The sequence below is a fragment of the Haemaphysalis longicornis genome, unplaced genomic scaffold, assembly GCF_048455015.1.
Source record: "Haemaphysalis longicornis isolate Haplotype H1 unplaced genomic scaffold, Haemaphysalis longicornis Haplotype H1 scaffold_15, whole genome shotgun sequence".
Classification (NCBI taxonomy): Eukaryota; Metazoa; Arthropoda; class Arachnida; order Ixodida; family Ixodidae; genus Haemaphysalis; species Haemaphysalis longicornis.
Genome location: NW_027526257.1, coordinates 17,239,422 through 17,383,600, shown reverse-complemented (window position 1 = coordinate 17,383,600; position 144,179 = coordinate 17,239,422). Strand labels below are relative to the sequence as shown.

General features: G+C 46.0%; 2 non-coding genes across 2 annotated transcripts; one reads left to right on the top strand and one right to left on the bottom strand.

Moving 5' to 3' along the window:
• Positions 1-83,379: 83,379 nt before the first annotated feature.
• Trnar-ucg (transfer RNA arginine (anticodon UCG)) lies at positions 83,380-83,451 on the bottom strand. The gene has a single exon. It is a non-coding gene; the product is annotated as a tRNA-Arg (tRNA).
• Positions 83,452-83,975: 524 nt separating this feature from the next.
• Trnat-ugu (transfer RNA threonine (anticodon UGU)) lies at positions 83,976-84,047 on the top strand. Its single transcript has one exon. It is a non-coding gene; the product is annotated as a tRNA-Thr (tRNA).
• The last annotated feature ends 60,132 nt before the right edge of the window (positions 84,048-144,179 follow it).

Genomic DNA, 144,179 nt, shown 5'->3' with positions numbered 1-144,179 from the left:
CGTTTTGTTCTTCCTCTTTCTCTTTTTCTGTTTCTTTTCTCAGTCGGTCCCAGTCCGTAATGTTGGCGTGGCCTAATCTTGCCCTCATTTCGGTCCCTCCCAGGGTGATGCAGATTATGTCGTGGTCCGATCCGAGGTTTTCTTACGTATTGCATCAGGTGGCGTCTAGGTTTCCTCGTATTAGCGTTAGGTCCGGGGTGGTGTCTCTAGCTGTGCTGGTGCCTGTTCTGGTTGGTATCCCTGGTTCGTTGATGATTTCGAACTCGTGGTTTTCTATTGCTTTGAGCATTTGGTTTCATCTTTTGGACGCATATTTGTAGCCCCATGTCGTGTGGGCTGCGTTAAAGTCTCCGACCATTATAACCGGCCTTGTTTTAGCTTCTTTGATGCAGTCTATCATGGTGCCCTCGTAGTCTAAGTTCTTGTTTGATGGTCGGCAGTAGGCGTTTAGGGTGAAGATATTCCTCTCTCCTTTCACTCTTCTGCTGTGGATTTCTATGAGCGTATGGTCGCAGCCCCGTTCGGCGGTCACGTGTTGTATGGCCGCCACGTTGCTACGTACCATGGTTGCTGTGCTTCTTTCTTTGGGGTCCGTGTATGTGACGTATCCCGAGAGTTTAGTTTTGCCATTCGTTTCTTGCAGTGCTATGATGTCTGGTTTCTGTTCCAGTTTGTCTATTTATAGATGTAATTCCTTTATCTTACTTTTTAGTCCCCTGCAGTTCCATTGTAGGATTGTTGCGGTCTCTTTCTGTTTTTCTTTATTCTTCATTTTTTGTTTCTTGGATAGTGTATTTGCGTGCCGAGCTTACTCCTCGTCGCTTGTTTCTTATCTCTTCTTTCGCTGTTCTCTTGCTAGTCATTGCCTTGTGTTTGAATTTCGCCTCTAGCGTCATAATTCTCACTGTTAATTGGCCGCATTTGGTTTCAACGTTTTCCATTCTTGTTGTTAAGTCGTTCACTTGATTGGAGATCTTCGTGAGCATAGCTATGACCGTCTCGAGAGTTGGAGGAACGGTGGTTTCCGCTGTCCCTTCTTCCATCGCTACTGATGTCGTCTCTTTGTTGGTATTTTGCGTCATTGCTTGAGTCAGTGGCGGCGTGACTAGCATCTGTGGCGTGATTGGCGTTGGTGATGAGGTTTGCATTGGCTCTGCCTGCGTGGAGCGGGGGGTGTCTCTCTTGGCTACTTTTCTCTTAGCTATGCTATCATCACTGCTTTTGTTCTTGGATTTACTGAGCGCTTCTATGCGTTCCATCAGTGCCTTTATCTGACCATTCTGTCTTTCTATCATTTGCTTCAGCTCTGAGCACTGACTGCAGTCTTTGTTCTTATGAGGGGGGGAAGCGGGAGTGAGGGGAGGGAAGTTGCTGTTTCTGAGAGCGATGGGAGACCCCACCGCCCAGCCCACCGGTTTCTCGACGTCGTTGCTCCTCCGGGGCTTCGACTTGGAACTCAAGCGGGATTCCCTCTTGCGAGATCCGGTGTCGATGGCGATCTGGTGGCGCTCTTGCTTCTGTCCCTTCTTGTTTTCGAGCGGTTCCGCCGTTCGCCCGTTCCTCCTACTGCCGCCTGCTGTTGCGCGGGTCCTCTGGGTGGTGTTAGTGATGATTCTAGTTGTTGCATTAGTTGTTGGTCTCCGTCTTCACTTGCGTGTTGCCTTTCCCAGCGTCGTTTACGTATGACGTAGGGGGTCTTAAATCTTGCCTTGCATTGTTTGTCTGCGGTGAGGTGGTTCCCTCCGCAGAGGCTGCATTTCGGGTTTTCGCAGGCGTGATTGTCTTCGGGGTTCTTCATTCCGCACCCTCGGCATATTCGGTCTTCAGAATTGGGGCACACGTCCATCCTGTGGCCGAGGCGTCCGCACCGATAGCATAGTTCTGTTTGCTTGCGGTACAGCGCGCACTCTACCAATAGGTTGCCGTACCTGATGTAATTTGGAACTTTGTCTCCGTCAAAGGCTATAACCACCGTCGTTGTCTTGCCGATGCGATTGGCTTGTAGGGCGGTGGGGTTGTAGTCTTGGACGATGAATTCGTTGATCTCTTGATTTGTGTCTGTTAGCGGCATTCCTCTGATGACGCCCTTGACGGTTCCGTGAGGGGCCGTTTCATGGGCGCTAATTTCGTGTGCTGCTCCGTTGATGTTGAGGATTCTGACAGCCGAGTAGCGGTCTGCGTTCTGTCTGCTTGGGGTACTGACAACGATGATATTTTGTTGCTTATTCGGGCAGATGACGCCATGAACAACTTCTTTGGCGCTAACTCCCGCAGCTGCCAGTATGGCGCGGCTGACTTCATATCTTGAAATTTCTCCGACGTTCAGGCCTCCTCTGGGACGCATGACTACCTTGGTGTCTTGTCTCGGTAGAAACGGCATTCTTGCCGCTTTTAGTAGCTTTCCCTTGACCGTGCCTCGCTTTGGGTGACGTGGGCCGGCGACTGCCGCTGCCTGTCCAACGTTAGTCGACGATAGGCTCAACTTGCCCTCCTTTCGTTGGGTCCTTTTTTCACCGGCAACTTGCCATCCGAACGTTCTAGACATTTCTTCCAGCATAATTTCCTCGCCTTCAACTTCCACTCGCATGGCGGACGCCATTTTCTTGAGTTAATTCGTTGCTAGGGACCCCGGTGAGGTCGATGGACCCGCCGGGGCTGCGCCGCGGAACCTCACTGAGCGTTAGGCTTAGCTCTCTGCGGCGTGCCGTTCACAGAAAAAGTTCGCTAAAATCGAACACAAATCACTTTCCCAGCTGAAATTTGGTATCTACGTGGTCCTTGCAACTTCGCGGATGCCGTTGTGCCAAAATATCGGCGATTAGGGATGATGGTCCGGGCCTTTTGTCCAAAAAACTGTCGAGCCGATGCGAGACACCTTGGCATTCCACCGCCTTGGCCACAGACTTCAGCTCTTCAGCTATTTCGCTTCACCTAAATATCCTCGTTTTCAGCGGATTTTATGACCTCGAAGAACGCATGATTTCTATATGGATGCATTTAAATTCAGAGAGCCAGGGACCAGTCCTCGGAGACGTTGTTTAAAGTCCTGCTCAGACCGATATTTTTGGGAAGCGCGAGTCCAATGATGATGTCGAATTTTATTTACAGATAATTATCGCGATCGCTCGTGAGTACAACAGATTGGGAAAAGTACGCCTGGGGGCTCAAATTTGCCTATAAAGTGACGGTATCAATTGCACTGCGTATCAAATTATAGGAACGCAACGAACGCTCGCACATTATCCCCCTCGGCGGAAGGCGGCCGCCTGGCCGCAGGCGGTTATGGCTTGCGACTGTTGAAACGCTGCTTAAAGCGGGAGACACGCACGATTTCTTTCCGTGGCCTTGACGGTCCATTGGGATATCCACTGGAGAAACGCGATAACTTACAAGAGAAACTTGTTCGACGAAGACGTGGGGACCTAGGTACCTGTGAATAAACTTTTCACAGAGGCCTGATGCGCGAATCGGACTGCCAAGTGCCAACTCATCCCCTTTGCACAACTGAACAGAACGATGTGATGCCTCGTATCTTGCCTTCCGTTCTTGCTGACTCGAACCCCTATGAAGTGATGTCATGCGTTGAGAGTGGGCAATCCTTGTGGCGAGGTGTTCATGAAAGGGTGAAGTGGCAGAGACTGGAGCATAGAAAAACGCGGTGTCCAGTGCAAAAGACACCATAAACAAGAAAGACGGGGGAGTAACCCGAACCGCTCAATTGTAAGCAAATATAAGGAAGGGTAGGATGATGTCTGGAACGTACCGGAAATGCGCTCACCACAGGCTCGGGAACTACTGAGACATGCCGACACTAATGTGTGCTTCTACTACCCACTGAAAAAATGCCATCGGTTTGTATCGTTTGCGTCTTTTTGTTCGTGCTTGCCCGTCAGTTGTACTTAATTAGGTTCGCACTATTACAGTGTGAATAAAAAAATCAGTGATAGTAAAACCCGCCTATCAGAAACTGGAAAGTGCCGCGAAATGTGGTCGCAATATAAGCACTTCGTTTCATGTGAACTCCCCCTTAAAAACACGCGAAAATTAACGAAGATGTCGAACAACCCCTTCGGTGACAAGTTAACCCTTTTAGCTTTATGAAGGGTCGCCCTCTGCTTGTTTACAAACGAACTGGACCTGTTTGCTTGGATTGTGCGACTACCAGCAAAATGCCCGCGAAGAAATTCTTTCAGACGTCTTCGCAATCTCCACTCGCCTATTCAACAGCTTTCAGCCACACCAGGCTAAGCGTACAGGGAGCTGCGTCGCATCGGCCTGAGAACAGCGAAGTTGGAATGTTTAAATGCTATAACAATTTGGTATCAGCACATGTGCAAGCGAAGGGTCGGCGAACCGGTATCTATAAATGGCCGCTAAATAACTACCGCCGCTTTTCGTAGCGCGCAGTGCCGCGTTTGCGTCAGCTGTGGCGGCGTGAATTTTGATACCAGCGATAGCAATCCATCAGCTGCGTTTGCTACAGAGTGCCGTACAACATTCATTTATAGCGTTCTGAATTTTTTAAATTCAGAAACATTTGGGATTCTAAATTTTTTATCCTTAATAACCATTTTCAGACTAGTGTGCGGAGCATACATGCTATGTTTCTGCTGGTTAACTTACCGCTTGCTGCCCTGCTGCATGCTTCTTCATTTTTTTTCCTCCTCACTGCCATTCTGCTTCCGGAGAAACGCCTGGAAAGTGAGGGACCTCAGTCGCGGCGTACGGAACCTGTGGGTGGTGCTCGCCGATCGGAGATAACTTCGTCGCGATTAAACTGAAGCCCTCAAGGCACCAGAACGCCACCTCTCTCCTGCTTTAGGCACTGTGTTGGTTTTGTTAAGATTCGCATGCGCCGTATTTCTACTGCCATCTTGTCGGAAGATTTGGTGTAAAAGTAGGACGCTTTCAAAAACATTCGGTATACCCGAAAGCAGTTTCAGTGGCAAGCGCAGAAACGTTGTTTATAGTTATACACCGAAATATGTTCGTTATACCCGATGGATGGTTATGACTGGTATTGTTATAAGAGGGTTGTTTGGCTTGTAAAAACAAAGAAACAAGGCACTCTAAAATATTTGACCATATTGAATTACAATTGCCTAATAAACAAAACAAATGAAATAAATAATTTTTAACAAATATTATACTTTATACAAGTTTGATCATTTAAAATTACAATTGCTAATAAACAAAAAAGAAAATAAATAATTTGTAACAAATAATGTGAAATAGCGTGGTACCCCAGTGCATAGCAAATGCCGAATCTAAATCCGCCCAACTGGCAAGTGTCAGTGAATTACTTTGCGTTAGAACCAAATTCGAAGGTAGCACGTGTATTATTGCGGTGTGTTATCGTCCTCCTGACAGTATTACATACAGACTTTGTACATCACCTGACCGACGTGCTGAAAATGACTTACAATAAATTTCGTGGTTGTGTGCTCTTGCTAGGCGCCGATTTCAACTATGCCATCATAAACTAGACTACACTACTTTCGCTATCAACACATGCCCGACCAGAGGTGTCTCGCTTGCTCCACGCGCTAAGATTGTTTCACATAACACAGCTGGTAAACCAACCCACGCGCGGCGAACGCATCCTCGACTTACTTTTAATGACAGTCCCGATAATGCTGTCACACGGGTTATTCATGAGATAGCGGCCACCGGGTTATACATTCTTTGCAAACACTTCTTCTACCTAATAAGAAAACAAAGCTTAATCGTATACTAAATGAAAATAATGCCAATGGTGAGAAAATGAACTGAATTTTATCTGATTTTCAACCTCCTTTAAAACAAGTTGGACTTTCGCAAAACTAACAAAAATTGGGTAATCTTCCGTGACTTCCTTGGGAAAAATGAAAATGCGTCCACACCAGAGATTCCCGTCCAATTAAGAGCTAGTGCTTTCTGGTTTACAAAGAAGGTAAAGCTTTGCTTAAACAAAAAGAAGAGAGCACATAAAAGGCCACTCGTAGCAACGATGATCATAATTGGAAAAGATACAAAGAATTAGCTCGTGAATCAGAAAGAATAATATAAGAAGCAGAAAATTATTATTTCAATGATACGCTGCCTCATCTGCTGAAATGTGACCCCAAAACATTTTGGCGTATAATTAACCCGAATGATGTTGACGAGGTTTCACTGTTGAACACAACATTCCTCGTATTCCATTTGCATAACAGCTGGAGCTGGAGCGAGTGTATCTGTGCGCGGAGCAGTGACACTAGTTTGCAACTGTGGAGCCACCAGATGCGCGTAAACTGCGGTAGCGAAGCCAGCTGGCGTTAGAAATTCGGAAACCTGTTTGATCAAAATTCGATCAAGCCTGCTCAGCGTTCAGCCTCAGCGACAGCTCATGTCTACCTCTTCGTAGACAAATTCATCGATTTTTGCCACACATTGCAGAAGGTAAAAAGGAAACGTGAGACCCGAGAGAGTGTCAGTCGTCGCCCTTCAATAGCAAACCAAAGCCTTTGGCTGGGGCAGTTGTTACGATTTTGACACAGGCAAATCCTTTGTGGCACTGATCTAGGTCCTTGGAAACGAGCCTCTGGAATGCGTCGTCGTCTACTCCTTTTGGAATATGTTAGGTATTGTCAGCTTTGGACATGTACGTGTTTTGACGCTGCCAAATATGCACAACATTTTCAATGTAACTATTCCAGTTCTAAGCCAGCTGTGGCGCCCGAGAATACTGGCGTTCTTAATCGGGCAGTTTCCGTAGAGCGGGTCGATCAAAGCTCTGAGTGAAGTTGGTCTCTGAAGTGTGACCAGTCCTTGATTGTTTCTACGGGGTTGTCATATCAGATGAGCGCATCTCCTTTTAGGCAAAATATGACGTTGTTTTTCTCTGTAGCGTCACCCCTTTTGCTGTAGGCGCTCACTCGCTCGTAACAAGACAACCAATTTTTACCGTCTTAGTCAGCTTTACTGCTGCAAAACGTAGGGTCACGCCCGCGGAGCGCTCCAGTGCAGTTGACCGATGATCTCTGCCTGGGTGGTTGCTCGCTGGCCTCAATCGGCGCGATGGGCATTGGTAGCTTCCGACTGATGAGTAACAGGTAGTGCGACGGTTCACGTCCAACCCCGCACGTTACCCAATCGCAAGGGGGTTTATCGGACTCCAAACACAGTCAGCCGGAGAGGGATAGAGAGCCAAGCCGTACAAGGTGAACTAGCTGGAGGGTTGTAGTTGTGAAGTGTGATCCCATACTGGTAGTGATAGCCGTCGGGCAGTGCCTCATACACTGACCGATCAGGAAGGATTGGAGCGCCACAGCACTTCAATCAATGTTCATTACAGAAGCAATGACGGCGTGGTGACTCAAATTATTCGAACTTGGTGGGTAGCGTCTACGGTCAGGGATGCGTAGGACAGCATCCCAGACTGTAGATTGAAGGACTAGCGAATGGCCTGGTCACCAAACCAAACTGGTCTACCTTGATATCGTTGATCAGCACGACCTGCCACTACTCCGGTGTCACTGCGAACACCTCTGTTAATTCTACAATGTCAATACTGTCGCGTCGAATGTTTTACAGGGTGTTCGCGTGCCAGAGCAGAAATTGCTCTTGTAGATGAAGAGCATCGGCTATATGACCTGCAGCTGTGTGGTGTGTTGGAATGTGTTTGCTTGAATTTTCAGAAACTGTGTTGCTTCTTCGCTCAGCTTTGGGAGGAGCGCCGGCAATATCTTGAGGCCATGTAGAGCTGTTACATGACCTGCTGGCTTTTGGACGTACTGGGGATAGTCGGTAGTGTGGTTAGTGCCCCTGACACTTGACGCCCGGCATGAGTGGCCTCGGGCTGCATTGTCTGCCACTTCATCACACTCCAAAGACTTATGTTTTGTTGTCCAGAGGATTCAAGTATGAAATGTATTTTTCTTTTCTTTAAACAATGAATTGGCACAGAACTACAGCGTTTTTGAGAGTTACGAGCCTCCGTATGTGAGTCGGGGAGGATGTACGGATAAGTAACTAGATGCGCGACAAAATAAATACAGGAATGAAAGAACTTGCCGATGAAATCTACATTTAAGTCTTAAGATGTACGACGTGATACCGGTATTTCGACTCCAATGGAGGGTGTTGGAACAAAATTGCTCAATTGACGATACATGTTCCACGAGAACTGATGTTCAGCAAAGAGAGATGAAAGACAAAAGGGAGGAGAGAAAGAGAGAAAAAAAATTTATTACACGCCTTTATTGGGTTTTGTTTTAGTTCGTTTAGCATACCTTCGTTTGAGAGACTTTTCGTTTTTGAGAGACTTTCGTCACTCATTTCGACTCACTTTCAATTTGGCCAAACAACGATGGTACCGGCACGGGTTTCAATGAAAACACGCTGTGGTGGCTTTCTGGGTATATCATTATGCTACTCAGCTCAAGGACGTGTGTTCGATTCCCGGTCGCTCTGCCAGTTTTGCCGATAGACGAAGAAAGCCGGAACTCCAGTGTGGCGAGACTTTAGCGCAAGTTAAGGATCTTCGGGTTGTCGAAATTGATACGGTGCTCTCTAGCCTAATGACAACTACCAGCAAACAGCAAACTATTATCGTCATCACGTATTCACAACAGGCACACCGGCATTACCTACCAGGGGGAATATCTCTGCATACGCTCACACTTTTTGAAAACGCAAAACTCTACCTACCATTCACATTGTTTCGATGCTGGTCATGCCTCCTTCACCGGGAATTAGGTCTCTGACGCCGCTTCTCGGTACATTTTACATCTAGCATTACCAACGGAGGCCGACGACACACCTCAAATTGCGCACCACCCAGTTGCAAAAACGTGCCCGGACGTCTCATATCATCTTTGGGAACGCCTCGTTTAAACCCCTCCTCACCCATCATTAAACACACAAGACTTACGAACCTGGCGCAGAAGTCAAACACAGACATACTACAGCACGGAAATTTTACATCAAAATTTACGTAATACTTTCTCTAGGACTGCATAAAATCCAATGCAACAAACACCACCTATAACATCGTATGAGAAGGCGTCAAACATCGCAACCCGATTCCATCACCTACGTTGGAGCCATGGGAGCATGGACTGACCAGCTTCCAGCTCTAGGGTCAGGAACACAATCTTCTGGGCGCCGGATCCTGGTGGTCCTCAAGGCAACCTGGACTGAGACCACCCCTGACACTTCTCTCGCCCAACCCTTTCCCTCGAAAAGAATAACTAAATGATATAATTTCCTTCCTCCACTACTGCGCGCCTTTTCCTCAGAGTGGCTTCATCACACGAATTACCCAAAAAGGATATCTTCTATGTTCCGGTGCAGGGCTAGAGATCTGCCCACCCAGCATGCTGCAGCCGACTGGGCGTTAAAGGAACTTTCAAGGGCAGGCATGACACCTGCTGAAGATGCGCGTGTTCCTTGCGTCATCGCCGTAGTATTATTCTCCTCATTTCCACACTTCACTTGCCATTGTGCTATATTCCAGATTTAGGCGAACACTCGCATCTCACTGTCTCGTTCGCAACTTCCGGGTGTAATGGAAGACGTATTTCTGTACACGCTGGATGAGCTCCGCTGGTAGTGGACTGCTAGCAGCCACGGAGAGATTCAAAGATGAGCCTAACTCAACTATCGCGTTATTATAAAAACAAGAATACTATCAGGTTACACCAGAAGCGGCCTTAAACAAGAGTATCAAGTGGATTTTATAGAAAGGCCGGTTTGTGCTGAGCAAGATATTGATTTCATCGCCGACTCCAAAAATATAATTCACGTCATAGAAACTTAATCCACCAGAAGTGTCCCGCAGAAACTTTGTGTCCCGCAGAACGTGATGGCACGATTCAACTTGGTGATTATGACGGCTGCGTGTTTGTGACGAAAGGGTCATGGTTTGGGCCTGTTGGTGATGCATAATGGAAACTGAAAGCGCAAATTAGACAAGAACAAAGAAAGGGGACAACAGAACGAGCGCTACAACAGGACGTCCTGTTGTTCCCTTCCAGGACGTCCTGGGGACAACAGGACGTCATGTTGTCCCCTTTCTTTTTCGGTGTCTAATTTGCGCTTGCAGTTTCCATTGTTTGTGACGGTCCACAAATACGCAACATTATCATTGCACGTCTATCAGAAGAAATCGCGCTGCGGTGTTTTACAGTCACATTTTACTCGTAGCGGGGCCGGTGAGTCGTGAAACCTTTCTTGTCATGTTCGCACGCCAAAGATTAGGCCATCGCCTACAGGACATCAGCATTGGATGAAATCCCGAGAAGAACCAGCAAATTTGCCGAACGTGCATGGGAAATAAACTGTCATTCTCGCTCCAGGAGGCGCCTGGCATCCGCTCCCAAGGCCCTACGACACGTCATCTCCCAGTGAACAGTTATTTGCGTTCAGCAGATGTTACCCTCTTCCTAGCGCGGCAGCATACAATCGGTAGAGGCAGGGGTGGGCCGAGGGGGCAGGCGATTTAGCCTGGCGCTCGGAAATTTTCATGAAGAAGCCTTAAGAGACCTATTGTGTTAAAATCAGAAATTGTTTTACCACAAAAAAAAATGGCATTGCGGTTACGAATACATTAATAAATTACGACGTTGCAGAGGATTTCATCCTTCGTCTCCATAGTATGAGGACGATACACTACTACTGTGCCACATTGCATTTTTAATCCTTAGCCTTCTTTTGGCATCAAGAAAACGACAGTGACAATAGTAAAGCCAACAGCGCCGCCGTTGCTATCTCAGCATGATTACAGTGCGGCTTGCGAATTACTTTGAAGACCTTTAGTAGCCCTTCCTGTACGCACAGCTGAGGCACCACACCTGTACAATTCTTCTGACGCTCTCTCAGAAGTACTGCATTGCTGGTCAGGCACCAACATCAGGCACCAACCTTATACAGACATCCATATTTGTGATACGGACCAAACGCATACAAATCATAAGGGACAGCACTACACGATACTCGTCTATACCATGGCAATGATGAGGCACACGTCTTTCTAGCGTTCGCTGGACCACATTACTCTGAAAGAGCACTGTGCTATAAGAACACGTTGCCAGCTAGGAAGGACAGCATTATGCCGTGTTTGTTTCTTTCTTTGTTGCAGATTACCACTTACGATACTTACCATAAATAAAAAAATTCCGGTAAATTATCCTCACACACGGAAAATTTCTATTTGTAAATTTAAAAATTCCAGAGTAATGAATCCCACGCAGCCGCTAAATATTAGCGCCCGTGATTTGAACATAACCGCACATAACGTGCAGAAAACCCCGACTGGTGTGAATTGGTCAATTGTGCCCCCCTTCTTGCCGAAGTATTTCTCGTAGAGGGACAAAGACATCAGGGCAAAAAGGATGGAAACTTGGTTTACCAAAAAAGAGGCCGTGAAGTAATCTGCCAATAACTAAAAAGCAATGAAAGCGAAGACGAACAAGTGAATAATACAAGGATTATAAAGTTGTAAATACGTGCCGCCTTTTTTTTCGCCTTCAAAATGTGGTTTTTGCTTGAGCAATGCTTCTACTGTCATTTCGAAGCGAAGGTCGGATGAGGTGTTCCGATAGCCTTCGAAGTTTTCTGGAAGAATTGCGTGAATAATGCCGCGTGTTCGTGGTTTGATAATTCCTGAGAATACCGCGATTTTTTTTCCTTAAGTCTATTGCTATGAGGCTGTTTCTGCCCTTTTTTAATATTGTGGTATAGTATGATAGAATTCAAGTTGTCGAACAGGAACCGGAACCAAACAAAAACCGGAAATCAAACATAATGTTTGCCATGAACACAAACAGAACCGAACCCATATTTGTTCCGCAATTTGGAACTGAACCCGAACGGAAACAAATCGAAGCGACCGTTCCAAACCATCTTGAAACGTGCGACTCCTTGTTTTCAATTACCGTGGTTTATCTTGGGCCCCAAGATATTTTTACCACTCGTGCGACCGCACGAGCAAATTTTTTGCGTAGTCTGGAGTCGCACAACTCGCCCGGCTGTCTTCTTATAATTACCCTAAATGTATTGTGTAGTTTTGCGTATGTACTATTAGTTTGCGTTAGATAGTAGTAGAGTCCCTCAGTGCTTTTCCACGTCAAGAAAATCCAGCGGCAGTTTTATATGCGACACAAGCTTTCGCTAGGGTCGCCGCTGGGAGCGTGGGGGCATTTTGTGCCGGCTCCACCTGCAGCTACAGCCAGTTCATGGCAATTGTCGATAGCCCAGAGGAGATTCTGCAATCACTCATATTTAGCTTGACATAGAATGGGGTTGCTGCATTCGGTTGTGAAAACATTTCCTTCGCTTAGCGATCCCAGATATGAACGGCTTGATTGGGCCAGTCGTTCCTACGCAGGAATTATGAATATACGTGCTGTTGCAGACGCTTTTTATATCGTGCTATTCAGCGTAAGATTGTGCTTTTTTTAAGCGATTTTTTTTTTGGCGACTGGTGACCCTGGCGAAATCCTCGAGCTTAGGACCGACCAAATATGAGCGGTGCGGCCAGTCCTGTGGCGACGCCGTTCACACAAGTTATAAACAATCCGATGGTCTACGCAACCGGTGTTCGCCGCGGTTGTGGCATCAAAACTAGACCTATACATTAAGCACGTTAACAGCTTATTGAAACTAAGTTCCTTCCTGCACGCCTATCGCATAGAGCTGCGGCAAAATTTCAAACGAGCGAGTGATGAAGCTTTCGAGACGTGCATAAAGGCTGGTATCTAGTAATAAACCCAGCATAACTTCGAGTTTTCCGCTACCCTGTGTTAATTTATCGTAGAACGTGAACAGGGTAACGGTACATAGACACTGCGTGAGCAAAAATGCGGGTCACGTAATATTGTGCAGCCACTCAAAATACTCAGGAAGCTCCTATTTCCAAATCCGTTGTGGTCCCATAAATGCCTCTCCCTCTGGGGCAAATCACACTACCACTTGGATGTTGCATGCTTCTTATTTTCAGGGCGTGCTGCTATGACATGCTATACTCGCAAGGCGTAGAGCAAGCACAGCACTGGGGACACTTGATCTACTGAAACTAAGCCGCGTTTGAAGGTCTCTAATCAAAAACACAGGCATACCTGTTTGATGATGATGATGATGAATCCTATTGGTTTCCCCTTTGAAGCGGGGTGATGACATGTCATCTTACCAAAAAGGACTAGTATAACCATGTTTTACACTCTCGGTTTAATGATTGGATTAATACTTGGTTTATGAGCTCTCTGCTGCTGCTCCACGATAGATTTATTCAGTAGACTATTAACACGAGTCAAAATGCCTCACATGTCAATCTAAGGAGACACTAGTGCCGCAAAAACAATATTTCAATGCATATGGTGACGTTTTCAAGGACGTCTTCCAAAAAAAATACGCTTCTTTGGAGAAGACGTGTTTCCGCAATAAAGTTTAAAATCGTGGAACAGACAGCGCAGCGATGTCACGTATCGAAGGACAATTTAGGGCTCCGAAAAAAAAAGCATTATTTAAGCTAACTTGATAGATTGATTGATTGATTGATTGGTTGATTGATTGATTGTGAGGGCAAACGAGACGATTCTGCACAGGCAACGAGAGGCTCCGTAGTGGGCGATTCCAGAATAATGTAGACCACCTGGAAAACTTCAACGCGCAGCTAAATCTTGGAACACGGTGGCTTTCGTTTTTTGCCTCCATCAGGTACGTAGCTACGGGGAAGGGAATCGAGCACGCGTCCATGGGGTCTTATGGAGCGTACTTTTCCTTCGCAATCAGATAGAAAAGCTAAAACGTAAAATGAACAGTCTGCAAAGTGACTTGCCGAGAGGAGTATTGGAGAAAGTATTCCCGCAAAGCGTGCTTTGCATTCGCTAGTGTGGGAATGCGTTTCTTTCCAGAAACATCTGTACAGACCGGATCATTGTTGGTGAGATAACAAGACTGGGTTAGTGATCAGCAGGCTCCACCCCCTCCTTATCTAACAAGTATGTTAGGTGTCGCTCATCACAAACGCATTAAACTCGAAATCAGCTCAACACACAACATACCTCAGCCGGGCGCGTTCACGCGCTGGTAACAAAACAACGCCTGCTGCCCTAAATGTTTTTCGCAGATATGGACATGTTGTGAGTCAAAAGAAAATCAGATGGCTTTTTGTCCGCTATGGCACGTTTCCACTGCTCGCGCTTATCGGCGTCCCTTGGAAAGGGAAACGAGGGCTGGCTGGGCATCGGTTAAAAATTTTAACCGGCCAAATCGGCTGGCTTTAACTGGATAATTTATGGACCACTTGGTATCCTCTGTTTAAGAAGAAAACCCATAAAAAGATGTATAAGCGTAATGGTACATTATAATAATATAAAATATTTTCAATACGCGCCTCGTGTTGCCCCCAACATTTCTGGCGAGGCAAGCAGAACTTCATCGCAGCATGGTGGCCGCAAAAATCTTATCACATCGTTCCTCAGTTACGCTATTTCTTGAATTAGGATCATCAGGCCTCCCTGTGATTGCAGGCAGCGCCGATTATTTATGGCTTAATTACGCGAGAGTTTGTAGGTTGGTGTAAAATGCTGTAAAGTAGTTTACAGCGGTAAAACGTTGTGCTTGGGTCCTCGGCGTATTTTATAATGGAAATTTGTATTAGGGGCAAGGGTTGTCAGAGGCGTATTAACCTGCAACAGCACTAAAACAACGGGACAATTTTTTATCAACGCCTCGCGCTCCAAGGTTACGCGTACTAAAAGAACACATTGGTGCACTCATGTTTTAGACTCGCACGAGAAAATTTCATCTCCGTGCCCGAAAACTCACACTAAAAGAACACACGGGGCCCTACCCTTGCGATACGGCGCGCTAGAACACTTCGTGCTTCAAAGACACGGTTCTTACACAGCAAAGCTGCTAACTTTTATTTCTGAAATTTTCATCTCTGTGGGCAAAAAGGCCAAGGCACCAAGATTACTCTTGTACAATGCGTGCTTCGTCCCTCCCCTATTTTCTCGTTACTGGAGACAGCAAGTTTTTTTTAAGAGTAGGCAGTTTCCCACAAGTCTTGGCTAGCAGAGTGCGGTTTTAATGGCTCAATCTCCGAGCATACTTGCATTATTTCCGTTCATGACGTAAGGAAGGTTATATGAACGCGAATGAGATACTCTACATCCTTGCACCCAGTTTCAACGTATCCCTTCTTCTCTCAAACAGTCGCCAGTTGGAATTCCCTACCTGAGAGTACAGACGAATGCTCTACTTTGCAAATATGCATGAAAAACCTCTCTATTTTCATAGCTGTCTCATTGTTCTCGTATAACTTCTTCCTTAAGGGTATATTTATTACTACTGTGTGCAAATCGCTGCTTCTGACTTTTATGTTCTCTTGTCCGTAGTGGTTTCTTGTCTGTAATCGGTGCCTTTCAAAACAGTCATGCGCGTATCGTGTTCTCTCTTGTGTATCCATTGTTGCCGTTTTTTTTCTCAGCAATTTGTAGAGGTTTGTCTCCGAGTACATTTTTTAAGTTATTTCTTGTATAGCAATTTTTGTCATCGTGCCGTGGTTTTCTAATTGAAAATAGTTGTTATCGGCTCAATCTCCTGCAGTAGCGCGTTCAGTGTCATGCGCGTATAATTCTGCGCAGGTATGCGCTTTCTCTGTTGTGTTTTATTTTGGTTTCTGTTATTATTGGACAAATGTTGTCAATGTGTGTCGTGTTATTTTTTCTGTTGTATTAATATGTACCAAGTTAACTATTGTGTCCTTGTGAATGTAAACATGTAAACCCACCCTGCCAAAGGCCTGGTTCTCAGGCTCGCAGTATTCCATAGATACATAAATAAATAAATAGTTATATAAATAGGGAGGCAGGAGCTAATACCAGAGTCCTTCGATGCCTTTCTGGTCACGAAACTTCGCCGTCACGCTAGGGGAGAGCTTCGCACGGTGCCGTGCCGCGGCGCTGGTGTTGATCGGAGGGCAGCCGGGCGTGGTCAGAGCGCGTTTGGCAGGGAACGGACCACAGAGTAAATAAAACAGACGCTCGCAGCCTTATCAGCAGTGCGCTTTCGCTTTACGTGTCGTGGGCCGCTCAAATGGACTTATCATTTGGTGATAGGCAAAAAAATTTGGTGCGAACGGGCATGCGGCTACTGCTTTCCTGCCGGCCGATCTGGCTTCAGAGCAGCGGCGGCCGCGCGATGCCCTCTGATCTGCGGTGGCTCCACTCCCGGTAGCCTTTTAAATGCAGAGCATTTCTTTAACTCACGATATCACCCGGCGTTGTCATGCCTCGGCGTCCGCAAGAGCCGTTCTAGTTGCGCCCTCTCCCCCACTCCTCCTCTCCCGCATCACGCTACCCTCCTCGCTCTCAACAAGAGGTCCGCACCCCTCCCCTACACTATATAAAAAATAATACTTACCGGCGCCTGGTTTCCATCCCACGACCCTGCAGGCGGAACGCAAGGTACATGGTGCTCTACCCACTGCGCCACAAAGCCGACACAGAATGGAATGCTACGAACGCGCCTTATATCCTTGACTCATTCAAACTACGTCAAGAAGCTGCTGATACAACGCATTCACTACCTGTGGGCGGAACGCGAGCTACATGGTGCTCTTCCCACTGCGCCACAAAACCGACACAGAATGAAAGGCCACGAACGCGCCTTATATCTTTGACTCATTCAAACTACGTCAAGAAGCTGCTGATACAACGCATTCACCACCACCAACTCCCCAAACACTAAACGTTAACGCAATACACCCACCCCCTATGCGACGCATTCGCTCGAGTCTCCCTCGCGGGGAGATGGGCCCTTTTTTCCCAGTACAAAACCTGGTCGGGAGTTTTATGGCCCGAGAAACATTGAAGTACTCTGCTAATACTATGGCAGTGGAACTGCAGGAGCATAAAACCCGAAATCGCGTCTTTGATGCAGTACATTGGGTCCGGCTGCGGAATGCCTGATGTCATTGCACGTCAAGGGACAAACACGCCAGCAAAGCTCCCGGGCTATTTTGCACACGGGGACACCGAAAGACATAATTCAAGCACCTTCATACTGAAAAGCACAACTGCGATTCAACACTCCCTAATTCAGCAAGAGCAAGTAAGAATCATGTCAGAACTGATACCGAGAAAAGCGGGGAAGGCCAACAATCTCTTCATACTAAACATGTACTGCAGACCAAAGCACAAGCAAGTCTTAAATCGATTTTATTATTAAACAGGCCGTCACCAAATAATCGCCAGGTAACCCGCTCATTGTGGTCGGAGACTTTAGTGCCGCGCACACCGTCTGGGGTTATGGCAACACGAATGGTGGGGGCACAGAACTCAGCGTCGCAATTGAGGAGGCGGATCTCACGCTGGTAAATGGTCCATCGGTGCCTTCGAGAATTGGCCATAGAGTGACGAGAGATACGTTCCCAGACCTCACGCGCCGTTCGAAGCATTAACGACGATCGATGGTGTAACACTGGAGAGTAGCTGGGCAGTTACCACGACTTAATCTCCTCCCCAATACTCGCTGAGGATTATAGTGCTTATGTTGGGGAAGCAAAACTCACAGACGTGAGCACATTTCAAGAGTGTCGGGAGACTCAGTCCACGCAATAAATTGAAAGTATGGAGAAATATTCCAGTGAAGTCAGGGCGACATTAAAGCCATGATGAAGATGGTTCACCTCACGACGCAAATTCGCAACGTCGAACCCAGTGTACTCCACATGTTGGAGGCCTGGAAGAGTCTCACTCATCATTGTAAGCGACAGCGACACGACGGGAAATTAAAGAAACGCATTGCCTCGCTCACTGAAGAAGCGGCCCGGCACGCTGTGCAACTCAGTCGAGAAAATTGGCTCTAGGTATGTGACGAGTTAAGGGGTACGCTCATTACCTCCAAGGCATGGTGGTTGTTAAGGTAGCTTATAGACCAGAGAAAAAGCAAGGCAGAGTACGCCACAGTAATGGCCACTGTCATGCACTCATTCCCGGGTACGCAGGACTTCCTCCTTCAAGAACTGCAAACAAGATATATACCAAAATCTTCCACTCTCCGCCCCCCTTTTTTTGAAAGTGAAATGTTATTTCATAAAAGCAATACAAACATAATCGTATACAGAAGGGGGTCCCTGAGTCAAGAGGCTAAAAGGGGACCATCGACTTTGAATACATACGACAATTGCGTGGAAGCAGCGAATGGGAACAAGAGACCATCAGATAAACACGCATTGAAAAATGACAAAAATATTAGCCCATCGTATACATACATTGACATAGGTAGCCCGACTAAATAAAAGAACCTGTTCAATTAATTCGCGAATACCGAAATGGGAAACAAAGACACATGAGAACACCAGGAAAATACTCGATAGATAGGAACAAAAAAAAGTTATTTACTATAGCAAAAGAAATTCTCTGAGATTTTTTTAAAGCAAGCTACAGACAGGCATGATAGAATAGCCCTTGGCCAATTATTCCAAAATGTGACAGCTCCAAAACAAGTGGTTTTCTTGCCTTAATTAGTGCGAACAGTCGGTAGTAAGAAATTGTTATTTCTTGAAAACCTAGTGGCGCTTTTGCGGCGAAAAATGGTACCATCGATAAGGTTATATGAAAGGTTGCAATGCAGCAATTTGTAAAAAACAATCGTAATTATAATGAAATAGCGTTTTTTTTAACCTATTTGAACCCAGTGGAAACTGTTCGAACCAGTTGGAACCTGAACGAAATGGTGCTCCTGAAGTGAACCGAAAGGCTTGATCCGAACACGAACCGACACCGAAAATAATTTAGGTGCGACACCCTGGCAGCATTCCGCTACCAGTGATACCAGAAGATCCTTCACTGAGTTTGTAAAATGTGCGTTCACCCACGTGTTGCAACTGCTGTTTTTAAGCTACAAAATTATGCCCTAAACTGTAAAAACTTGGTGCAATACGGTTGTCCTGTCAAGGCCTAATTGGAAAACTGCCACCTGTGTTTAACCGCAGAGAAAATAGTACACGGTTTTGTAGGTCGCCGGTATTGTGGCTTTTGCTGAGACATTTCGAAAGAAACATGGACAAACAATATCAGCACGGCGCCAACATCAATCTTGTTTTTTTGCAGTTCCAGTGTTGCGGTATTCGTTTGCGTTATTCTTCAGAGATTATGTGAGAGGTTTACCTAGCCATCCTAAAATACCAACCAAAACTTTCCTAATACTGCCGCTGGTGTGCAAGGTGCGCGTAGTATCTCAGAATAATCGCCCATTGGCTGTCTGTAATGTGCGACTAAGTCTGTTGACATTGCTTCTGCTGTATCTGTTTTCCCACGCGTTCTTGCCTTCTTTGTCCAGTTGACGTTGTAGTGGCATCATGATGCTCTTAGGGTAAAGTATTGTTGCCCTTTACAGTAAAAAGGCAGATTATGAGCTGCATGTGCCGAAGTTGAAAAGCTGTTTTTAATAAGTTTTTGATTATTTTTACAGTTAAAATGAAATGTTTAGGCTGTCTAGTAGTAACAACACCGAACTGTCTCCCCATTGGTTGCGTAGTGCTTTAGAAGACAAATGAACTAGTAAAATACTTACGAAAGAATTAGGATAACATAAATTGATGTGACCTAAAACTCTGAGAATAATAGTATTCTTGCGCGTGAGAAAATGTGGCACATATATTTTATATTTTGAAAAGCAGGTAAGAGTTTAAAGACATGTCTGAAGATTGTAAAGTTTGCACTTACCAAAATGACCTTGGAGGAGTTCTTTCCTTGCTCGTCACTCATGTGCATAGACAGATGCTCAGCGTCGCGAGATGCTCGGACAAAATATTTCAAGCGCTGATCTGCAAGAGATTAGCATTGAGCGAGCTACAGCTCCAACATGTCCACCAAAAGGTCAACTTCAGCTAATCTCCTTCGACAACCTCCCAAGCAGCATTAGGTTATAATCACTGACTGGAAACTGTATGGGAAGGCATTTGCGCCTGAGCTGCCGAACAACCTTTGGCGAAAGACTGCTCCCGCCCCAAGCTAACGGTGACCGGTAGCAGCGTAACACAGAAAGCGCATCGCAGGCCAAGTTTTATCTAAGCGATAAAAGCATGCGGCCTATGAAGCGTGCCTGTCACGTTTAAACATGTCGGCCAGAGGTAAACAGGCAAGAAAGCCGCAAACAGTATTTACCAAACTGGTTACGCCACCGCGTCGCGAAACCAGACAACATGGTATTTGAAATAACGAGTGATAACATGGGACATTTGCATGTCCTAACACAGCCCTGGCTCTCTTTCTTTTAAATGCAGAGCATTTCTTTAACTCACGATGCACCCAGCGTTGTCAGCGTGCCTCGGCGTCCGCAACAGCCATTCCAGGTGCGCCCTCTACCCCAGTCCTCCTCTCCCACATCACGCTACCATCCTCGCTCTTGACAACAGGTCCTCACCCCTCCCCCTACACTATATAAAAAATAAAACTTACCGGCGCCTGGTTTCGATCCCACGACCCTGCGGGCGGAACGCAAGGTATATGGTGCTCTACCCACTGCGCCACAAAGCCGACACAGAATGGAAGGCTACGAACGCGCCTTATATCCTTGACTCATTCAAACTACTTCAAGAAGCTGCTGATACAACGCATTCACTACCACCAACTTCCCAAACACTAAACGTTAACGCAATACACCCACCCCTATGCGACGCATTTACCCGAGTCCCCCTCGCGGGGAGATGGGCCCTTTTTTCTTGATGGCGTATGTGTGAGATGAGTTACTTTTTCGGGCGACAGTTTTTCAGCAAGTCACATGTTGTTGTACTCATGTCCGTGCCTCGTTCGTGTGCTTTGGTGTCGGTGATGTGTGTTCGAAGCTCATGTGCCTGTGGAATAGCACCATCTGTCTACTGCCACTGAACACATAAGAGGTTCGCGCCTGAATTTGCAGGGTTATTTATAACGGTTCAGGTTTTTGAATGCAGTGTGCTGTTCTGGGTTCTTGCAAAAAACTGAGAGGCCTCATAAGCTGCTGCTAGATGTGTGACGCCAATTCTACTGGCGCTTCGCAATCGTCGTGGAGCTGCTATCCAGCCCCTACCTGAGTCTCTGTTAATTTCTTTAGATGCGGAGCATCTTATAACGGTGGCCGGTCCCGCGTCGGCGTCGGAGTCGTCGGTGTCCGCACTCACACTGCGCATGCGCAACTCTCCTCCTTCCCTCTCTCCAACAGCTGCGCGTTACTCTCTCCGCTCTCTCTCTCTTTCTCTACCAGCTTTGTGCCCTTCGCGTGCGATCGCTTCTACTCACACCGCGCATGCTCGGCGCTTGCGCATCTCTCCTCCTGTAGTGTCCGCTCCTTCAAGTGTGAATATAAGCAGCGGTAGCGCGCTGCGCGCGTCAGTGCAGCGCTTGCTTCGGTTGACGTCAGTTGACTCCGCTTGTCTCTGTTGACTTCAGATGCACTGTGATGGAAGCAACAGCCCTGTCTGCGAGTTGGCTGACGCAACCTCATACTAGCGTCAGCATAAACGCACACAGGAACGTTACCTCCAATTAAGACAAAGCTGCGAAGCGAAGGGCACGCGACGCTTAACGTAAACGTTTGGAGCGAGCGGCAGGCACTGAACTACGACAACGAAAAGCCGCTTCGAAACGACAACATCGAGCAGCAGTACCTGAACTTCTAGCATGTGAAGCAGCGTTGGTTCATGAACGTCGAGCGGCGGATGCTGAACTACGACAACGTGAAGCAGCGGCGGTTCGTGAACGTCGAGCAGCGGAACCTGAACTACGACAACGAGAAACGGCTTCGAAACGACAACGTCGAGCAGCCGTACCTGAGCGAGCAGCAGTACTCGCTCTGCATCACCCCATGGTTCCCCTCGGGAAGATGGTGTCATTTTCGCTGGGCCTCGCAGCTATTGTGCTAGTGAAAGCAGTGGCCATTGTAGCGACTGTCCGCTTCGGGGCCTGATAACGGGCGTTGTGGTTTCTTGTATTCGCGTATCGCGGCAAGGAAGTCAGGTGTCGTGAATAAGCCGTTTTCTGTCGCCAACGAGCGCCAACAGGGAATGCATCTACTGGGTGCCGGCAGACTGCCTAATCATCGCGAGGTATGCTTAAGGAGCAGTACGCAATGCAAATAAATGCTGGGCAAGTGCAGGAAATTTTGCTGTGATGAAACCTACAACAGCGTTGGAGGGAGAGAGAAATCAAGACGCAAGCCTGACGCGAGGCGGCGGCTGGTTAGGGCAATTTTCTGACGTCCAAGTTTGTTCTCAAGTTCAAATGTCCGTCTCGCATAAATAACGAGGTCTTCGTTATGGGGAAGGTGGTATTTAATGAATTAAGGCACCAGCCATAAGTTCTGCTACTGTGTAAAAGAGATTTCTGGATGTAGAAACTGATGTATCTAGAGCGGAATCGTCATATAGAGCGCAAACAGATGTAGCACAAGAAGTAAAGCTCTCGTGTTGTGTTTTTCTTGTGTTAGGTGTGTTTGCGCTTTATTTGATAGGGAGACTTCAGGCCAAACAGGGCAGTTATTTGTATTTTATCACAGCTTGCTTGAAGACGCACATAACGTTTCTGCTTTCATAAGCGTCCAGGTGCGGTCAAATGGACGCCAATATACATACGCACCAATGAATGTTTTGCGTGAATTTGATGTTTGTCATTTCCATTTGTTTTAGCCATGGTTCAGTTATGTAACAGTTGATGAAGGAATAGTAGCTGCCGTGCAGCAAACATTGTACCGCCACCACTACGATCCCACAGTAAAACATCAAAAGTTTAGAGGAACATTAGCGGAGAAGCGGTAGTAAAGTTGTAACTGTGAGTATGTAGGCGGTTGTGTTCGGGTACTTAGACCCATCTGCTAACCAACTATTGCGCCTTCATTGACGTGCCCACCAAAGTCCATCATCAAAGCGAATCATCAAGGTTCCCAGCATTGAAAAAATTAAAGGGCAGTACATGAGGTGGTCTAAACAATTTTCTCTTGGAAATTGGGAAACTCTGAAGCAATTAAACCAACGCCGCTTTCCTTAACGTAGCATAGAAGCACATAGAAGTGAATAAAACTATAACCAGAAATGTTATCTTTAGCGCAATCTGTAAAGCGTTTGTTGAACATTAGGGTCTGTCCTCTGAAAGACGAATTATTGCCTTGACACGAATGTGTTAGCGTGACAATACTGTGGCGGTATGCTTAATCAGGCTTCCGCATCGTAACCGGCTGTTATGTGATATTTCAAAATTTTGGATGTGTATTTTTTATAAGACCAAGCTATTACTTGTTTGATCTTCTTCAAAACAAAATCTTCGAAAGAATTATATTTTGGGCAAATATTTTGACTAGAGCAGTGACAGGGGCGTGCTGGGTAACCATCGCACACCATTAGAGATGTATAGTAGCTTTGTAAAAAACAAAACCAAGAATTTTATATTAATAGGGTATTCTTACAACAATAGAGCTTACCTTGGGATCTGCTCGGGGCACACAGCATAAGAAACTGGTCTTATAAAACTCTCGAATTGAGGCGTTCTATTGGGTAGGTAATTGAGCGGGTGGGGGGGTTTAAAATCCGGGAATAGCGTTTCGGGCCTTGGAGAGATTTATGGTCGGTTCCTTTGCATATCTGACCCCGGCACAAAAGTAACCATTGTCCCTTTAGTTCATGCGCTCAAGGTAAAACGTCGCCGATAAATGTCGACGATAATTATGGCAATTCGCTTGGCAAATCTGATCGCCCCGCAAAAACGACAATTGTTTCTTTAGTTCAGACGGTCACAGTAAAATGGCACTGAGAGTGCTCAGAGAAGTGATCTATTGGGAAGCAATGAGGTATAAAAATGTACTACATCACAAGCCCGATTTTGATTTGCCGTTTTCACAGGTAAATTCATCACTCGGAAAATTAAAAAGAGCGCGACACACCGTTTTTGAAGAATTAAAAATAGTATAGCTGCAAATGGTACTCAATATAGCAAACGAACCCGATGGTTGGATGACATACCGTGTTCTCAGGTACCATAATACAAATACAAAAAAACGGGTAAGTGAAAAAGAAAATAAATTGATATTTTTGGACGGCTACGGCTTCCTTGGTCGAAACAACAACACCCAAAAAAATGTAATGATTTAAAAGCACCGCCGGAACTTGCCAGAGATTGGGGTTTGTTGGTAGGCATATGCCCTTGAGTTCTGCCCTACGGGTTGAGCATGTTCTACGCCGAGGGAAGGTAGAAGGAAATATAGAAGGACCCCCAGTCTAGAGTGCAAACGCCGCTACAGAAATGTCCCCAGAAATGTTCAAGGAATTGCCGCCGTCGTAAGAGGAGCTGTACGGTAAGCTGCCGCCCACCGACGGTTCAGTCCCTATGAAACTGTGGCTGCCGGAAGAGCATAAACCACACGTCGATCTCCATCCGATAGTCGAGTTTAATAAGTCCCCTCTTTCCTCACTATTGTAGTACCTAAAGATAATCGCAGGAATGCTGGTCCAGAACACGCGGCTGCATGTTATTAAAAGCTTAATATTTATTGAGAAACAGGAGCTGTCGCTCTGGAATGCAATGATATTCTTACGTGGTGGTAGAACAGATGACGCTAACCATTGTTAATGGTGAAGCCATATACATACATCACGAGATGACCTAGGTACAATATTTACACGGCAGCCGTTTGCAGATCGTTCGCCCAGGCTGCATGCCCCACCCACAGCTTCTTCGTCGTTGATCGTGTGGCCTACAGCGTCATGCACTAGCGCGTCTTTCTTCGTCTTGTGGTGACTAAGCCCGAGCATCCAAGACGACCGTCCCAGTGGAGGTCCCTATAAATGTTCGTGTTCTGTTAGCGAAGGAGAAAGGAGCGGAAAACGTTTGACTGCCCCCAACAACAATGGAGAGTTTGGTAAGTGGTGGTCCGAGAAACAGTGATTCTCCCTGATGCAACGGTCCACGGAACAAGGCATTTCGAGTCATGCCAGAAAAGGGGGTAGGGGATCGGAATCGTCCTCTTGTTGGGTTGCGGCTGCTCACGTCGGCAGGTATTGGAGTGTCATTGGCTTGGGAAGCGAGGCTAGCAATGGTCGTGTTCATGGCTCACCAAAGCATGGCTGGTACGTTGCGATCAAAGAGACTCGTAGCGTTTGCTTCAGGAGCTGACCTCGGTCAAGACTGGGTGTCCGCGATGGTGATGGATGCCCAGCCGCTCCACCAAAATGTTACTTGGCCTTAAAGCAGAGGTGGCGAAGTATGCCTAATGATGCCCCGGAGTTCTGCCCTACGGGTTGAGCCTGTTCTACGCCGATGGAAGGTAGAAGAAAATATAGAGGACCCGCAGTCGAGAGTGCAAACGCCGCTACAGAAATATACAGGATGAGATGTCCTATTTATATAATGCGGAAGACACTGTTAGGAAGCCTTTGCGTAAGCCGCATGACCGCACACACTTTCATTATCTTCGATCGCTCGGCCTACAGTGGCATGCCCCACTGCACCCTTCTTCGTCTTCTCTTGACAACATTTTTGAATATTTTGACCGGGGATTCCACTTCAGAAGTTTCCTGGTCGAACTGGTAATTAGAAGTTCAAAGAAAACTCTCAGCGAGGACTCATCGTCTGAAAAACAGACCACTTTTGTCGGGACATAATTAAGCGAGGTGATTTGACTTCAGCTAGAGAGGTGTACTTTCGCCACTTTAGGAAAACTGGTGTCGTTCTCAAAATCGCTCGCCACCACAAACCTGGCAATAAACCCCGTGGGGTCCCAGGGCTCGGATAAATTTCCACGACTGTCAAACTTTTGTTTTCGTGCATATAGACGATTACTTCTGTTTCGGGGACTGGAGTCATTTCCAGTAATGTCTGGAGCAGCTCCGTGGCGTAAGCCCGTACAAAAAATTTCCAGTGAAAAAGGGGGAAAATGTTGAACTTCTATTTTTTTCACGAAATCTTTACTCGTTGCCGAGAAGGCCTACGTTTCTTGTCAACCCCAAATCGACACATTCTAGAAGGTGCTTGGAGTTCCAATGTCCGCACACCATCAGCCCCAAATGGCCCGTGGTGATGGCAGTTACAAATCTTGTTAGGCAGACCTGTTCGATGAATGTACTCTCAAGAATGGAAAACAAGATGTCAAGCAGAACTACCCACGCCGAATCGTGAGAAGCGGGCAGAAAAGAATGGCTACGCAGCGCCCTCGGTTCTATAATGGGGTAACTAACCAACCTTGAGACCTGAGAGAGGCCCGAAAAGACGAGCGGTATTTGCGTACCTAAGACTTGTCGGGTGCTGGCACGTGTTTTACTCAAACACAATGGTAAACTTGGGCACGCACGTAAAAGCAAGTTGTGAATAAAGCTGCTTATTCCGAAAGACAAGCTTCCGCGTTGTACATTTCCTGGTGTCGTATATCACATGGCATAGAGGGACTGGCCAGCAGTATACGCAGTTTAGTGCGCTTGTTTGTGTAAACACCTGAAACAACGCAGGGGCGACATCCAAAAAGCGAAGGCGGTGTCCCAAGCTATTGTGGTATACGTGCAAAGCAGTGACAACAAGATCAAGACAATGGCGGCCGAGCATTACGTAACTGTACTCCTCAATCTGGACCAAGAAACATCCAGAAAACGGCATGCGCGATAAAGAGAGCTTCCGGGTGCAAACATCCTGTCTACGGTACACCTATAAAACGCCTTAAATAGGAGCCCATCATAGAATTCTACTCTTCTGAACAAGGGAGCTGTAGGTCTACAGAATTGTAATTGTTTAGTGATTTAGTTGGTCACCAGTTTTTTACAGTAATTGCATTATGCTTCCTTAACACACGCTCGGTCATCGAATCATCAACTTCTTGAACCTACCAAATTATTACCATCGAAAATCCGTGCCTGCAGTCGGCCGATTCAAACCACCTCCAGCCGACCGGCAGAGTTTTCGACGTGCATGCGTATTGACCTGTCGTTCAAGACCAGCCATGTAATTCTTCTATTCCTTGGCTCATGAGACCCGCGGAAACACGTTTTAAGTTCGATGTCATTGTGAATGGCGAGCCAAAACGTCCTTCAAGCACGCACTTAACAGTTCAAGCTATACAAAAAGCACCTCGCATCGGATTTCGTATTTGCAAAGGGAATCTGAAATTCATTGCCTCCGAGTTTTTGCAAGCCTTCTATTAACAGCAAACTACAAAATTTGTTTAGAGGAAGGGAAGGCGCAAAATTTCAAGAAAAGAGACTTCAGCCGCTCCTACAAACGAAGAATGAACATAAAATATTGTTTAGGAACCGCAAAGATTCTTCAAACATCCTGTCCCCAATCAAAAACAAGTTCTGGCCCGTGACAGGTATTTCAACGAGGGGAAGCCACCGTATACACAAAAGGTGGCGTGCGCTGTCGAAGGAGCTGTACATTTACGGGTCCGAATATTCAAGACAGAAATCAGGAAGAAAGCCATTGGTGGGATCTCGAACGTGTGAAGGAGCTTTGTTTGGAACCGGGTTTCCGAAGATGGGCGCGCCGCCATTCGTAGTGTACGTGCGAATGAAGAAAGCGCTGTGCTCTGTCTTTCTGGTGCTCACCATGACTCTTCAAAAGTTATTGCACCTAAAAAAATGATCACCTCTTGTGGGCCGACGGACTGTATCACCTAATTATGAAATACCCGACGTCCGGAGTGCCAATGCAGGTGCACAAAATGCTCGCCAAAATATTCTATGGACAACGTCACCATACAGTAAAGTGTACTACAAGTTGCTTGGAATGAACGGTTCGGCGTCGGCAATATGTGGGCTGCAGAGAGTATACAAACCAGGCGTCGTACTCCGCCCGAAATCCGTATTTACGAGGTCTCATATTATCCATCTGTTTCAAAACCTCCCCGAAATCGTAGTGCCACTTATCGGGAAGACGGAGATTCCTCTCATGAAAACTTTAGAATCAAGTCCCAAGGTGAAGGCTGTTGCTAAGGTGATCAATAATAGCTCCTCGTCATGCGACGTATGATGCATGATCCCAAGCATTCCTGCAGAACTAGCAGTTGAAACACGCAAGTAACGTTTTAGCTATGACTCAGTCGTAAAAATAAGGACCTTTTCTGAGGTGATGGAACTATGCCAGCTGCTTTTGTTGCGCTGCAAACATCACTTCAGTTACGAAGTCAGTGTTTGAGTGGCTGCTGCTAGCAGAATTTCGGGACAGCGATGTGGTCCTGAATATCAACAAAGACCACAACCCTGACCATGGTATCCACTTACGTGAAAGCCTTGCGTCAATTCTAGCCACCACAACCTTTTTTAGTTGAAGTTGACTTTGTAAACCAAACCGCGCGAATATAATACCATTGTTAAACAGACAGGGGTGCGTACTGAAGATCACTGCAGAATTAATTCCTGATGATCAATTAAAAATGAGAATAGGTAGTCACTGAACAAAACATATTAGCCAAGAAAAGCCGAAACAGTACTAATATGTCATGGAAAGGCAGGAGGGAAGAAATGTTAACAGCAGGCGAAAAACGCATGAGCGAATGGAACAGCATAGTATTCTAGCACCAGTAATGCATGCACATTTAATGTATTTCCATGAGCTAATACGCTACATACACATATTTGTATGGTCGAGGATATCGTATCAGCCAGAAATGAGAAGTGCGATGATGGGTGAAGTGCAGAACGCAACAATTGCTTATACGAGTACCGAGATTCAGAGGTTTTGACGGTGAACGCCAGGTTATTCCATGCCTTCATCATAATCATGTTTATCAGCCTACCCAGCTATAGTGAAGGATGAATGCCTCTCCCTCCCATTTACCTCCAACCACTCCTGCCCTGAGTTTCTTGTGTCAGGTGTTTACTCCCGAAGTTCCGTACATGATCCCTCTATCGTGTTATTGGCCTTCCCCTCCTTCTATACGCATATCTTGGAATACATTCTGTTAACCAAGTTGTCCACCGTTTGTCGGTTCCACTAGCTACATGGTCAGGCAAAGCCAATTTTTAAAGCACGGCTTTCTACCTGTACCATCCAAACGTTCTTTCGCAGCGTGCGGGACAACCAACTCCCAACTCGGGAGATTCGGCGGATGGGAGGGGGTGCGGCTGAGGGTTTCATTCATGGAGCACAGTGTAGCTGTCGCGACGAATTTTCCTAGCGTACCCGGTGCGGAGGTGCCTGTTCTCCGGCGGGGACGTCAGGGGCACGGCGTTGTCATCTGGTGTAGCGACGGTTGTTCTGGGGTTGTTTTAGCGCAGGTTCGTGTGTACTGCGCGCTTCCTTCGCATGGCTTGCCTTGTTCGATGATATCTGGATTTTAATGGCGCAAGGCCAGCTAAGGGCAAAGAGCGCCAAACAAAAGTTATATCATGACAGCGATGTGAAAGTAAAAGTAGAGAGGGTTTCAGTAAACATACACAAACTAAAACAAGCTAATGAAGATGACTGGTGTAAAGGGCCAGGTTGTCAGGATGCATGATAGGAGATGAGATGCAAAAAATTGACATCGGTAAGAAACTTAAAAACAAGCTTGGTGGAAAACATGGGCTCGTCTCCTAGAAAGTACAATGGGTGAAACCGAACGTGTTGTCTGTATAGTTGTGGGAAGTGTTTGCGTCGTGTTGTGTCAAGTGCCTTGCATTGGATGAGTACGTGGATTACGGATAGGCCCTCTCCACACCTGCTACACATGGGTCTTGGAGATCCAGTAAGCAAGTGCGAGTGTGTTGCATGTGTGTGGCCTATCCGTAACCTTGCTAGGGTCACTTCAGTGTGCCTGTTGTGTGAGTCAGTTGTGTATCGTCCCAAGTGTGGCTTTATTACGTGTAGCTTGTTGTCTGACTGTTCACTCCAGTGTGTTTGCCATGTTTTACGTAGGTGTTGTCTGATGACTGGCTTCGTGTAAGTGTACGGTTCTGTTGCTATGTCTAGAGTGTTTCTCAGTGCAGCAGCAGCGGCCATTTCATCAGCACACTCATTGCCCGCGATGCCAGCGTGGCCTGGAACCCAGCAGATGGTAACATTCAGACCTGACGCATACGCCGACATCAAAGATTTAAAAACCAGATTGACAATGTAATTTTTTGAAGACCTTTGGGATGATAATGTACGCACGACGCTTAGTGAATCCGTGAAAATGATGGATTTTGCGATATGATGTTCATTGATGTGATTTAAAACAAGGAGTATACCATATGCCTCCGCTGTAAAAATGCTAGAATTCACATGCATGGTTTTACAAGCACTGAAATTGGGTCCGTGTGCAGCACAAGACACCGCAATGGATGTTTTTGAGGCATCAGTAAAAAATTCTGTTGCCCCATATTTCGCCTGAAGATACATGAAATGCTGCAAAACGGCAGTTGTGGGCACCGTGTTTTTCTTAAATTGCGTAAACGACAAATCACACAATACGGGACGAAGATGCCATGGGGCTATAGAATCAATGAGAGATGTTGTAAAAGTGTCTAAAAACGAGACAGAAAGTTCAGAGGCTTTCTCCCTCACCCTGAGCGAGAAAGGCGCAGAAATAGATGGACGATTTAAAAACAGTTGGGATGTAGATGTATCGTTCATTATAGACTTAATGGGATGGTGAGACATTGATGAAACTTTAAAAGCATATAGTAAATCCACATACTCGCGCTGGTACCCCAGACACCATCTGTCACACTCGACGTACAGACTTTGCACGGGGCTAGTCCGGAAAGCACCAGACGCAAGTCGAAGGCCCAAGTGCTGCACTGGGTCGAGCATTTTCAAAGCAGAGTCCCTTCCTGAACCATACAAAACACTACCATAGTCTAACCTCGAGCCTACCAGGCTGGTAAACACTCGCAGCAGAAGTTGTTTGTCAGCACCGTACGAGTGATGCGACAAGACCTTTAGAATATTCAGTGTTTTAATACATTTTTGTTTTAGTTGTTTGATATGAGGGATAACGGAAAGTTTTTCATCAAGGACTATACCTAGGAACTTGTGTTCTTTTTTGACCGGTATCGAGACACCATTCAGTTTGATGTCTGGATCTGGCCTGATCCCACGCCTTTTGGAGAATACAACACAAGTGGTCTTAACTGGGTTTAGCTTAAAACCGTTCTGATCAGCCCAGCCAGCTAGCTTATTAACACCAAGCTGGACTTGGCGTTCGCAGATTGACATATTGCATGATTTAAAAGATATTTGCACATCATCTACATATATTGTACAGGAAATGGTTCGTGGCAACGCCTTTCGAAGTGAGTTCATCTTGACAATGAACAATGTGCAGCTCAAAACGCCGCCTTGAGGCACGCCGTTTTCCTGCAGGAAAACATTTGAAAGGGCAGTGCCAACTCTCACACGAAAGGTTCGCTCCGCCAGGTAGCTACGAAGTGTATTAAACATATTTCCAGAGACACCGAAGGCTTTTAGGTCGCAAAGTATCCCGTATCGCCAAGCGGTATCGTAGGCTTTCTCAAGATCAAAAAACACCGTAGCACAAAACTGTTTATGGACAAAGGCATCCTTTATATACGACTCAAGGGCGACGAGTTGGTCGTTTGTGGATCGCCCCACCCTGAAGCCGGCCTGGCAGCTCTCGAGAAGACCATTATATTCTAAGAAGTACACGAGTCTCCTGTTAATCATCTTCTCGAGGAGCTTGCACAGGCAGCTTGTGAGGGCGATGGGTCGGTAACTGGCGGGAGAAGACGGGTCCTTACCCTCCTTCAAAAACGCCACTACAATAGCCTCCCTCCAAGATTTCGGAATGTGCCCCGAAAGCCATATGTTGTTGTATAAGTGTAGGAGTGTTTCAAGAGTATCTGGGTGTAGGTGTTGTATCATTGTGTATGTAATCTGATCTGCGCCTGGAGCTGAAGGTTTACATGTGCTCAGGGCTGCCTTCAGCTCATACAGAGTAAATTCAGAGTTGTAACCAGATTTTGACCTGTTATTATCATGTAAGAATTTCTTTTCACAAGTGGTTTTATGTCTCAGGAAAGTGTTTGTGTAGTGTGCAGAGCTGGAAACGTGTTGAAAGTGTTGTGCAAGTGTGTTAGCCTGGTCTTCCAGTGTGTCCCCTGTTGTACTAACCAGGGGCAGGCTGTGTGTCTGTTGTCCTTTTAGTTTTCGTATTCGTGTCCAGACTTTGTGTGTGTCTGTGTACGAGTTAATAGATGTAAGGAAGGTGCGCCAACTCTCTCGTTTTGCCTCACGGCGCACACGTTTTCCTAACGCCTTGGCCCGTTTGAACAAAATAAGGTTGCCCGACGTGGGGTACCGCCGAAGGATACCCCACGCCTTGTTCTGGGCCTCTCGCGCCCGCCTACAGTCCTCATTCCACCACGGCCTCCTCTGATTGCGCGGAGCACCAGAGGCGTGGGGAATGAACTTCTCAGCGGCGTCGAGGATGTGCGCCGTGAGGAGTTGGGTAGCTTATTCAACGTGTAGGTGTTCAATGGATGTGTGGTGTAGTTTAGATGTTTCTGTAAATGTACTCCAGTTCGCTCTATCTTCATTGAACCTGTTATGGGAAGATGGACTGCTCGGGCCTTTACCTAAGTATGCTAATGTGGTTGGGAAGTGGTCGCTGCCATATGGGTTAGTGCCAACGTCCCATTCTAGAGATGGAAAGAGTACTGCAGAGCCAATCGCCAAATCAAGGTGTGAATAACTGTTGTGTCCTATATTATGGTATGTAGGCTTGTTTGTATTGAATAGACATGCTCCCGAAGATGTTAGATATTTTTCGATAAGGCGACCTCGGGCATCTGTGCGAGCAGAGCCCCAAAGGGAGTTATTAGCGTTGAGGTCGCCTAAAAGAATGAAAGGTGTGGGTAGCTGATCCATAAGGCCCTCGAAATCCGAGCTCAAGAGCTGGAAATCAGGAGGGATGTAAACTGAGCATAGAGTTATTAGCCTATTGAAAATTATGGTACGAATGGCAACAGCCTCAAGGACGGTCTGTAACAGGATAGAATGACAAGCCAAGGACTTTCGGGCAATGATGGCCACACGCCCGGAAGATGTACCACCACCAACCCTGTCCTTCCTAAATACCTGGAAACTATTCAAAAAGTTTGTATGTCTGGAATTTAAGTGTGTTTCTTGTACACACATGACACTTGGCTGATTGGAATGCAGTAGCTCATAAACATCATCAAGATTTTTAAGAAGGCCTCTGCAGTTCCATTGCATGATATTTTCTCTTCCCATTATTGAAGTTTAGATCTACTGGATTATGGGTGTGTTTACGTGTCGGCTTTCGGGGCTTGTACTCTTGGAAGGGGCTTTTTCATTTTGTCTCCTGACCTGGACGCCGGAGTCCGTTCCTTCCGCTGTGGTGCATGCCGGAACGGCTCGACGTCTAGGTGGTCATCTGAGGGCAAGGGGGTGGCCAGCGGACTGGGCCCCCTAAACTTGGACTGGGCACCCTTTGCAGTGCCCTTCGTTTTGGCCGCGACCGCCGAGGGCGTCAGGAGCGCCCCGGGTGGCACAGGCGGTGCGGCGGAGGTGGGAACTGCTGCGGTTTCCTCCAGCTCCATCTCCTCCGGGCCCTCGCAGGCGCTTCGGGCCGGTGGAGAGAAGGAAACAGTGGGTGCAGCAGCATCCCCACGAGACGTGGTTGCCACCACAGCCGCTGCTGGCTCAGCGAGCGGTGCGGAGGCGGGTTGGGCTGCCTGAGGCAACCCAGAGGGGGGCGGGGGCGGGACCAAGTCCGACTCGCGGTACTGGGTCCCCGCCAAAACAAGACGCCGCTCCGCCCCCCGGCGAGCTGCGTCGGCGTACCTCCCCAGGGGGAAAGAGGCGAACCTCTTTCGCGCCTCGGGGAAGGAGATGTTCTCGGTTACTTTTACGTGGATTATCTTCTTCTCCTGGTGAAACTTCTCACAGCTGCGGGACCATGCCGCGTGCGGCCCCTGACAGTTTGCGCAGGTGAAGGTGGTGGAGTCACACTTTTCAGTGGGGTGGTCGTGTGCGCGCATTTTGCGCAGGTCTGTTTGCCGCGGCAAGAAGTCGTAGCGTGCCCGAACCGCTGGCACTTGTAGCAGCGGCGCGGGTTAGGTATGTACGGACGTACACCAAACCTAATGAAACCAGCATTGATGTGCTCAGGAAGTTTAGAACTGCTGAATGTTAAGACTACGTGCTTTGTTGGTATTTCTACATTGTCGCGACGGATGGTGATTCTCCTGACAGCTGTTACGCCCTGATCCTTCAGGCCTTCCAGAAGGTCGGCCTCTGTTTCACTTAGCAGATCTGGCTGAGATATCACCCCCTGCGAGCTGTTGAGGCTGCGGTGGGGTGTGACAGTGATGTCCAGATCTGCCATGCGGGTTTGGGTCAGGATATTTGTGGCTTGCTGCTGCGTCTTGACTTCAACCAACACTTCGCCTGTTCGTAGTTTTTTCGCCTCGAAAGATTTGCCAATGATTCCTTCAAGGAACTTGGAGACGAGGAATACAGATTGGGAGGAGACGGGTTTGGATTTGTCTATTGATTTGAGGACCAAAAAACGGGGATAGTTGTCATGTTTTGGAACGTTGATATTTGGTAGGGGTGGAAAGGAAGCTTCGGTGCGGCCCCTTTTCGGGGGCCGATCACGTCTGGGGGGGGGTTTCGAAAATGCCATATTATACATTGGAAAGCAGGGAGACGGGGGTACTTTCTTCTTTGACCTTACCCTGGTAGCCAAAGAGGTCCCGGAGCTCCCTGCCTGGTGAACAGACAGGGAGCCCATCCGCCGGAGCTTGACCTGGGCTCCGACGGCCACCGTTCGTGGTTTCTAACCCTCCACCTATAAACACATTGCCACGTTTGGATCCAGCGTATGTTTGGGGGCTCGGAGTCCGCGGTATCGCCAGTACCGTCACCAAGATTGGTCAAGGTGCCCCGTGCGGGGTTGCCTTGTTCGACAGCACCTCCTCGGTAACCGGGACCCAACGTAATTATATGGTAGTGCAGCGAAGATACGTTAAAAATTTGTTTCCAAGGCGGGAAGACAAAATATAGAGACCACATACAGGTATCTGGCCACTGGAGGAACGCTAGAGAAACGTACAGCCTGCCACTAATTGAACTCCGTTTTCGTAATTAGTGAATACCAATTCGGTTGTCTTTTAAGAGCTATTACAAAATGCGAAAAGCCAACTGGTTTTGAGAGCGATTATAAAAGATCCCTCAGCTTTCTCGCAGTTCTCAAACTTACTAAACTAATTGGTTTATTAGGCATAATTGGGAATCACTAAGCGCACATGCTAATGTGTTTCTGTGTGCACGCATGCGTCGAACGGTGGTGTAGCCCTGGGGTCTAACCCGGCCGTGGCCGATCCCTCTGCATTGATGATGCCGCCTCCGCGAATTCCATTTAGTGGCTGGCAGAATCTCAGGTTTCAATTTCTGCAGGGCCAAGTGTGTAAATTTAAGTAACTTCGCATAGGAAATTGTTGTGGGCGTCGTTTATTGCTTTTCCTTCCAATCACGTTAAAAGCTTAGATTCCCGCCATTTTTTTCATAATTTCTAGTATGGTATTGTCAACTCTAGTTTGCTCTCCGATCAAGGAAGCCCTGTTTCTTGTGCTTGATTGTTATCATTCACATCATAGCCCGTTGAGCCTAATTAGGGTTTCTTTCTAGTTGTTTAGCGGGGTTCCAACATTTAACTCCTTAGGTCATCACCTTCAGTATTCGGTGCCGGTGTTGCTTTTGATCGACACGTGTAGTTAATTTGCGGCTAACTCAAAATTGTGCTTTGTATAGTTGTTTAGTATTTTCGCATGTGTAATGTATTTTGTTTTGAGAATCGGGTGATTTTAAACTTAGCCATACACCATAATAATATTATACGCAGGAGATTCTCCTTGTTATATAGCCTGTATACTAGATATTTTATGTTGTCAGTAATCAGCCTATCTAAAGGAAAATATCACCTTCTTGATACAGAGGGGTGACATGGGCATTAAATGATGTACAAATGATAATGCGCAGTCATTAGTTCTGCATATGTCATACTGTATCTACACAAAATTGGTAAGTCGGCCAGCAATTTTCAAAGAAATAGCTCAGATGGTGTCAATGAAATCGTTGTAAAGTGTAAGCAGTGTCAGCATATGCCATATTTTTTGGCAGTGTACTATTAGGGAGATGGAATATGAAGAGGTTTTCAAGCAGGACACCAGGAATGTACAATGCCTACTAGGAAGGATAGTGAGCATGACAATATATAACGCTTAGAGGTTCGGTTCCCGGAAAAGAATACCACATATTTTGTCTTCGACGTATTGATTACCAATTTATTATAATATCAACTATTTACAGAAGAAATATATTTGGTTAATAGGGTTGTCACTGTTTCAATATATTGATGCGAATTCTAAACTGTTGTATGATCAGGTCATGGAGACATATGTTGGGGCGGAAAGATAGGTAGTGACGCCTGTTATGTAAAATAAAAATATTTATCCGAATAATATGGACCATACAGCAACGAATGTAAATTATGTTTTGCAGAAGCCCACCAGAAACACTAACAATTGCACTAAATTGAACAAGTAACTACCAAAAAGCCGTAAACGTGGTCCTTTCATGCCAGAAGAATCGCGTTTTTCAAATACGATGTTGTGATTGATAGAATCAATTATTTCGGTATAATAAACAATCAGTGATCCAGTGAGGTTACGCTCGTTCATGTATTGTTTAATTATATCAGCAAGTGCTGTGATTGGTAGATTTGGAAAATTCCTGAAACGAAAACCGAATTCTCTCGTTGAAGCTTGCGATATTTCACGAGACAGTAATAAAGCAGCGGTTGGAATACTTTTCAACCACCTAACTAAAAACGCGGAGCACCTATATTGTTGGATACTTTTTTCTTATTGTCGTATAGGCTTTTTGGCATACGGAAAAAGGTTTACTTTGCCTTAGTGCTTCAGAAAGAAACACCAGTTACGAAGATGATATAGACAATATAATATTTCTCATATCATGTTACTTTGGTAGAGCTTCCCAAAAAATCATTTTCATGTTTCGACGCAATTATCACTCGTGCGCCGTGGTTTTTTGCTTACCTGAAGCCTACCCCTTCTGGAAGGTAACTCTATGTCCAATCTTTAAACCCTATAAGCCAAAAATTGGCTGTATTCATGCAGTTGAGCAGCCTGGCCGCGAACCTTCTCCGATGATGCTGCGCTCGAGATGAGCTGTTAAGAATTAAAAAAAATCTCAAGAAGGACGGTTACCTGCTCTTTTTAAGTGCGAATGCACTTTATAAGTGACCCTGAATTCCGGCGACCGCCGTCCGTCCACATAGCAACAGCTGCGGGTGCACGCGCTCCTCGTCTTCCTTGGCAACGGGGGGAGATGGGCGCGCGCTGCCTGGCCGCTGACATGGCACATACCCACGTGGGGGATTGGCCAGGAATCTCCTCGTCTTCCTTGGCAACGAAGGGAGATGGGCGCGCGCTGCCTGGCCGCTGACATGGCACATACCCACGTGGGGGATTGGCCAGGAATCGGGCGTGAGAAGGGCTAATGCACCCGCTTAAAGGAGTACTGACACGAAATTTCAAAGCTGAGATCCGCTCTAGCAATCAAGTACAACGACAACACAAATAGGTGTCTGTGAATAAAGGCATCTTTCTTTCTTTGTAGTTGTGTGTGTGTGTGTGTGTGTGATCTCTCTTTCGCGAACATTACCGAACCGCGCAAATTCAACTCGTGCATTCGCACTTTCACATTCTTCCCCTCGGGGAAATGCGGGGAAATATACCGTTGTTTGTAGGAATCACGCAGAAGCGAATAGCTCAGGAGCCCCCTCTCTTTGTTGAATTCGTCTGTAGCCAGAGATTGATATTCCAGAACGCGCGTTCGTTAGGTATGTGGTACCAGGGAGGCACTGGGACGTGTTTTCCGCAAACAGACGTCAAACTAGAGCACTAAATTTTAAGCAATTTTGGGGAGCTGGGTTAAGTAAAGACAAGCTTTGGCGTCGCCAATCTCTCGGTGTCGTTTATCATATCGGTTGCGCGCAGTGCTCACCAGTATGAAAAGGCGAATCCAGTAATTTCTGCAATCTCGCGAAAAAAAAACTAAATGCTGTTTGCGATGCTGTCGCAGGAAACGTGCAAAATCTGGACTCGAGGGCCCGTGGGATGATCCCCTGATACTGACGACGAAGCGCAACCTAATACCAAGCCTAATCTGTAGTCCAGATCGTCCAGACAATGCCGCATACAAAGAACAGATCTTGCTTGTGCATGTATCCCACCTACGCCAAACCTCACTAAAGATTACAAGATTCTCTTTATATACACCCCTTTCATAAACTGCTGTTAATATGAGAAAGGGTGCCGTAGCACTCCCAAAACGTCCCGCGAATTGACGTGGCCAGTGACCTGTTTTTCAGTTTCAACCCTGCCAAAAGCAATTCAAGGAATAAAAACATGTATAGTTCGTGGTTGCCCTAGTCAATATTATTCAACTCGTCAAAAGAGTGGACGCATGCGTATTTTTCAGCATACTTGTAACTGTTGCCGCACATGGCACCTTCGCAATATTTCTGGTATTAAGATTTGTATAAAACATTTTATTGAATTTGAGAATGAACAGTAACCTGGTTAAAATGCAAGAGTATGCTGATGAGTTCTTGTAATTGTCTTAAAGATTATACCCATAGTAGGGTTAATTTTTGTGCAAGTGCGTACAGGTGTAATAAATAAATATGTTGCGAACATACCAGTGTTGGGGATTACTAGTATTACCGTAGACTACGGGAGATTTCTTTTTCTATCTTCCATACGAGGGTTTATTTGGAGTGATCAAGACAGTGGTAGTGGTGATAAACATTACACAGTCTAATATCCCCAAATTATTCTGACCAAAAACTCAATATGTGTTTTCAATTTCTGCCGCAAACGAAAGGAAACTCACCTGCAAATCTCCGATTCTGTGCACGATAAATTTCTTTGTCTTGCCCGAAAACGAACTGCAAAAAAGTTCCATTACCGACATTGCGAACAACGAAAATCAGCTTTTAGAAATATTGGTCGTATGGTTAGGTAAGCTCTTTTATACCACAGCATATAAATGTACACAATACATCCGACTAACTAATGAAATTGCCAACAAATATTACAAACTTTCAGCTCTCCTAAAAGAAAGCATATGTATGTACACAACACCTTCCACATTATTCGCTTTGATACAGAACTTCAAACAAAGTATACTGCTCGTTTTTGATCAGTTGCTTGCTGCGTTGCCCAATAAAAGAAAGTTATATATCCTTTCCAATACGCAGGTGTAAAAATTCCAACACCTTTACCCTCAATGAGGAGTGAAGAAATGTATGGCTTAATTTAAGCACCAATTTGGTATTCGTCAATGCTTTGTTATTTCGCGTGATCCAATTGATGTTTTCTTTGGCGGTGCAAATCGCGGCCGCGAGCATTTCAGTCCCTTTGAAGATGCCAGCATTATCACCTTAACAATCTCGCTTGCCTGGGCGATGCTTATACGTAAATAAAGCACATAAGCACCGAACACGCCACCCTATGCGTTTTTAACAGCCGAATCATCCGTAAAGCAACATCGACTGCTAAAGGCCGCATTATAGAATCGCACGAGAATCCACAATCGCTACAGTTCAAGCTGACAAAGAGTTCCAAAAGAAGAAAAAAGGTAATTATATTAATGTATTGGGACAGCGCGGTATTCTCCTTTTTGGTATTTTACATAACTGGTTGGCGTGATATAAGCCATACACAACCAGCGCCCACGAAAGCACATCACTGCTATCCTTAAACAACAAAGGCATTCAGATTACCGTGACGCTCTTTCTTCCAAAACACGGCGCAGCTGTATGTCCTGTGTCCAAAAATATGTCAATAATCAATTGCCGAGTCCGAAGAAATTACTACGCGATTTTACTAGGCGATGCTCCTTTGCAGTCTAGCTTTTCTACAGCGCGTAAAATCTGGCATGCTGTGAATGCACGTGCGCCAACCATTCTAGTAATTGTAACAGTTACACCAAACAAGCTATCCAACCGGAACAGAAGCCGCTACTAGCACCACGTCGCTTAGGTGAGCATGACACAGCCATTTGGGCGCGACTACAGTAGGCATGCAAAAGCAGCTGACAGACTGATCTTAGTTATTGAACTGGCCCTGCTTCTTTCCGCGTGATACCACTAAAGCTAGACAAAAAGTGCTTCTATGCGTCTGCTGCTAATACAGCTGCGTTGATCCATGTCCCTGCATCCGAGACACCATCCACGGCGGAATGAATGGCATCAAAGATATGGACTACGAAGTAAAAAGCCCCTAAGCTGAGCCCAGAGCTTTTTCAGTTTCCAGCACCCGGCCATGCTCCTTCCGCCAGGGGTTGTCACAGCCTCTGGCTCTTATCTCCTTGCACGGTCGGAGTCGACTCTTTTACCCCGCTCCCCTTAGGGCGTTCGCAATTCCAGCTCGCTGAATGAGATTTTGTTGACTTGTAGTTGGAGGGGGGGGGGTGGCCACACGAGGGCAGCACCACCTTACCACAAACGCCACAACCTCCACATCGCCGCGTCTCCCTGCAAGGCAAGAAGGGTACAGCTTGAACCTCGACAATACAACCTGTGAGAGTTCTCGGCGGCATTTCCGCATGAAACGGGGTTAGTTGCTATAACTGATGTGGCTCAGATTTCTTTTCTTATATATAAACGACATGCGCACAACGTAGTTGTTTAAGCAATACAATAAAAGAAAAACTTGTTCACGTATATATATTTTCTCGCGACCTTCCTGATTCAGGCATACCGTGACAAACAAATTTTTATTTTTTGCTAAGCTTTATACAATTTGGAGAAAGTGACATAATTTGTATATCGATATCTGAATAAAAAAGCCTCGAACCACAGAAGGCCTACATAATGTAGGCACGTAAAACACTAAAAAGTACGGCAAGGACGAAGGAGGACGAGGACAAGCCCTAAATCCAACTCGCATTTATTCGTAGCACAGGGACAAGGGTTCGAGTGCCTGGTGCGTCGGCCGTTCTTCTAGTGGAGACGACGATCGAAACGACCGAAGATTACCGTGGACGAAGACGTCGATATCTGGCCGCTAAGTTCCGTAATGTTGACCTTGCTAGTGCGCCCGTACCCCATGGACCTGGCCTATTCACACCATGCGACCTTTTTGTTCGCCGGAAGGAGTTGCCACTCCCATTCGCCGTTCCTACAGTGCAAGGTGGGCGTACGAGAATGTTTATTGCCAATCAAACCCACTGTTCTGTCAGCCTGCTCCATGGAGAGTAAATTGGCCATGTTGAAGCTATGCGCTCCATCAGCCGCTTCGACGTTTGCGATGATCCCGCTGCGCTTTTGCTCACTGCCATGGACTCTTCCATATCTACCGACGCTTCACTGTCCGCCGACGTGTTCAAGCAGTCCCTGGAGGCCGATTTGGATCCCACACAGCACACGAAGCTTCTCGCCCTTCTTAGCAAGTTCCGTTCTTCCTTTGACTGTGCACAAGCTCCGTTGGGTAAAACGTCAACAGTCACCCATCACATCGACACAGGCGATGATGCTCCCTTGCGACAACGACCCTACCCTATGTCGGGGCCGGAACGTGGTGTTATTAGTGGGCACGTGGATTAGATGCTACAGCGGGGCGTCATTCGGCCGTCCCAAAACCCATGGTCGTTGCCCGTGGTCCTCGTAACAAAAGAAGGCGGGTCTTTGCGCTTCTGTGTTGACTACCGCCGCCTAAACAAAATTACTCGCAAGGACGTTTATCCGCTCCGTCGCATCGACGAGGCTATCGATTGTTTACACGGTGGGGAATTCTTCTCGTCCCTTGATTTGCGCTCCGGCTACTGGAAAGTGCCGGTTGCGGAATCGGACCTCCCCAAGACCGCCTTTGTTACCCCGGATGGTTTATATTAATTTAACGTCATGCCATTTGGCTTATGTAACGCACCTGCCACATTTGACAGAATGATTGATAACATCTTGCGTGGTCTCAAGTGGCATATATATCTTTGTTTCTTAGATGACGCCGTCGTATTCTCTCCCGATTTTGACACACACCTCACTCGTCTCCACCAGATCCTGGCGTGTGTCACCGCTGCCGGCCTCCAAATCAACTAAGGAAATGTCGTTTTGGTGCGCGCAAGTTGACTATTCTGGGCCACGTTGTTTCAAAAGATGGTGTGTCGCCTGATCCCCATAAGCTACGTGCTGTCGCTGATTTTCCCAAGCCGACTTCCTTGAAAACCCTCCGCAGCTTCATCAGGCTCTGTTCCTATTTCCGACGCTTCGTCAGAAATTTCGCTACCATCGATTCCTCCCTAACAAGACTGCTGAACGGCGATAACGCTCTTTCTGCGTGGTTCCTGGATTGTTATGAAGCATTTTCTTCCTTGCGACGTCTGTTAATCTCACCACCTATCCTCCGGCATTACGACCCAGCAGCTCCTTCGTAGGTGCACACTGACGCCAGTGGCATCGGTCTCGGTACAGTGCTCGCCCAATGGAAGCCCAACTACGACGAATACGTTGTAGCGTATGCAAGTCGAACTCTCACCAAGGCCGATCGAAATTATTCCGTGACCGAAAAGGAATGCTTGGCCATAGTTTGGGCGCTCACCAAATTCCTCACCTATATTTATTGCCACCCCTTTGATGTTGTCACCGACCACCACGCACTGTGATGGCTGTCGTCTCTCAAAAACCCCACGGGACGACTTGGTCGTTGGGCCCTCTGTCTACAAGAATTCGACATTCGTGTTATGTATCGATCCGGCCGCACGCACTCTGACGCGACGCTCTCTCTCTCGCTCTCCGGTGTCCGCTGATACGGCACACCTCACCAAAACGGACTCTACCTTCTAGTCGCTTACTCTCTTAGGCATGGCTTCCCAGCAGAAAGAAGATCCATGGATCGCTACTATCGTCAACTTCCTGTCTTCACCGTTTACCCTTCCCAAGCCTAGAGCCCAGCGTCGCCAGGCTGCTCACTTTGCCATTCGCGACAACCTCCTCTACCGCCGCCACTACATGCCGGACGACCGCGAGTGCCTCTTTGTGGTTCCAAGGAGTCTCCGCGCGGAGGTGTGTGCAGCTTACCACGATGATCCGCAGTGTGCTCACGCGGGATTCTTGGAGACCTATACCCGACTTCGTCAAAGATACTACTGGCGTGGTATGTACAGCTTTGTGCGAAGATTTGTTCGTGCCTGTACTGATTGTCAACTATGTAAGTCGCCTGTCCCCAAGCCAGCCGGCCCGCTGCAGCCCCTCCCGTGCCCCGTTCGTCCGTATGAGCGCGTTGCCATTGATCTATACGGCCCACTGCCATACTCGTCTTCTGGTAACCGGTGGATAATTGTGGCAGAAGATTACCTAACCCGCTATGCCGAAACAGCAGCGCTTCCCGCTTCCATGGCACGTGAGGTTGGTGCATTCATTCTGCACTCCCTCGTCCTAATCCACGGTGCACCACGGGAACTTCTAAGTGATAAGGGGCGTGTATTCCTCTCTCAGGCCATCGAAGCGTTCCTCGCAGAACGCGAAATTGTGCACCGGACCACCTCCGCCTACCATCCCCAAACAAATGGACTGGCAGAAAGATTCAACCGCACGCTTGGGGACATGATCGAAAAGTATGTAGCGCCCGACCATTGGAACTGGGACTCCGTGCTACCGTTTGTAACGTTCGCTTACAACACGAGCGTGCAGACCACTACAGGTTTTTCACATTTCTTTTTGTTATACGGACGGGAGCCATCGTGTACAACGGATACCGTCGTTCCCTACAGCCCTGATTCGTCCGAAAGCCATCTTCTTTCCGACGCAACGCGCCATGCAGAAGAGTGCCGCCTGCTCGCACGTTCGTATACGTCAAACGACCAAGCTCAACAGAAGCACCGTCATGACCAGGAGCACTCATGGACTTCTTACCGTGCTGGCGATCTCGTTTGGCTGTGGATACCATCTGCCACTCCTGGTCTCTCCTCAAAGCTCCTTTCTAAATACCACGGCCCCTACCGTGTCATCGATTCTTCCTCCCCCGTTAACTACGTTGTAGAACCAATGAAGCCAACCGAAGACCTTCACCGTTGCGGCCACGAAACTGTACACGTCTGTTGCCTAAAGGCCTCTTACGATCCCATTGTGCTGCACTCACTGTAGGTCGCCAGGATGGCTCTCTCTTTGGCGGAGGGTGATTGTAATGAAGAGAAGTGAAAGGGCTAACGGACCTCAATCGTCCAATCTCTGTTCGGGTATGTGCCGGAAGCATCAAGCTGGCATCACCTCTGTGCGTCCTTGTGTTCAGATCAGCGATCCTCTATCCGGTTCACCTGGAACAGACTACGCTGCTTCCCGCCTCTTGCTTTTACTCTTTGTTAGCAATTAACCCGCCTTATATATATATATAGATATATATATATATATATATATATATATATATATATATATATATAAATATATTTATATATATTTATATATATATATATATATATATATATATATATATATATATATATATATATATATATATATATATATATATATATATATACATTTATATATATATACATATATGTTCTGAATCTTGGTCGGACCGGGTAGAAAGTCCCGAGTCTGGACTAGACTCTCGCGAATGCACACAAATATAATAACCGAACAAGGCACAACGCCGGAACAGACACTCTAGCACACAGCCGGACACCACGGGGAAACACGAAGTTGTGGATGACGGCGGACAAAGTCATGAAGGGAGTCGTATGCTCACAAACGGCGATCGCCGAGAAAGAGATGGTCTGGATGTGACGACTCGCGAGACGCAGTTTCCTGGCCGTTTCCTGGCTGGACAACCTCGTGACGGTGGCCGATCCCTAGCGGTGGGATGGAAGGGCTTAGGCATGCGCAAACGCGAGGCCTCGCTGCTCGCACTCCACATCACCGACACACCGCTCACTGTTGGTCAGGACCCCAGCTTCTCCCGGCGGCGTCCAGTGCTATCGTTAGGCCTACACTGCGACTCACGGAAACTTCGAAGGAAGCGCCGGTGACGGACCTCGGGCCTACACCGCGACCGCGCCGTTCTGCTGTCGTCTTGCCCGACCGCTTCGTAACTCCTTCATCGTCTTCTTCCCTTTCTTCGATGCCGCTTTGTCTTGCGCAAACGTTACGCAACTGGTACCGGCAGATTGGCCACCACTCTGCACCAGCCCTTCACTACACTACCCCCCTCTTCAGAATGTTCTTAGGAGAACTATTCTGGAGACGCTGAGGGTGAAGGCCAGTCCGTATCGAAGAGACTGTCGAAAATCTAATCCATGTAGCAAAATTATACAGCACAGTCACTTTGTTCGAGTTCGTAGTAAAGAAATCTGTTCACACAAGAAAACCGTTCACAAGAAAACAGTTCAAAAAATATAGCACACGGAAGCTATGTACAGCCGTTAACCCTTGTTCAAGGTCGTATTTCCAGGTCCAGGCATGTATGTACCCCAGAAAAGCTACGGTTGCCTGAAAAACTTGGCGCCTCTTCCGCGTCGGGCAGCACGACCCTCTTGTATGGAAGACCCGCTGGTGTCTGTTCCTCCGCCTCTAGTAGGGTGTTTGTATTCAGACACCCGAGTAGAAAAAGTGCCGCATCGAACTGTTGGAAACGTAATACGCTGTTGCCGCCTTTCTAGCTTTCTCCTTTGCATACGTCCTATTTTACCCCGCTTGCGCACTTGCTTGGTTGGAGTGGCTCTACGCTGAGTGGTATTGCACGTGGAAAGGCGGATAGCAGAGGTTGGTCCTGCGAAAAGGTTTCCCTACCTTATCCTCGTACGACGTACTGAGCCAATTGAAAATCTCTTAGCCTGGCACATCACATTGAATTTGCTTTTGCGACTCAACTTAGGCAAGAATTTATTCTCGCAATGGCAAGAACGCTTTTGACAACCTTGCTTTAAAGATATGCGGCTATGCATCGCAGTCTTCTTGCGGCTTTTTCATTTCCGCGGTAGCCTTTGTGAGCTCGAAAAAATCTCTCTGCCACCTTGGCGTTCTTTTGGAATGTCTTCCGGACGAAGTGCACCCTGTGGCTCATCTGCCTCAGGACCTTCTGCGTTAGCGTCATTGGTGTCAGGCGCTCGTAAGATAAGCTCTGGTTGAACAGGCACTGAGCTACAAGCTGGGGGGCTATGTTCGGAGCCTGGCACATGTACGGGGGAAGAGATCGGTGGTTAGAACAAACGTGGCATGCTCGCGATTCAAGAGCGGCGATCTACTTCTTGAGGGCGGCTATCCTTCGTTCATCCTGGTCCTTCCTCCTCTCATACTCCTTGAGTGCCTCTCTTTCCTCTTTATCATTATTTTCCTGATATTGCCTCAGGATCGCTTTTTTGCGCTCACCACCCTGTTGTAATGAGGCAGCATCGACACCAAGTCGCCGGGCCTTCTTTTCAGATCTAGCTCTGCTTTCAGCTTCTCGCGCTCGGTGTCGAAATAATTTAGACGCTCTCGACCTGTCAGTCCTAGCTCATCTCCATGTTTCATTATCTTTTCTAATCCACCTATATTAAATTTGATGTACCGGCGAAATGCGAAGAACAGTAATAACTGATGGTAAACTGCATATTCTGGCAGGCTCGCAACTTTTTGTAAAGAAATATATAGAATAAGGAATAGGAATAAGGATAAGGATAGGAATAAGGAATGAGGAATAGGAATAGAATAGGAATAAGGAATAAAGAATAAAATAGTTGTTCCCAAACAACCTTCTTAAGCCTGGGGTTATGTGATGGAACATACCCGGGTAGGAGACTGGCGACGGCCTTGCCTCACTGTGGCACGTAGACTGGACGTTTTACCGTGAGCTCGCACAGAGCCGTGCCCCGTTCAGTCTCCTTGCTCCCTGGCTCGGTCTCGCTCGCTCTCTGCCCGTGCCTCGTTCACACTTCATCTTCCTCCTCCTCAGACGCAACCAATTGGTCTTGGGAGTTTTTGGCGTCGAATGTGGCGTCATTCCCTTTCCGGGAATGGTCCAGCACATTACCCCCTTTAAGAAAGTTGTTTGGGTAACAACTATTCTACAGTCCAAAAGACGAGTCCCAAAAAAGTCCAACATACACAGAGACACTGTCCTCAGTAAAAATGTGTTTCACGGACGCATGCAGGTTGCTAAAGCACGTAACAAGAAAATACGGGAAGCTCCTACAGTAGGAGAGCCATCGACAAAATCAACGCAATTTTTTTCCGTACAATGGGAAGTTACAGTGCAAAACTGTAAACATGCTTAGCCGATTGTAGGTATTGTCGCAATATGTTATTCCCGCTCTTTTGTTTTGGTAAGAGTCTGGGAGGCAATGTGCGAAGGATTGTCTCTTCTGTGGCCTACACGAGAGGCACCAAGGTTAGTGTCACATGCGTCGGTTCCCGGGCCAGACAAATAGTTTAGTCCTGTCAGGTGTTGGGAGAGCTTTTGCTTCACGGTGAGGAACGCGGCCTCCTGAGATGCACTCCAAGCAACACTCTTCCCCTTTGTTGTTTAAATCAAGTCAGTTAAAGGTCGGGCGATGGCAGCATAGTTCGAAATGTACTTGCGGTAGCATCCAGACAAGTTGATAAAGAATTTCAGTCACCTTTTTGTTGCAGGTCTTTCAAAGTTCACGATATTCTCTAATGTCCGTGGACGCGGTACGTTGGAGCCGCTCATGCCGTGGCTTAGGGAAGACCCATTTGTTTCAACGAAGTCGCACTTTTCTTGCTTGGACACAGCAACGCAATGAGAAGGTAGCTGGACGTCAGGGGTAACTCGTGGTATTCCAACCCTGCCCGGTCATGTCCTCTTGCAGCCGTCGCATGACCTGACGAAGCGTTTGACGCCTCCGCGCAGGGCCGGCCAGTAAAACTCGCTAGGATGCGGTAGGCGGTTTTTCGCATGCCCTGATGAATTGCACCGCAGCCTTCGTGTGCAAATCGAAGGATTGGTTCCTATTTTGACTTGGGCCAAACAACCTGTTGGAATCTTCTACCTGTTAAAAGGTGGAAGTGAGGTTATAAGACGTCGCTGGTTTTGACGAAATGGTATCGGTTTTCTTTCCCTGATAAGATTGTTTGTCCAATCTTGCGCAAACAGCTTCTTACCGAAGGATCGCTTTGCTTCTCTCGGGCGAGCTCTTCTCTTCTGGTCGGAATCAGAAGCGCTTTCCCGTGCTTGATGTTCGATGGTGTGGCCTCTGCGACGGCCGACACAAGAATATTCTTGCTAGGATAGACAAGCTCCTTGGTGATTTTCTTCACTAGGTTTAGTGAACGTCCATCGGGGCGTTTCCAGTGAGGATCCGGGTTGCCCACCGCTCTGACACCTGGAAGGTTCCCGAGGACAAGATCGTAGATTGGCCGCTCCATACAGGATACGGTGATATTACCTACGAAGTACGGAGAGTCGACATGGATCCTTGCTGGGCTAATTGCTTCATGCAGCCGTCTATAAGCGATACACGTGTTGTTCTTCCGGTTAAGCAACCGTCTTCTACCACATCTCTCCGAACGATGGCGGTATTGCTTCCAGTACCTCTAAGGAATGTAGGAGGCTTCCCTCGAACACGGCCTTCCACGACCGGCATGCCGTTCACGCAAAACGCGTCCTTTCCAGCGACTTGACCGCGGTCGTGGGCGGAAGGATAAGCATCTGCTCCGGAAGCACTGCGCTAGCTACACACCGGATGATTTGGAGAGGCCATGGTCAGTGCGCAAGCAGAAAACTGCTCTTCACCATCTGATCGAGGTTGGCAGTCCTCTGTTCTGTGTCCGACACGTACACAGGCGCTGCAGTTCGGTGGATCTCTTGCGGTGCTGCGGCAGTCCGAAGCGCGGTGGCCCGGCCGATTGACCAGAAGCACTTGGGAGGGTGCTTCTTCTGCGCATCTTGCGCATTCTCCTGTAGTTCATCTCCGTCATCTCGGCCTTTCCCAAGGTTTCAGAGGTTTTCCGCCTCCAGAAACCGGTCGTAAATTCTTCCAAGTTATCGATAGTTTTGAACTGTCGCTCTTTTAGAAAGACGACAAGCCTCGTGTGGCAACAGCGGAGGAACTGCTCCGTAATGACGTGATCGCGGAGACCCTCAAATGTTTTTGGTATCCCTGTCATTTGAATCCAGTGATCGAAATAACCGGATATCCTAGCCGCCAGTTGCCTCCCTGTCTCCCAATCCTGAGCTCGTGCTTTGCGGAACTTATCCTTGTAACCTTAGGCAGTGAAATTAAACCGTTAAAGCAGAGCGTTCTTGACATTCGCACAGTCTAACGATTCTGTTGCAGTCATCTTTCCGGGAATTGAAAGTGCCTCCCCAAACAAGCACATACTAGTTACAACAGCCCACTTGTCTTCGGACAACCCGTGACCAGTTGCTGCGCGCTCGAACCTTTGAAGATAGGCGTGGAAATCGTCTCGCCTCTCATCGAACAAGGGTAGCAACTTCTGTGGGTTGATCACAAGGGTGTTGGGGCCAGCGCTACTCCCTCCAGTAAAGGCTGGAGTATTTTGCAACCCTTCCTGGATGCGCAGCTTAAGTTGGAGGAGTGCCAACTCCCTTTCGTCGGCTTCTTTTTTCCTTTCCGCTGCTTCTCTAAGGGCCTCTCTCTCGGCTACCCTCTCAGCACCCTCCTCCGCCCGCTTGTTTTCAATCCACTGCCGGAGTTCGGGTCCCGTCAATCCTAGCTCTGAACCTATCGCCATTAAATTGTCAACATCCATCTTCCAAATGTCAAATCACTCGTCCGCACACCAGCATTCAACCAATTTCCGCAGATGTTGATGATGCCATCCTGGTACGCTCCATACTTTTTGTAATGAAACGGGCCGGATCACGCGAAACAAAGGGAAGACTCTTGCTGCGGATGAGGAAAAGACATTATATTATATTCACAGACTTAACAGCACAGAGGTTTCAAGCAACGACGAAAAGAATTCACGAAACGTTAGAGAGACAGTAAGGAAATGGAAACAACCCAAGTGGCTCGTTCCAGCGCCCGCAACTACAATGTCCGCGACCGTCCCCACGTAAACGTCCCGATGACAGGAAACGCTCACAGTCGGTGGTATGGGACGCGGGTGTCTACGTCGCCCTTGTAGCGGTGTTCGCGTCGTCGAGTTTGGCACTACAGGTTACGAAGCCAGAAGAATCTCAGCCGGCCCCGCTGACTGGCTTTCTCCCGTCTCGCGCCCGGTCACGCGCTGTTCGGAACGCCCGAGCCCGGTCGACGGTGACCCGTGCTGGCGACGATGTCCCGGGCTTGGCGGCGACACCCGGAACCGTGGTGGAGACTGGCGACGGCCTTGCCTCACTGTGGCACGTAGACAGGATGTCTTACCGTGAGTTAGCACAGAGCCATGCCCCGTTCAGTCCGCCTTGTTCCCTGGCTCGATCTCGCTCGCTCTCTGCCCGTGCCTCCTTCACACTTCCTCTACCTCCACCTCAGCAGCAACCGCTTGGTCTTGGGAGCTTTTCGGCGTCGAATGTGGCGTCATTCCCATTCCCGGGTATGTTCCATCACTAAATCTATATATATATATATATATATGTATACACACACACACACACACACACACACATATATATATATATATATATATATATATATATATATATATATATATATATACAGAAATAAAGGTTGGCAGTCGAGAAAACCTCGGAAAGCAAAGGGGAGGATGTGGTAGATCATTGAAACAGATTAAGAATTTGGAAGACTGTTCTGGCAGTCTTGTTGCCAAAGGGAGCTTAAGAGGGTTCAAAGCTGGTCGACCACTCTGGACATGTCGTAGACACTCGAGTCACGACCCGGGGGTTAAAAAGAAGGTCCCCTTCTCCCCGATTAGTCCGAATGGCGCTGGCTACCACCCCCAAGCACAGGAAACAAACATACCTAACATAAATACCCCAGAAAGTGAATGGGAAAATCGCCCCGCCGGTAGCGTAGTGGTTATCGCACCAGACCGGTATTCTGGAGGTCGTGGGTTCGGATCCCACCTGGCGGGCATTTTTTCTTCACTTTCTTTCTTTCTTTCCAAATTCTTAATCTGTTTCAATGATCTACCACATCCTCCCCTTTGCTTTCCGAGGTTTTCTCGACTGCCAACCTTTATTTCTGTGTTATTTTCAACGAGCCCCTCATTTCCTATTCTGATTCGCTATATATATATATATATATATATATATATATATATATATATATATATATATATATATATATATATATATATATAGTTACGGAACGAAAAGAGTTTGAAGAGGGTCACCAGATAGAAATAACAATTCAATTTGGAGAAGGTAGCGGCCTCAGTCCTCTGCCAATGTTTAGACAAGGAGGCTAGTCTTTTTCAAGGCATCAGGGTTCGTCTCTGGTACACCATTTTATAACAAGAGATTGAGTTCGAGAGAGAGGGGGGATGTTTAAGAGCGAGGCTGGAAGGGGGACAGCAGAGTCGGTCAACTGTCGGTTGAAAGGAGCGAAATAGTGAGAGAGAAACGGAGGAGTGGTTAAAGTGACAGGACCCCGCAAGAGAGAAAGAGGTAAAACTACGAGAGGGTCAGAGGAAGCAGGGAGGAATGGTTTAAGATGGGCTGCGATGGTGCCGGGTGACCTCAAAAAAGGCTTCCGGCAAGTTTTGGTCGGGAAAGGGGCGTCTGCGGGGTGCTATTGCAAGGTTACTCAACAGTGTGCTAGAGAGAAAACTCGTAAACAACAACAGCCCGTATAGTCCGAAGAAATCCGAGGGGGGAGGCCAGTGTTCGTTGAAGATTAAAAGGGGTATGCACAGATACAATCAACGAGGAGGTTTGCGGTAGATTCAAGGACTTTTTTTCTGTTTTCTTTGTTTTTTACTGTTTCCTATTTGCGTGTTTGTGTGTACAGCAGGTAGTAAGAAGAAATGGCGAAGGTCGAGGAAGGCGACTGCGCGTGGTTTGTCAAAATTTGCTAGAAGCAAGACAGCAAAAAAAGGAACCGACATTGTATTCACGTAACAGCTTTGGGGATGGGCAGGCAGGGTTGTTGCGAATGGAGCTGCCGACTTTTTGTATGAGCATTATTTTTCTGTTCGAATGAGATACCGTAAGGTTTCTAAGCTGCCTTCCGAAGCATTGATTCTTGCTGGCTCAGGCAATTGAATTTATGGATTACGCACGAGTCTCTGTATTTCCCGTCACTTGGAGACTTAGTTTGACTGCAGAATATAGACCTTGAGGTCATCGAAATTGTGGTTCGGCTGGTTGAAGTGTTGCGCTACGGCTACAGAGACAATGTTATGGGTGTCGCCCCGATGTCCATTAAGCGTGAGTTCATAGGTTGACTTGTTTCTCCAATGTACTGCTTTTGACAGAATGAGCATTCTAGCGTGTACACAATGTTAGAAGAATTGCACGTGAAGGTTGAATAATCTTGTGAGCGTATTGGCTGGCAGTACTATTCGTCTGCAAATGTTTGCAGGTCTTGCGTCTAGGACATAGGCAAGGTCTGATGACCTGTTCCTGGGGAGCACAAATTTTAACATGCACTAAAATGTATTTTAGGTTCTTATTTCTTCTGTAGTTGCAATTTGGGGCTTCCGGGAACGTCTTTTTAAGTCGGTCATTACTGGCTATATTGACAGAATGGCTATGCTTATTCTCTCAAAAGCAGTACATAGAGAAACGAGTCAACCAATGAACTTACGCCTGAATGGACATCGATCTGACACCCATAACATTGCCTCCATAGCAGTCGCGAAACACTTCAACTAGCCGAACCACAATTTCGCTGATCTGAAGCTCTATATTCTGCAGTCAAACGTTAGGTCTCAAAGGGACCGGAAATACAGAGACTCGTACTTAATTCAAAAATTCAATTGCCTTGAGCCGGCTGGAATCAATGCTTCGAAAGGCAGCTTAGAAACCTTACAATGTCTCAATTGAACAGAAAAATAATGCTCTTACAAAAAGTGGGCATCTCCATTCGCAACAACCCTGCCTGCCCATCCCCAAAGCAGTTACTTGTATACACTTTCGATCCTTTTTTCCTGTCTTGCTTCAAGCCGATTTAGACATACCACGCGCACTCGCCTCCCTCGACCTTTAGCCTTTCGTCTTACTACCTGCTTTACACACACACACGCAGAAAGAAAAAAGTAACAAAGAAAACAGAAAAAAGACCTTCAATCTACGGCAATGCACTCCCTGGAGCCCAAAGAGTCACCTACAAAAGAAATAAGAGCCTAAAACACATTTTAGGGCATGCCAATATTGGCGCTTCCCAGGAACAAGTCATCAGCCTTTGCCTCCGTCCTAGATGCAAGACCTGCAAACATCTGCAGACGGATGTTGTAGGCCTGTTGTACTAAAAAATGGCATGCATATATAGTCACTACCAAAACAAGCCCTAAGTGTGACTAAAAGATTCCTATTCGCTCTCTAGTGGGTCACCGCTTGCAATGCAAAGGTGAACTCAGTATAGAAAACATCGGCGAAAAACAAAACAGTTAACTCATAAAAAAAAAGCATGTACCAGCGGCGATTCCAACTTGTGACTGGCAAAACACTTGCGATGACATACCTAGCACCCCAGACGACTAAGCCACAGGAGGCCGCTGGCGGCGATGGAAAAAATAAGGTATATAATGTATAACCACTTTACACTTCCAATTAGTTTTAGTATTTCAAGCAGCTTAGGTGACTATTTGTTGTATTGCGCTCGTGCAGTAAGCGTCCCCCGAGTTTCCACAATAGCTCACGTCTAGCAATTGCATTTCGTAGACGAAAAAACGTTCGTAGACGAAAATGCGTAGTCGTGCTGCTGACCGCTGTGCTTGTTCGCCCAGCAAGTGCTTCCCGCGCCCTATTTTTACGCTGTACGGTAAAAATATCAGTTGATTTTATTTCTTTAGTACCTATATTGACTTCGCTCACTCTTCTCCCGCCTTCAAGAGGCCTTATATTTTTCTACTGGCGTACCAGTCAGCGATGCGTCGCATGTGCGCTTGTTCAGCGCTTGAGTGAAGCGACCTTGACTTGGAGCTAGATACAGTGTACAAACTAACCAAGTAAAGAAAGGCCCATTCTTCCATTTACAAAAGTGTCCAGGCTTCGTTTCAACTGAGCGAACGAATTGCGACGACCCGTCGGCGGCTGGCGGACGAAACGCTGGGCCGACTGACTCTGTCTGAAGGCCGGGAAGACGTGCAGTAGCGCCGCCAATTGCGAGCTCGGCTCCTCGCGAGGTCACACGAAAACGCCGCAGAAAATGGGCGAGCGTAAAGAGAGGGGGACAGCATTTTTGAATTAATTTTTCTACTAAATAAAATCGCGTAAACGCGCCCAGAGTGGTCGTAACATGGCCTGGGGACTCCGGACTACAATTTGCGCAAGTAATCCCGCAATGTTTACATATCACTTCAGTGTCCATTTTTAATCAACTGTGTATTCGTCGCATAACAGCACTGGTTTAGTCACGTGCGAATCGTTATCGTAGCCTTTTCTCAACGCCAATTTGCGTTGTAGTCTATAAAATGATAAAAAGAACGCTGAACAAAAATTCTGACATAAACGCACAGTTACCGCCACCAGCGCAAGCCGCACGCAGCCGGCTGCTGCCATGTATCACGCCGCTCGGTAGGCGCGCCGCGTAAGGCGCCGCCGTGGGTCGCATTCGAGAGGAACGAAGTGCTCCAGACGAAATCAAGGAAACGGACATGCACAATCTATAGGGAGGGACACGCATGTGCCCTCCGCTATCTCGACAGCAGGCGCTGGGCCGGAAGGTGTATGGCCGATAGTTTTAGCACACCGCTCGCTTGGTCCGGTTTATCTTGTGGCCGCCTGTACGTTCAGGTGTAACGTGCCAACTGGTTGCCGGGCTTGCGGGAGACGTTTGAAAAGGCCCCGCACGAAAAGTACGACACTAACATCCGGAAACCACACAAATGTGCCCGATGAGTTAGAAATACACTCACTTGTATGTTTGAAGGCAGGTCAAAACGTAAGGCCAGAGCAAAGTATCCTTGGAGTCTAAGAGAGAATCTTGATTTCATAATGGTTTTTTGGTTGTTTTAATCGTAGAACGACACCTTGGTTCCTTCTATTATAATGCCAATGCTGCGTGGCGAAAGACCAGGGGCTTCAGGTATTGCAGAACGTAGTTCCATCTCAAAGTATCCACTGGAAGAGCGAATTTGGGATGAAATTTTAGCCAGGTGAATGTGCAAAACAAGCACAAACACTGACTGTAGAGAGCGTACACAAGTCTGGAAACATTGATGCATAAACAGACAACAGCTGATGCATCAGTAAATATATCCTCTTACGGACAAGTCCTATTTGAACTCATAAGTTACCTCTGGGACATGAGAGGCAGATCAAGTTAGGTAGGCCAAATTCTTAGTCTTTACAAATGCTCCAAAAATGCTTGTACTGTGAACAGCGGTACAGACTATGGCTTAGCATGTGGACAATCACCCTCTTCTGAGTGTGCACAAGCCTCAAATAACTATTACCAGCCGCCCACGCGATCCTTTATTTTTCGGTGATCTCAGCAGTGATGACGTCGAAGAATAGCTCCAGACCTACAACCGCGTGGGTTCCTGCAATCGATGAAGATGAGACGATGATGATTTATTGAAGGCCGTGTCTACAGAGCCGTCCGACGGTATTATAAGCAATCCGCTATGTCGACGTCCACCGGCGTTCTGTGGCAAAATCACTAAACCCAGAACAGGGCGATTGTCCACATACTAAAACATAGCCTGCACCACTACTCACAGAAGGAATCAGTATTTATTACGCAAACACATCTTTATATGAATTGCCAATAAAATAATACCAATTTTTCCTTTTTACATACAAAGATGGACTAATTCTTCATTTTCACAAGTATATTAAGCGGATTTCTCATGTATAGCTGCCCGAGTAATTGAAATCTTTGCATGGCTGTGCGAGGCCTAACAGCTGGTATAACATCAACCATGACCCTTGTTCGTAGCGTGTGTTGTTTTGTAGCCGTCAGGTAGAAACTGGTACGTTCAAAATAAACTTGTTAACAGCGCGGTAACGCTCATCTTCTTACTGAATTGTGTGAAAATATTATACTCAAAGAACACCCTCCTTGCACAAAGTCAGAATCAGCCTTACTGTAGACATTGGCGTGAGTAATACTTTTAACCACCATCTTTAATGTGTGGTTATTAGTAATCTTCGACAACAAATATTTTTTAGAAATATTCACACAACCTGAGACAGCCAGCCCATTAGACAAGCTTCGGGCGTGTCTGCGGTGTTTAAATAGACTGATATTTACGCTTTCTTTATACCACAATACATTGATTTGGAGATAGGAAATGACGTAAAATGCCAGTTTCATGACTGTCCTTGGCGATGGTAACACAAGGAAATAATCTAATCGAAACTGAGACGAATGCCAATTTGTTTGACTCCGAGCTAGCCAGATTACGCCAAGAAACAATCGAGTGAATAAAATTTCAGAGAAGCGTCTATAGTTTGAGCCACACCTTTAGCTCTGATGGTGCAAGTGGTTTAATTCTAAAGCCATCTCGTTAAAGCAACGCGTCAGCAGCAGAAGACTATGGTTTAGTGGAGTAGTATTGGGTGGCTGCTAGAGCTAAGAGCCGTCATTTTAGGCAGCCAATTTTGTTTGCACACCAATGATTCTTTATGAACGCCGCATTATTAGAGCGTGCATGAGAGCTAAGAAGAGCCTCCTTTCCACTGAGCAAAGAATACCCCCAAATCCACAATGTCAAGGTGCTTGGAAAGCGAAGCAGTAAACGACAACCACACTGTTTACCCATGCGACGTCACCTGAATGCACAAACGCGTCTCTACGAACCGTGAAACGAAAGGAAAGTGAAATGAACTTAACCTCACTATTTATTACTTCAACGGGATAATCCTTGCAAAGTCCAATCAATTTATGATCAATGAATGGTAGTTGGTTGAGTTGTATCGGCGAAGCACTTGGATGGAAACCCTTTTTTTATAAAATGGCATGCCGCTTAAATCCGGTTGCAGACGATCTCAACTCTCCAACTCCGCCGCAGCAGATAAAAACGACGAAACGATGGTTGCAGAGACGGACAAGTGATATGCATGTCTTGGTGTAAGTTTCTATTTATTTTTACAAACAGAAAGCGCATGCGCAATGAACGTACGCTGCCAATTTATGCGCCCTGTGCGGAGCGCAGAGCGGTGCGAGAGGTCCCGGAACGCAATTTTATTTATTTATTTATTTATTTATTTATTTATTTATTTATTTATTTATTTATTTATTTATTTATTTATAACATACTGCAGGCCCAGTTTGGGCCCAAGCAGGAGGGGCGATACAGCACAACCAATACACGCAAATAAACAGTACAAAAATTTATAAACAGCACGAGTCATTTAGCAAGAACGCAAGGGGTAAGCTAGCTTATGTGCTCGGTGAGTGCACCATCCGTATTATCCATTCCAGAGTGCGCTTGTAGCCCCCTTCAAAGTACTAAGATGATGGTGCGAATGGCTGTGTCTCTTTCTGCTCTAGCTGGAAAAACCGCATCGGCACCTGGCCGATAACTACAAAGCCCGGAACTAACACGGATACGTACAAGATCATCCTTCCCGTCTTGCAACCAGTAAAGTTGTCTTGAACAATGTCTCTCTGCATGTGGGCTTGAAATGCCGGCCATACAGTTCTCCCGACTCCACAGAAGCTCTTGTTAGCGTAATCAACCTCCGCGACGTCTTGTGCATAGGGCAATACCAAATGAGCCCTCGTGTGGATGGTTACTTGTATCTGTTGCGCCGTGAACGGAACACCCTGGAGTAATTAGTGTTGACAGTATGGCCATACCCTAGAAAGGTGAGTCAAAGCACACGCAGAGAAGTTCCGTCGTGGCCAGGAATGCATTACTGAGGATGATGTGTCTGCTCATGTCATGGATGTGACGGAGGCCGTTGACGCATCAGGGGATGTTCGTCAGTCGGCGCTGTCAGGAACTTTGGAGGCTGATCGACTCCCTTATTCAGTAGTGGATCACGAGCAACTGGAGATCCGCCCTGTGCCACCGGATCCCGAAGAACAGCAGGATGATTCACAAAAAGCTCAGCCAACTACAATGTCAAGTAAGGAGAACCGGTAACAGGAAATGGAGTCGCATTTAACGGCTTCGAATGGTGCTTCAGATGAGGTTCCTGCTGCAGTGCCCTAGCCTGCCAGCTACGGTGATAGGAGCGACGTCTTGTGTGGAGTAGGGGGAATCATAGTTTCGTTACCTGGCCCATGGTGGAGACGTACGTATTTTTGGCGGATGCCGTGCCTCTACTGGGGGATGTCCCGGGTGGCAACAGTGGATTGGTGAAGAGGCCAGCTCCAGCAAATGACGGTGACAAGTCATCTAGCGCTGGCAAAAAGCAGGCGTCCAAAGTTGTGGATTTTTCCGACATAGCTGTGGTGGGCAGTGGTCCTATTCCGCTGGCTGGCTTCAAAAAAGACAGGAATGTGTCTGTATTCCAAGAGCACCCGCAAGGATGGCACATCTGGAGTGAAAAGGTCACTTAAGGGGCTTCGGCAGAATACCAAGTGTCAAAGAATTGCAAGCTGCCACACTAAACTTGAGAGGCCAAAGTAACAGGAGAAGGCAATACCATTTTTTACGCCTCCCTTAAGGAATGGGTGGGGACCTGGGGCTATCCAGAAGACAAAGCTCTGCACATTTGGTGGAACTGCCTGTCTGTTTGTCTGTCTAGCATAGAGTAAAGATATATTTGCAGCCTTATATCAGGTTCGGCTCTAGATGGGAACTACAGTGTTCGCTGCCAAGAATATATATGTACATAATCTGCACTCTCAACAAATAGAGATGTCTCTGTCCGACGAATCAGCCCCTCTGACGAAAGTTCATTCTTTAGAAACAGCTTTATCCCGGCAAAATATTCCCTATCCACTCAATCTTTTGTGGTGAGGGGAAGCTCACTCTCGGGTTTATTTCAGGTATTATGGGCGACTGGGACCTGCCACAGTGCCAGTAATTAGACGAGGGCAGTTGACAACGGCACAAAAATATATATTCTTAATCCAGCACACACATGGCAAGCAATTACAATTGAAAGGTCTGCGAAGTTTCCGATCATTGTGAGCAAACAGGACGAAGTTGCCGCTTTTATTCATACGTGTAGTGCAGATGTCTTTGTGGGCACTGAAACGTGGCTTAAGCCACAGATCGAAAGTAGCTGAATTGAAATTTTCAGATCGTTTACGGCGTTCCGTAGGGATCGCGATGGTAAGCGAGGGGAGGTGTTTAAATCGTGACGAAGAAACATATTCCCGTCCGGTTGATTGATGTCAATAGATTGCTTGAAACGATGCGGGTTGCCCTTAATCTGCCAAGCATAACAGTAGATATTGGTGCATGCTGACTTTGGTACATGCTGGTGCTTTTCAGACTCATCGTCGATTTCGTTGCCGAACTTCAAAAGTTCTCCTTCAAATTGAAAACAGATGCAGTAACCAGCCGATTAGTTTGACTGGTGACTTTAACTTTTCTGCTTTAAGCTGTTCCCACAGCATACAGCCTAGATTTGAATTTACCGCATTCTTGGATTTTATGTCGTTCTTTGAATTATCCGAGTTGGTAACCACACCAACATGCGCCGATGCTATTCTTGATTTCGTTTTTACCACACACCCAGAGAGCACTCACGACAACGTAATAAATTGTATCAGCGATCATGGCATTGTTCATTGTCTGTTCAAGAATGCTACAAAAAAGAAGGCTTCCAGAAAGAAAAGTGTACGATTTTGCTCATAGCAGCTAATAGCAACATAGATTTACAGCAGTTTTGCACGACCTTTTCGCCGTTTTAGAAAAATCGTTCGCCACCTCAGAACTGATTGCAATTCCGAGATAGGCTAAGAGTGTTGCAGGAAAAACGTCTATTTGAAACGACCGATTGCCCATGGTTCTCGGAGCATATAGAGCGCTGTTTGAACAAAAAGAAATGTCTGTACACCAGGGCGAGGCGCAGCAAAAGAGACGAGGACTGTTGTGCTTATCTTGATTACGCCGAATTATCCAAGACACTTATTGAAGAAACCAAAATAGATTCTCTAATATTGACTAAGCTAATGTTATTAAAACCAACCCCAAAAAATTATGGACAGTTATTTCTCCGCCGCTCTTGAGGAAGATGCCTCAGCTTGTCTCAAAATCGGGTTCGAATCGTCAAGAGGTGTCGGACGGTTTCAATCCGTATTTGTGTAGTGTTTTTGAACAAGAGAGTCCGATGCTATCTATAAGCACTTCTACTAGACCTGACTCCATCATGCCCTGTATAGTGGTAAACTCCGAGGGAATCTTAAACCGATCGAGGGATTGCCCACCTACTCAAGCCAAGGTCCTGATGGCGTAGGCACAAAATTGGTATAAATTTCAAAAGAGTTTTCAGCACTGATTTTTATACTCATCGTTCGACAGTCTTTAGACACTGGAGTTATTCGTGATGATTAAAAACTGGCCCATGTAGTTTCGATAATCAAATCAGGCGATAAAAACGAGTTCAGCAACTACAGCCCAATATACTTAACTTCCGTCGTATGTAAGCGTTTTGAGCAGATTCTCTCATCAGAAAGAACGAAATACCTAACGAGCAACAACATTTTATAGCCAAAAAAAATTCCCCCGCATTTCCCCGCGGGGGAGAATGTGAAAGTGCGAATACACGCTTGTCGGCCCGCTTGCGGCGCTTGCGCTCGGCCCCCGCAGCCCACCGCCTCGCCGCCTTCTCTTCCATCTCTTCCATCGGGTTTGTAGTATCACGTGTACACCACGCAGTTATCAAGCCGCTATAACGCCGCTGAGTCGCCAACGCACGCCGCTGACGACGTAGTTTGAATGCGTTAAAGATATAAGGCGCGTCAACACTGATATCACCGTCGCGTCCGTGGCTTGATCGGTAGAGCGTCGCGCTGTGGCCGCAAAGTCCGCGGATCGAAACCTGGCGCCGGATGCTGTTTTTCTTTATAGAGGAGCACTGCGGACGCCGCCGCCGCCGACGCCGGCGGTGGATGGTTTGGGGTCGCTTATAAAGTGTATTCACACTTAAAACACGGTTTCCATCAGGGGCTCTATTGCGAGGCCGAACGTTTCGAGCTAACCACTGATATTTACGACTCTCTACATAACCTTCAACAGACTGATGCTATTTTTATTGATTTATCGATGCTATTTTTATTGATCCATTTTTATTGATTGATCGTGTACCTTATAATCATCGCCCTATACAAGAAATAGAAAATATTAAGATAGAAAGGAAGGTTATCAGGTCGGTTAATGAATACCTAACTAATAGACAGCAAGCAGTGATTATAGAAGACTCGCAGTCGTGATTCTAAGTATTAAAACCTGGGGTTCCTCAAGGGTCAGTGCTTGGCCCCACTCTCTTTCTAATTTACATAATGACATTGCTGTTGACATTATTCTTCCTTTAGGTTATTCACAGATGACAGCATGCCTTACCGGTGTGTAAATAACCAGCCTAGTTGTACTGAACTTCAAAATGAACTAAGTAAATTGGAAAAGTGGTGTGCTGGCTGGCCAATGTAAATTAATACTGAAAAAACTAAAGTTACATGCTTTACCATGTGAAATGCAGTGATATTGTTCAACAATACCTTAATAGAGTAGACATTGAGCCTTTAAATTCATTTAAATACATAAGGGTTTACCATACTAGAAACCTTTATTGGAAAACGCAAATTGACTTTATTTTAGCCGATACCTACAGGACGCTTAGTTTTCTCCATCGTTCTTTACGCCACGCAAATAAGGACACTAAAGTGATCCCATATACGTCCATTTCAAGGTCAAAAGTTGAATATTCCGCAATTATGTGGGACCCTTATCAACTATACTTGACCAGAAATATTCAATCATTGAAAAACAAGAGCGCTGGGTTAATATCAGGTCAGTACGCACTGCATTAGAGCATTACATTGATAAAAAGTAACCTCGGTCTCGAACTTCTAGAAACAAAGCGCAAACTTTCCTGGCTTATATTCTTTTGTAACCTTTATAACAACCCTATTCGTTTTACTCTCTCCAGAATAAAAGCCGCTCAACACACATCTCTGCGTATCGACCACCCCAACAAAGTGAAGCCAGAATTTTCCGGTACTGTCCTACTCCGCGTTTTCTTTCTGCCTTCAATAATTAGTGACTGGAATGTTCTCCCGAAATATATTGCTGTCATCACAAACGCTGAAAAAGTTGACCAAGAACTTACAAAATTGTTTTAGTGAGCGTAACAAAAAGATGGTAGCATGTGCCTGCAGTAAATTGATAGACCCTTGTCATCTTATTTTGTGGGCGTGTGTTGTTTGGTTATTAATGTGATGTTATGTTATTTTACTGCAATGTATTTTGCACACGGAGATTTCCATTTCATTGTACCATTTTGTTTAAATTCAATCTAAACAGATATTAGCACGGGTATTCTTTCTTGAAGGTTGAGTTTAGCGTGTGATTTAGTTATTCCCTCCCCTATGCAATGCTCCCAATGGCCTTTAGGGTAAAAAAACGGAAAAAAGCAGCGACTCAAGCCATCGGCATTGCAGTTCCAATTACGTCATTTGTAACACAAAAAGAGGGCGGGCAAGGGCCGCGTCGAGAGAGACCCGCCTCTTCCGTCCTCCTTAAAATTTCAAACTCGCTGGTTGTATCAGAAAAAAACCGGCCCACTAAAGCAAATTTACAATCTGAGAGCGACGATGGCCTAATGATTAACCAACACTATTAGTGACCGCGACAAACAAATTAGGCGGGTGCAAAATATTTACTTGACCCATAACTCTCCCCCTTATACGAGAACTCGAAGGTGTTCCGGAAATACAAATTTAACAGAACAAAAATCATCCAGCTAAAAGCTGACCAACCGCCGGACATCGGCTCTCGGGTTTTTTGACGCGCTTAACGACGTCAAGCCCCCGTCCGCTGCGGGAATTCTCACGACGGTAATCGCGGTCGTTAAACGTCATGGCTCCTCCTCCATCGGTTTCACAAACTAGCTAACATAGTTCTGAAATATCCAGTTTATCCAGGCCTCCTCGTGGGGTAAGACAAAGAGCGGGGCGGGCAAAACATAGCTTCAGCGGATTCTCCTCATGACCCTCGCGCCAACTTAGGGCGACTGTTGTGAAAGCAAACACCACAAAGGTGAACACACAATACTCAACAAACGGCACCTAATTACCCTGCAGTGTGAATTACTTAAGTGGGGTGTCCTAACTTAACAAATCCACACCAAAAATGTTATTCGTACACTGAACTCGGTCAGTGGGTTGAAAAACCCAAATACAAAACAACCATGAAAGTTACTCGTAGCACTCGCTATGTAATGTACAGCGTGGAAGTTCCCAGACGTACTGTTGTCGGAAATCTAGCTCAGGAGCAAAACACAAACTTCACACTATCACTGAGATAATCGCTATGCAAAGAAAACATCAACAACCTCTACACTATCATCTAAACAGGCAAAAGGTTTCAGCAAATTGAAACACAAAAGCGATCCCTCTCTATAACTGGCCCATCTGAGTAACACTACTCTTTCACACGCAAATACTGCCAGCCCCACGAAGGTTGGAAACATTGATAAAGACAACTGAAGTAATAATCTAGACTATACACGCACACGACCGTCAACAGACCGGTGAGCGGAAAAGTTCACGCAGGCCAAACCGGGGTCTAGGCTTTGCGGAGATTTATTGTCAGCCTAGCCATGGTGGTTCCGAGGGAAATGGGTACCGTCATCGCTCGAAGCCGTTCTAGTTAGTTGCACACGTGACCACGAGGGAGAGAATGAGATGGCGCCGCTGGTACGGTGAAACCTTTTTTCCAAGTATCAGGCGCGCCTTGGTGAATGACTGGTGGTGCTCGCCGATTACCGATTTAATGGGCCACCGAAGTCGTGTCTGCTATATCCAGGTGTCAGGATTTCCCTTGCCAGGATTCCTCACGGAGTCGTGTGTCCGTACTCGCCGGCCTTGACAGTCCGTGCAAGAGCGAACATACCAGCGAACGGAGCCGTACATACTACGCCAGTAATATTGCAGTTTAAGCCGTTCGTAGGTCTTTAGAACTCCTGCGTGAGCACACTGATGCTCGCTGTGAAAATGGTCGTGCACTTCAGAGCGCAGATCGTGGGGAATGACGCGCAACAATTTGTGCCCATTAGGGTTGTAGTTCCGCCTGTAGAGCAAGCCATCACGAATAGCGAAGTGGGAGGCTTGGCTCCGAATAGCTCGAGGTACCAACGAGTCGGACGGGTTCAAACGTTATTCGCAAAGCGACAGGAACCACGGATTGTTTCGCTGTTCAGATGGCGTAGACCGCACTTCAAAGGACCATACAAAGCACTCACCGGGGGAGTTATTGATCTCGTCAGGCAACATCGGACACCGGGAGAGGGCGTCCGCGTAATAGTGCTTGCGGCCAGAGCGATACACCACGTGGATGTCAAAGTGCTGAAGGCGGAGTGCCCAACGCTCCAGTCGGCCAGAACGGCCTCTCAGGGACGACAACCAAGAAAGCGCACGGTGGTCGGTGAGCACGTCGAAAGGTCGGCCATACAGATACGGACGAAACTTCGAAAGGGCTCTCACAATTGCCAAGCATTCCCGCTCAGTAACAGAAAATTTCGACTCCGGAGGTGTGAGTGTGCGGCTCCCGTAGGCGAACAAGTATTCGTGGAACTAGGCCTTTCTTTGAGCCCGAACAGCACCCAGAACAACTCCACTCGCATCGGTGGGGGTTTCAGTTGGGGCCAACGGGTTGAAATGGCGGAGAATTGGTGGGAACATGAGGAGGTGATCGCAGAGATGTAAAAGCCTGGTCGCAAGGCGATGAGCATGCCAAAAGAGCCGTCTTGTTGCCAAGACGTTGTGTCAATGGCACGATGATGGAGGCGACGTTACGCACAAAGCGGGGAAAATACGCGCATGGACCGATGAAGCTACAAAGGTCTTTGACTGTGGTCGGCTTCGGGAATACAGCCACGGCGCGAAGGTTGTCCGAATCGGGACGAACGTCATCTCTGGAAACGACGTGGCCAAGGATTGTAGGCTGGCGAGCAGCAAATCGCCACTTCTTTAAGCTTAGTTGAAGCCCTACGTCCTTCATACAAGCTTTAACTTGCTCGAGCCGCCGTAGATGCGTGGAAAAGTCGGGTGAGAACACTACGACGTCGCCCAGGTAACAGAGGCATATCTTCCATTTGAGGCCGCGAAGAATATTGTCCCTCATCCGTTCGTATGTGGTGGGCGCGTTGCACAGGCCGAATGGCATGACTTCAAATTTATATAAACCATCTGGATTAACAAACGCTGTTTTCGGACTATCCTCATCTGCCATCGCGACTTGCAAATATCCGGAGAGTAGGTTAAGGGACGAAAAATATTCGGATCCATGAAGGAATATAGGGCGTGGCCAGTGCATGGTAGCGCGTAAACATCCCTACGCGTTATTTTGTTTAGGCGACGGTAGTCGACACAAACATTACTCCATATTATCGTAGGGGAACCCTGAGTAGTATGCACACCAGCCATGGGGTCGATTCAAGTGCCCATTAGATTTCAGTTCGCCGTTTCCGCTAGGTTGAGCAACGTAGCTACCGTTATATTTACAGTTTGGTTTCCATGGCAACTACCACACTTTTCACTTACCGCAACAACGAAATGGGAAATTGCGTTGAGACCTCGGCTGTTTCGCATACTACTCGGGGTTCCCCTACAGGAAGATGGTGTAATTTTATTAGATTCGACGGGGCTATGTCCCTCCCTTGTCGTTGTTGCGCCGTCCACACCCCCACTGCGCATGCTCGACTTGCTGAACGCCAGGTGGTGTCTTACCCTTTAATGGCTCCTGGAGCGGCAGTGTTACCGGTGTCTTCCTGGGCCGGCCCGAGATGATCTGAGCATGCGCAGTGGGGGTATCGACGGCGACACAACAAGGGAGGATCATAGCCCCGACCACGAAATGCTGGAGCGACAGTGTTGCCGGTGTCTTCCTGGGCCGGCACGAGACGAGCACGCTTCCCCTTAAAGGGCTCCTGGAGGGGTGTTGTTGCCGGTGTCTTCCTGGCCGGTGGATGGACGGACAACGGACGACGGATGACGCAGCCGAGAGCAAGAGATGCTTTCCATCTAGAACGAATCGAGCCGTCCTTTTATCCGCACGGGTACTACGGGCGACGCCAGGTGCTCTTCGAGTGTCGTATGATACCGCGCTTGAGCAAGTCACCCACTTGTTTATCAATTACGCTCCTTTCGGAAGGGGCAACGCGATAAGTTCGCTGAAGTAAAGGCGCCAGGGAGCCGGTGTCGAAAGGGTGGCTGACCGTCGTGCTACGACCAAGTGACGTCTGCGCACTGTCAAAGCAGTTTAATCAGTTGGTCTCGTTGGGGCGGCGTAACGTCAGCGTCGATAGCATGATCGAAAACTTCCGGAGATTGCTCATATGCTGTGGCAAAGAGGTGGGTGGAGTCGGGTCACCTGAACGTGGGGCATGGCGCCTAAAGCGGCGATGAAGATGGAGGATTCCACGGACTCGGCGCAGCCAAGGCACTCGGCACGGAGCAAAGATCGATTACTTGCTCTAGGATTCTAAACGAACAGGGTAGTTTGGCCCAACGTTTTTAGAACAATTCAGTTTCACAGCTCCGCTCCCGAGGCGGCGGTGGTGGCGGTCACGCGAACTGGTGTCGCTGCAGTCACGGTTTTCTTCACCTGCTCCTGCTTTGGCACGCGGACAGGCGGGAGCTTTGGCGGGCGCGCGTCATTCGAAGCGATTTCGTTCCCAACACGTGCGCCTGAATTATCCGGTTTACAAATGTTTGCTTTTTTGTAGTGGAAATGCTTTCGTCTTTTCCGCCGGGATGTACGAGTGGCTACAGAAATGACGCCGCAAATTATCATTTTTTACCCCACCACGTAAGGCCACGGAGTTTAAACAATGGGAACAAATGCTGCACCGCAAGGACAGGCGCCTGAAGCAAAAATTCAAGGTATGTGAGAAACATTTCGAAGAGCAAGACATTGTAAAGTATTTCAAGCATGTTGTGAAGGGCCAGGAGGTTTTAATTCCTCGTGGTAACTGGAAGTTAGTGCCAGGAGCATTGCCGCGTCTCTTTCCTGGCTTGCCGGAGCACATATCAAAGCCAAGAACGACGACATGCACGCGAAAATCATCGAAAAAGCGGAACGAAATCGGCTTGGAAGCATCGGCGGAAAGTGCGTCTTGTTCGAGTGGCTCGTATGGACAGGCCTCTTTGTCCTTAGGCGATGCGCTCGGAGCAGAGGGCCTGACGACACCACCTAGCACCTCAGCAACGAACTCCTCCGGTGTTTGTCTGAACAAACTGGTGATAGTGCCGTTACCTAGTAGGGACTGAAAGCTTGAACTCAGCGTCGATGAATGTTCTGGGCAAACTTGCGGTGTTTTTTTCGACAGGGGACTTCTGGCAGGGGAGCTTAAAGTGAGCAAGACCGTTATTGTGAAAAATGATAGTAGCTGTGTTGTGAACTGTTACAACAAGATGCACAAGCAACTGCATGAGACTGTAGACAGCCCTGCTAGCGTCGAGCACCTGATCAACGAGACAGATAGCTTGAAAATCTGTTCAGGCATTCCGGTAGCTCATACTGGTGTGACAGGAAAATTAGAAACTGTCCATCACAAGCAGTGTTCTGTACTCACAACCCGACCTGTGTGTGCTCGGTGCCTACGCCTTCAAAGGCAAATGCGAGCAAGAAAGCCAGTGAAGGCAGCGGTGAACAAAAGCAAAAAATGCGAAACTTGACCAAAAAAGTTTTCCGAGCTGCAGCTGCAAGGGAGAAGGGGAAGCAAGAAATCACACTGCTCAAACAGGAGCTCGCGAAGGCTTCTTACCAAGGAATAGAAGAAGCTTTAAGTGGCCTTCCTCACTTGCAATGCGTGGCATTCCTGACAGCACTGAAGTCACTCAAAGCAAAAGCTCCGTGTGGCATGCGGTATAATTCTGAGTGGATTTTGAACTGCTTGATGCTGAGAATTTCAATTCCACGGGCATACAAGCTGATTAGCGAGATGAAAATGTTGCCCCTTCCTTCTCTTAGCCGCTTGACACAAATTTTGAAAGGCTTGCCGTGCAAGTACGGCTTCAACGCCATTTGTCTGGAAGCTATACAGAAGCAGTTCCATGGAAAAGCAGATGAGCAAAGGTTGGGGTCTTTGATCTTAGACGAGATAAAGTTGCGCCAGGCATACGACTTCAACAAATGCAGCTACAAGATGGATGGATTGGTTGATTATGGAGGCGTCACGAATGAAGGAACCAACCAGCTAGCCGACCATGCGCTAGTATTGATGTTTGTTCCTCTGTTTGAATCCTGGGTCCAGCCAATTGCAGCGTTCGCGACAAAAGGTGCTGCTCCTGGCAAAATTTTCGCAGAACTAGTCCTGGAAGCAGTGGTGTGCCTTCACAAGCATAATGTTACAGCCATTTTCATTGTGAGTGATCGCGCGGGAAACAACCGGTCCATGTGGCACCAGCTCGGTGTTAGTGGCAGCATGGGAGCACAATGCCATAAGATTGCCCACCCGTGTCTCCCTGATGGGAAGTTTGTGCATTTCATTTGTGATGTACCACATGCCATCCAATGTGTGCGAAATCATCTGCTCAAGCACAAGTATGGCCAGGTGGGTGGCAGAACAATAATTTTCTTTTGTGTCGTCTTTTACATTCGCATATATTAAAATCAGTTATTTTTGCATTTCCAGGCTGGAGAGAACAGCATTGATTTCTTCCACTATCAGCTTCTCTACGAAACTGAAAAGAAGAAACATGTAAAAGTTGCCCACAAGCTAACTGAAGCTCATGTGCAGCCGACAAACTTCCAAAAAATGAACGTGAGACTTGCAGTTCTGGTGAGCACTAGTCAGTATGACAAGTTTTGTAACGCTCTGACGGTGTTACTGTATTGGACTACTTCCTTGAAACATAAAAAAACTATTTTTATACTGCAGCTTTTTAGCCGGAGTACAGCCTTTGGCCTCCATGTCTACAGAGAAGAGGGCACTGATGGCTTTCAGGACACAGCTGAAACAGAGGCATTCACACGAATGATAAATGATGTTTTCGATGCCTTGAATGCTAAGCTCCCTAAGGAAGGCATCAGAGCCAACTCGCCGAACATCCAGGTGAACAACACGTTTAAACCGTGGTTTATTCGCCTTTTCTTCAGGTTAAACTATTTGTGCCGTATTATTTTCCTTGATTTGATTCATTTTAATTATGTAGGATTCTGTAATTCTCTCATTTTTTCGCAGGTCATCAAGGACTTCCTTGTAATGCTTGACACCACGGAATTTACCCACAATACGAAGAACACGCTCTTGTTCGCGTCGCGTCAAACCACGGAATCTCTGCGCGTGACGTTGCTTTTTATCACCGACATAATTGATGAACTACACAAGGCCGGTGTTCCATATGTTCTCACAGCAAAGCTGAACCAAGATCCACTATAGGTAATGTGCCCTGGGACTTTCTACCATATGGAGTCGACTCAAATATTCGATGCCAAGAAATATGCTAAAATGCTTCCTTTCACAAAGTGTGTGAATTTAGCGTCTTGCACTAAATACCATGGCGAAGGAAGAAAGCAAACTGGGAGGATCATCTGTAGAAAAAGTGAGTGGGATAGCGCCACGCGTGGCCACGCCGTCAGCTGTCTCACTGCTTCCCCTGACATTGCTGTCTTGCCAAGGAGCTCCCTGCCACTCTCACTTTCCCCATTTAATGTCTCCTTCGTCGCTACCCTGAACAACGGGACATTTGCGTGCGAGGTTGAAACACGATTTGCAGCAAACACACTCGCTTATTCCGCGTGCGTCGTTCATCTAAACCACGTGACAAGTAGCGGGAGATTCAAAGGAACAACATGGTCGCTGGCGGCAAGGGGGTGCGATATAAGAGCAGGGAGAAACGCGCGGCCAAGTGTGTTCGCTCATTGCTCTACCACTTCTAGAGACGCCGCAGGTGTGTGCCGTGACCGAGAAGACTGCGTTTCGTGCTGCGCACAAATTTGTATTGAACGTGTGCAGTAATTGTTGCCGCCTTTTTACGGGTACGTTGAATTCTTTCAACTGTTTAAAACTCGTTTTTTATTTGAACTGCACTTTCTTTCTCCGTATTTTTTACAGCTATCTGTACGGTACGCCACTAACAACAAACCGATTGTGTATCACATCTAGTACTCCTTTGTACCGGGAAAATAAAAAATAAAAATTAAATAATAGAAGAAATTACACCACGCTCTTAACTCACCTTGTATCGCCGATCCAACCACACATTCGCCATGTCCATCCTGTACAGTATGGCCACAAAAGACGATATCCGGCTGTTCCACGATCACCTCCCTTTCCATTCTAGAGGACCAACGGGTGCGGAAATTACACTGGGCTTGGCTTGGGTTGGCATAACTAAGTGACAACTAGCAAGAGTGCAAGCGTCAGCAGACACAATGGCCAACACACACACACACACACATATATATATATATATATATATATATATATATATATATATATATATATATATATATATACAGACATATAAGGGTTGGCAGTAATGAAACCCTCGGAAAGCAAAGGCGAGGATGTCGTGGGTCATTGAAATAGATAAAAAATTTCGAAAGGAAGTGGAGAAAAATGCCCGCCGGGTGGGATCCGAACCTACGACCTCCAGAAGACCGGTCTGGTGCAATGATCTCTACGCTACACCGGGGCAATTTTCACCTCTCTTTCGGTAGTATTTATGTTAAAGTATTTTTGTGTCCTGCGCTTGAGAGTGGTAGCCAGCGCCACTCGGACTAATAGGGGTCAAAGGGATACATACATACACATATATATAATATTTATATTATATATATATATATATATATATATATATATATATATATATATACATATATATACTTATGGCCCTGATGAAGGCAATTCCCTTTGCTGAAACGCTCGCGACAATCATGGTTTCTACCTTGCTCGAAGTTTTCTTTTCTTGTGTTGTCTACCATCTTTCCTGTTTTAAAGTTTTATTGCTCCTCTCTCCTACCTTGCTCGAAGTTTTCTTTTCTTGTGTTGTCTACCATCTTTCTTGTTTTGAAGTTTTATTGCTCCTCTCTCCTCTCTCTCTCTCTCTCTATATATATATATATATATATATATATATGTGTGTGTGTGTGTGTGTGTGTGTGTGTGTGTGTGTTTGTGTGTGTGTGTGTGTGTGTGTGTGTGTGTGTGTGTGTGTGTGTGTGTGTGTGTGTGTGTGTGTGTGTGTGTGTTGTGACACCACTGGTGGCCTCGTTTGTGGAGGTTCTGACCGCTGAATGCCATGTCCCAGTGGAATGCAATCATCACTTACGCCCGGTAACAGCCATCGCTTCTTCATCTCTGTATATACTCATGATCACCGATCCTTCCGCCTCCTCGAAATATCATCATCGGTATCTTAGTTCGGTCGCCATCTTGCTGCCTTCCAGCTCGGCTTGCGAATAAAGCTGTCGGCGCGTACTGCAGAAGAACGGAAAGTTGGGCTAGTTGGTAGGTGTTCATCTTCGTGGAAAACAAAAGCGCTCAAAAAACAGGGACAAAGGATGATGTCGACAGCATGGCCCTTACTCGCTACTACTCGTTTATTGAAAAACATACACCTTTATACCATGCAGAGTACGCGTGGTCGGGTTCCCCTCCCCCATTATACAAACCATTAAAAGACTTAACAGCGGCCGAAGCACATGCGGGAGAAGAAGATAAAAAACACTCCAAACACATCGCACCCAAAAATCTGAAAAGGCGCAACAACCCTACATAAAGCAAAGCGTTATTTCCGCAACGTGTTACACAGATAGAAGTATTCGTTGTCGGTCAAAGTGAGGGAGGAGACGCTGACACAATCTTCGCCACACCTTTTAATGTGGAATGATTCTATAACTTCTCTGGTGGTTTTGTACCGAATTTTCGATAAAACTGAAGCCTCGCAAAATTTGGTGTACAACCACACGCAGAACAGTGTTTTGCGAGGTTAGAGCCATCCTTCGAATTTAATAGACTTCGATGCTCTTGTAGGCGTATATTCAAACATCGCCCAGTCTTTCCCACGTAGATAGGGCCACAATTGAACGGTAAGCAATAAACTACACCTGTTGCACAACAAACAAAGGGGGGGGCGGATTTGTGCTCAACTCCGCAGTTTTGTTTTCTTCTGCAATTTTTACTATTTGATAACAACCTATCTATTTTGCCACACACACTGTTCAGTTTATTGGGAGCCGAGTAAACCACTCTGACATCATACCTATTTGCAACATTCTTTAACCCATGCGCCAACCTATGCACGTAGGAAATGACTGCAAGTTTTGTGAGCTATTTTTCGTTGTCCTTTTCTTTGGTCGCCCAATTAGACTTCATACACTTTATTAACTTGTAAACAACCTTCTGCACGACGCACTCTTGAAAACCAGCCTTTTTTAGTTTGTCTAATTGATTATGAAAACTTGTGAATACTTTATCAGAATCATATTTTGTAATGGCTGAACGCAGACACGAAGCAGCAATGCCCATCTTTACTACCTTTGAGTGCTCAGAGTTGAAGTTTAAAATGGGTTTCTTTGAGCGCAGGACGTACGCCCAGCAAACGTGATTTTCTTCACGAAAAAGCTTTAAGTCTAATAACCATAGTTCATTCTCTTTAGGTAGCTCTACTGTAAAGTTCAGTCTACAACCACACTGCTCAAAAACACTCACAACATCACGATTTCTGCGGTCAAGGCTATCAGACTGTACAAACACAAGGAAATCATGGACGTACCTTACAATTTTTGTGGCCGCCCCACCTAGGTTGTGTGCGATTTGTCGTTCCATTTTGCCTAGAAAAATGTTGCTATGCACAGGTTCAACTTTGGATCCCATACAAACACGTGTTTTTTTAACACAAAATTTCCCTTTCCATTCTACAAACGTAGACTCCAAATAGAAAGACAGGATTTCCATGAATGTATTGACCGACACACCATTTTGTTGCTAAACCTGATCTCGTCCTTATCTCCCGTAATACATAGCCGGACACTCTTCAAAAGACCATCAAGGGCATTGAATAATAAAGTTCTTGCACATAAATGCTAAAGAAACCCCAGGCACCTGAATTTGTCAGGTGCATTTACATTTACAAAGAACATTTACAAGTTCTTCAGAATTCGGGATGATGAACGGGTCGCACACCACCAGGTTTTATAAATGTGTCTGCAAGAACTAGAAACCTCTCGCTGCCAAGTGCACCTTTAGGTCACAATTGCACGAAAAGGAATCTCAGGTTTGTGCGTTTTTGCTGTAAAGAAGATTTCCAAATAAGGCTTTTTCGACTTTCTGACAGCTGATGCAGGTTTTTCTAGGTTGTGCTCTTGCAGTACGTCCAGGGCGCGTTGTTTGTCTTTTGCAGGCTTATGTCCACATGGACGAAAGTCTTCACGACAGCTTCAAAAGCTTTCTGCGAGAAAACGCTTTCAGGAGCAACAACGAAAAAGCCGTCCTTATCAGACGTCAACAAGTGCAAGTCATTTTTCACCGCATAATTAAGAAGACCCTTAACGTTAGGTAAGCCTTTTCAGTTACTTATGATATTGCGATGACGTCCACACCTTTTGCGATGAACGTAGGACGGTCCAGCTCTGACACGCGCCAGGAGACGGACCTTGAAACTGCAAGCTTCTCCGGGGAACTGAAGACGGGCTTAAAGCAAACTTCGGCCCCAGCTGCAGAACTTTGTTGCGGTGGTCGGGAACGCTTCCTCCTACAAGGAATACACATTCGCTTCGCTTTCTCTGACTTTCTTCCGTGTAGGCAAGGTAGGTATTATGTAATTCTACATCCACTCGGTGAGCTGCCTTGAGGTTTTGCACCAACCAAGAAAAATCCGTCGGCGAGACCCATCTTCGCCCTGTGCGGCGCAGGTCATGCGCAAGCAGTTCCTGAAGTGGTGATCTTGTATCCAGCTCTCCTCGGGTAGAATTCACCGGAGCACAACAATTTCCACAGAACACAGCAGGACGATTTGCAGAATTCTACGCGAGGAGAGCTGGGGACAAGAGCGCCACTTCAGGGACAGCTTGTGTATTACCTGCGACGCACAGGGTGAAGATGGTTCTCGCCGACTGATTTTCCTTGCTTTGTGCAAAACCTCAAGGCAGATAACCGAGAGTATGTGGAATTCCATAAGACCTACCTTGCCTACACGAAAGAAAGTCACAGCAACCGAAGCGAATGTGGGTTTCCTTGGAGGAGGAAGCGTTCCTGACCACCACAAAAAAGTTATGCAGCTGGGGCCGAAGTTCTGCTCTGAGCCCGTCTTCATTCCCCGGAGAAGCTTGCAGTTGCAAGGTCCGTCTCCTGGCGCGTGTCAGAGGTGCACCGTCCTAGTATCATCGCTGAAAGTGTGCACGTCATCGCAAGATCAGAAGGTAACAGAAAACGCTCACTTTATGGTAAAGGTGTTGTTAATTATGCGGTGAGAAATGACTTGCACATGATGACGTCTGATAAGAAGGGCTTTTTCGTTGTTGCTCCTGAAAGTGTTTTCTAGCAGAAAGCGTTTGAAGCTGTCGCGAAGAATTTCGTCCATGTGGACATAAAGCCTGCAAAGGTAAAACAGCGCACCCTGAACGTACTGCAAGAGCACAACCTAGAACAACTTGCATCAGCTGTCAAAAAGTCCAAAAAGCCTAATTTGGAAATCTTTATGGCAAAAACGCACAAACCTGAGATTGCTTTTCGCGCAATGGTGACCGAAAGGTGCACTTGGCAGCAAGATGTTTCTACGTTCTTGCAGACACATTTACAAAACCTGGTGGTGTGCGACCCGTTCATCATGCCGAATTCTTATCGACCTGTTAATGCTCTTAAGGTCTCAAATCCAGGTGCCTGTGGTTTCTTTAGCATTGATGTGCAAGACCTATATTATTCGCTGCCCTTTGATGCTCTTTTGAAGAGTATCGTGCTATGTATCACGGTAGATAATGACGAGATCCGATTTGGCAACAATTGCGGTGTGTCGGTCAATACATTCATGAAAATCCTGTCTTTCTATTTGGAGTCTACGTTTCTGCAAGAGAAAGTAAAAGTTTTTGTTCAAAAAACAGGCGTATGTATAGGATACAAATTTGCCCCTGTGCTTCGCAATATTTTTCTACGCAAAATTGATCAACAAATTGAACACAACCTAGGAGGGCCCGCCTCAAAAATTGTAAGGTACTTCGATGATTTCCTGGTGCTTGTACCATCTGATAGCCTTGACCGCAGGGTTCGTGATGTTTTGAGTCTTTTTGAGCAGTATGGTCGTGGACTGAACTTTACAGTAGAGCAACAGAAAGAGAAGAAACTACAGTTTTAAGACTCAAAGCTTTTTCGTGAAGAAAACCACGTTTGCTAGGCGTTCGTCCCGTGCTCAAAGAAGCCCTTTTTAAACTTCAACTCTGGGCACTCAAAGGTAGTAAAGATGGGAACTACTGCCTCGTGTCTGCGTTCAGCCATTACAAAATGTTGTTGTAATAAACTATCCACAATTTTCCTAATCAATATTATAGACTAAAAATGTCTGGTTTTCAAGAGTCGGTCGTGCGGAACGTTGTTCACATGTTAATAAAGTGGGTGAGGGCTGCTCAATAAAAAAATGTTTTTTACTAAGTCTAACGAGGCGACCAAGGAAGAAGACAACGAAAAGAAGCCCACCAACCATGCAGTCATTTCATACGTGCATAAGTTGACGCATGAGTTAAAAATTGTTGCCAAAAGGTACGATGTCCGAGTGGTTTTCTCGGATCAGAATAAACTCAACAGTGCGTGTGGCGAAATAGATAGGTCTTTATCAAATAGTAAAAAATGGCCAAGAAACCCAAACTGCGGAGCAGAGAAGAACCCCCTCCCCTTTGTTCGTTGTGCAAGGTGTTGTTTATTGCTTACCGTTGAATTGTGGCCATATCTACGGGGGCCAGACTTGGCGATGTTTGAATATGCGATTACAAGAGCATCGAAGTTCATTAAAGTCGAAGGATGGCTCTAACGTGGCAAAACACTGTTCTGGGTGTGGTTTTACACCAACTTTTTGCGAGGCTTCAGTTTTATCAAAATTTTCTAACAAAACCACCACCAGAGAAGTTACAGAATCATTCTATAATAAAAGGTGTGACGAACGATGTGTCAGCGCCTCCTCTCTCACTTTGACCGACAAGGAATACTCCTATCTGTGTAACACGTTGCGGAACTAATGCTTTGGTTTATGTAGGGTTGTGGCACCTTTTCAGGTTTTTGGGTGGTATATGTTTTGTGTTTGTTTTATCTTTTTCTGTCGCGTGTGCCTCGGCCGCTGTGAAGTCTTGTAATTGTTTGTATAATGAAGGAGGGGAACCCGACTACATGTACTCTGGATGGTATATATGTGTATGTTTTTTTATTAAACGAGTAGTTGCGAGTAAGCGCCGTGGTGTCTACGTCTTCTTTCGTCCATGTTTTTTAAGCGCCTTTGTTTTCCACCAAGCTGCGCGTACTGCTCTGCCTTCGCCTACCATCGGCATTACAAGTGTCAGAAGGTGCGTTTCGGTCCCGTAAGCCACCTCTCCAGCTGCCCCACTGGAGTTCCGCTCGGGTCGACGCCTAATGCCAGAAACTACACCGATGACGCTGGAATCGGCTAACGCCACGGCTCCACCAACCCCCCAGTGCATCGTAACCAGCCCCCAGCGTGACCCTCCTTTCTTCGCATGCCTTCGTGACGACGAGGCCGACAAGTGGCTGGACAACTCCGACAGGGTGAACGCATTCAACCGCTGGGACGATAACCTCAAACTGCAAAATGTTTCCTTCTCTGTGAGCCGGTCTAGTTGGAACTGATTCATTTTGAAGGTAATAGGGCACAGAAACGGGGACAAAAAAAGGCGCTTGTCCGTGCCTTCTATTCGTTGTCCCCGTTTCTGTGCGCTATTAACTTCTAAATGTTTCCTTCTCCCTGATCAAGGTTGCCGAGACGTGGTACCTAAATAACCGGCATGCCATCACCGACTGGGCCGATTTCGTTACTCAGTTCCGCCGGATTCCCGGCTCTTCCAACGCTCGGAGTGACAGAGCGAAGAAGAAACTCGAGACCCCTATGCAACATGTGCATGACACGTACACCTCATTATCGAAGACGTTCTGGCGCTGTTTCATCGCGCCGACAATAACATGTCGGAAGCTGACAGTGTACGCCACATTCTGAAAGGAATCGGTGAGTTCGTGTTCACCACACTGGCAACGCAGAACCCCACAACCATCTGGGACGTGATCTCCACTCGTAAGCGTCTCGACCAACTACAGTATATCCGCCTTCGTCAAGGCATGGCTCCTACCCACCATCTGTTAAATGAACACCAGCGTGCGTTGACACCCACAGTAATTCGCGAGGAAATGCAAGCCAATATTTCCCAGTCACACACTGTGTCCGCGAAGCTCCTTCTATGCCTCGCTTATGGCATATAGTTAACGAGGTGCTCGCGGCTATGCCCGTACTTCCGCTTCCCTCCCAACCTGTTTCTGTGGCAACGCCATCTTACTCGGACGTGAATGGTTGGCATCCTCTATCGCTCCCTCCCATTGCGACACAGGGCCCGCCAGGCTATGTGACCGCCATTCCTCGGTTGCAAACTACGCCGACATATTTACCAACAAAGCATGACCCCAACGTTGGCCGGCGAATCTGCTATTATTGTGAAATCTATGGCCACATCTCCCGATTTGGTCGAAGGCGCCAACGTGACGAACTACGCGGCTCCGCAGCCTACGAACGCGATTATGTACGCCCGAATTACTTCGACTACGTGCAGCGTACGCAGCCGTCTTTCTCACGCCATTCACCAGGGCCACCCCCGAGTCACCAACCGGCTTTCCTCGTAGGCCGCGCGATACGCGACGCCGCTCAACATCACTAGGCCGTCGGGCGTTGTGGCCCCTTCGGCCTGCGACCTACGTCACCGACCACCACTTGAAAACTAGTGAATGCAGCTTTGGGAGGGGAAACTGCCTCACGTGGCAAACTTACAATGCTTCCGGAGAATCCATCGAACATGTTGTCAGCTTTGGTTGAAGGTGTTTGTTTAGATGGCCTTATTGACACTGGGGCCAGTATATAGGTGATAGGTATAGAATTGTGTGCATGAATACGCAAGGTTCGAACACCCTACTGTGACCTTCTTTACATGGAGCCAATAGAAGCCCGATGAAGCCGTGCGGACCGTGCGCGGTATGAATTTCAATCGGTCAACTTCGTCATCACGTTCAGTGTGCAATGTTGTAACCTTGTACGCATCACCTTTTCTTAGGCTGGGACTTCTTGTCATCCGTATCCGCCGTCATATCGTGACAGCAACCCCAAATTCAACTCGCAGATACAAAGGACACCAACATTCCGGAAGAAAAGCTACAACTGAATTTGACAGCAAGTGCCGATTACGTTTTATACCCTGGCCACAATACAATCCTTTCAGTTCCCTCAACCCACATTCGTGATGGTGATGTGTTATTCGTTCTGTCTGCGCGTTTTCTTCCCCAAGGAATCATTATCACGACCAGCTTTGTCCGTTTTGCCCGTTGGTCTGCGCCGCTCGTCGCTACAAAAACCACTTCTGAGACGATACTCCTCCCTGAAGGCACCACGTTCGCTTCCGTTGTGTCTGATGACAGTCTGTCTCTGGTTCCCGTCTGCTCTGTGTCTTCCGTTCCCCTGTCTTCAGATTCTAGCTCCTCACGTCACACCCTGGCAGCCACGATTAGCTGAGACCTCACGGCGTTCGAAACAAAACTCACACTTGAGCTGCTCTAAAAACACAAAAACTCATTTGACTGCATCTCCCCCAACCTCGGAAAGACGTCTGGGGCAGAGCATCGTATTGAGACAGATGGGATCCACATTGTTCGCCGTCGCCCGTACCGTGTGTCGTCGTCGGAACGGAAAGTCATCGAAGAAAACGTCGCGGGCATGCTTCGACGAAATGTTATTCGACCGTCCTCGAACCCATGGTCTTCTCCTGTTGTTCTGGCAAGAAAAAAAGACGGTTTTTCACGCTTTTGTGTGGACTATCGGGCTTTGAATAGGATTACCCGGAGGGATGCATATCCGATGCCGCGCATAGGTCACGAGCTGGACTGCCTACAAGAGGCTGAATATCTCTAGTCTAGACCTGCGATCTGGCTGCTGGCAGATCCCATGCACGAGTCTAAAAAGAGAAAACGGCATTTGCGACTCCAGACGGCTTGTACGAATTTAATGTAATGCCTTTTGGCTTATGCAACGCCCCAGTCTCATTGGAGTGCATGATAGATATGGTACTTCGCGGCCTGGAATGGAAGACATGTCGGCGTTACCTTGACGACATCGTCATCTTTTCGTCAAGTTTTGCGGAACATCTGCAGCGTCTCGATGAGGTGATGACTTGCCTGGCAAAGGCTGGTCTGACTCTTAACACCAAGAAATGTCGTTTTGCTAGCAATTCGATAAAGGTTCTTCGTCACGTCGTCAGTAAAGATGGCATACGCCCCGACCCAGAGAAAATTTCTGGTGTAGCCAATTTTCCTCGACCTCAGCAACAAAAATGCCCTACGTAGTTTTCTCGGCCTGGCGTCCCATTTTTGCCATTTTGTCCTAAACTCTGCTACTCTCGCTCCACCTCTGAACCAGCTATTAAATTCTGATACCCCCTTGGACTGGAGTGACGGCTGCGAAAAGGCCTTCCAAGACCTCAAGCAAGCACGTACGTCCGCACCTGTATAATACCACTTTGATGACTCGAGACCGGCAATCACCCACACCGACACTAGTGGGCATGGCATTGATGACGTTCTGTAGCAGCACGATGCTTACCGCCGCGAGAGGGTTGTTGCTTATGCCAGCCGCTCTCTAACACGAGCAGAGAAGAAATAAACAATAACGGGACATGAGTGTCTGGCTGTTGTGTGGTCTGTGCAGAAGTTTCGCCCATATCTCTACGGCCGACATTTCACCATCGTCACAGACCATCACGCTCTGTGCTAGCTGTCGTCATAGAAAAACCTGTCGGGACGCCTGGGACGCTATATTCTGCGATTGCAAGAGTACGAATTTATGGTTCCCTACAAGTCCGGACTCAAGCATGCAGACGCAGACGCACTCTCGCGGTGCCCGCTGATTCCGTCTTCGAACGACATGGCGTCATTTTCTCATGCACCGCCATCATCAGTTGCCCCTGTCGACTATGCACCGGCTGACGGCCGCCGTGACTTGGTCGATCATCAACAAGCAGACAGTTACTGCCGGAAAATAATGAATCGGCTCACTGGTTCGACACGTCCACCCAATAGCCGCCTACGTCGCCAACTGCGGCAGTTCCAGCTAATAGACGGTGCACTGTATCGCAGAAACTACCACCCAAATGGCGCAACATGGGTCCTAGTTGTGCATTCTTGTTTCGGGAGTTGCGTCTTGCAAGTTTTTCATGACAACGCCACCGGCGACCACCTTGGCTTTCAAAAGACCTACGACCGCATTCGAGGTCCCTTCTTTTGGCCAGGACGCTCAACCAGTGTCGTAAAATACGTCGCTTCTTGTTCACCCTGTCAGCACCGAAAGCGCTCTACAGCACCCCCTGTCGGTTTCCTGCAGCCTGTTCCGTGTCCAAGTACACCGTTTAAAGTGGTCATTATTGATTTGTATAGGCCCTTACCGACGACATCCACATCCACAGCGCCACTTCCCTCGGCTAACGCTGGCGACGTCACTGCCCTCTTTTTGCGACACATCCTGCTACGACATGGAGCCCCTCGCGTACGGTTAAGTGACCTTTCCCTGAGTACTTCGTGCCTGTAATACCTCGCACAAATTGACATCAAGCTACGATCCACAAATGAACGGGCTCACCGAACGTTTTAACCGCGCACTCTCTCACATGATATCAACATATTTAATGTATTCAAGCATCAATGTATTTAGGTATTCCTTCTTTCCCAATACAATTAACGATTGGAACGTGCTCCCGAATGAAATTGTGCGCTCACCAAATGTTTTGACTGCTCTTGAAAGTGTTTCCTAAATGGTAACATTTCATTTACTGCTTTTGACCGTATATTTTTGCTTTGTTCTGAATTATGTTCTCTTGCTATGTTCTGCTGCGTTCTCATTACAGAGACAAACCTGTATTCCCATTATATCGCTTGCATTTCAATGATTACTTGTTGTTTTTGTGATTAATAATTAACCCCCCTACAAAAATGCCCAACGGGCGCTGTAGGTATTTTTAATAAATAAATAAATAAATAAAGAACATACGCCCTGACCACCGAATTGGGGACACTCTATTGCCTTCAGTAACCTTTGCCTATAACACGACAGTTCAAAGCACTACAGGATACGCGCCTTTTTACCTTGTCTGCGGCCGTCATCCATCGGACGTGCTTGATAACGTGCTTGATACCGCTTCTGGGTTCAGTTCTGCATCGTTCCCGGAACAATTCGTGTCTTGGATCGACCACTGTCGCCTACTGGCTCGCATGCGCACAGAAGCAAGCCAAAAAGAGCACAAAGACCTCTACGACCCTGTTCCCCGGTCCCTTTCTTTCCGACCTGGTGACGAAGTCCTGGTCTGGACACCGGTTCGCTCTCCAGGCCTCTGCGAAAAATTCTTACACCGGTTCTTTGGTCCTTACAAGGTTCTTGAGGCTACCACTCCGGTGAACTATCGCGTCACCGCCGTTTGTGGAGGTTCGGACAACCGTCATCGCGGCACGGAGATTGTCCATGTTTCTTGCCTCAAGGCTTTCCACCGGCGTAATCCACTGTAAAACGCACCAGGCGGCCGCTTCTGCCACGGGGGACAATTAGTGTGAGACCAGTTGTAGCCTCGTTTGTGTAAGTTGGGACCACTGAATGCAATGTCCAAGTGGAATGCAATCATCACTGCCGCCCGGTTGCAGCCACGGCTTGTTCATTTCTGTATATTTATAATCACCAATTCGTCCACCTCCTCAAAATATTATCATGGGTAGTCTGGTTCGGTCAACATCTTGCTGCCTTCCAGCTTGGCCTGCGAATAAGCGCTCTGCGTTTACTGCTCTGCCTGCGCCTACCATCGGCTTTACAATATATATATATATATATTTATATATATATAAATATATATATATATATAAATATATATATATATATATATATATATATATATATATATATATATATATATATATATATATATATATATATTTATATATGTATAGAAAGGTAGGTCTGTAGTCTACAATGCCAAAGTAGGCATAGGGGTGTGGTTAGGCTCTTTTCTTTTTTACTACGGTTAATGAACTAAACATTTTTTCAAATATAAAGAAGAAAGAAAGAAAAACACGCGCCCAGTGTGGGGACTGAACCCACGCCTTTCGATTACATGTCGAATGCCTTACCAATTCGGCTATCTGGGCGCATGTGTCCTCCATCACTTTCTGGGCTATTTACATATACTAGAAGTTTATCTGACACTTGAGGGTGGTAGCCAGCGCCACTCTGACTACACGGGGAGAAGGGGACCTTCTTTTCAACCCCCGGGGCGTGACTCCAACGTCTACAGCCTGTCATGAGCGGGTAACTGGCGGGAAGCCCTCTTATGCTACCTAGGCATCAAGGCTGCAAGAACCGAGACCCTCGCTAGGCTTTCGCCGAATAATATAGTAAGGAAATGAGGGGCTCGTTGAGGAAATGCAGAAAGATAGGTCTGCAGTCTACAACGCCAAAGGAGGCATAGGGGTGGGGTTAGGCTCTTTTCTTTTTTGAACAACCGTTAATGAACTAAACATTTTTTTAAATATACAGAAGAAAGGAAGAACACGCGCCCAGAGTGGGGACCGAACCCACGCCTTTCGATTACATGTCGAATGCCTTACCAATTCGGCTATCTGCGCGACTGTGTTCTCCTTCACTTTCTGGGCTATTTACATTTACTAGAAGTGTATCTGACACTTGAGGGTGGTAGCCAGCGCCATTCTGACTACACGGGGAGAAGGGGACCTTCTTTTCAACCCTACGGGGCGTGACTCCAACGTCTACAGCCTGTCATGAGCGGGCAACTGGCGGGAAGCCCTCTTATGCTACATAGGCATCAAGGCTGCCAGAACCGAGACCCTGGCTAGGCTTTCGCAGAATAATATAGTAAGGAAATGAGGGGCTCGTTGAGGAAATGCATAAAGATAGGTCTGCAGTCTACAGCGCCAAAGGAGGAATAGGGGTGTGGTTAGGCTCTTTTCTTTTTTTTTACTACGGTTAATGAACTGAACATTTTTTTAAATATACAGAAGAAAGAAAGAAAAACACGCGCCCAGAGTGGGGACCGAACCCACGCCTTTCGATTCGATCTCGAATGCCTTACCAATTCGGCTATCTCGGCGACTGGGTTCTCCTTCACTTTCTGGGCTATTTATATTTACTAGAAGTGTACCTGACACTTGAGGGTGGTAGCCAGCGCCACTCTGACTACACTGGGAGAAGGAGACCTTCTTTTCAACCCCCGGGGCGTGACTCCAACGTCTACAGCCTGTCATGGGCGGGTAACTGGCGGGAAGCCCTCTTAAGAAAAGAGCCTAACCACACCCTATAGGCCTCCTTTGGCGTTGTAGACTGCAGACCTATCTTTCTGCATTTCCTCAACGAGCCCATCATTTCCTTACTATATTATTCTGCGAAAGCCTAGCGAGGGTCTCGGTCCTGGAAGCCTTGATGCCTAGGTAGCATAAGAGGGCTTCCCGCCAGTTACCCGCTCATGACAGGCTGTAGACGTTAGACACGCCCCGGAGGTTGAAAAGAATCTCCCCTTCTCCCCGTGTAGTCAGAGTGGCGCTGGCTACCACCCTCAAGTGTCAGATACACTTCTAGTAAATGTAAATAGCCCAGAAAGTGAAGGAGAACACAGTCGCCCAGATAGCCGAATTGGTAAGGCATTCGACATGTAATCGAAAGGCGTGGGTTCGATCCCCACTCTGGGCGCGTGTTTTTTATTCTTTCTTCTGTAATTTAAAAAAATGTTTAGTTCATTACCCGTAGTAAAAAAAAAGAAAAGAGCCTAACCACACCCTTATGCCTCCTTTGGCGTTGTAGACTGCAGACCTATCTTTCGGCATTTCCTCAACGAGGCCCTCATTTCCTTACTTTATTATTCTGCGAAAGCCTAGCGAGGGTCTCAGTTCTGGCAGCCTTGATGCCTAGGTAGCATAAAAGGGCTTCCCGCCAGTTACCCGCTCATGACAGGCTGTAGACGTCGGAGTGACGCCCCGGGGGTTGAAAAGAAGGTCCCCTTCTCCCCGTGTAGTCAGAGTGGCGCTGGCTACCACCCTCAAGTGTCAGATACACTTCTAGTAAATGTAAATAGCCCAGAAAGTGAAGGAGAACACAGTCGCCCAGATAGCCGAATTGGTACGGCATTCGACATGTAATCGAAAGCGTGGGTTCGGTCCCCACTCTGGGCGCGTGTTTTTCTTCCTTTCTTCTGTATATTTAAAAATATGTTTAGTTAATTAACCGCAGTAAAAAAAAGAAAAGATCCTAACCACACCCCTATGCCTCCTTTGGCGTTTTAGACTGCAGACCTATCTTTCTGCATTTCCTCAACGAGCCCCTCTTTTCCTTACTATATATATATATAAATAGGTCCCCTTCACCCCGAGTAGTCCGAGTGGCGCTAGCTACCACCCCCAAGTGCAGGAAACAAACTTACCCTAACATAAATACCCGAGGAAGTGCTTGGGAAATAGCCCCGCCGGTAGCGTAGTGGTTATCGCACCAGACCGGTATTCTGGAGGATGTGAGTTCGAATCCCACCCGCCGAGAATTTGTTCACCACTTTTTTTCTGACTCAAAAAATTCTTCACCTGTTTCTATGACTTATTGCATTCCCCCCTTTGCTCTCCGAGGTTTTCTTGACTGCCAACTGTGTTTCTTTCTAAATTCACACAGCCCCTAATTTTCCATTTCTCATTTGCTACATGCATAGCAAAGGCCTGTCTTCTGGCAGTCTTGGTGCCAAATGTAGCTTAAGAGAGTTCAACGCTTGTCGACCACTCTGGACATGTCATAGACACTCGAGTCACGGCCCGGGTGATCAACAGAAGGCCCCCTTCACCCCTAGTAGTCCAAGTGGTGCTGTCTACTACCCCCAAGTGCAGGAAATGAAATGCCTTAACATAAATACCCAAGAAAGTGGTGGGGAAACAGCCCCGCCGGAACGTAGTGATCGTCGAACCAGCCCGGTATTCTGGAGGTCCTGGGTTCGGATCCCACCGGCGGGCATTTGTTCACCACTTTCTTTCTGACTCGAAAAAAATTCTTCATCTATTTAATGACCTACCGCATTCCCCCCTTTGCTTTCCGAGGTTTTCTTGACTGCCAACCATTATTCTGTCTTAATTGACCGAGCCCCTCATTTCCCATATCTGATTCACTACATGCATAGCGAGGGTCTCTGTTCTGGCAGTCTTGGTTTCAAAGTTAGCAAAAGAGGGTTAAAGGCTGGTCGACCACTCTTGACATATCGTAGACACTCAAGTCACGGCCCGGGGGTTAAAAAGAAGGTCCCCTTAACCCGGAGTTGTCCGAGTGGCGCTGGCTACCACCCCAAAGTGCAGGAAACAAAAATACCCTAACATAAATACCCTAGAAAGTGGTGGGGAAGCAGCCCTGCCGTTAGCGCAGTAGTCATAGCACCACACCGGCTTTCTGGAGGTCGTGGGTTCGGATTCCACCCGGCGGGCTTTTGTTCACCACTTTTCTTCTGCCTCAAAAAATTCTTTATCTGTTTCTATGACCTACTGCATTCCCCCCTTTGCTTTCCCAGATTTTCCTGACTGCCAACCCCTATTTATTCCTAATTCACCGATACATATGTATATGAATATAAATATATGAGTATATATGTATATATATATATATATATATATATATATATATATATATATATATATATATATATATATATATATATATATATATATATATATATATATATATATATATATATATGTGTGTGTGTGTGTGTGTGTGTGTGTGTGTGTGTGTGTGTGTGTTTGTGTGTGTGTAACCAAAAAAGTTAAAACGAGCGTGCAAGATATTGGGCGATTAAAGAGAGAGCACACTTCAAGAACGCCTACCGCAGAGTTTACCACACTCGTTTCAGCATTAAACCTTTCGATTTATCAAAGCATAGTAGAGAGTCATCACTCTACCATGATCAGTAAACGTTCGTTTCCTGAAACAATAGCAAGTACTAACGGGTCATGTGTGGGGGCTGGATGGTGCAGCATAACTTGTTTAAAGGGCTTGTACATGAAACAGCAGCAACATGGACTGCAAAGATCACAGCATACGAAGCACAACTAACTACGGATTCTGAACACAAACGTTATTGCAACAGTTCTACATATGCAACATTGAACACCATAATCATTATACTTATATTCCGGACAACTGCAGTCATTACTTGAGTGCAGACAATTTTGGGGCATCAGCTTTTGGGTGCAGACAAATAGACAGCACTGAACAAGGATCTCTTACTGCCCAAGAGTTTTTATTCTGGGATTTTGCTTCGTAAGGGGTTATGTTAGGATGGTCAGAAAACTTTTTCCAGACACCTTGCCTCCGAAGCTTTCCCTTTTTCTTCATCTTCACCAAGGATAACAATCGGGAAGCGAAAAACAGCGGGGATGTAATAATAACAACATCTCGACAGGGGCTAGACAAGGCGGGGAGAGAAAAAAAGAAGGAAAACCGAATAGAGAAGAAGAGAAAAAGGGGAAATATAGGGAAGAAGGAGGAGGCATACATTTGACATTGATGGAGAGGGAACACACGATTAAGTACAACCAATGCATGTGTGCGAGTGGAATAGTCGATGATTGAAGTCCAGAGCAAAAAGATCTAGATGTCTGAGAAGCCTGCCAAATTCGCCGTACTGGAAATAATTTTTAAGAAGGAACAAAAAACAGCTTTAGTTTCTTGAGATTTGAGAAGTTGTTAGACGAGGAGACAAATGCCACATGGGTAGCAGGTGGCCGAAGAAGTTATTAGGAAACCCCACAGACAAGGAAGAGTAGGCCATGCAAGCATCAGTGCGCGTAGGCTCGTACGGTCCGCCTCGGTGAAATGGTCCATAAAGGTTCCGTTTTTATCTATTTATACCTCGTAATGAACTACAGAAGGTGAAGGATACATTAACTCAACGCCTCCAGAGAGGTCAATACCGCGTGAAACGTGGCAAACTTGCCAGCGGCACCCTACCCCTCGCCTCATAAATGCCGCCATTACGCGGTTTTCTAGTCTGGGTAGAAGAACGTTTTCTACAAACTAAGATCAAATTCAATGTTTCGCAAGTTTAAAGAGCAAAAGAAAAAAATGCACCAAAAGATGTCAACATTTCCACGCAGGCTAGTCAAGATGGTGACCTCTCATATCGCCCTCCCCACAACATTTCAGGCTGATTAGGCCAGATTACACAGGACCCTAATCTTCCTGTAGTCTCATCTATTCATTTGGCAAACACCCGAAATTTATGTACACAGAACAATGCTGTTTGTTTCTGCTGGTATGTGCTGCGGAAATGGGAACAAATTAAGACGGCTGGTATTTTTTCGAAGGCATGGCCCGGGAGCAGGAGATGCCTAGAGAGCGAAAGTTCGGAAACGCCATTCACGTGCGACCTGGGATTGTTAAGCCTTTATCACAGAGATGTTGTTGGGTGGCCAATATATTCCTCATCACACAGAAGGCAACGGATTGTGTAAATGACATTAGCAGTCTCGGAGTTGAGGTTGTCTTGTATTTCATTTTTATAGGTTGAACTGCTGGCCTGGGCAACATTAGTGGTCTCTCTAAGGCATCTCCGCTTTCAGCGCGGCTTGATGCATGGCATGCAATATTTCGCTCAGGTGCTTCTGCTTCTGGACCGACTAAACTTTCCTTCAAGTTTCTGCCCCGACTGTACACAACACGAAGAGGGGGGCTGCTGAAAAACAGCCGACAAGCAGTCATTCTGGCTGGTGAAATTAAAATGTCGTCTCAGTATGCTGTTCCCTGGTGATGTTTTAGAAGAGTACGTAAGAACGCATTCTCATGATGGGTTTCATGGTTTGTGTTGGCCGTTCCGAAATCTTCATCATCACATGCATCATCATCATGGGTTTCTTTTCGGGTGCAAGTCAGAATGTCTCCCCATTGTAAATTTCGAGCTTTGTTCATCGCATTATCAATCATTTTTTCGGGACACTTCTGGCTAATCACGAATGTCAGCAGTTGCTTAGCGCGTTTTTCAAAATCCTCCCGTCCAGAGCATATTCTGCGGTACTGGTGTGTTTCTTGGTATGGCAAAATTGTTTTTGAATGGCGGTGATGGCTGCTGTTGAAGTGAGGACAATGTTGGCGCTCAGTGAGCTTTTCGCACAAAGTTGTATAGACGCTGCCCTGGTGCAATATGAGCGTAACATCTAAGACATATATGGTTTCGGTTGGTATGTTACAGGTCAGTTTGATTGACGGAGGCGGGGAGCTGATTTTTGTAAGCAATTTCCTGAGGGTTGCCACATCATTCTTCCAAATAAAAAGGTGTCGTCTAGGAACCGTTTAAAAATGGTCGGTTTTGGTGAGCGTTTTTCAATAAACTTCGTTTCTGATAACGCGATAAAAAAATTGGCGAAGGTAGGTGCCGTTTTAGTACACATGGCCGTGGAGATAATTTGGAAATTGTGGGTGTTGTCAAACTAAAAGTGATCGTACTCAAGCAAAAGGTGGAGTCTAATCTAATCTGCCAAGGGGTACTTCCAAACCAAAATTAAAATCACCGTAGCATGAGACTGCGGTAAGGTTGCCGTCAGTATGAGGAATGTTAGTATACAGTGACGTAAGATGTATAGTGACCAGAAAACTGGTGGTTTGGATATCGATACCTGAAAACTCGCAGAGAAAGTGTCCTGTATCACTTATGTACGAAGGTAAAATCTGGGGGCTGTGCCTAATTAGGATTTCAATTACACGTGGTATTTTTTCCATAGCTATTCTATTGCTGGAAACAACAGGTCGACCACGATTGTTTTCTTTGTGTATGTTAGGAAGCAGTTAGAAATGTCGTTCCTTGGTTTTGTGGGGCAGCTTCGCTTCATACATCGAATTGGCTATTTTCAAATCACACAGTAAGGCGTTGGTTTACCCACAATTTCCGCGTCAAATCGCAATGTTGGTCGTTTATGAGCTCGCGGTAGAACGTCTCGTCAGCTAGATGTCGCTATCCTTCATTTATTAACCCCTTCTTGTTCATAATCACTACCACCCTCATTCTGAAGCCGGTTTCGTGGTCATCCGACGTCTGACGGCTCAGGCACCTGTACGATCGGGTCCACGTTCATATCCTAACCTTCAACGCGCTTGGAACGAGCTCCACAACCTGCTGCACCATGGTGTTTAAATGCTGCTAAAGGACCTAGCGACAAACATGATGGTGCGGTTCCATTAGGGGCTCAAGACGCCACTTTCCTCCGACGGCGTTTCATCGAACCGACACGGCGACTCAAGCAGTCGAACGGCCACTCCCGACCAGGAGCTTCAAGTGCTTCTGGAAATCTTCGACCACCAGCTTATATGTTGAGAGGCTGTTGCTGAATGCGCGGAGCAGAAACTTCATCGCACACCAGAGAAAGAAGCACGTAAACCAAACCACCCGCGTGATGTTCTCACGGCAGCTGCTCTACAAAGCTCAGTGAACCGGCTGCAGCAGCGCTTCTTTTGCCACTTTCGAGCGCACTCTTCAGAAGCCTGTCATGCCGAAGAACTCCGCCTCTCGTGCAAAAAGGAGATTCTCGCCAAAGCTGGGCGATGCTTCTGTTGTCTCAAGAAGGGTCACTTGCGAGAGATTGCATAAGCCAACTAAAATGTGGCGCGTGCACGAGAAGGCACGCAAGATCCGTGTGCCCCTCAGACAGCACTAACAACGACATGGAAAACGTGACGTCTGCACCGGTCAACCTCGTCGCGAAACAAGCAGGCTCCGTCGTGCTGATGCAGACTCTCTTAGCCACAATAGCAGGCGCGAAAATGTCAGAGCGCTACCTAGTTCTGTTCGATGGAGGAAGCCAGCGGAGCTTCATTACGTGCGAGCGCTTCTGAAAAACTCGGTTGCAAACCGCTTGGCAAGAAAACGTTGACCGTAGGCGTGTTCGGCGGTGAAAATACGCGCAAAACAATGAGAAAGGTTGGAGTCCTCTTTCTCGCTGCAAACAGGAAACGTCAAATTTCAGTCGAAGCGCTGGAAGTCGGCACGATATGCAGTGAGAATATTCCCGTACCGGTAGAGAGATTTTTAGCGGAAATGAAAAAAATACACCTAGATAAGCAGCCCCTTTCAGAACAAGGAGAGTAGGATAACCAGATTGTGGTCCTTGTTGGGTCAGATTATTACTGGGATCTGGTAACTGGTACCTTAAAGTCTGTGCGCAGAAAACTGAAAGCCGTAGAGAGAAAACTAGGATGGACTGTACAAGGCCCATTGCCGGTAGCAGCGGATATCATTCAGTGTGCCAGTGCTGTTGTGCTGCGATCGTCCGTCGAACATGGAGAGGTCTCAAAACTTTTCACTCATTTCTGGGACGTTGAAGGCATAAGAGCCAAGACCCAAGATGGACGAGTGACGTACAGCTATTCGGTGCTGCCGAAGTCAGAGTGCAACACCCCGATTAAAGTCATCCAGAACCGTGAAAGTATTGAGGCGGCGGTGCTATAAGCTGCTGGACACATCTTCGTTCGAAAAATGGGGCATTGGTCACGTCATCGTGAAGCACTAATGCACCATCGAGGCGTCATAGCCTACTGTAAATCGGCGTGAACGAGTTTCTCCATACTCATTGCAGTGAAGAAAACGTGCAGAAAAGAAGGTGAAAGCTCAAGACAGAAGATTTTTTAGCAAGCCCGAAGTGAATATTTGAGTACAAAGTTACTGGTGGCAGACAATGAATACAGGAGAAGAAACCAAAAAGCCGAGAAGTTTAGTGAGGAAAAGAAAAGAATGCAAAAACGTCCCTCCACCGAAGGATGGACACTTGCAAACACAGTTTTCCCTGCTCAGCAGCTTCCCATGCCTCAGAAACCGTTATCACTCCTACCTTCACCGAGCGAGTGAAATCAAGGATCGACAGGTTAGGCACTGGAAACAGCGATGGCGAAGAAAACGTCGTTTGGACGTCACGGAACTGTTGCCAGCTGTTGCACACCCGACCAAACTTAGGGAACAAGACAACAAAGTGCTATTCGTTGGAAGACAGCACCCAAGAGAGCTCTGTCGTTTAGCAAAAACTCATCGACGGACGCAATGGGCATCGTTAGGGTGTACTCAACTTTTGCGCAGCGACACCATAGTGAAGAGGTCCGCACAGCTACACCGCCCTTTGGAAGCCACCTAGCGTACATCTGTTGGCGGGGGAGATTGTTGTGACTTCCTCGTCTTCCCCCCTTCTAGCAGACGACGCTGATCATCATCATTTTCATCATGCCTTTCACGAGCTGCCGCAAGCTCTTGTGGCTGCGTCGGCTCGCGCCATTTCTTTTTGTAGATTTCATTAAAGCCTCCCCGCATCAAGACGTGTCGTTCCGCTTTCTGAGCATCGCGCCGCAGCTGGAGGACCCAGAGGTCCAACAATGGGCACTTAAAGTGAATTGCACCAAAGCCGGAAACGCTTATGCCTATTACAAAGTTATCACAAATTTCACTATTTCAGCACGTCCAGCTCTCCAAGATTTTTGTGGGAGGCCGGTAAAAAAGATGCGACAACATTCGTGTTAGCCTAGGAGGTACCCTAGCGCCCGTGTAATGGGGCAGCGCACATCTTGTGAAGTATATTACAAATTCCCAGTATCTTTTACATAATTTCGCCTCATGCCAATAGTGTTCACATAGAAAGCAAAATAGTAAAAAATTGGCTAACCAAAACTGCCCAAACACATTATTGAAGACATACACAGTGTTTCTGGCAGCGCGAGAACTTGAACTTAGACCCCGTTTAACACCAAGTAGACGCACGGTCACTTACCGGATAATTCCAATGGTATCCCCTGTACTGCTCAACTAGCGTTCTAAAGTTGTTCAGATCTGTGGGCATGCCCTCGTATGGACGAAACTGAACTGACACGCTTTTCGTGACCAGTGCGTTGTCGAAACTACGAAAATATAGACAGATAACGTCTAAACTTTCAGTATTCCGCGTGATATAAAGTATGGCCAAGGGTATTGAGGTTTAACCTATTCGGGTTCATGGAAGGTTCTGGAAGCGTTATTGGAAAGAGGGCCCTTCGTATGAAAAGATTTATGCCCCGAGAAAGCTGAAGCGGGGCCTGTTCTAGTTTGCATTTAGAACGGGATGTATATGACGTGCCCGGTGGCAGGGTGCAATAGTAAATAATGGCTTATTGATTCAAACACGGGAAAAATACTCGCGGCACACTCGGCTGCGGCGAGAATTGCCGCCTGGGCGAATCTTCCGGAAACAATTCAACGCCTGCATGATACTTTACGGCAGCTCACTGCTGATATAATCAGGGCAGCTCTATCGAAGCTCTAAATTACGCGCGGCCACCTATGACCAAAGCATTGTGAGATAATTCTTCGTACTGGTGAGAAGAAGGTGCAGGGACGAATAAAGTTGTCATATGTAGAAAAATATGCAATCACTCTTGTCTCGTATCTCCTTTTGGAAAATATTCTTTCTTTATCGGTAATTTCATGCGTGAACAGGTGTATTTGTTACAGCGGCGCACATTACTGCCTCTTTTGAACATACAAACCTCCGATTCGTGGTGACTATTGAAATAATGTCTCCTGCCCTCACTCGTATTCATTACGCCCTTACTGAATATCAGTTACTTTTATCTGCATTGCCATATTTTTGTCTAATAAAACTTAGGAGCGTAGTGTGTTGGCTACATCGCCATACAGTGCCGTACTATGCTTTAATTTTTCTTGTATAAAGAAAACACGAAATCTTACGTCTCACTGATGCACCCGCGCTGTCGTTCCGAATGGTGACCTAGTGACAATCGTTGTTTTCTTAGACGTATTTACGAATGCTTCTTTATCATATCACACTAGAACAAATGCAGATAAATACAAATGAATTGGTAGGCCCAACCCAATTAACCGATTGAAATCGTCTTGTGTTTTTGATATAAACTCGTGAAACTTGGTTTAAACCAAAGCATCCCAGTTCATATTTTCCAATCTCTCACAAAGCGATGTGAATTACAGGGGCTAGCACGAAGTCGTTTAGAATGAAAGCCCGCGATTTTACCCTTATGCCGCACAATCCTTTGTAGGCGCACGCAAATGACGGCAATGATGTTAACGCACTGAGGCTGAACATAGTAGCCGTATCAACAGTTGTTAAAGGGAACAGATGCACTGTTCTAAGAGAACCACTTGATGACAGCGATTGATGTGCGATTTCGTTGCCAACTTTCCCAAACACTCTGTCCACTTACAAACATTGGCAGCAGTTGCAGAAGAAATTTTTCAAAATTTTCCACATCAAATTTTCAATGTTTTCCTTTATTTCATCAGACTAGCCTCCTAATAGTTAAATTCTACCACTATTTTTCCTTTTGTGCCCTTTTTAGGTGCAGAATTAAAGCAAATATATACTTCTTAATATAAGTGCGATGGACCCGTGGAAACAAATTTGTAGAGTAGCCATATAAACAGCTGTAAAAGGGCACACATGCACTGTTCCAAGACAACCAGTAGATGGCAGTAATTAAGGTGCACTTTGGTGACCAAGTTTGTCAAACGCTCCGTCGACCTGTAAACAAAGATTGGCAACAGGTGGAAGAAGGTTTTGAAAATTTTCAAGCTGAAATTTTGCATTTTTTCCGCTATGTGTGAGAAGACAAACTTCATAATAGTAAAATTCTACCAGTATTTTCGTGTTGTCTCCTTTTTATAAGCGCCGAATCACATACCGCAAATTCACACTTCTTAACATAGGTGTGATGGACCTCTGTTAACACATTTGTAGCCCCTTAAATCCAGATATGAAGTGGTAAACTTCGAAACCTACCAATTGGGTGCAAAGTTTTTATAACAAGTCCTGCATAATAAACATCGCGACACCATATTACTTAGGCTGCCCTTGAGGTGAGGGTAGAGCCTTATGACCCATCATTCATGTTACCTGCACATCTCCAATATTTGTGCTTAGAGAATACTTCCTTCCGACATGTTTTCTGTGTCCGCCCGTCGGAAGGCAGAAGTAATTCTCATGGTCGTCCTGATGTTGTAGGGCTCTGCATCTTTAGCAATTTTTATTATTGTATATTTTCGAAAAGGGATGGCATTTCCGGTACTGTATAACTGCGGCTTTTTCTGTTGAATATATGTTGTTATGTTGTTTACCTAGTTTTTTGAAAATCAGGTGTCCTATTTTTAAAAAGGATGTGTATTGACAGCTTTTAATGCCCACAACAGTCACCACGCTCACCATGATGTTGAAAGCTTGAACACTAATAATATTCAGCAATATCTTAGAAATATCAGATTGATGATACCTAATATTAGGCAACCTTAGGAAGCCTGCTATGTATACAAATGACTCATTTCAGTGCACACTAGGTACCATGAAAGCTACTGTGGTGTGGTCAAAGAAAACAGCGTACCGCTGGCAGACCAGCAGAAACTAAACACTAGTGACACCGGAAGTAGCAAATGCCGACGAAAATATTTATATCGCTCTTAATATTATAAAGCGAAAGTTGTTTCTTGATCAGGCACCAAGGCTTCGAGCTAGGGTGCAGCTATACTCAAAGCTATACCGCAGAAACTGGAAAAGCATTGTAATCATGTGAAAATTGAATAAAGAGGCTGGTCTTTGTGAATGATAGAGAGCACGGTGCGACGTCTCACCTGAATGTAGTTTTGTTACGGCAGTCTCGATATTTCTTGAGCGAAACAACACGCTGCACCGTCATCTCCACCGGAATCGTTGTGCAGCATGCTAGAGTCGATACGTCTAAATGTTGGCGTGCTCTTTATAACCCAGGATCTCTGAGGCAACCGACTGTACGTGATTTCAATGATAGCACAGGATATGAAAGGAAACAGCACCCTGAAAACCACCGGACGAGTGATCACCTTTGCTGTTGTCACGTCGAAGCAACTGCCTTATGGAGCCAGATGTAAGATTTCCAAATCAGGCAACGACACTTCTCGAGACTGGGCTGGGACTGGGCACGCAGGCGTCACCAACATGTCGGTCGCACCGAGTCTATTCCTATTTGCAGTGGAAGTAATATACAATAAATGGGTGTTTTTTTCTAACGATGCTTTCTTGGGTATGTTGCCAAGCCCACGGATATGCAGATCCTAACTATGTTTCATATTGCTCGATTATGCGTCATGTGTTTGGGGGATAAGTATGCCTCGTGGTGATGGCGAGACTACCCCACCACTAGCCTTGAGCAAAGAGAAATAGAACTGGAATAAATTGCAATCTGCATTTGGAAGGTAAACAAAACGTCTCTCCGTAATTGACAAAATTTTGGATTCGTAAGCCAGCTTCGCAATTACATGAACGTTTTGTAGCGACAGATGGCGAATCTAGAAGCAAGGAGTGGTGAACGTGAAACCCGCAGCAGGAGGTTGGATATTGTCGTTTACTGAACACATCAATCCGGACAAAAGAAAACCGAGTCGCTAAAGACTTCTGTAACACTAAAATAACAAAGGAAATTCTTGACCAAGATAGGGTTGCTATTGAACATATTCCTAGAAGGCGACGGCCATCATCCGGGCACGTCAGGCCTGTTAAACTTAAGTTGTTTAAAAATCCAAACCTACATTTATGAAACGGAGCAGGAAAACAAAATGCACGAACTTTTTTCTATTCGCCAGGATGTCTGTAAATATAGAGGAAATAATAAATACGCTATGGCAGAGCTGCAAAAGCAGATTTGGTAATGGTGATAAAGTGTTTTTTGTGTAGGGTATGCTTATAGAAACAAGAAGGACTACGTTTGAGTTAAAAGAAAAACATGATACTATACCAGCTCAAGAAAAACGAACTCCATAAAACAAAATCCCTGTGGCCAAGCACGTCTAGCCAAGCACTACGATAAACTCAAAAGCACCCAGGAATTCATTACCGCACCCAACAGGAATTAATTATAAACTAGATAGCATTCTGTGGCCATCCCCCGTCAAAAACAGCTCTACTGTCTAAAAATAGCGAACATAACCACACCAAAAGAGCTAATGCTGCATACCGTAAATACGCACAGTGTTAGTAATTAAACGGATTTCTTGAAAAACGTGATTATGAAGTATGAACCGCCTCTCGCCGTGATTGCGGGGATGTGGTTCAGAGAGGAAGGTAGGAATGACCAGGACTTTCCTCCTGTTAAAGCATGTACCAAAGAGAGAAAATTACAGAAGGCGGAGTACCCATTTTTGGTGAACCCGAAATAGAAGCTAGGATCGCCGTTGATATTGTTACTTTCTAATGGTTATGTGTGCAGTTCTGCCTTTGGTGGCTGTGTTTTTGGCCCTTCCGACCCTTGTGTTCTGGTGACCACAAAATAATGCCAACAAAGGCGCGGCAGTACCGCAAGAGTAGCACGAGTGCTCGTGTGCTCCTCCGCGAGTTAGGTGTGTTTACCGGCGTGTCGGTTTTATTTTAAATGATTTTGTTGAAGGCGTTTCAAGTTTTCATAAACCAACTACTATTTAATGATGTCTATCAGCTCTTCGTTTATGTTATCCGTGAAAGTCGAAAGCTTGCACATGCCCTTTCTGATATCCTTATCAAATTGAGGATTCCATTTTTTACGGGAATCAAACGGTTCATCATGGAAGCAAACCGCAAACAGCAGCGCGGACAGTGCAGCAGGGGCAGCAAAGAGCATCAGTTGAAATAAAATTCCAACTGGTATGCAATGCAGTGAAACAAAATTAAATCGACGTATAAGCAACACTAGACTTTTTATTGTTGCTTTGATTGTTTAAATTGCTACAGTTACCTGGCTACCCTACCAGAACTTGTACGTTTAAGCATGGCTTCGCCGTATGATTCGGAATTCTTCCATTTTCGGGTAAACTGCGTTAACGTATTCAATAGTGTCGACCTTCCTTTAATGGTACTTTTAATTCAGTTTTTGTAAGTAATTAGATGAGTGTCCCACAAATAAACGTTTGCTCCTGGAGACAAGTTTGGTGAGCGTTTTTTCCACACATTTTAGTTCTGTTAAGACATTTTTATTCTAAGGTAGAACCCAACCAAGAGATGGATTGCTATCCAAAGTTTACGCTGCTTCACACATAGGCAGATATATTGTCACACCAGAAACAGAATAATCGCAAATACCCAGCGCCGTACCATCGACTATCCAAAAACGCCATGGACGGGACAAGGGACAGTGTGAACTGCCAATAATACACAGGAAGGCACGTTGTACAACATTGCTTGGGAGTGCCCCCGCTCGCCAGAACTCATTCCAAATTCCAATTCGTTCTTTTAGCAGAGGGTGGAGCTGCTGCCGAGCCCTGGCCTCCATAAGCGAAGACAGACCATAATTTTAGGGTATTTTGAATATATTTGCCACCAGATTTAGGGGAAAACCTTAATGTGGTGTATGTTTCTGCGAAGAAAGGCTTGACATCCACAGAAATTGCGAAGTTTTTTGAGAAAGCTCTACAGCTTTCCTTTCTATCCGTACGGCTGCATTTAGGTGGATGCGAAACTTTTCTTCGTAAAAACCTATTCCACGTTGGGTTTTCCCCTAAATCTGGTCGATTAACACCTATCGTTCACTTTGAGCTCATCAATTTGCTCTCGCGCTAAGAACTGCTACCCTCCTCGTTAGCTCGGTTGGTAGAGCTACTGCTCCGGTGAATCGTTGGTCCTGGGTTCGAATCCTGCAACACAAAACATTTTTCTTCAACAGCGAAGTTTCTTAAAAAATGTAGTGCTTTCCTCCGTAGACGTAATGCTGCACTGAGGTGGATGTTAAACGTTTCTTCGAATGCATTTGATACACATAATTGTTTTGGGGTTTGCTGGATAGTTTTTTCCACATTCGGAATGCATTTTTAATGTCTTAGAAGCAAATACTTCAAGTATCCCACAGATACTCCACGATTGCAGCTGAAATAAATAATTAATTTTTTTATTGAAGTACATGTAGTATCTAAAGTAAAGGCACATGTAGTATCTTTGGAAATAAATACCAAGTGGCATGGTATTCCACTTTAAATGTCGAAATATATTGTTTCATTATTTAAAATTTGAATATATTACAAATACAACCACCGATCGGCAAATGCGGTTGGGATGTGTTCCAGGCGTAATTATAGTTAATTTTCAATTTACCAAATTTTGTTTTTTGTTTGAAATAATGTAAATAAGCTACAGGCTAAAATAACCTCAATTGTGTAAGGGCGAATGAGCCCTGCACTTAATGGGGGTAGTAAACACCTCAACTGAGTGGCTAATTTTTCGGGTATAATTCGCAACATAGAAGAAATGCCCTTCAACCACTCATGTATTCAGCGAAGATGCAGCTTTATACGTTTGAATACCCGAATTTCGGAGACTCCTATGAAGAAATGTCACCTGAAACTTGAGAAAAAGAGAATGCAAAAAATATTAGGTAAATATTGCTTTTTATGGTCAAATGCATGGCAAAGCAGTAAGACCTTTTTCTATCGATAGCAAAGTTCCGTGCAACTTCAAAAGAAAACTTTGAAAGAATCTTCTATGCAGAAACAATGCCATATTGAAGCATGTAAAAGGATGTATGTAGGGTTAAGCTTATAATACGTTACGTATAGTGTCGTCTGTCATTGCGTCCTTAACAATGTTACAAAGAATTCTAGGGTGGGTGGGGGGTAGTTTTTAAATGTTATGGGTATACAAATTAGGGGACATTAGGAAAAAGGATGCTGCTTGACACTTAAAAAACCATTACAAAACACGCAACAGGATTCTTAGGGCTGTGCTGCTTTCCAATTTCAAAGCTTAAATAAAACATTTTTGGTGATTCTATTTTTTTAACTGATTTCCACAAACCTGGTCCTTGACCTCACAGGCAGCAAATAAAATATTTTGATTAGTACAAATACTAAAAAGTGTAATTTTTTTCTGTTCTGTGTTGCGGCACCGCCAGCATCAGAAATAACGTTCTGGAAATATTTAGCCACACAACCGTTTAAAATGGAGGTAGGAAAGCAGCATCCGGCCTACATACAAGCCTACAGTTTGGCGTGTGCGCTTAACAATGCCTTTAACAGATAGGCACAGTAAGTTGTTCTGAAAATAAATAAACACCAAATCTTACAAGATATCCTTAAAATTCGAAGTTCTCGTATCATATTAAAATAGCCGAAGCAATTCAAAGAAGCAAAGCAAAAAAGAAAAAAAAAACGAGTTTTGCTTGCACAACGATTTATGTTTGTTCCTCTGCAGCGAAATCGCTGGAAACTAGAGTCCGACTGATGCTCTTTGCTTGTCTGTGCGGCAAAGTCCGTGGTGCCATTTGCTGTTTGCCGCTCATGCTGCACAGTTTGCTGTCCGTGAAAAAACACAATCCTTAATTTCATGAGGAAGTAAGGAAGGCTTTGCGCAAGCTGTCGTTTTTAGGGACAGCGATAAAAGCTGATGGAAATCATTTAGCCTCAGGTAAACACCATTTAAAAGTAGTATGTTTATGAAAATATAACACGACTAAAACAGTCCCAAAACACTCATTTAAAATACAACCGAGACGATGCTAAACACACATAACTCGCGAAGGAATACACGAGCACGCGTTCCCCTTTTCTTCAAGGTTTTTGACAGTTGTTATGCTAAAGCCAATGCGTGAGCCGGTGACACTCACACAGGATCTTGCGTGATCTAGCTGGCCACAGCTTGCGGCCAGCTGCACTACCTAGAGCTTATGTGGCACCAACGCAACTAATATACTTGCGGGACAGATATAACGGATTTAGGGCAAGAAGACGGTTTTAAATTAAACAGACAAAAGAAGATGTGATATTTACAGTGTTTGGGGTCGCTAGAATTAAAAATGTCAAGTATGTTTTAATCGTTCTTGCAACACTGTTATGTTACTAATGGCGAATTTTTTTACTTTTTGCCGTTGCTTAGCAAAACTAGTTATTAGTCTATTGTTTTTGTTTGTAGTTGTAATATACACCATATGTTTACAAAATGTAACTAAAATTACTTTCTGTGCTTTCATACACTTTTTATATGCGATGATATATTTGAAGTGTATAGGTGCGCGGAGTTACCAAAACAAAGAACAACAAAGAAAGAGCAGGTTTCAACACATATTTCACACATTTCAACACACTGAAAAACCAACTAGGCTGGTGAGAATATCCGCTGGGCAGCACCCTTATGTTTGAAAAGGTTGAAAACGGCGTTGTTAAGGTGATGCTCAGCAAAATTTCTTTGATTCTACATTTCCCCCTCATCAGGTTTAATCCCACAATCGGAACTCTTGTCACACCAATATCGTTATTAGTATCGTGGATTCTGACAACTCCTGTGTAGTTCGGGCTGCCAGTGAATGCGAACAATCGTCTCATTTACGTTAGTACAGCCGTACAGCTGTTACATCGTGGTCAGCAACAACATCTTGAGCTTCTTGTGGAGATCCTTATGTTGGCGTTGCGAGCGGCTGGAACTTTTTTTCAAATCTTTGAAAGCACGAACAGTTTTGAATATGCTATTAAACGGATATTCCCTAAACCGAAAATCTGGTAAGTTTTGGTTTTAGCTAAGCGCTTCTTTCACTGCTCGATTCGTTGTGAACACGGCCTATTAAATTCTGTTTGAACGTGTCTGTGCACTTCCTTTCTAAAAACAAATATTGTTTCAGGTCGGGAGCCCAAAAACATCCTCAAGTGTGTTGTGCAGTGTAAGAAGCACAAGCATGGTGAAAGCTTTAAAGCCACCTTGCAATCAAGCTACTGGAGCCTAATGCATTTGTGTGGCGTTGCATTTGGAAACTGGGCTACGATGTGTCATTTTTTAAACAAAGTAAAAATTGTGCATTTTACAGTTATTTGGTTAGAGGGGACTTTCAGCATAAAGATGCTTCGAGAAAATCTGAGTTTGTTCACCCGCATAACGAGGGAATGCTGTGTAAATGCTAGATACACTTGTACTTTTAAAAAGTTATGTATTACCCCTCTTCGGGGTTTGCTGATCTAGGGGTATCTCATTTTTATGGGCACCGTCGTACCCATTGAGGAGTAATATTAGTGATACAGATTTGTTAAGATCGGCCATTGAGAACCATTGTTATCAAATGAGTGACTGATTTTGATGATGTCGGATGGCAAACAGAGGGATAGAAAAGGCATCTGGCAATCTTTCTTGTCATACTGAAGTTGCCAGGCAATGTTCGAGAGACACCTATACGTGGTTCAGGGCTCGTGGCCAAGTCGTAAGTAGCGGCGATAAGTTCACTGTGAGAATATTGTGGGTCCAAATCCTGGAAAGTGGGCTCTCCACTACTTCTTGGCTGCTTTCCGGCGCTGCTGTCCGCGTGCTTCGTTGTGCCAAAGCGCAATACTCTGCGAGAGACTTATATCTTTATCGGCATTGCATCTCTTTTCTGGAGTGTTTTCACTTCGCTTCACATGGCTGTGTGGTAAACAAACCAGAAAAGTGGTATTGAATAGGGTACAAGCAAGTCGCGTAAACCTCAATTTTGTTTCTTGCCCACTACTAATTGGGCCAGGGCATATTCTGCCACAATGTGGAATAAATAAATGAAAATTAAAGCATTGCATTTGTTTCCAAAATGAACACAAACCATAAACAATATCGTGGTGCCCCCTTCTGACATAAATATCCGAGTTTGATGTACAAAAAACGACATACTATGCCTAAGCTCGATTGTCGCCACACAAGATACGTCTCACAGAAATACGAGGCTCTGCTTTGTCTAAGCGAGCTCTGACACACTAGTGATGCTCCAACTGAAGTGGCGCACCGCAAAAAAGGACATGGGAATACGTAATTGAGGTAGACACACTGTAAAACGACTTTTCAGTTTATTGCAGAACCGATGCAGAGAACACCCCTATTATTTTACGAACAGAACATCCTAGAAAATGATACGATCGTCAGATACAAACAGACAGCTATTAAAAACTCCCACCTTCCCACGCGGGAACCCCTGTGTAGATGCGACGCATAGGGGTTCACGTTGCAGCGTTGGACCGCGGAGGAACGGCGCTGAACCGATGGAGCAGTGCGGCGCAGGTATTGCGTTTTTTAGCGCGCATAACGGTGAGGGGACGCGCAGGCGCCAGTGCGTCTGCCGCGGCTATGACGCAACACAATCCAAAACAATCCACTTCATTGCAATCTAATCCAAATCCAATCTAATCCAATCCAATCCAAGCCAAGCCAAGCCAAGCCAATCGAATCCAATCTAATGCCCCTAGCGAGAGAGTGCTCGCTATCGGAGAGGAGAGGGGGTGAGCGGCGGAGAGCGCAGCTCGTGCGGCGAGAATACTGGAGCAGGGGCGGACGCCGACAACAACGCCGATGACGCCGGATGCAGGGACAAGGCGAGTGAATGAGATGCAGTCGCATCTAAGAGCCCCTCATGACTCTCCAGTTGGCATTCCGTCTGGGGACAAATTTTTAGGGTTTAAAAATACGCCAACTCTGCGGGAAAATTACATATTTCTGAAAAAAGCGCTGCAGTCACGAGAGAGTATGCAAGCAGGAAATCGGCAATAATGATGAATGAAATTAGAGCCGATGAATTGATTCTCTTTTTATCAGGGTGTCGGTCGTGAAAGCCTACTTGCGTACTTTGTCGCAATTATTTGCCCCACAGCAAACAAGCTTTGAGGACTTCCTCTGTCCTCTTCCCTCAATTCCTCTCCGCGGTTTTGTATTTTGGCACCTTTTGCAAACTTGTGTCTGCTTTTGGTCATTTTTCTTCTTCCTCCCGCCTATTGCGAACTGTCACTTGTTTTTTCCCATCTGCGCTACAATCTTTTCCTCACTGCTCTTTCAACACCATCCAATCCGGTTCTTCGTCACCTCTCCTGCCCTGAAGTTCAGGCTTTCCACCTCATCCCAAAACCAAACCATCCATAATACTAGCCATCCTTAATAGTAACCATCCTTAATAGTAGCAAGGCGGCTATTATTAAGCCTTTGAGCTCGCACAGCAGGTCGGCAATGAGGACAGCTCTTTTACCCGTGTCTATAACTGGCTATAGAGACAGTATAGAGATAGAGACTACTACAAGGAGAGGAGGAAAGCCAAAGTGGAACGACAAATCCTTACACACACTATTGAATCCAGTACTTTTGAGTAAGATGCCTCCAAAAAATACGTAAGGACATTCCACATGCGCGGTGCTCCGGCGACAACAGGGGAGCACTCCAAATCACCCAGCTTTAATTATTTAATTAAAACGAAAACAATAATAACCCGCACCTATTGGTCCCAGAAAAGACTTCCGGGCGGCTCTGAAGGCATGACCCTACCTACGGTCGTGGATGTTCTCTCCTGATCTGTGGAAGGCACAAAGGCAATGAATACTATGCAACAGATTGATAAGTCGCTTCCGGTGCCTGTGGATCTTAATTGCCGGCTTCTTCCTGGTTTCTGGGGCCAATAAAATTGTCTTTGTCTCTATGTTTTGCCACCGCTTCTGATTGAACATATTATAGAGTTACGTAAAAATAAATATCGCAGCCCTTTTTCTTCGTTTTCTTTCTCTGTGCCTTCTTGTCGAAAACGAACACCAGGCCATTATCCCTTGTACCACCTTGTTTTTAGTTTTGCTATGAGACCCTCGAGCTAATATACCCACCACACTCCTAGTTTTCTCCACGCCTGCTTTGATATCTGGTTTCATGAACAGAAATAAATTTCCTCAATTCAATCCTGGCACCATGGCGACTTTCCAGATTTTGCTAAACCCATTTTATTTGTTCCTGTCGCAGAGTGGTCAGTATTTTTCGAAAGCTGCATTCTTTCTTTTTCTGCCCGAAGATAGAATCATGTGTCTTCGCAGAATTTTCAGCCTCGTTAATAACACTATTGTTATTTACACTGTTTTACCTGAGAAATTCCTCATTTTTAAAACTGATACCAGTTTGGGTTATGTGTCCTCATGAAAACAATGATTCCTCACGTTCGTCGGCAACATAAATTATCTGGGTATTGCGGATCGTGCCCACATATTTTCATAAGACATTTCATACCTATCTGCTTCTGCGCCATCAACAGTAAGTCGTCTTCATAGATTAATAATGAGACTGGTTTTACGACTTACCTGTATTTACGTATATGTAAAAACTCGGCTTAAAGCCGTCTAGCGTGATTTAAAATCCCGTAATAAAGATGCTATACAGCAGTATAGAGACACGACATCATCATTTCAAACCTTGTAAACGTATGCATACGTATTTTGTGCTACCCCTACCACAGTATTTGCACATGTTCCTCGTGGCATACGTCGGTGAGCCAGATATAAACTGCACTTCTGCTCTCTCGTCTTCTCGGATATGGTATAACGGCTGCCAATATGCGCGACAAAAAGCCAGTGACCGCAGTGTAAAGGGAAGCAACTGACTGACAGGCAGGCTGGGAGGAACAACATTTTGCCCAGTCACTTATACTACCATAGTGTGATTGGCTGTTTTCGCCAACGCTTTATTTCGACTTTGTGGACTTCCCATTCAACTATCACCAGAAGTCAACAACACAGACACAGGGTTATCACCAACGTGAATATAAACTTAAGAATAGTACACTACATTGGGAATAACAATCCGATGAGGAAATTTAACACCAGCCCACTAAATAAAATGACTGAAACAGCCTCTGAACAAAGACGCCTTGTGCCGCACTAATATTGCAGGAAGCATTCATTTTAAAGCTGATCAACGAGAAAGCGTATTTTTCACATACTGTACCCACAACACGGCAATGAAAAACGACCCTGCGCAGGCACTCTAGAATACTTGGAGAAATGCCGGATCAGCCCGCATGAAGTGGAGTCATCACTGTTTTAACGCTAAGCGATTGTGACTCTTTTTAACCAAATAGATGGCCACGAAGTTTTTGAGTGAAAAACCTTATCTGCAAAATAAAATATTTTATGTATTTCCAAGCCACTACTTCTGAAGCGTATGTTTTCAATAAAAGCTATTTTTAACATGTTTATGTATCACCACTTTAACTAAACATAACAACAACATTTATTCTACACTACGTAGAATACCCCTCTCCTCCCCCGAGGGGTCAGAATATATTATAATGTCAAAATATGCTCTGGCACAAGCAGTGAGCCCACAGCATCAATTTTCTACCTTCTGTTTTGTTTTATTTGGCTTTGCGATATGCATATTACCACGAAAGTGTTTTATTCCCGAGTACACAAAGCTTATGGTGACGTGATATCTGTCACGGAAGTAAAGTCGGCAGAAATAGTGTCATTGACGCAGCGGCGCCCGGTTTCGAGCCCACGACTCTCGGGCCGCAACGATAGGTACGTGGCGCTCTTCCCAGTGCGCTACGAACTTTTTTCTTTATTGCCGACGTTTATAAAGTAACACACACACTACAGACAAGAATAGGTACCACCAACGAAACCTGGTACAAAATATACGATGCATAAAGCGGCCAGCAGTAACTACAGCTTGGACTTGTCCTTGTTTTCCCAACTGCGCGTAGCAACAGTCGTATACACAACCCTTACTCTGACATTTTTAGATGCGAATCATCTCATGCGGGGGGCCGTGTCCCTCCCTCCCTTGTTGTCGTTGTTGTCCGCCGTCCGCACTCTACTGCGCATGCGCGCCTCTTCATCCCCGTCAGCGTTTGGGCTGACATCAGCGCAGTCCACAATAAAAACAAATAGGCGGCGCCCGGTTTCGATCCCACGACTCTCTGGCCGCAACGGGAGGTACGTGGCGCTCTTCCCACTGCGTTACAAACCGAGTCGGGATCATGTGCTACGACGCGCCTGATGTCCTTCACTCATTCAAACTACGCCAAGAAGCTGCTGATACAACGAAGGCACGCGAAGCCGAACGTCAACGGAAACGACGAACTGAAAACGAATGGGAACTTCAGTCGACCTCATGGCTGTTTGCTTGTACTTGGGTTTCCCGTACGGCAAGATGGTGTATTTTTTTCTTTTCCAGCCTCTCACTCCACAAAAACCCATGAGGTTGGAACAAGGGTGCCAAAGGTTATGTGGGCGGTTAATATTTGTGGGCCATAATTAGGCATAATGCACTCGTAAGTGACAAAACCGGCTCACCATATTCTTGTTTGGCGTAAACTTCTATCAGTTTGCTAAGAATGCCTGCAAAGAATTCACTGGCCTGGCATTCTCGTTACTGTTTCTGACAGTCATTCTGCTATGCTTTTTTGAATTATTCCGGTGCTCGGCAAGCGCGTGTCCAAATGACTCATTGAAGTCATTAGTTTCAAACACGGTAACGGGCATCACCAGTAAATTTAGGCCGCTGGTTCGACCCCTGAAGTGTTGTAACCTTCGGAACATGTGGAACTGCTACCCAAACTATAACACGCATTCATGCCGATGCATCTGGGTGGTCACATTATCTACCCTGACAATCTGGGTTGCAATAATGTGGACCACAGTAGCTGCCAGGTAAGGTCGACAATCTCACAACTACCTGCTTGGCGCTTTCTCTCGCAGTGTACGCTCTGGGCAAAAAGCTTTTTTACTGGAGATTTTTGCAAACTCCTTCGCAACGTTTGAACAATACGACTGATTTAAACAAAAAATATGGCCAACGAAAAGCGTCCCTGCATTCTCAGCGTTCACGCTTGCTTTATGACACCGTGTTACAATGGCTATATAGACGTTGTTGGGTGATTCGAAATGTGATTGCGGTAAAACAGCTTCCCCTGCCGATAGGAACTTTAAAGTTCTAATCACAATATTATTCACTTACTAACAACTTCCTTCATTAAACGGGTTTATGCATTCTACACCCCTCTCGCAGCGCCACTGTGTTACGGGTAAAAAAAGTAGTTTGCAATTGTACATTTAAATTTCAAATTTCAAATGTCAGAAGAATTGTAAGTAATTATTCGTTACGATTACACAGAAAATAACGCATACTAGAACACTAAATAACAAGGAGATATACGATTTAGTATGGCGCTTATGGGCGCTGATTTTTTGCGCCGAAATTGCGTCTGAAAGTTTGCGGCGAAATATTTCTGGGATAAACATTATTCAATGCTACCGTCATTATCACGGTTATTTCTCCTACGATTTTAAATTTTCTGTAGATTTATTAGCGCTGGTTTTGTTCTTGTGTAATTATTTTCATTAGGATAAATAGATGTTTTCGTTTTATTTTGTTAAGGGGTGCTCCTCAAAGTTGTGCTCGAAGGTGTCGGCTGGCAGGTTACATTTACATTTGTTGTGATGTGTAATTGCAAACCTCAAAAGCAAAATGGAGTCTACTGTGTCCAGAAACAACCAGCGAGGTGTAACTCTTTGTGGAAGAGCGGGGTGGAATTTTATGATATTTTTCTAGCGAGTGTATTGTGTAACTTTTATGTCCTTCTTGCTGCCACTCAACATTCCAGTGTTAGTTAACGTTATTAGCGAGCTCTTTTTCGACGAACTCTTTTGAAATAGGCCAGTTTATTTTGTCGCCCTATTTTCGGTGTTTCTTAGGTTTGTGATCCGCTACAACCTTGCCGATATTGCTACTGTGTCCTTTTGTGTAAGTACACGTTATTTGTACGTTATTTCATTTTGTTTACAATTTTTTTGCTAATATATTTGTTGGAGTTTCGGTTAGTTTGATTGCTGATTTTTTTAGGGTTTATAGTCTATTAGTAAACAACCGTACATTCCTCTCATTGTAGGGTTTCTTAGGTATTCCTTTGATTTTTAAATAGTGATTCATCCTTCAAAGTTATTATTGCAGTCAGGAAATTTTTATTGTTTCGTTCATCTACTTTTGCTTGCTTATTCTCAAATTAAGGAAGCGGCTCCCATGTACGCTTTGTCTTGCGAGCCATCTGTAAGCACTGTACACAAAAAAAAGACAGCAGTCTGAGGCTCTACATTTACTATCGACTTTTGAATAAAATCACCAAAACAACTTTACCCACTCCCACACACTGCCGGCACCCTTCAGCACCTATGCAAAGTACTTTTCTTCAATAAACCCTAATACCAGGCAGTAGCAAATTACAATTGAAGACAGGGACCATGGCAAGATATACGTTTACATTTCCGACCGACTGTAGGGGTTTAAAATAATGCCGTTTGGACAGGGCACGGGACTAGCAACATTCCAAGTATTTATTTAAGCCCTGCTACCAGCCTTGAAACGGCACACGTGCCTCGTCTACTTCTGCCATGCCGTCGTATTTGCCATGAATTTCTAAAAACACCTTGTGAAGTACGAGTCTGTGCTTGAAGCCATGCATACATCGGCGTTCACCATCGAATATGAAGAGTGGGCCTTGCCATAGCCTGAAGTGATGTTTTTGGTCCATGTTTTTTATTCGGAGAGAGCCCAGCCCTACCCGGAGGAAACTTCCGATATGGCAACTTTCCAGGCCCAAACACAAGAAAGGCGTCCAAAGATTTCGCCGACCGTGGCGTACTAGTGAAGCTTCGACGAGAACCTAGCAAAAACCACTGAAACACCCAGGCTCTTGATGAAAGACACTTTTCAGTTCTCAAAGAAAAAAGTAGAGCAGAGCACTTTGTGTGAAATTGAAATTTCCAGCGGCACACGCCTGTGCTCGCAGATTTAGGCGAGTGTGCCGAGAAAGCAATGCATACATACGCAACTGCAGCAGGTTGGGGACGCACAACGGATGCGAAAAAATAATTCGTAACAACAGCCACAGTCTCTCAAAAGAAAATAGAATGTACACGTCTTTTGAAAAGAAGTCCTTGCTCCAGTAACGAGTTTCAAGATGTTCATCCTCCATCTACGGCAGCCCACTTATGCTGGAAATGGACCTCCATGCTCTGCTAGCGCGTCAATTTGAAAGACTCTGTGGCCGCATTGGGGGATACAGCCTGTGCTCTAGAAATGTAAGGTCATCATCGTTTACCAATCCTGCAGGAATCTGTGATTCTGACTGCCTATCACGCAACATTTTAGATACGTCGGTCCAGGACTGCAATGAACACGCCGCCGTTTGAAGTATCGTAACAGAAAAAGACCCAGCAACGTGCTCACAACATGTTGCGCATCGTTAGCGACCACCACGAAGGAGAAACGTACCCGTCGCAAGGACTCAAAGTTCAAGTCCGCTCAATTTTGCATGAACAGTTGGGTGGTATTGAAGAACTTGGAGCGTATAACAAAACGAAGTACCTTCTTGTCTTGCCCACTGACCTCCGCGAAAGAACCTTCTAAGCGTGCGACGCAAAAGGAGCATCAGGTCACCTCCCCAGGGCACGCACTCGCAAGAACATAAAGACAAAAGACTACTTGCGCGTCCTACATTTTATGTCACTCACTTCATCCGGATGTGCCGTGACTGCCAGAAGTAGAAAATACCGGTGACTTTGCCTCTTTGCCTGAGATACTCTTGCAGCCAACCTCCCTACGATTGAGGCCGTTCTAACAAATCCAAATAAAGCTTCTAGGCACGTACCCTAAGGCATCAGTCGAGAACAGGTGGAAAATTGTAGCCACAGACTACATGACACGCTCCCGGAGCCAGCTGTTCCTCCCAGGGGGACAACAGAAGAAAGCAAGGGATGTTTCATCCAATAAGTTTTTGTCCGACATGGAGCCCCTGAATCGCTAATCACTAATCACTGCTGTGCTTATGCAAGGATGTTTGCGCTACAGCAACACGCATTTACGTAATACCGCGGCATATCCCCCTTCCCCCTTCGTGTGGAATTTTGTAACTGTACGCCCCAAAAAGACGATCGCAGGTATGCTAACTACGCATGTAGAAATTGAACACCAGACATGAGGCAAAATGCTACTTTAAAGTCACGTTCGCAGAAATGCAGCCATCCAGAAAAAAATTGCGAATGACACCATTAGAGCTTGTCTACGGAAAGCAGTTGACAACCATGCTCTATGCCTTGCAGCCAAAAGTAGAAAACGACAACGTCAACACCGACTTCCGAGGGTGCCCCACCTTTCGTAGTAGGGCTGCTTGCTTGCTGAAGTGCGTGCAGAGAACAGCTACCTCGTGGATACCGCAATCTACAACCTCTGGAGCCGAGACGCCGGTTAGCACGCAGGTGATCCTGTGTGGCTTAGGACTCCAATTTGTCTACACGTACTCAGTTAGTGTTGTTGATACCTGCACTCCAACCGACGGGGGAGGAGGCCCGAAGTCATCCTCGTGGTTTGCCTTAATGCTTACTGCGTGATATGACGAAATTTTACTGTTTTTTATACCGTTTATTTTTTAATGGGGTGGATGAATTATTATTGCAGGTAATGCCGCGAACTAGGCTTTCTGGTTTTGCTTGAATACTGGTTTTGTTGCAGCAGGTAGCCGCACCCGGTCTTTTATATATGTGCAAAATGCAGGACGCATTTCTCTTCTTTTATTTGGTATGTAGCCTAGGCTATATTGCCCCGAACCATGCATTGTGTTTATTTGTGTTTTGCTTTTACCGCCCGGCTGCGCCGGTCGGTGTTATCTCGGAGCGAAGGGAAGCGCGAGTTCAATTCTTTCTTTCTAAGCCGCATGTGTTATCTGTTCTGATTGGGAGAGCATTTCGATCTAATGTGAACACCCCAGAATAATCCTCTGGGATCTACAATGTTCGGGATGTGAATCGGTGGTTCCAGAAACACTTGCGGCGAAAGATAAAGAGCATGCAGAGCTGACGCCGGGGTATTCGATTCTGCGATGCACGCCGACGCACCTCACTTTGTTGACTGCTCCTTCGCCGCCTGTGTACTTTTGAGTTGTTAGGGGGGCACAAGTTCTCTCCAATAGACGCGCTTTTCCTTCAAGACGACTGCCTCATCTTTGGCTCCGTTATATCTTGATGGTGGTTGGATGTTTATGGCGCAAGGCCAACTAGGGCAAAGAGCGCCAAAACTGTTGTTATGTAGACGGTTGAAGATGTAATCAACAAAAGCAGAGATTAAAATAGTAAAATCAGTATGACAATGGGGATGGCTGGTGTAAAGTGCCAGGGTGTGATAGTGCAGGGCATGAACCTATATGCATCCGTTACATCTTCTAAGGTACGGGGTACGCACCCTCTGGGCTCACAACGACATCTGGAAGCCGCCAAGTGAGTCTAACGAGAGCCAGCCGCCCACTGCAAGAACTCCGACCGGAGTTCGGTCTCCTGCCAGACGGACCCAAAAGAACGATCGCTGCAACCACCAACATGATCAACGCTGGCACCATGAACAGCGCTCCTAATCCTGCCCTCGTTCGGCAACAGCGCCGGGAACCACCATCGTTCCGCGGATCCCCCGGAGAAGACCCTGGGGTCTGGTTGGAGAAAGTGGAACGCGTCCGCATCTTTAACAGGTGGGATGACGAAGAAACTTTCCGCCATGTTTTCTTCTATTTAGAAGATACGGCCTGAACATGGTTTCAGAACCATGAAAGCTCCCTAACCGACTGGACTCTCTTGAAGAGCGAATTCCTCAAAACATTCGCAACCGACGTGCGGAAAGAAAGAGCAGCCCTTTTGTTGGAAACGCACACGCAACACCCCAACGAAGGGGTCGTGATCTTCGTAGAGGAGATGAAGCAACTATTTTGCCACGCTCACCCCAAAATACGGAAGAAAAAAACTATGCTTCTAAATGCGCAGTGTGAAGGAGTAACCATTTGCTGGACTTTTCCGCAATCCGCCGAAAACTGTCGCCGAATTCGTGACCGAAGCCAGCACCATGGAGAAAGCCCTAGAAATGTGCGCTAAGCTGTATGACCGCACCTTTGATGACACGGCCAATGCGAATTGCGTCGAGAGTACGCGCATTCCCGCAGATTGCCTACGCCAGGCCATCCGCGAAATTTTGAGGAAGGAGCTGCAAAAACTGCTCCCGATGCCGCCGCAACCACAAGTCGCTTCCCTTTCCGACGTCATTAGAGAAAAAGTGCAACAAGCGCTGGAAACTTAAACGACGCCAGAAGCACCTCGCAAGCCGCAATCCACGCCCTACGCGGCTGCTGTCCGCCGCCCTCTCCCACCTGCGCCTTATCGTGGCGAGGCTCCCTACCGTCGTCCCCTGTCGCCGGCCCGACCACCTGCGGTGCAACCCCCCGCCCCAAGGATGACCGACGTGTTGCGAATGCCCGACAATCGTCCGCGGTGCTACCACTGTGGAGAGGCCAACCCCATCCGGCGTCGCTGTCCCTACAAGAGGCTCTTTTTGCGAGAGTTTTACGTCGACGCACCACGCCCCCTACCCGGCCAGCGGGCATCTGAGATCGGCGAATACCTTTCCAACACCAGGCGTGGACCCGCCCAATTCAACCATTCGCCATCGCCGTACCCATGCACACCCGAAGACACCTTTAAGCTTCTGCAGCCCTTCGATGTGAATCCGGCGCTACGCCAAGAAAAAATGGAACAAATTATTGGCTTCGCTGCGTTGCTACAGCGAGTGTTTTTCGTCGAACTCAAAACTACGCCAGACACCTCTAGCAAAGCACCGAATAATAACAGAAGATCGAGCCCTACCTACCCGACAATCACCGTACCGCGTCTATGCAAACGAGAGGGAAGACATCCTGACTCAAGTTAACGACATGCTCAGCGTCGAGATTATTCAGGCATCGAACAGCCCCTGGGCTGCGCCGGTCGTACTCGTGAAGAAAAAAGACGGCACACTAAGGTTCTGCGTTGATTACCGGCAACTGAACAAAATCACCAAAAATGACGTGTACCACCTGCCACGAATCGACGATGGCCTCGTCCACCTCTGCAACGCGAAGTACTTCTCATCGAAGGATCTGAAGACCGGCTACTGGCAAATTGAAGTGGACGAAAGAGACCGAGAGAAGACTACATTTATAACCATGGACGGCCTATACGAGTTTAAGGTGATGCATTTTAGACTCTGCAGGGTGCCAGCAACGTTACAAAGGGTCATGGACACTGTGCTAGGTGGCCTGAAGTGGCACACATGCCTCGCATGTCTCGATGACGTTGTGGTATTCGCCCGAACTTTCGACGAACAAATGGCAAGGCTGGAGTTTTACTCGAGGCCATTCGTACGTCGGGGTTAATGCTGAAGACTTAAAAGTACCGTTTCGCGTACGAGGAACTCACGTTCTTGGGCCACGTCGTCAACGGCGCCGGAGTCCTACCTGACCCGGAAAAAACTTCAGCCATTGCGAACTTCCCAAGGCCGAAAGACAAGAAGGGCGTGCGAAGATTACTCGGACTGTGCGCATACTAACGGCGCTTCGTCGCGAACTTCGCACGCATTGCAGAGGCACTCATGCGCTTGACGAAAGATAGAACCCCTTTCAGCTGGGAAACCGACCGGGAAAAAGCATTCTGCGTGCTGCGAAAACGACTGCAAAGCCTGCCGTGCCCGCTCATTTCGACGAAAACGCCGAAACGAAAATGCACCCGGACGCCAGTGACTTAGGCTTGGGTGCTGCCCTCGTCCAAAAGCAAAGCGGTTGCGAAAAGGAAACGCCTATGCCAGCCGTGGTCTGTCGAAGCAGGAGAAATACTACTATGCGTCTGAGAAAAGGTGCCTGGCTATTATGTGGGCGATTTCAAAATTTCGTCTATACGTGTATGGAAGACCATTCAAGGTTGTGACAGACCATCATGTGCTGTGTTTGCTCGTCAATTTGAAGGACCCCTCTGGCCATCTGGGGCGGTGGAGCTTGCGCCTGCAGGAATTCGACGTTACAGTCGTCTATAAATCTGGCAGGCAACACTCCGACGCCGGCTGCCTGTCCCGTGCCACCGTCGACCCACCACCACAAGACTCCGATGAAGACAGCGCGTTCTATGGAATCGTGACGGAGAGTGACCTAGCCGCCCAGCAGCGTGCCGACCACGACTTCTCCGTATAATCGACTAACTCGAGGGATGCAATGTCGCCGTTCCTGGAACCTTCGAATGCAACTTACTAGCATTCAGCCTGAAAACCTCCGTCATTGTGAAGAAGAATTTCAGCCCCGGAACCGGAACAAATTATCTTCTTGTCATCCCTACAGACCTTCGTGACGAAATTTTGGGAGCGTGCCACGGCAACCCGTCTTTCGGACATCTCGCTACAGCTCGCACTATTGGAAAAGTCAAGGCGAAGTACTTCTGGCCCCGCCCTGCATCCGACGTCACCCAGTACATCCGGAACTGCCGTGACTGCGAGTCACGAAAGACGCCACCGACGAGACCCGCCGGACTTCTGCAGCCGATCGCCGTCCCATCAAGGCCCTTCCAACAGGTTGGAATTGACCTTCTGGGCCCGTTCCCTACGTCACGATCCGAGAACACGTGGATTGTCGAAGCAACAGACTACATGACGCGCCAAGCGGAGACCGCCGCTCTTACGAGAGAGACTTCACAAGAAGTCGTCTGGTTTTAGATGCAGAGCATCTGATTCACTCGCCATGTCCCTCCGGCGTCATCGCGTCGTTGTCGTGGGCGTTGTCCACCCCTCCCCCATTCTCCTCGCCGCGACAGCTGCGCTCTCCGCCGCTCACCCCCTGTCCTCTCCGATAGCGAACACTCTCTCGCGAGGGGCATTGGATTGGATTCGATTGGATTGGATTGGATTGGATTGGATTGAATTGGACTGGATTGGATTGGCTTGGCTTGGCTTGGCTTGGATTGGATTGGATTTGGATAGGATTGGATTAAAGTGGATTGTGTTGCGTCATAGCCGCGGCACGTTGCGTCATAACCGCGGCCGACGCGCGGGGGCCGGCGCATGTGCAGTACTCTCTCTCGGGTACCATGCGAGGAAGGCACCGCACAACCTTCGATACGTCGATGGGCCCGTTCACCGCCTGTCCCTTGATTCGAAACTGCCCGTTGCCTCGAGTCAGCCGCCTGATGCTCATGAAGGGGAGTCGAGGCGCGATGAGCCGCTCTTCGACCGGGTTCAGATCGGGAAGATGCACCTGCCGAGGAGGATAACGGTAGCCAAAGCTCACGCCGCCCTCCTCTTCGCAGCTTTGCTGTTGTTGTCGTTGTTGTTCCTTGATATTATTGGCGCATACCCTATCAGGGGATCGGCCAAACATCAGTCGTTAATTCGAATGAGGTTACTGCCTAGGTGAATGATTCAAAGAAAATTAGAAAAATTTTGAAGCTTTTTTTTTCTTGTGTTGGAGTAATTGAGTTTGGAATTTGGTCAATATTGAAACAAAAAAAGGAAATAAATAGATTAATTACTAAATAAAGAAAATAAGAAGAACAAGAAGAAGAAGAAGAAGAAGTAAGGGAGAGGAGGAGGAGAATAATAACTAAAAAATCAGAAATGGTTGCTTTTGGAGGGCTCAGGTGAGGTGCCAGAATAAGATGCAAATTAGGTTGTAAATATTTTGGAATTTTCTATGAAGCGCAGCAGCTTTGTCTTCTTCCCCTTCTTCTTCTTCAGTGGTTCCCCTACGGGAAGATGACGATGGTGGTTGAACGCGAAGCTATCTCGTGATGGATTGTTTGGTTTGCCAATCCCTAGGGGCATCATGCCACAATCATCATCAGACGCGCTGCACCGCTCTTCGACCGGGTTCAGATCGGGAAGATGCGCCGGCCGAGGAGGATAACGGTAGTCAAAACTCACGCAGCCCTCCTCTTCGCAGCGTTGTCTTCTTCTCCTTTTTCTTCTTCAGCGGTTCCCCTACGGGTAGATGACGATGGTGGTTGAACGCGAAGCTATCTCGTGATGGATTGTTTGGTTGGCCAATCCTTAGGGGCATCATGCCACAATCGTCATCAGACGCGCTGCGCACGCCGGCCAAGGGACGCACGACAACCCCCGACAATAATGCATTTCTGCATAAAAATCTTCCAATCTGAAAACTGGCATAATCTCGGCGAACGACTTGGCCAAGAACGATGAATTTCACATCTGTGTAGCATCTTGCGGGGCCTGAGTGAAGAGGGAAAGCAAAACTGCGGATTCTAGAAGGAATGTGCCTCCATTCTAATCACTCTCAAGTGGAAGATACTCTTGTGAAGACTCTCTTGACACACTCCACGGTTTACATCTCGACATTCCAACCTCCGCCTGAAATCGATATAGGCGCACCACTCGCCGAGCTCGACTCTCCGTTCACGGAGAGCGAGCTGCATATAGCCATCTCCCCAGAAAAACCCAAATGTACTCCGGGCTACCAGAAAAAAAATGGCAAGACCTTTGAAATCTTCCCTGATCGGTTCAAGCGGCCCTCTTAACTGTCGTCAATCGATGCTGGCATACTGGGCAAGTTGCCGACCTCTTGAAATGACAATCGTCCACCTCATCCCAAAACCTGCAAAGATTCCCACAAAGCCGAGAATGTCCGACCCATCACATTGACTCCTGTTTTTCCGAGGTTATAGAACGTCTCATAAAGGGGTTTCAACACCACCTGGAACACACAAGATGGTTCTAACCGGCCCTCACGGGATTTATCCCCACTTGAGGCACCGATGATTACCTCTGGCTTCTTCGATCGAGTCATAAACAGGACATCCAGAAAGAGCCTACCTGATGTCGTCCTGGCCTTCGATATGCACAAGGCGCTCGATAACGTAAGTCAAGAAGGCATCCTAAAAGAATTAGCCGCTGCCTGCCTAGTGAGAAGGCTGGGAGGGGGAGTCGCGTCTTCCTAACGCACCGACCCATTCAGCTTAACTCTAAAGAAACAATGCCAACTAAGTATGACCTTGACCGACGAGTTCCCCAAGGTTCAGTTCTCAGACCTTTACTCTTCAATATGGCCATGAATCGGGCAGCCCGCACCCTTGAAATGAACTAAGCGGCCCGTTTCGCCTTCTATGCTGATACAGTAGTGTGGACCGAGGCTATTGATTATGACTCAAAAGTATCTATGCAACCTGAACTACAGTATGTTGTCTTTAGCTTGTAGCGCAACCTTCCCGATTCCAGGTGCAAGTATCCCCCAACAAGACCGAATTTCTTACCGTCGACGGCAAGCGTTCGAACAACCTTGACCAAATCCTCTGTCTCAATATCTCCAATACGGATCTTGAATCAAGAAATGGTCCCCTAACTTGTTTCGCCTCCAGATTATCAGCTGCAATATCTCCACTACATGGATCCCTTATATTCGGACAAAACGGCGCTCCACCTAGAACCTCATTATCCGTCTATCCAATAAATGCGGTGGCTGACAACAAGTCGCCTGCCTCAGCTTGCGCCCACCGTTGCGCACGGCCGTTTGTCTTACGGATTTCCCGTATATGAATGCCGCCCCAGGCATACCAGTAAACCAACCATATTAAACAAACACCTGATTCGCGCCGTAACAGACTTACCACGCCACACTAGGATGGACGGGCTGCAACAAGCAGTGCCACTTCCGCGGATCACCAATTTATTCGAAAAACTAAAGCTACGAATCCAGAAGCACCTCGAATACGTGCCGCAGGGTAGAGCTATTTTTAAATGGGACACGCTGAACGACACTTTCGACCGTGCAATCATTTCTGAATCCATCCTACCTTGGGAGAGACGTGATATCGCCCTATCTGACGACGACACATTCCTCCACGTCAACCAGCGGCTAAGGAGCTGTATGTCTGCACCCTGGCCGACGATTAAGCCCACCATTAAGCTGATGTATTCAGCAATGCCGATATCCACGAAAAAAAACAGCCACTGTAGCGTGGACGTGCCCCGAGGTTCCACAACTCAGTGGTACTCGCTACATTACGAATAGATACAGCCTCTCAAATGAAGTGTAAGTCTTGGAATTCTTGGCGCAGTTAAAAGCATTCAGACCCATTGTTCCACCATCCACACAAAGAAGTTATGCATCATCACTGAATCGCACTGTGGCCGCCGGGAACGGAATAAGGCCATCACGCATAACCCCACGGCGACAAACATTCTCTACTTACGACGCGACCTGTCTAATGAAGGAATCAAGATACGCACGGTTTGGACACCTGCGCACACGTTTAGAACGGACGCGAACCGAACGGCACACAATGCTGCCCGGGAGTGCCTACTAAATCCTCCCAGGTTCTCGACACCACCTCAGTACAATCTCCCCCACCGAGCATATATAAGCAACATTGGCCACAAAAACGTCGTCACGCTAAAGCACCGAGCCAGCTCCGGCAAGCCGAGGACTCACACCCTCGTTTTCTCCCCCCACTCAAGGCCTTTCCCAAGAGAGGTGAGACCTCCACAATGAAGTTTACGCCGACTCGGCCTATACCCGCGATGTGATGTCGAGGGGGACAAACCCAAGGCGTCCATCCTTACTCAGGTGCCCCACTGTCTCAGCCGCGATACTTCCAACTTGTCCCACCTTATCTGGTAATGTGCACCATTGTCAGACGGCCATGCGCAGTTACTCTCAAGCACCACGGTTCCGACGTCGGCGATTGAGCATATCGAGTATGTTAAGGAAAGCCCCGAAATGTTAGAAATAAATCACAGAAATCGCCGTAGAAATGGTTTCTATAAAATTGTTTAATGGCTGACCGACTACCGTTTCAAATTGCCAGTCAAAAATGAAGACCGGTGCGGTTCATCTTGACACACCAGCCATATTGTGCCATCAAAAACTATGCCGGAAACCCCCTTCCCTCACGGAAAGCACACTGTGTGTGTGTTGCTCGAACGGGGCCTCGAGATACAGCTACATTAATAGTGGAACTTGAACATTAATTAGATGCGCAACTAATTAGTGACATGTTTACCAATCCCCCTTCCCATTGTCTAGCCGCAGGGTGGCCTCCTCTCTGCCATAAAGTCATTCAATCATTCATTCATTCATTCAAGATTCTCGGGTAGAGCAAGTAGACCAACTAGCCTGGACGACGCCGGGCGCTCCACATGATCCACACATGGTACTGGCGCGCGGTTTTTTTTATTTTTTTTTGCCAACCCTACTGAAGCCAGCGCCAGCTTGCTCAGCTCTACTGTTAAAAGACGCCGCAGTCTTCCCGCTGTCGTTCAAGAATATTATGCAGCCAAATCACAAGTGCGTAAATTTCCTTGGACGTTTTTTTTCCTGTAAAGGCTTAAAGAAATCCTATGAGTATTAGTAAATATATCTTTATGTTTTCTCCTGGTTTCTTTTGTAGTCGTGTTTTAGAGGTGGCCCCTACCAAAAAAACACAGAACCAGCTGACGGGGCTGTTTGAGCCCTTTGTCCTTTTCAGGTGCCTTTTATTGCACATTGACTCAAATAACAGCACTAGCCGGCGCGATCACCTGGCAAAACAGCGAAAGCAGATTCTTCAAAGCACTAAACATGTAAGGAAAGTTTGTATTTAGAAAAATATACCAGAATCCTCTCAGTCAACCTCACAAAAAATATATAAGTTCTTCAGGTGTCTTGTCTCAAAAAATTCACGTGCACAGAAAGTTCCCGAATTTTTATTCCTTTCTTATTTTGCTAAATCACGTTCAAAATTTTCGTTTGCGGGGCTCTATGAATCTCAGTTCAGATTAAAAAAGGTGGGATGTCTCCTGAATGCATTGCGTGCATCTGCAGAAGGCGGGGGTGGCGTTTTTGTTCATTCAGTAAACCCCTTGTCCATACTAAAACTTCTCAATTATCTATTATAATAATTTCACGCAATTGTATTTCACACATCCGCGCCCATTGTTTAACTGACGTAAAATATGCTGTTGGGCTAGTTGGTTCATTGCTTAAGAAAAAACAAGCGCTACAAACGAGGACAGAAAAAAACGAAGAACTACGAGACAGATGCGCCGCTCACAAACTGTTTCTCACGGACTGTTTCTCCAAAGGTAGAAAAATTTACATGCAATTCTTCGGGGTCTGCTAACAGTTGGAGATTTTTTTTTAGAATACAACCTGCGGCATCCTTTCATGCAAACAACTAAGTATTCCTTAGCGGAACCAAACCTAAGTACAAGATAAACTAGAGTAAGTAAACAATGGGAACTCTGCGCGTAAAGGTGCTGACAAACTCCTGCCTGTACTACTTTTGTAAGGCGCTGACACCAGCATCTGATAAGCGTACCACTCGCTGAGTGGCCCATTGCCGCAAGAAAAGATGCAAGCCTGAAGTGGACGTTATCTGTAAGAGGCTGCGCAACTGCTGAAGTTTGTCAAACACAAAGCTAACACCCGCTTCACCAGTATAAGTGTTGACTCCAGGGCGGCTCGTGGGGTCATATCAGACATCACTCAAAGTGCCACTATGAGGACTTTTGTGTTGCTGGCCCTCGTGGGCACTACGTTTGGTGAGTTTGAATGCCTCAATTGGAAATCATAAATCCTAACGCTATTCGGCGAGTTAAAATAAAAGAATCACGCTTCTGCAATTTTAGATTAAACTACAGCGCTAAGAAAAGCGTTGTGCTAAGGAGAATGTTGGCCGAACACTACTTTGTTCGAAAGCCGGGAAAAGTATTTTCAATGCTAACATACAAACAATAAAACAAAAGCATTGCTGTGTTAATATTATTCAAGAATACGCTGCCTGATAGCCGCCGTTTACAGAATAAACGTAATTAGAAGGCAAGCTGTTTTCGTAATCTTTATTACGTGACTATTCGAACTATTCCTCGTGAAATTGGTATATTCAATCCACTTATCTCTCAGCTTTACACTTTAGGTCGAAACAAACACTCGATATCTCTTCTAGGGATACGGTGTATTCAAGTTCATTTAGCTTAGGACACAGTATCTAATTTAAATGTGCTGGCACGCATCTCTGGTCCCAAAGAGCATTCAATATACAGACACATTTCCAGTTATGCTTGGCTAGTGCTATGCATAAAGGCACGTAAGGGTTTTAATGCACTAATTTAGTCATCGCACGAAGTACTTGTAATTTGTCGGTTTATGACGCACTCTTGGTATCTCAAATCTTGGCCGTAATAATTAGTTTCTTCGATTTGCCGTTGATGTTGGTTAACATGACCTCGTCGCAACTGTGACCTACACTCACCCGTAGCCATAAATATTTTTCGTGGTCATTTCCAGCCTAATGTGAATTTGTTGGAAGTACTTTTTCGCGCCCTCATCAAGGCCCAACACGCATACATACCGTGGCATTAAATAGCACAGTGACTTGGCGGACCGCGGAGAAGGGGGAATTACCATTTCAGCTATAAATCTCGTACTTCGCCTAACTAGACAAATTACATACTTTTGAGCTAAAAAAAACGAATAATATGGAGTGTGTATTCGAACTCTTACTACATTCAATAATCTCGTGGCAGATATGTTGAAGCACTAACAGTTGTCATCGTCTCTTTTCTCTCATAAACATATAACAGGTGTGTTTATTTTGAAGATTTATTCCCTCACAATGATTAGGTTTCAAGTGGGGTTAATCGTGCGGAAAACAATAAAAATATGTATGCCGTCTCCATTAGCCTTTATTACTCTCTGATTGTTTAGAATAAACCGAAGGTACCCGTTCAATGCACATTCTTTCGCAGCGACATTTCTTTTCAATGAGAGCATTTCTTTAAATCAGGATGTCACCCGTTCTAGTTGTCCGTAGTAGTCCGCACCCCTCCCCCTACACTATATCAAAAAATAATACTTACCTGCGCCTGGTTTCGATCCCACGACCCTGCGGGCGGAACGCAAGGTACATGGTGCTCTACCCACTGCGCCACAAAGCCGACACAGAATGGAGGGCTACGAACGCGCCTTATATCCTTGACTCATTCAAACTACGTCAAGAAGCTGCTGATACAACGCATTCACTACCACCAACTCCCCAAAAACTAAACGTTAACGCAATACACCCACCCCCTATGCGACGCATTTACTCGAGCCCCCTCGCCGGGAGATGTGCCCAATTTTTTACAGACTCAGTTGGAGAGTGCTCTCCTTAATCACGCCTTAGTTTGATTCCAACTTAGTTTGATTCCAACATGCTAAGTAAAAAAAAACTTTTTAAATAAAAGAAAACCACGACCGCTTACTTAAAAGACTAGCAAGGAAAGGAACACACGAGGCGATAAGTGTGAAAACAAAGCTGTTTCGTAGATACTGTAGCGTTCCCATGCGAGAAAAGTATGCATCCGTGAAAAAAATGAGCATTGTACGAAACAACTCGTACTGCACACAAACACATCAGTTCCGAGATTGTTCTATATCAGTTATATCGCATGAAACTCTGATGTCGCCACTTCATTATGTAAGATTTTATGTATGTACGTCAAGAAGAGAATGAATCATTATTTCACCTAACCGAAGGCGCTGGTGATTGAAGAAGACGTGAACTGATATCGTACCACAAAATGTGTGCCCAAACAAATGTCTTAAGCCTAGACAAAAACAACGATTTGTTGAAAACTTGAAACGCTGGCCTGTTAGCGAACAAAAGTACAAGGTTTGGACGTGTTTTACACCCTCATATTTCAGCTGAGCCTCACTGTGTACTATACAACTGAATGATGCAATTCTAAAAATAGCGAGACTGTCAGTAAAATCTGTCGTGTAAAAGTACCTTTTCAATCACATTCACGTCCGCAAGAAATATGGAAGACTAATAAGACAAAATCATTGTTTAATATTGCCATTTAGAAAATATGCTGCTTTAGCACCAAACCTGACCAGTAAAAAGCAGAATGAAACACCCAAGTTCAAGTATGTATTGCTTGTGCTGGTTGCCTTTTTTTAGAGTAGGTAAACTGCATCCAAGGTTCCAGTAACCAGTTGATATTATTCGCTGCATAACGCACTACAACGGATAAATGAAAGAATGTGGCTACTCCCTGTGTGCGAATACCAGTAGGAACGGTCCCCTTCACGGCATATTTTGGAAGCTTAGGCAGCCGCTTACTTATCCATTTTACGTCGTCAACTAAATGTGGATGTTTGCAGTGAAATAACTATGAGTATTTTTCAAATTTCCTCTTACAGTTGGTTGACAGTGGCTTTAGAGCATAGTTAAATGCATTTATAAATGTTAGTATACAAGAATAGTGAAATAACAACATTAATGGCACTTAATATTAGGTACACTTTATTTTGCCCATAACGATACAGCATGCCTGTCATGATTCTATGTGGAACCACATTCCATTTTGCATCAAATAAGCTCTGAAATACTTACGTTGTGCCTGCCGTGCATTCTCACAACCACGTTGCCTTCTAACTCTCTGCGTCTGGCGTTACGGCGAAACCTAGTGTAACACAGGACGTACCACTGCCTTTAAAACAAAACGCTTACCAAGAAGCCTTTTGGATGCCGATTCCCAAAGAAAACTTCAAGTATTTGTCATGGATCCGATAAAGGCACGTTGCTAGTTTTTTGTCATATAAACTCTGCACCCAAGTAAACGTAAACGACGCAGCAATGATGGTGACTGTTGGATTTTATTAGTGCAAGGGCAGCTATGGCGAAGAGCGCTGAACGAAAGTGATAAACACAAACAGTAGGCACTGAAACCTGGGAGCCAGACATATGTTAAAATCACATAAAGGCAATGGTTATTACCTGTGCAAAGGGGCTGTTTTTGATTATGTATGATAGAAAAGAGGTTTAAAAATTTGCCCTTCGATAAATACTGAAAAACACATTTTGTGGAATCCATGGTGTCGTCAACCAAAAAAAACGATGGTTCGAAGGGGGTTGCTGTCTGTAGATATGTAAAAAGTGTCTCTCGTCTTCTGTGTCGAGTTAATTGCGAGTGATCAGGATGTCCACAACGGATAGGGATTCCAAAGACCTGACACACAGTGGTCTTCAATACCCTGCTCGCACGTAAGAGTGCATTGAGTATGGGCGCCCCATCCGTAGGCCAGCCAAGGCGAATTCTGTGTATCTGTTGCGTGCGGCGGTGGTGTATGCTCTGAAGTTGGATGTAATTACACGTATTGTGAAATTTCTCTGTTCCCTCAAGTCTGCTTGCCATGTATGGCCAAGTTGTTGTCTGATGTGTGGCTTCATGTCAGCTGTACCGTACTGTTATATCAACTGGCGTCCCGGCACCCATTTCATCAGCGATCTCATAACCAACAATTCTAGAGGGGCGTGGAACACAGCAAATAGTCATTTTCAAGTGTAAGGTACATGCGCAAAGAATAGCGGACCAAACAAATCTATTGCATAGTTTTAGGTCGTTTGTAGATTGTAAGAGAGTCCGTGTACATGGTCGACCTTTCAATTTCATATTGCACAATGTGATATAAAACTACTAGAATACCGTCTGCTTCTCCTGTAAAAATGATGTTCTGTAACTTCATGGTAATACAGACACAGACGTTCTGTCCGTGCGCTGCACATGACACAGTGGTAACAGTCTGTGACTCGTGGTTATAAAATTCTACATACCAGTAGTTATAATACAGAAACAAAAAATGCTGCAGAGTCAGAATTGTTGGTGTTCGTTTCTTAACAAGCTGCGTGAAAGACAGGTTGGACTACACTGGCCGTGGGCCACGCTCGACACCGCCGGTGGTTCAGCAGGCCAGCCTCGCTGTCCGTGCCAGCTGCGAGCAAAAGGCTCGACGGCGTTCACGAATCACGTCATCCTGGTCGTGATCGCGAATGGAATGCAGGCTTTGACGAATCGCGACAAACAAAAGTTCCTACATGAGATACATGCCCGCCGTTACCAACCCACTGTTTCGCCGATGCTGTCCCGACCGGACGTCCGCGAGACTCTCCCCGTCTTCAGCGCGCACATCTTCGCGTAGCCAGGGCGCCTAGTTTGCGCATGGACCTATGGTGCCGTCTCTGGATGGCGCCGACGAACCAGTGAGCGCCGAACCGTTTTCAGCGCGGCACGTCTCTAGGTGCGCCCACTGGCTCGGGATCGCGGGTCGCGGCTCTCAAACAATACACACAATGTTATCCCAAATAATTATTTAGGCTACTTTGCGATCAAATCATATTATTCCGAAGCGACAGGGTGGGCTGCGTCAAGTGCTTCGATGACCACAAAACGCGAGTAGCGGCCAGGATTTGGAAAGGTTATGGTTGGGATTAGAGGAAACGAAACTTCGGTGCGGTCCTTTCCAGAGACCGTTCACGATTTGAGGTGGCGTGTTTAATTTATCCATACTGCATATGAAAAATGTAGGGGACGTGGTACTTCCTTTGCTCACTTTACCCTTATTTCGAGAGAGGGTAGCCCATCCCCCGGAATTTGACCACGGCTCCAAAGACCCGCGTTTGTGGTTTCCACCATTCACCTTAAAACTTGCAGTCATGGTAGAAAACAGCGTGAGTATAGGTGCTCGGGGTCCGCGGTCTAGTCAATGTCGTCACTTTTACTAAACAAGGTGCCCCGTGCTGAGACAAATGACATAGCAAAGTAGTACGGCAAAAACAATTCCTCAAAACATCAAATTACATCATGTGTCCTCATATACCTTGTGGTTACAATTACGATGTGGCATCGCAACCCACTAAGTATTGGGCACGTGCATTCGAACCAATTGATCACGCTGGTCAGGCATGCTGAAATATGATGTTACTCGTGAACGCCATCCATGCAACATTTCCAGTTCGTTCTCCAGGGTACTGAAAACTACTGTGTAATGTAAAGAAGAAAATATAGTACTACTGCGACCACACAACGCTCTAGACATAAAAAGAATTCTTAGGAACATTGCCATAGACATGTAAATATTTATAAACCATAAAGACCCATTTGCGGCATCCACTGATGATTAAGCAGTAGGAAAATTAAACAGAGAGCACGCACATGAGCTCCGCAACCGTTCCTGTCAATTCGTTAGGCTACGTGTTGGAGAGAGGGTAGGCGTTTGTGGCGAATTCACACATGTCATCCTAATAGCGTAGAAGTTTGTGCTCCAGCTTTATGCACCATAGCAACCGCTATGGCAGGTGACATGGAGCTCTTTAATATTTATAATTATTGTTGGTTGCAACATTGCGAACGTGAATTACCCACCCCAGTTTTGTCATAGATAATTTCAGGCTGTTTTAAAGTGAACGGAAGCAGGCGCAAACTATTACATGGGAAGCCAGAATGAAGCTACAGCCCGGTTTCTGGTTGGGTATCTGCAATGCTCTAGGAAATACAGAGAAACGTAATAAACCGATGACCATGATCCTGAGAGCTCGGTCAACGACTTGTGGTATTTTGAAAACTCCCTACAATGCGTGGATATAAACATGGGCCGGCACTGGTGTACGTTCTCGCACTGTAATCATCATTATAATCAACGTCGGACAACTTCCTTTTGTTGGTGGTTGAGTTTTTAAAAGAATCACCAATAGAGTCAAAATAATCTTTTTTTGAGCAATGTACATTGAGATTGCGGTTTCTTGCAGCTTTCAGGTGGATAATACCAAATCAGATGACATGCGTGTTGCAGTGCATACATTAGAACAGTGCCGCAAGCTGCTAATGTAAACCCAAAGCCGGGTATAACAAATACATATTTGGCACTCCCCAATTGCGCTTCAACAGGTCTGAATTCGTATTAAGCAAAAGTAATTGAATTAGCGAAATTATTGTCGACATTGCTCGCCCATAGTGCGATTAAGAATTTACGGCAGTACAAACAATATAGATCAGACGTGGTGGAAAGAAGGCAGTTATTAAAACTTGACACAAACTATCGTTTACCGGAGCACTTCTTCCCATTTAGGCATTGTACCAATAATACCTCACAATGACCTCCCTGCTATCTCTAATCCATTCTGCAGCTTGGAATGTCAGTGGTACGGGTACGGTAGCAAGATTCTACTGTAGAAAAAGGTGCACCTTGTTGGTAGTACCCAGTCACCGATATGCAAGGCTACTTATAAGGAGCTAAAATTTGCAACTGTGAACCACAGTACGGAAATCTTCCTCTCATGTAAAATGTTTGAACAAGGAAAGAAATGGTCATATAAAAGAAGCCAAGAACCTCACCCACAATTTCGCGAAGGAAAATCCGGCTGTGTTTTCGTCAATTTAAGCCGATGCAAAGGACAGTTCGAGGTGCGGCGTCGGTAAACCGGCGACCCGATCAGATACTTTGACTGCTTCACGCCCCAACCTTCGGCCGGCTGCTCTCGGCTCTCCACAAGAGCGTCACCGGGAGCGCAGTTCCTGTGGCAACAATGGCCGAAAACACAGTTGGAACTGGCGTCGACTCTCCTGGCCCATTCTAATTTTCGGCCAGCATTACAGGGTGTGGTGGGCAGGAAGGAATTAGGACCAGCTCTCGCTGGCTGAGCGGTAAACCTAGCGGGCGTGCACATTGTATCGAGGAGCAAGCACAACTCATAAATACCGTTGTTTGGGGCCGGTGATATTTGCAGCCCCAAGGGCACCAGATGAAAAATGGATGCCTTACCGGTAATCTGCGATGACATCAGAGTAGACAAAAGACAGATGCCGCGGCTTTAAATGGCAGTAGAGAAACACTGCTTAGCAAAACAGTTACAAACCGCAACTAATACCCAATGTCCATAGTATGACGGTAGTGCATGAGCACATACCGCATCAGGAAAACTTGTGTTTTGTAACGAAGCAATTTACGTAGTAATGCCGTGGAAAGCACTTGAGTAAATTGAGTAAACGTCGGATGAGTAAATTAATTCCTTTTTTACGCATGCATTGCACGTTCTCGTGACCAGTATGGCCTCTAGCAAGACCTCACTTCTTCTTCACGCAAATAGAAGCATTCGGGTGGATGTTATGGCTTGGTAATGCATTACACTCCTCTGTTCAAAACAGCATTTTCCATCATAATAATTTGATTCCACAAGGATGCAAGTGGTAAGGAGGTTTTTCTGTCTCATTTAAAATCTCTCCTGTAAGATCAACCATCGCATTCTGGTTGAGGTACAATCCGGCTGGAAGTCAACGTCATGAAACCTTTATCATGAGGATTTCCTGCGGACCACAAACAACAAAATCCGCATATTGATCCGCAATAGATGTAGGGCAATAATTCGTAAATTGTCTCTTTGTAGGTGTGCTTATTTAAGTTCTCGACCACCTTTTTGCTTTCCCCTATATTCTAATAAAATGCGAATCGACTCAAACGATTGACCTGCTTATAATGTTTCGTCGTATGTGACCTAGAGGGGCTTGTTCATCTTCCGTGTATAAATGTAATCACATCGTACGTTTTTTGCGTTTGTCGTCTTTGTTTTTGTCGGGTATTCGTCATATTTTCTCTTTTAGTGGTCACTTTTCGAATGTCATACCTTGAATATTGCATTAGAAAAGCGGTATTGTTTTCACCCAAATGCAGGTTTTACCAACCATTTAATCCAGTGGTTTACAGCTTAATCCGAACGCCCGTTAATGTTATCTAACTTCCACATGATTTAATACGAACACCATGTAATTATTTTTCTGGTACCAGTGAATTTAATTTAAGCGCTAACCAATCTATTCCTGTACCCAACCAAATTATTCTTGCTGTCAAGAGGTTGTTCAGGAGTGTTATGTGCGAAATAAGGCGCCTTTTTGCGGACTTTGTTGCGCGTGGGAGGGTAGAAATGTGGTTTTTCTTGATTCAATATGCGGAAAATATCCTATGTACAAAGCCCAATGGACATTTACAAACACGCGCAGATCAGGAGAAAGGTCTTGTTTGACTGTTGGCCACGGGAGCTGATCGTCTGCGAGGCCATCAGAAGTGTCGTCTGCTCGCCTATTGTTACGTCAGCAGATTTGTTACGCGAGCAGATACTTTTGACGCGAGCAGGTGGTATCTCTTACGCGAGAAGAGGATATTATAATTTGGCAATAATGCTAAGCACGGCAGAAAAGCACTCATTCATTGAAAATCAGAATGCAAAGGGCGTTAAGGAAATGTTATCAAAGCAACTTTTGAAGGCGTTGTTACGCGAAGAGCAGACCATGCTTCTGACGTGAGTTATCGACGGCTCTTTTGCACACGATTAGCTTAGTGGATCAAAAAAGGCGGCTTTCTTCGTCTGCGCGTATTACTAAATGTCAATTTAGCTGCGCGCATTGGATATTTTCCCCATAATTGACCAAGAAACATTACGCTTTCACAACCGCACGCGCAACAAAGTCTGCAAAGCTGCGCTTCATTTCAAACAAAAACACCCCTGAACTGCTGTCAGCCAGCTGGATTAATTTGGTTGGTGCAGGATTAAATTGATTGGCACTTGTAATAAATTGCCTGGCACCTGGAATAAAATAGATGGCGTTTAAAATAAATTAGATGGCACTTGAATTATACTCACTGGCGCGTGAATAAATTAGAGAGCAATTGGAGGAAATTGAGCGGGAAAACCTCTATATGAAATATTTTGTGCCTCGATTGCTGAAACTTTACTCTTTCGCCACCGCCACAACCGGCATTATTATTATCATCATCATAATATGTTTATCCACTGCTCGGCAAAGGCCCTTCCCCTTGACTTCCAACCACTCCTGACCTGTGCGGCCCAAGTGCGTTTTTCGCCGCTATTTTTATTATTTCTAAATTTACTTGTATTTATTATTGGTCTCACTTTCCAAACAGTCCCTCGGTAGCCACTCTGTCATCCTTGTAGATGACTGGATGTTATTTCGTCCCTCTACACGTCCAGTCCGAGTTGAATTCCTTCACCTATTTTAACGTTGATATCTTTTACGGCAGGAGCCTCCCTAATCCATACCTGTTGTGTTTTATCCCAAATCGTTGCCTCTACTATACTTTGTCCCACGGCTTCTTTAGCCGACACAATTGTCCTTTTCAGTTCCTAAATACGCCGCCAATTTTTTACTCTATTTCGCATCACCGACAGCAAGTAGTGTTTCCATTCATTGCTTCCAGTGACTGACCAATTTAATGTTCATCATTTTAGACTGCTTGCCTAGTAAACCCTATATCATTATTTCTTGGGCTGGTATTGCTCTCGTGCCTGTGCAAGGATATTTTAGTCGGCTACTTGTTCTAGCATTGCGACAGTTGCGCTCATGGGGAGACTTAACCGTGATTACTATGTATACTTTTGATTTATTTATATTTATTTGTACACTAACGGCAAAATTTTATTCAGTTCCTGAAGCATTTAAAAGGTACCCTGTCTACTCGCCAAGGCAGGCATCTGCAAACTTCTGTAAGACACAAAGAACGTGTGATGTGGCCAACTCTAAACATTTTAAGCCGTATGGGTGAAGGCCAATTCCGAGGTCAGAAGGGCTAAGGCGATCACCATCGCCCGTTCTTCGTTGTTAATCCTGACCATGGGTTGTTTGGGAGGCCCTTAGGTTTCTGAAAGAACATGTGCTGATCGTAATCAGCATTATAATAGCCACTGGGCTGTGCACCAGTTGAAAGAGAGAGCGCCCACTTATCTGTAATTGCCTTATCATTGGCGTTCATTCGGAAATGATAGCAGGTCATCAAACGCCTGGTACACGTCGTCGACATACCTAGCTATTATACCAGTTATGCAACCCTAATATATAAGCGGTAATATCTGGAGATCGGTTGCCCCACCTAGTACTTCATGAAGGGCACTCGATGAGTGTGGTTGATTAGGTGTGATTAGGTGCTTGGTTGTCGCTTGTAAACTCAAGCACAATTTGTTTTTCACCAGTTGAATCCAGACTGCGGATACACGAATACTTTCTGCATATTTCAGAGTGCCCTGTCTCATTCCCTCAAAATTGATAAGAAAACCTGATATTCCAGGGCACGTTTTATACAGGACACGTTACTTACAGGTACATTATGCGTTGGTATTATGATACCTTGCTTATTATTGTTGGCACTGCAAAATAGGCGCCTTAGGACTCAATGAACTTGCTGAAAATGTGCCATCGCCCAGCTCGATAGGACAGGATAACACTTATATTATCATGCGAAGGTGCAGCGAACCAAACCATAGGTTATAGAAGGAGAAGCCCCGACATGGTGCGGAAATAAATTTACTCATGGGTGCTCACCTAATTAAAAAAAAGAATGTATTACGTTTTAGATGATACACTCCTGAAATGAACCCAGTTACTTCAATGGGAGTGCAATTTCAAGAATTAAATAGGTCACAATAACAAGAAAAATTTTCTCTGAACAGGAAACTTTATTAAGAATTCTAGAGACGGGGAAAAAGAGTCCAAAAGGGGTGAAAAGCTCTGAATTGTTGACTCTTTGTTATACTGATCCGACCAATATTTATGTGACTAAGATAAAAGTTCGACGCAGTCATCCGTCATTGATGTTCATTCACCCTCTGTGAATGCCTTTGTCGCGTGGGCCTCGTTTATGTCAATGAAATCGATTTTTTACTGCCTATGTTTATCTGATCGACCACAAGTGCGCACAATAACTTCATGAGTGCAGGTTTAGCGGATTTTTTAAATTTCTATAAAACCTACAGTTTTAAAAGTTTTTGTGGCGCCGTTATTCTGTTTTTATTATAGGCAAGTCTAATTATTTTTATTGTTTGTACTTCTAGGTTCTTATGGCGGTGTTTTGTAACAAAAACTCCGCACCATTCGCATATTTTAGAACGGTCCTGATTCATGCGTTCTAGTCGAGTTTTTTACTCAATGTGCGTGGAGCCGACACTCTTACCTAGAAAAAAAAGCCGCTTTATAATTATGATGTGGCTCTTCTCACCAGAATATCCCACCTGCGATCTTTTGATATAGTTTGGCCGTAATATATTTGTACATTCACTACGGGAACCAAACAGTTAGTAATAACGTAAATGAAATATGAAAGACACTGTTTTCTGCTTATTCTCCAGAAAGAAGATTTCTTTGTACTGAAGGTGTTTCAAGGCAGCACACCATCCACCTATATACCGTATGGCGTTAATCAATTTTAGGATTTTCTTGGGTTGTTAATTTTTATCTAAAGAACGCAATAGACGACAAGCCCTGTGGTAAAAGTAACATCTACAGCAAAGTATATTTCAAGATACGTAATAAAGTGTGGCCCAAAAGACATCCTTGTGGTACGCCTGATGTAACTATAGTTACACTGGAGTTTTGGGTTTGACTTGTACATATGGCGTTCGGTTATTTGCGCAATAATGAATTCAGCCAGTAATTCACCTATCCTATTGTGAATTACGTATGTTTTAACATATGTGGGTGGTACGGGTTCTAAATATCGGAAAAAAACAAAGTGGGAAATATTTCGTCGGTTTCTCGTGGTGGGAATTGAGTTAGATATCAAGGTTTACGCTAACTACTTGGATAACCGCCGATAGACTTTTGCGCCAACCATCTCAAAATTTAAAAAGTTGTGTTGCTGTTCAAGCTACATCGCCAGATATACATGGGCTTTGTGTTCCAGAATTTTGGAGGTTGTTCTAGTAATTGAGATAGGTTGAAGCTTGGAGAAGTAATATTGAATAACACGCATGAACATGGTTATCGTTGTATTTTTCTGTATCCAAGAAGGAAACATATTCCAGTGACTTATTAAAAACCACACACAGCTATTCGTCTACCAATTCATATTCAACAAACGATTCCTTTGCAAGTTCTCTGGAACGTTCTACGGTTTATTGTTACATATAACAGCTGATTATAATATTCCTCACTTAGTCAGAGCAAGTGATTCAATAAGCAGTCCGTTATAAGTGTCAGTGTAAGGCCAATTTCTGTAATCAACCTTGAATAGTCGAAATGGCTCTTGAGCGCGTTAGATCCATCTTTGGTTTCTTGAAGTGGCGCCGGTGCATCATCATAAGGTTTTTGATTTAGTTAGTTGCAGAATGTACTGTGAGTCATTGTTAAGAAGTCGTGGAATGTACTTGTAATATAGCCAGCTCTTTAATTTTTCATTCGTGAATGTAGATTACTTGTTACTTCGCTTTCCTTCATTCAAATTTGCGGCCTACCTTTTGCCTTGAGAGTTGTCCTTAGGGTTTTAGTTTCTCCTTGCGCAGAATTATTTCGCCTTATCAGGGAATTGTTTGCATGTTGTGTTTTTGGTCATGGCACGCTGTAAAAATTGCCGTGTGATCAGATGGCTTTAACTTTGTTTATAGCATAACGATATCTGTGTCGGAGTAATTCACCAGCAATGAAACAGCACCAAAATGATGAGAATGTGATCAAACATCCTGGTGTCAGCAGCATGTTTGTAATCAATATATGTAATCATCACCAGTCTATCTACGCTTGTTGCAGAGCAAAGGCTTCGCCCAATAATCTCACATTAGCCCTGACCTGTGTGAACAGCGACCAATGTATGATTGCAAACTTCTTGATCTCATATGCCCATCTATCTCTCCGCCGCTCTCTGCAACGCTTGCGGCCTCTAGGGACCCACTCGCTTACACGTAATGATTGATTGATTGATTGTACGGTTTAACGCGCCGAAGCAACGCAGGCGATGAGGCGCGCCGTAGTGGAGGGCTCCGGATTAATTTTGACCACCTGGGGATCTTTATCTGGCGCCAAAATCTCGTACACACGGGCGTTTTTGCTTTTCGCCTCCATCAGAAAAGCGGCCGCCGCGTCCGGGAATCGAACCCGCGACCTCGTGCTCAGCAGCGTAACGCCTTAGCCACTGAGCCACCGCGGCGGATCGCTTACCCGTAATGACCAACGGCTATCTTTCCTTCGCATTGCATGCCTTCCCTACGTCCATTTCTTCTTATTAATTCCTACTGATATGTCCTTAACACGCGTTTGTTCCCTGACCCAGTCAGCTCTCTTCTTGTTCCTCTACGTTTCTTGTCACTTTATGTCCCTTAATGTTCCTTAATCTATATATGCAGTAACACTTTAAACGGTATAGAAAAGTGAGATATAGAAACAGAGCCTTCAATGATGTCATCATCTAATCCTTCAATACCTTTTTGACGTATGCTTTGTGTAAAGGAAAATAGTTGGTTAAGGACACTCCGTGGTGACAATGAAAGAGCATCCTTGGAGGGAAGGAGACAGTAATACAATTTGGGAGCAACTGAACGCCAACAGCACACCGATGATACCACCAAAAGTTCGATATTGTGTTGTATTTTCTCTTTATTTCAATCGCGTAAATTAAAATCTCCATAATTGGAACTGAAAGCTCAAATTAAACACGGACAAAAAAAGGGGACAACGGGACGAGCGCTCGCCTGTTGTCCCCTTTCTTTGTGTCTAAGTTGCGCTTTCAGTTCCAATTATGCATCACCAACAGGCCCAAACCATGACCCTTTTAAAATCTCCTATCAAATTTAGCCTGGCGCGTGTACATGTGGATGCCCGTACTTGCACAATGATTGCCAGCCATTTTTTTCGTACATTCGGCAATGATGAACCTAGCCGACACATATTAGGCTGAAATAAAAAGTATGTGACTCCACTACGCGTAACGCCATTCAATTTGTAGTCTTGAATGACTTCAAAGCACTGCTGTAAACGTTCCTCTAAAAGGAACGAAAACTTGTTCGTCATTCTTTCCCAATTTTGAAACGAGTTCCCGTTACAAGTTTTTTTATTCCAAAAGGAACGAGTTCCATTTCCACTTCGAACATTGTAACGTGTCGTTGCAATTACGCTACTTTTATTTTTCAAATCAAAATATTGTGTCGAATTCCTGAGGCGAACTAAAATGAGAGAGTTAAAACTGACATTGAACTCCGTATATTACAGGAATATGAACACCACCGGCAGGAGTTTGTCTGGTAATAAGAAGAATCCAAAGAAGAGCTCATAGGCGATTTTTTTTCAAGGAGCACCAGACAAGCACCAGACATGCCTAACTGCGATTTTGGTGCTCGTCTATTATGGGCGAAACACAAATTGCACTTTCCACTTCGGTCTTAGAAATGCGGAGTAAGGTTGCCGCGCTTAAAGTGGGCAAACAGAAAGTTACTCACATGCAGGAATGCAAATTAATGCCTTGCATTAGCACCCGCGTCGAAAGGAAGATTACATACGCCTGATTACTTAGGCCTGAGTACAGCCCCTTGTTTGAACTCAGCAAGAGTTGCATCTCAGTGTTTGAGTTAGACAAACCCATTTTTTTGTCAACGCGTCGTTGGCAATCCTGAAGGGCCGTTCCACGGAAGCGCTTGAGGGTGCTGACATGTTGTACGTGAAGAAACGTTAGTTGAGTCTCTCGAAGTTCTTCATCTGCGACAGCGGGTAGTGAACTGGTACCAGCAGGTACCGCGACAGCTCATTCTATGCCTCGGCTGAAAAGGTTTGCTGCCAAAAAGAAAAGAAATCGTCAGGAGCGGACTAGTTGGCCAAATCTGCGCTGAATGGCTCGATCTCCACAACCAGCTCTGTCTTTATGTCGCTACTCGCATTGTCTCGCATAGAACTGTCTGGGATTCATAATAGTGATAGCTTAACAGCGTCGTCCTGTCGTCTTTCTCTCCTAGTGTCCCCGTTTTTTACGCTGTTTCGTCAAGATGATACATAACCAGTACCAACTCGCCCAAATGTTGATCCTTCTGTAGTGATAGCTTAAACCTTGGGATTGAGCAACTGGCGATAACGAGCTCGCGTTTTCCTTTGAGGGTTCAAACGTGCAATACGGAACAATTCCCGGTGACCCTGCAATCCAGGTGACACTTCGAAAGGCCACACAGCAAGAACAAGTCCCTCGACAAAAACGCACCCCCGGATAGGGAGTACAAATTCGGTAGTTACACCTGATAATATACAGTGGTTTCTCAAGGTACCTCTAGTGCCATTCGGACGTAGAAACCTTTACCCGGCAGGTAACAATTCTATCGGACAGACGGGCATCCTGGCCTCACCAGACAAACGATGAAAGGTAAAAGGAATTTTCGCGGCTGCGCTATTCACCCGTAGAACGCCACGTAAACTCAACCGGCATAAAAGCAAGCACAAGATGCGGCCCGCTACGTGGTGATTCTTCTGCCCTTGACCTTCGAGGAAGGGCGTTCCGCTGAAGGGCGGGCAAATTGGCCAGCTTATAGGAAGGGAAACACATTAGCAACTTCTGGATTTTTGCACTCGAGCCTTGGCATCAAAACAGCCAATTCCTAGCTATGTAATGTTTGCAGAAAGAACACCGTTCCTACCATTCCTTCAAAAACCTATCGAGTTACCGGTGCAGTTCCACCGCCCCTAATGGAACGGTTGCGTTCCTCCGCTCCTCCAAAATAGAACTAGTTCCAGGAACGCCGTTCATTAGAACGCCGTTCCGTACAACACTGTTTCAAACTGCGTGCCGTTAACTTTAAATCTTTTAGCTGTTCTTCTGCCTACGTTATTGTCAAAGCAAGAAGGTCCCGTTCAATGCCAAGAAGTAAGAATTCATTATATACCATTTTTGAAGGAGCTATGGCTGCTTTTGCTTTATAAAGCGTTGATTTGCGTCGGTTTCAATTGGCTGATGGTTCTGTTTCTTCGATGTTTCCTGGTGTATGGTGCAACTACCAGCGTTTGTGAGCCATTATCATATTTTCTTTGTTCGTTCGGTCGAGATCCTCGTAATTCGTAACTTGTTATAGAGCAGAAATACATTCTCACTGGTTTCGTTTCACTTGTAACTATGAACTTTTTTCTGCTGCCTCTTACTGGTATGGAGGAGCCCTCTCCACTAGAGAAAGCAGTTCCTTGTGGTCTTGTGCAATATCTCGCAACATTTGCATTGTTCAAAAAGTCAAGGGGTTTACTGAAAGCCTTACGAAAAGTAAGGCTTTCCGAGTTTCTTACTTTTTTCAGTTGAAATGGCATTGATCGCCAGCACATTTTTAAGTATCTGCTTACGTAAGCTTGTTCGGGAATTTCAGCGCGTATGGCAACCTCCTTGGGTTGGTTTCGTTGGAGTGGTGTGCCTATCCACAACCCATGCCAAAGTAGGTTTTATCTTTGCGACTGTTTCTTAATTAGTGTAGCTTTATCTCCAAAATGTCGACTGTTTTTTGACGGTTGTTCGTGGTGGGCACTCAGGGCGTAATCTTTTATTGCGGTAACAGTTCATGCTTAAGCGGGTGTTTTAAAAAAGTGAGTTGAGATGCTGCAAGCTTGAAGATCTGTGATGGCCTATGAATTGAGTTAACATTCTGTAGTGTTTATTCTACTCCAGTGGAACAGCAGTGCGTCTTCGTGCGCCGCGCATCTGCTTCATCAGATAAAACCACCAAAGCAGGCCTATACCAGGCAACTTGCCGGATATAAGTTCCAGAGACGAAATGTTACCAACATGAGCTTGGTGGCTGGTAACGGTCGTGTCGTCGAATCCGGACCGGAGACCCGAATCTTTGTTCTCTGCTTGCGTTAGCGGGACGTAAATAGTCTGCTGTACATATATAATCTGGTTAATATTCTGCATTATCGCCGGGCTGCGGTGGCATAAAGAGTATGGGCAGGCCTCGTTGCAGGCTTTTTGTGTCCCTCCCAGCACAGGCACCTTCCGCTGTTGCGACTCTGGCGAGAACGTTCGCGTTTTCCGGTTGGGACTGCATTTCGCCATAGTGTACAGCGGAAATGTTGCCATAGCAAAGACGAACTATCTCATGGCATAGTTTTTTTGCGCAAGTGCCAAGGGCGGCTGGTAGTTTTTAATTCGTTTTATTCTGTATAGTAGGTCTTTTGGCAAAAAATAAACTGTCTAATGTGGAATCGTGACGCCCTGGCCAACTAAATACCAAACGTGTTTGCGCAGAAGCGGATAGTGATTTTATGTTCTCATTGAAAAATCACAGCTGGCCTCTGGGATCACTTTCATGTAGGAGAGCCATGTAAAACAAGACAATAAAAAAGTAAGCTCCAGAGAAGGAAAAAATACAAAAAAGCCAATACAGGCAATTTAACTCTTAAAAAGTAAATACCTACCAACGCGCAAAAATGGACGTCTACGGAACACACTTTGGCAAAATTTATTAGAGCAGTTATTTTACTGCAATATCAGATTTGTGCAGTTCGACAGATACGCTGTCATCACCATCGTTCATACGTGTGTGTGATAGTTCCAGAACGGCTAAGTCGGGCACCCCACGTTGCTATGATTTCGACAAACAGGTAAAGTCAAGCAGCCCGCGTTTTTCTAATTCGAAAACCTTTTTTAGCTATTGGTGCACGAAACGTGTAGTGGTCGTTTGCCTACGGAACGGGTTAGCGTCCTGTTTACTGCATTTATGAAGCTAATAGCGATTTCTGGTCAGAAAGCCAGCGAAAACGGCGGAGTCAGATATAACTAACATTCACCTACTGCCAAAGCTACTCCGGTGTTTTTGTTCTCACGCGTTGAGTTAAGTTCGGCTTCCCTAAGGGCGCGATTGCGTTGTGCTATGACGCGTTATCTTGAAGCAATGAAGGGATCACACAGTTGTTGCCGCAGTCACATTCGTCGTGTTAGTTTCGGTCGCAGCGCCATTCCGTAAGTGTGTCTGAACCGCTGTTCTGTGGATGGATTCTCTGAACTTGAAGAGGGCACTTGGCTGTTCTGAATTCATTGAAACGAATCGTCTTCTATTCGTGGGAAACATACCAATGTCGAGAAGAGGAGGATTTTGGAAGAAATAATCCGTAGTTCGAGGTGCTGCCCCGAAGCCTTTTCGATTTTTTCTAGTTGGAAAAAAATATTTTCGTGAGGAAGATCGGGAAAAAGTTATAGCAATAGTAATCGTAAACATCAACCCGATAGCACAGTTTTCTGATAGTACTGGAAGTGTTCCACTGTGGCCGCCACACTTGGTCGGCGCTACCTTAGTTGCCAATAAAAGTTGATGAAGATTAGATCAACAGGTTTATTTAAAAATAATACTCAGATTTACGCGAACACCACCTCTAAAGTGAGGCCACACGTACAGGTGTACCGAGAATTTGCTGGAAGTCTTGTCGGTAGCCTAATTAACTATACTTGAATATTTTCCTTTACTGGCTGCAGCCGCAAGTCATGTTTGTATTCAAAAGTCAACCCAATCATGTTTCTACGCAGTTTCACTTGGCAGAAATATTCTAGCGTACTCTTACTCCGAGATGTGAAACTTTGAAATGTAATTGAGTATCGCATGATTAGGCCTGCTCAAACGTGAAGACCGGCACAAAGCTCCTACCCATAGTTTTGTTTCGATAGCGGTTCCCAATGACACTCGACACTAAAAGGTGCCAGTTATCGTTTTACCTCTGCCACCACGGCGTTATCGAACTGAACAACGTATACAGGAGGCACACGAAGATGTCTTGGTTGGGTGCATATAAACAGTGTTATCAGCGCACGCAGACGAGGACATGGAAAGAAGAAACGACAGGACAAGACGCTCAACTTTAGCGCCTTGTCGAGTTAAGCGCCTCGTTCTGTCGTGTCTTCCTTCTGTGTCCTGGTCTACGTGCGCTTGTAACCCTGTTAACAGGAGGCACGTAACCAAAGGTAGGAGCTTTGCGCCGTACCTCACTGTCATGCATGCGTGATCATGCGAACGGCAAATAAACTATGCAGTTCGATGTCTCGGAAAACGGATGCGCTAGAATTCTGCCAAGTTATAACCTGTAGAAGTACGATCGCACCAAAATTCCAAAACAAACAAGCCTTCTTACAGCATCCACTCAAAAGGTATTATTCAACTTTCGTCAATTAGGCCACCAAGGTCAATATTTACCACACAATTCTGTGTCCCCTTTGGCGCATACCCTCACTGTAGAAGTAGTCTTCACTTATATATCAGTGCCTAATTTTTAGAAAACCTATAGACCTAAATTCGTTCACCTTGTGTAAGGAACAAAACTTTATTCGATGGTGCAAAAAATAATATTTTAATTGTGTTTACGGTCGTGGTTTATTTGGCGAGTGCCACTTCCTTGAAAGTCGTACGTGTTCCTCAAGGTTGGGTGAATAGATAGGTTCACCTGACATCGAAAACTAAGCCTTCAATGTCAAAGCGAGAAGGCACTGGTAATAACTTACTGAAAAGTTATTTCCAATCATCCATTTTCCGCAATGCGTATCATTTATTGCCCATGCTCAATCAACAGAATAAAAGAATTGTTTTTATTTTTCTCGATCAGTAATATTCATTATAAAGTACACACTTGTAGAGCACATTGATGAGATGTCGCGGGCCTATCCGCTGAGGAGTCCTTTTATTTTTGGTGAGGTATACAGGTGCTTTTTGGAAACTCTAAGTTGCACCCAATATAGCTGGTCACATGTCTTCGACCTATTGTACCACTGTATAAACGCGCCGCCGCTTTTGTTTGCCCGTTAGATTGCGAAATTACGTCGTCTCTTGGCATGTCTTGCGTATGACTCTCCATGCCTGGTAGTTATGTCTAAAAAATGCTCTGGCGCCCAACAAAGGTAGGACACGTGGCTTGGCCAGTGAGCATTTTTTCGCGCATTTGTTAGGAAGAAGATGCACGGGAGCTCTTTCCCTCGAACTGTCGCTGACTGGCTCATTCGGATGGAGTGGTATGCGAACCCGTAAACCTTAAATTGCCGCTGCATGCCGGTCTAGTTGGAAACAATTCATGATGCACTTGCGCAAGACCAAAAGGCAACACACAACGATACACAAAGACGAGCGCTATCTTATAACTGATTTCACTGGTTCCTAAGAAGACCTATGTACCCACAGAATGATTGAACAGATTCACACAAAGCTTCTGTGTTCTAAAGTAGATTCTAAGCATCACGAAAACCTTGGGGCTCATGAGAGGCGCACTTCTTGTGGAATTGGGGACTCGACTGTTTATATTCTACTTTTATTCATTAAATGGCGTATTCGCTCTATTGCATTGCATTTGCGAGGTGCAGGATACACCTCAACAATGTTGCAAAGATAGCTACGAAATGGGTAATTAGAAAAACATAACAGGAGTTCAGGAAATAAGCTGTACAAAGACTGTTCCAAGTGTAAGGACAGTAAGACGCCGACAGCCTTGCTGCAAGGTCATACACTTCTGTTTTTTTGCATGCTCAAGCGGAGCCCCCGCTGCCCGCACGCTTCGTCATACTCTTCTTCTGTACTGAATTTCGTTTGCCGCGGTAAACCCAACATCCTCGCGGGTTCGAGCAGTGGGCGTTCGCGCCAAGGAGTATATTACGCAGTGCAGCCCGTCTGATTTCCTGGCCGTTTGGGAGGTGGTGATAAAATAGGTCTCTGTGCTGTCTCTTTCTTGGAATGCGTCGACCACTATGCCGAGTCTCCACTGCAGTGGTGGGACGTTTGCGTCCTTGACAATCACCAAGTCGCCAATGTGCACTCACGACGATTACAATAGGGGGGCAGTAATGAGCGTAACGGAGAAGAGGAAATATTCTTCCTTATAGTATTTGCATAGTCAGCGCAGAAGGTTGTCTCTGTACTTCGCCCGCCGTAGCAAGTAATGGGTGGCGGAGCGAGGCCGACAGTCTGGAATTCGAGGTGCTACTCCCAGGGAGTGCTTGCCAATCAAACAGTGTGATGGATCTGGTGCCACTGCATCAGTACTATCCTCTCACGGTTGCCTTAGAGAACGGCAGTTGATAATTCCTTCTACCTCAGGCGGCCAAGTGAGCAGCTCTTAGTAGCCGATACTGTTTCGTCCACGCCAGCGCTTCAACGCATCCTTGATAGTCTGGATGACGGGTTCCAAGAATCCACCCTACCGGAGAGACCCTTCCGTGACCACAATCTAGTTGCTGAGGCGAGCACTGGTATAGTCCTGGATGGTCTCTGAGAGCAGAAAGCACAACTGTCTTGAAGGCCTTTCGAATGCCCTCCCGTTATCCGAATAAACTATTGATGAGACACCTTGTCTGGGCATGAAGCGCCGAAAGGCGATGATGAATTCTCGTGCCTTCATGCCGAAGGGTATTTCAAGGCGAAAAGTGCGGGTCAACGCACAGGGGAAAACGGCAGTATAGAGTTTCGCAGAATGTTGTGCAGAGCGGCAATAAGGGGTCCGCTAAGTCTACCCCCCACGACGTCGAATGCTGAAGACTCTGATATGCGTTCTTTTGGAAATGGGGCCACAGGTACCGACGCTGGAAGCAAACGACAGCGGCGATATGGCAGGCAGAACAGAAGAACGTTCTCGGCGGTTTGTCTCACATTCAAAATCCAAAATCTCGACCGGAGGTCTAGAAGCTTAACCTAAACTCCGGCGTGCAGAAGACAGATGTGCGCTGCGTTTACCAATAGCCGTGTAAATAAGTGCTTACTTGGGACAGGATTGTATTTTCAAGTTTGTATGGGCGATAAAGTTCTTGTAGGCGGCCTCTAACCAAGCGAACTTGACCAATATCTGGCCGCAGAGTCAGGACTCTCCAACATGATGGAAACGGCGATCTCCGATGTGAACGTGGTTTTCTGCACCAGCTCGAGCAAATACCTCTCAACCTTGTGCATTTGTAGTGACATCAATAGTTCAGAAAAAATCGCGCGACTTCGGGAAGCCTCCTAAACCTCGAAATCCACGCGATTGCTCGGAGTAATCTAGACAGCGAGCTGTAGTTCTCGATATTAAGCACTGGGGTAGGTGGATGGCCAGCTTGCTTTGAGACTGCGCTCAGGCAAACGGACACCAGCTCGCTGGTCAAATTCTCATGCTGGTCAATCGCAGTGTACGCATACAGAGCCCGTTGTCTTACGGTGCGGCCAACCATACAGGCCCAGTCCACCACATCGTCTCCGGCGTCAGACATACTGCCAAACTTCGCCCGTTAAAATGTCTACCGGGTTGTTTGCGCTCGACCAGTGACCACCGGCGCAGCTTTTGGTAAAGTTCAGCTAATTAATATCATGCACACGGTTCCCTACGAAGGTCTTCCAGTGGTTCTCGTACCCATCAATCCAATGCAATGCTATTGTTGAGTCAGTTGAGAAGAGGCGCTACAGTATGAGAACTTTGAAATAGTACAGTTGTCATGCCAAAATCTTGCGTCTGAAAGGCACGCGGAGGGCTCTAAACATTGTAGAGAAATCGTCTTGAGCAGTGCAATGCGAGACTTGCTCATTAGGGGCCGGATGGCAAACCTGCCATCAACCACTCGGTAACGTACAAACACTGCCACTTCGTATGCATCAGGGCTGGCGTAACCGATCAAATGTAATAACATGCTTTTGGGATCGGGCGATGCCAGTGGCGAGTAACGGGACATACAGATGTTAGATAGGAAAGCGAGCTCTGACACCCATTTTGTTCGCGAATCCTAGATCTGTGTTGTAAGAGGGTCGTCCCAAGAGTGCCCTGTCACCAGAGCAGTTGAATCAGAAGTCGTTCTCGCACATGGAATGAAGCTATGAAGTCCAATGGGTCGAAAAGTATGGCGAAGGCTTGTAAAATGGTGCGCTTCGTCGGCGGCTGAGTTGAAATGTACGGCAGCACACTTTGCGTAGTGAGGATCTGCTAAGTACTCCTAAAACAGCTCAAGCACCTTGGTTTTGGAGCTTTGATTACAAACGTTTTCAAGTGAAATGCCGTCCTGCAATATTTGGATACAAAGCAGGCGTGAGTTTCAAAAACATTTCCTCAGTTGCATGCCTGCATCGCTAATAAAAGAATTCGCTTGCCCTGAAGTCTCCAATGCTTAATCTTCACAACATGCCAATATGAAAAAGTCTTTCATCTAGAATGACCATTGCAGGCGAGCTGCAATTCGGATGTGTTTTTTTACGTTTCGAGGTGGTGCTCCAAAGCTGCTCATAGCAAGAACTCGCTTGAAGACGAACCAAAGGAAATCGTGTCATGCGCCGTTCGAGTATTGTGGGAACGGAATGATCACATGTCGGTATTCGGTCAATCCGCAAGAAACGGACAGTGTCTCCGTCCTCCGATCTCATTCTTATCTGGAGAAAGGCCTCGCGGATATTAGCAGTAAGAATGATCTTGCTGCATTTAGGCTGCCAGAGAAGCTGGCGGAGACTAATGGCATCGCGTGATGGCGTTATGATGCATTTCGTTCAAAGGTGTGCGCTCAATTCGTGCGACGAGGCATCAGATACGACGCGGACCTTCGTAACCACGGCTTCACGTCGGACTACAGCCGTCTGTCAAGAGGTTTATGACGGTACTACTCTCTCTGCATGGCCTTAGGTAAAGTTTTCGCTGATGAACCGCTGTACCTGTCCTTTTATTCTTGACGTCGTGCACTAACAGTCCGGCTAGTGCACGACGTCATCCCAGGTGACTTGATGATAAGCGGTACAAC